The sequence below is a fragment of the Meriones unguiculatus genome, chromosome 10 (assembly GCF_030254825.1).
Source record: "Meriones unguiculatus strain TT.TT164.6M chromosome 10, Bangor_MerUng_6.1, whole genome shotgun sequence".
In the NCBI taxonomy this organism is placed as follows: Eukaryota; Metazoa; Chordata; class Mammalia; order Rodentia; family Muridae; genus Meriones; species Meriones unguiculatus.
The window spans coordinates 100,811,036-100,948,850 of NC_083358.1; the positions used below are offsets into that span (position 1 = coordinate 100,811,036).

At 43.7% G+C, this 137,815-nt stretch overlaps 1 protein-coding gene, 2 long non-coding RNA genes and 1 pseudogene across 7 annotated transcripts; 3 read left to right on the forward strand and 1 right to left on the reverse strand.

Annotated features, from left to right (window-relative positions):
- Nucleotides 1–1,847: 1,847 nt before the first annotated feature.
- On the reverse strand, nt 1,848–59,878 carry LOC132656942 (uncharacterized). Of its 2 annotated transcripts, XR_009594774.1 has the most exons (4): nt 58,485–59,878; nt 6,669–6,911; nt 2,992–3,705; nt 1,848–2,222 (listed from the first exon to the last, which is right to left on the reverse strand). It is a non-coding gene; the product is annotated as an uncharacterized LOC132656942 (long non-coding RNA). The 2 variants fall into 2 exon arrangements; XR_009594775.1 differs by having other exon boundaries at nt 1,848–3,705.
- On the forward strand, nt 6,908–27,318 carry LOC132656941 (uncharacterized). Of its 2 annotated transcripts, XR_009594773.1 has the most exons (4): nt 6,908–9,579; nt 11,485–11,566; nt 14,667–14,737; nt 25,647–27,318. It is a non-coding gene; the product is annotated as an uncharacterized LOC132656941 (long non-coding RNA). The 2 variants fall into 2 exon arrangements; XR_009594772.1 differs by lacking the exon at nt 14,667–14,737.
- A 135-nt stretch (nt 59,879–60,013) lies between the features above and the next one.
- On the forward strand, nt 60,014–119,475 carry Lrig2 (leucine rich repeats and immunoglobulin like domains 2). 3 transcript variants are annotated; one of them, XM_060392943.1, is made up of 18 exons: nt 60,014–60,487; nt 75,236–75,301; nt 77,666–77,740; nt 78,088–78,222; nt 81,504–81,647; nt 81,766–81,909; nt 82,426–82,569; nt 82,766–82,909; nt 86,150–86,230; nt 88,468–88,539; nt 88,797–88,865; nt 98,889–99,052; nt 102,533–102,853; nt 104,380–104,661; nt 107,387–107,836; nt 108,983–109,132; nt 109,430–109,482; nt 110,055–110,186. In XM_060392943.1, the coding sequence occupies exons 1-17, from the start codon at nt 60,249–60,251 to the stop codon at nt 109,477–109,479; spliced, it is 2,730 nt and encodes a 909-aa protein (XP_060248926.1). In that variant the 5' UTR covers nt 60,014–60,248; the 3' UTR covers nt 109,480–109,482; nt 110,055–110,186. The 3 variants fall into 3 exon arrangements, with proteins under 3 accessions (XP_060248926.1, XP_021489881.1, XP_021489882.1); XM_021634206.2 differs by lacking the exon at nt 109,430–109,482 and adding an exon at nt 114,715–119,475 and having other exon boundaries at nt 60,016–60,487; nt 110,055–110,342; XM_021634207.2 differs by lacking the exon at nt 109,430–109,482 and adding an exon at nt 114,715–119,475 and having other exon boundaries at nt 60,016–60,487; nt 109,004–109,132; nt 110,055–110,342.
- LOC132646210 (small nucleolar RNA U13) lies at nt 78,911–79,006 on the forward strand (annotated as a pseudogene).
- Nucleotides 119,476–137,815: the final 18,340 nt, after the last annotated feature.

Consider the following 137,815-nt stretch of genomic DNA (forward strand, 5'->3'; position numbering starts at 1 on the left):
AACCTGTTTTTCCAGTCTGTGTATTGCTATGTAAAATATTGATGTACTTAATATGTCTTATGTATGGTTATGCCAATAGTTTTCTTAAAACTGAAGTTCTTACTTATTTTTGTTGGTATATGTGTTATTTTATTTATTTATGTTTGTTTGTTGCTCTTTGCTTTTTGAGACAGGGTATCTTTGTAATAACAGCCCTGGCTGTCCTGGAACTTGCTTTGTAGGCCAGGCTGGCCTCGAACTCACAGAGCTCTGCCTGCCTCTGCTTTCTCAGTGCTAGAATTAAAGGTGTGCAAACCACCACAGCCCAGCTGAGGGTCTTATCAACAGGACTAAAATTGCTGGGTTAAGGTGGGTAGTGTTTTAAAAGTAAAAGCCATTTCCATGTTGTTTTCCAAAAAGGCTATATAGCACTTCCTATTTCAATAGAACACAGGAGAACATCACCCCACAGCCTTGTAAATGAAAACAAGGACATGATGGTATGATTGTATGGTTGAGAAGGGTTTTATTGTAGATATGAGGGACAGAGCAGCCAGAGGCATCTGGAAGGGTCCAAACTGAACCAGACCATAAGAGAAGAGAGTGGGAGAATGAGAGAAGAGAAGAGAAGAGAAGAGAAGAGAAGAGAAGAGAAGAGAAGAGAAGAGAAGAGAAGAGAAGAGAAGAGAAGACGAGTGGACGAAGAGAGGAGCTGAGGACCAAGAGGCCAAGAGTGGAGGACCAAGAGTGAGCCAACCAGGAGCCAAGAGGTCAAGATAGTGAGTGGCCAAAATGGCAGGTGTGTTTGGGAATGAGAAGCTGGGGGAAGTTTGGAAGCAAAGAACTTTATGGAAGTAAAGTTCTTCCCTTTATGGAAGAGGTTTAGGAGAGGGGTCCTGGTGAGAAGTGCTGGGAGGAGCCACCATGACCGACCGAGTCAGCCTTTCTTCGGTACCTGATGCCCCGTAGCAATAGGAATTACAGTGTATTCACTAGCTATTCTAATAAAACCCCACAAAACTAGAGATCAAAGGAAACTATTTAAATGTATGTAATAAAGATTACTTACTCTAAGCCAATTGGTGATGGCACATGCCTTAATCCCAGCACTTGGAGGCAAAGGCAAGCAGATCTTTGAGTTCAACGCCACCCTGGTCTACAGGGTGAGTGCCAGGACAGCCAGGGCCTCACAGAGAGACCCTGTCTCAAAATTGACAAAACAAAGCAGACAAATAAAAGAAAAATGAAGCCTTCCCTAGTCCAGATCTCAAACATTACTGCTTTCCTCCTTCCTACAGGGAACCGCTGTTCTCACTCTCAGCACCCAGAGCAATTTCACCTGGCTTTGTAGTCTGTGCTTCGGTAAAATCATAAAGCCTTTCCTATTGTTTTTGTGTCTACTTTATCCTCCTCAATATAACCTTTGTCCCTTTTTGCATTTCACACGGGGGTAGTTCCTTCACTTTTACTGAATTACTCCCCCCCCCCCATCCCAGTCATTCTCCACTCTGTGGATGATGGGCTCTTGAGGTCCTTTGGAATCAGAAGCCTGCCACCATGGCCTGCTTTGTGCCGCCCTGAATTTAGACAATTACAACATTTTCTGTTTACACGAATTATTGACTTTTAGCTGTTTGACAAACTACCCAGACTTGTATCAGCAAAAGTCAAGAGGTCTCTGTCCAGCTGAATACCGATATGGTAACATTATTTGGGCACAATAGTTTAAAGAGCTTAAACTATAGCTGTCTAGTGTGTCATTCGATGCATATTTACTTCTGCAACTCACTCAGTTCACTTACAGGTTGGGCACGAACAAAACAGACCAGATTCCCATCCTCATAGTTTTTTATTTCTTACATGCTCTGATAAGTATAAACACAAATGAAGTGATTTGGATTTCTTTTATTTAGGTTCGCTTTTGTTTGAATCCGTGAGGAGATCAAAGGAGGAAACTTTCCAGGGAGGGGAACGGATGGTTTTAGGAGGAACAGCCTTAGGAAGACTGGAAGATACAATACAGACGAGGAGACGGCTGACAGGACACTGGATGTAGGAAGGCCAACACATCTCTAGTGAGCGGGAGGAAGACAGGCCACAGCTGGATCAGTTAGGGGCTTGAAGTGCTTTCATCACAAGAACATCACTGAGCCAGACAAGAAGATGCACCACCACGTCTTCACTCACATGAAGAGAGTGGACAGCAAACAACCTTGAATCCACAGTGTCCTTAGGGCTTGCCCCTGTAGAAGAGGGCTCTGTGTTTTTTGTTTTGTTTTGAGACAGAGTTTCTCTGTGTAGCCCTGGCTGCCCTGGAACTTGCTCTGTAGACCCTGCTGGCCTCGAACTCGGAGATCTGCCTGCTTCTGCTGCGCACCACCACCGCCCTGCTGAGAGTTTTGCTTTTCGTTGCTGTTGGTTGGCTCCCTTCTTTCCTCCCTCTTTCTTTCCATCCCTCCCCTCCCTTCCTTTCTGTTTCTCTTTCTCTCAGACTTTCATTCTTTTTCTTTCTTTCCTTTCTCTTCTAGGTAGCCCAGGTTGGCCCGGAACTCCCTAGCCTCCCAACGTAACCTCCTAAGTGCTGAGATCACAGGTGTGCCCCACTTGCCCGGGTCTAACGGTCTCATGCTTCCCCCCATCCCTCAGTGTGGCCAGCTTGCTGCTGCCCCGCCCCTTCCTGCACATCAGATTTTCAGGCTTCGGCCTGCAGCACTCCGCATGCTCCCACCTAATCCCTGCTCTGGGTCAATGCTGCTTCCTCACAGATCATCCCTGCCCTGTCTTCTCCCCCAGTGCAGCAGGCTCTGCTGACGGGGAGCTCACAGATCAGTCTGAGGGTCCTTTCACAGCGCTTGTAATCGTGCTGTGTTAAAAGATCTTCTATTCACCTGGTTCAGTTGTCATCTGGGAGGCTTACTGCCTCTGTCTGCTAACCTAGGCCTAGTCCTGGAAGCGTCTAGCCTCCATGCAATCTAATCAAGGCTGAGAATGCTTTCAACCTCTGAGACTTACCGCTGAATAAGCTCATCCTTTCTCGCTCTTTCTGAGCTCGGGCTGCCTGGTTCAATTCAGCTGTTCCGGCTCAAACCCTTCTCCAAGCTGACCGATTCAAACTGGCTTCTCTCTTGGTTTCTGACTTTGTGCCCTGCCTAACCTCAAATCAGCTTTAACAATCTGTTCTAATCTTCTGGCTCCTTCTCATTCTCTGGCTCATCTGTCTTCACCCCTGTCTAACTTGTTGTCTCTTCAGCCTGTCTCTGTAAAACTCTCCCAGTAAAAACTGCCTCTGAATTCTGAGAACTGAACTGCCATGAACTCAGCTCCACCGCCCTGCCTCTCAGCTCACAGGCTCAACCAACCTGACTGAACAAGCATTGACTAGAACTCAGAGATCTGCCTGCCTCTGTCTCCTGAGTGCTGGGATTAGAGGCCTGTACCACTACGCCCGGACCCAAGCATTTTTTTTTTCTCTCTACCAGGCTGGCCTCAGACTCAGAGATCTGCTTGTCTCTGTCTCCTAGGATTAAAGACATGTCTGAATTCCAGCCAGATCACACAGACCCAGAAGGTCTTCAGTGGATGCGATCTCTAGCCAGAGCACCCATATTCCCAATTAAAATCCTCTACAGTGCTGTGACTTTCTGTTAACCGTCTTCTGGCAAATGGACAGGAATTGGCCTGTTTTGTTTCTGTCTCATTCTTGTTTCTTCTCCCAGTGACTGGAACCTAGAAGGTACACAATAAATATTTGTTGAATGATGAACTTGCCCCGAGCGGATCCACGTTGGCAGTTAGGGTCAATTACTCTACGTACCCATAAAACATGTTTGGATATCCTATGCCAAAATCTTCCCAGGGATCATTGAAGACTCTGTTTTATTTTTATGGTCCCAAGGATTGGACCCAGGGCTTCTTACATGCTAGACAAGCACTCCTCCACTGAAGTGCATTTCACCTCCACCCCCCTTTTAAAAATGTTTTTATTTTAAGATAGGATCCAACCAAGTTGTCCAATGCTCAGGCTGATCTTAAACTCACTTTAAGTTGTAGTTAGGTTTTATTGTTGTTTGTGTAAGACAAGGTCTCACCCTGCAGCCCAGGCTACTAGCCTTGGCTTGATCCCCAACAACACACACATACCTAAGTACATACTAAAGAAATAAATTTAATAACAATAAAAAAACAGTACCAAGTATTTAAAATAACAATTTTAAAATTCTCTTGTATTCTCCAATTATACTCTCTAGTCATGTGATTGCTTTAGACAATTTTGGTCAATTCTTTCACTTCATTTTGTTTTTTAATTTATTAACTTTTGTTTTTTGAGACAGAATCTCAGTGTGTTACTCTGGCTGTCCTCAAACTTAGAATCCCCCTGCCTTAGTCTCCTGAGTGCTGGGATCATAGACACACACTACCCAGTCAGCTCTCTAGCTTAAAAAGAAGTCCCTTTTCACCCTTGAAAATCGGGACGTTTTGCCCGTTGATAACCTTAGTAAAGACAATACAAGGTGGCACACACTTGTGATCCTAGGATAAGAAATATGGTGGCAGAAGAATCCTAAGTTCAAAAACAGCCTGGGGAAATATATATATATATATATATATATATGAGACAGGCCAGCCCCAAACAAAACAAAAGTAGGATTAGAGGTAGGTTTGTTGGTAGAGAGCTTGCCTGGAAGGCACAAAGATCTGCGTGCCTGACTCAGCACCCGCAGAACTGGATGTGATAGCACACACCTGCAATCCTAGCAACTTCCTGCTACACGGCCAGTTCCAGGCAGCTTGGTCTACATGTAAGTCCAGAGGAAGGAGAATGGGGGGATTGGGACCAACCTCAGATACACGGTAAGACACGGATCTCAATGCAAAACAAACAAACAAAAAAAATAACTGGCCAGCTCTTGGTGACATACACTTTTAATCCCAGCACTCAGCACTCGAGAGGCAGGCAGATCTCTCAGTAAGTTTGAGTCTACAGAGCAAGCTCTAGGATAGCCTGGGCTACACAGAGAAACCCTGTCTCAAAAAAACAAAACAAAAACCAAAAAACAAAAGAAGAAGAAAGAAAAGTAAATAGCTGAATAGACAAACAGTGATAAAATTCTGAAATCAGATTAGATCTTGTGAGAGTTCCCTCAGGGCCTAACCAGTAGGAAGGAGAATAAAAGGAAGGAAAACCAGGAGAATAAGGATTGTGTTGACGAACCGAAAACCTTTAGGTAAAAATTCCTAATGTGGGCAACTCTCCTCTGCAAGCCTGCGCCGTGGTCTTGGCATGTCTTCCGTTCTTCTCTCTTTAAAAGAGGTGTATGTATTATTTTTACTTATGTGCACGTGTGTGTCTCCGTGAAGCTGTGTGCACCATGTGCGTGCAGGAGCCAGGGGAGGCCAGACAGCCTCAGATGCCGTGGAACTGAGTAGAGGCGGTTGTAAGTAACGCAGAGGTGCCAGGGCCTGAATCCAGATCCTCTACAAGAGCAGCGGGCCTGTCTCTCCAGCCACCTAACTCCTCTTTCTTCTAACCCTTTTGCTTACAATCCACGTTATAATCTTTCACACGCTCCGACTCTGCTTCAGTTTTAAAATATTAATTTTTAACAATTATCCCTTCCATGTTACGGTTCTTATTTTTACCTCTCCTTTGTTTCCGGACAGGCTCTGACATATCCAGGGCTGGCCTGAGACTGGCTATATAGCCGAGGATGACCTTGAACTTCTGGTCTTTCCGTCTCTACCTCTTGAGGGGTAGTATTACATGAACGCACCACCATGTTGGGTTTACGCAGTGCTAGGGATTGAACCTAGGCCTTCATGCATCCTAGGCAAGCACTTCACCAAGTAAGGCAGATCCCCAGTATTTGTTTCGGGATGAGGATCACGCCCTTTCACAGCCCGGGACTGAAGGAGCTTCCTGCTGGTAACACGTGAGGGTGGCATCAAGACGGTGGGGAAGTATTTGAGGCCACTATTAGCTCTTTCCACACTCATCTCTCATCTCGTGTGAGGAACCGCTTTTAGAAACTAGAGCCCTTTTAGGCTGGATCAGTGTTTCCGGATGCTGAATGGTGGTCAAGCTGTCTGGGAGGGAGTTCGGGAAAAGTCACTTTATTTTTCTTTTTTTGGAGAAGGGATCTCTCTGTGTAGCCCTGGCTGTCCCGGAACTCAGTGTTTAGAGACAGGGGTTCTCTGTGTAGCCCTGGCTGTCCTGGAACACACTGTTGTACACCAGGCTAGCCTCTAACTCAGCCTCCGAAATCTGGGGATTGAAAGCTTCCACCACCACTGTCCAGCCATTTTTTTTTAACGAGTTGTTATAGATTTGATTCCAGAAGCGGGTATTGCATGTAATCCTAGCGTGTGGGAGGGGGAGAAGGCCATTCGCCTCAGGACTCCTGTCTCCAAAAATCCAAAGTAAGTAAGTAGTTGGTTAAACTGAGCAGAGAGAGGTAGGGTTTGGTCGTCAGATCAGAATAGTCTCCGGGGTTACCACCTTTGCTGGCCAACTTGCCCCTTGACTTTTGACCTTATGCTGTAAAGTTTTCACCTAAAAACTTCTGCGTACAAGGCACCCCTCAACCGAGTTATCTAATCTGAATTGGTCAGTTTATGTATGTCATCCAATTTCTTCCATTCCGCCCTTTCCTTCCCACCAGCAAACTAAATAGCTCGTCGAGACGACCTACGTCGGGCCCCAAAACCAGAATCACGGTCACGTGACAGCTCTGATATTCATTGGCTACGTGACCCGGCGCCAGGCAGCGAAGGCCTGGGGATTCCTCTTCCTCCCTTGGGGCCCTGGAAGGTGGTGAAAGGAAGTGCTTCAGCTCCTAGCTGGCCCACTTTGTGCCTCTGTGACCTTTGACATACTGCTCTGCTCTGGAGCTTCGGTCCGGACCGAATACGGGTAATCCTTCCTTCCCCAGCGGCTGTGAGGAGCAGAAAAGTGAAAAGGATGAGTTTTAGGCAGGAGAGTAAGGCCTCCGGCTGTTGCTGTCTTCTCTTTCTTCCTTACCGTTTTTCCCCGTCTTCCCCCATCCCGCTGGGTGGATTTTTATTAATTTATTTTTACTTCATAAAATAGAAAAATTTGAACTTCGTAAAAACCTGCTTATTCCTGAGCGAGGTGGCTCTTTCCTGTAATCCCAGGACCAGGAATCAACAGTCAAGAACTGGAGGCCAGTCTCTGCTATATGAACCAACTGGTCGTTTTGTTTTGTTTTCTGACTTTTTATTGATTCTTGGCGAATTTAACACCATGCACTCCAATCCCACTCATCTCCCCATTCCTTCTTATCCACCCTTGCAACCTCCCCCCCACAAAACCAAGTAGGCTTTTTAAAAGAAATTAATTAATTAATTTACAAAATGAGATGGACTTAAATAAGACCCCTGCATCGTGTGGATTTCCCACACGGTACTCTACAAACTGTGAAAAGAGGAAACAATATTCAGTTCCTTGTGCACAGGCCTGTGAATCTCTCTGACCTCTAAACCGTGCTTGAATTCCAGAGAAGAGCTCTGTTTTTCTAGTTTGGAATTAGGCAAGCTTTTCCTGGAGCTGGCCCCAGGCAGGGTGAAGGCTGAGGGCTCAGGGCCCAGGGCTTCCCTGGGAAGGCAACCTCGGCGGCGGTGTGGATTCTGCTCTGAGCAGGCAGCTGGATGCTGACTCTGTCCAGAGGAGAAAGTCTGCTCAGCCACCCTGAAACATATCCAGGCTCGTGCACGGTGGGGACAGACACACTGGTCATCCTAACGCCGAGGAAGTGGACGCACAAGCGAGGAGTGACGCAGTGAGGAGTTTGAATCCAGCCTGGCCTACAACACGAGACCACGTCAAAAAAAGAAAGAAGGAAGGAAATATAAAACACACAGAGGCAAACTGAGGTGCTGCTGCTAAGCCTCACGCAGCAGTGTGACTAGTTCCAGCTGCTTTGGACGCTGAGGAAGACAGATCACTGGAGCCCAGGAGTTCCGGGTCATCCTAGGTAACATAGCATCTCAAAATATAAGCAATTAAAATTATTATTATTATAATAAGTAGCCACACTTGCTATTTATATGCTCCTCTAGGGAGAGGTCAACAGAAAGCTGAAGGTCAGATTCAGCCATTTTTTTTTTCCTTGTTTGTTTGTCCGTTAGAACCAGGGTCTCCCTACATAGCCCAGGCTGGCCTCTAACTTCTAAGCAATCTTCCTGTCTCTGGCTTCGAGTCCTAGGATCACAGCCATGTGGCATACACTCAACTTCAAGCCTGTGTTTTGATTTTTTAAATCAATTTTTTTAAACAGCATTTCCTATCTCTCAGGATGCTTTGTATTTATATTTTATTTATAGTTATGGTATATAAATTTTTAAAATTTGAATTAGTGGGAGAAAACTTTTAAATAATTAAATTGGCTGGTCATGGTGGCAAACACGTTTAATCCCCAGCACTCAGGAGGCAGGGGCAGGCGGATCTCTGTGAGTTCGAGACCAGCCTGGTCTATAAAGCAAGTTTCAGGACAGCCAGAGCTGTTACACAACTCTGACTCGAAAAGCCAAAAAAAAAAAAAAAAAACCAAACAGACAAATAAATTGTTGCTAACAGCAATAACAACAAGCTGGACATGGTGGCAGCACAGCAGTAAATCCCAGCATTTGGGGGGCAGAGGCAGGGGGTTCATCATGAGCTACAAAGTAAGATCCAGGCCAGCCTGGGTTGGGACTCTTAAAAACACAGCACAGCACACAACACTCATCCACAAAATGACTATGACGAAAGAATTCTGGGAGTTGGGACTGGCTAATCACCGGGAATGAGGTAATCACAGTCAAGCTACTGCACAGGGCTATCAGTGGGCAGCGGAAGAGATTCTGTAACAATTTAAATCAAGTTTCTGTGTTGTTTCCTTCCATCCCTCCCTGCATACGTCATCCCCTAAACTGCTCTCGCTGTGACAGTGCGCAGTCCACAGCCACTCCCCACAGGGAGCTTCCGCTCCCAGCTATGATGGCTACTGTGGTGTGCCAATTTCAGCCCATTTTCAAATTAAAGTTTCATTACTGCCGCTATTAAGTTTGTCCTTTAAGGGGTAAAAAAAAAAAAAAAAAAATGGTCTTGGAAAGAGCAAGGTAGAAGTGGGCCTCTGGATCCTACAGGTCAGTTTTAGGCAGATCACTTTTCAAAATGCAATGGGCAGAACCGGGGGCTGGACGGGGTGTGTGGTTCCCCCCTGCAGGGCATCTGGCCACTGGCTCTGGCTCTGACAGGCCTGCCAGACACAGCCAAGCCCAAAGACCCAACAGATGGCTAGCATCCTTCCATTCTTCCTTTCCTCGCTTTAGACTCATATCTCCTCTTGCCCTGAAAATGACCAGGAGAAGGAGTTCCTCCTTCATGCAATGGGCAGGGACGCTCTTTCCTTCTTTCCTTCCTAAAGGTTAATGTCAAAGATTTGTCCCTGCCAGGCCAGAGAATGTTTCATCAGAGACGCTGCTGCTATATTTAACCCCCACGTGCCTTTCAAGCAGAGCAATTCATGTGACGAAAAACAGCCGTGACAAACCGTCCTGGCTATCTCCCGGAGAAGAAAAACATCGAGTTTAAAAGCTGCGGTATGATTTTGTTTTGCAGTGCATTTGTCTAGGGGCTAAATTTCCTTGCCCGCTTTCGAAATCCTCTCTGAAGGGGGCCAGGGTGGTAGCCCGTTAGGTTCTAACTGTTACACGTGCGGGTGCAAAGCCCTCGGTTTGATCTGCAGCACTGCAAAAAGATGAAATGAGATAAATGAAAGTTAAAGACGTGTAACTCCAGCCCAGACCCAGTGCCCTGCAGCGGCTATTTGGCCTTCACACAGCCCCTGCGAAGAAGAGACTCAATGACCAGGGGGATTGCAAGCAGAGTGCTTGTTGGAGTGTTCCAATCTAAAGTACCCTGTCACCCCCAACCTCCTTTTTCATGCTCCAAGCCTCGGTGTTCTGCTCCTGAGTAAAATGGATCAACCCTGTTCCACTAGGAAAGGTGTTTATTGTGAGGAGAATTAACGTGGTAAAGTGAGTCAGGTCTCACAACTGGGCCCAGTGGTCAGGAGTTCGAGGCTGCCCTTCCTGCAGCTATACACAAAGAACTATATCCCCAAGGTTCCTGAGAAAGAACACTGAGGGAATTCAGGATACATCGGTGGAGGGAGGAGCCAGGGTTCAGGACATGCTTGGGGAGCAATGACATAGCAGTGTGACCCATGTTGGCAGCCAGGGGACACAGGCTGAGATCTTATGGGGAGGCTGAGCTTGATTTCATGGACAATGGAATGTTATGGGTATTTTATTAAAGATTTATGACACTTTTTGGCGTGTGTGTGTACATGCAAGGGCATGCGTAAAGCTGGGATCAGACTCAGGTCCTTAGGCTTGGCAGCAAGCACGTTTACCCACTGAGCCATCTTGCTGGCACCTGTTTTAGATGAGGCAATTTGCCTCTTCAACACTCAAGTCATCCAAAATGAGTCTTTGCATCCAGTACCTTCTTCTGCGGGATAACTTCCTTAATTAGCAAAACATGGTTTATGTGAATGCCCTTTCTTTTCCAAGGGAATAATGATGAGGTGAGGGACATGGGGACATTCCAGATAGAACAAAGACTCCTGGGTCCCCATTAAAGGGAGAGCTTCCTGAGAATGGGGCCTTTGTTCTTTATCTCTTGCTCCCCTCTGGGGCAGAGGTCCAAATACCCTGGCCGTGGGCTTGAGTCAACAGACTGCAAACCTTCAGGCCTACTAGACACCCAACCCTTCTTTTGTCTCAGGACCTTCCTTCATCCCTCCCTCCATTCCTTCCCGTTCTCTTGTTGTTTCTTTCTTGGTTTTTGTTGAGCTACATAGCCCAGGCTGGTCTCGCCATCCTCCTGAGCACTGGGATAACAAGTGTGTGCCACCCTCCCTCCGTGCCTGGCTACTTAAGGCATTTCAACACCATCCAAAACACCCTATTCATTAAGGGGGGGGAAGGACACGTGACTACTTGTGAAACGGATGGCGTAGAGCCCAGGTGTGCCTATGTAATAATGAAAGGCAAAATTGCATCGTGGCCCTTTAAAGTTGGTTTTGTGACACCTGTCAAGCAAATTGCAATTGCAAATTGTTGTGGTGGGTGCTCTGCAGGGTCTGTCTCTGCAGGGCACAGTTAGCCCCAACCTTGCTTTTTAAGTGGGTTCAGCCTTCCTCTGAGGTAACTGCTATTGTTTTACAGGTGAGAAAGCTGATACACAGAGTTCCGTGCTTTACAATAGCAAAGAGCTGAGTCAGGATTTGAACTGTGTTTCTTTGCCTTCAGTGTCCCATTATTTGTTTTGTTTTGCTTCATGGAGATGAGGTTTCACTGTGTATCCCAGGCTGGCCTGAAACTCATTAGGTGCTCAAAGCAAGCCTCCTGCCTCAGCCTCCGAGGTGCTGGGCTAACAGGTGGGAGCCACCACACCTGGCTTTATCATTCTCTTTAATTTTGTTTGTCCTCTGCCTTCAGGTTCTCATGGTGAATCAAGCATATTAGGGCAACTCATGGAAAGTACCCGTTCTACTTTGGAGACCTGGATACCAAAGCTCAGGTAGCCTTCCTCTTAATACAAAATGAGTCTCTGTAAAGAACACCTTCATTCTTTGAATTTGCCTCTTCAACAAAGCCCTGTGTCTCTATCCCCCACCATCCCACCACACAAGGATGCTAGGCAAATACGCTACTGTTGGGTTTGCACCCCCAGCCCTCTAAATGTTCCCTGAGGTTAAATGGCAAAATGCTAATCTCTTCGCTACTCAGTAGCTCTCCTAGATCTCAGTGAACACCACTAAATGCTTCATTCCGTTCCCCTTCAGATAACGAGGCCAGCCACAATAATTGGTGGGATCTTACACAAAAGCAAAGGAATTGGGAGGAATTCACAGTTTCCACTGGGCTCTTTTGAAATGGCCCCAACTGTTCTCACGCCTCCATTCCCACCTCAGTGGAGGAAGGGGCACTGTGGGGAGGGCAATAGAAATTCCATTCTCACCTTTTTAGTTTCAGGGAAGGCTCTATTTGACAGAGTCAAGAAAGGAGGAGAGCGTGGGTAATGAGGGAGGATGTAAACGTAGCTTTTATTTGCTTGATGTAATTGCTGTCTGGGAGGCCTACTGTCTCCATCTCCAACCTAGGCCTAGTCGGGGAAGCTTCTACCCTCCGTACAACCTAATCGAGGCTGAGAATGCTTTCAGCCTCTGAGACCTACTGAGCTCTGGCTGGCTGGTTCAGCTTAGCTGTTCTGGCTCAAATCCCTCTCCAAGCTGACTGATTCAAACTGATTCTCTCACCATCTCACTTGGCCTCAAACTAACTCCTTCTCGTTCTCTGGCTCATCTGTCTTCACCTGAGTCTAGCTTGTTCTCTTTTCAACCTGCCTCTGTAAAACACTCCCGGCAAAAGCTGCCTCTGAACCCCACGAACTGAACTTCCACAAACTCAACTCCACAGCATTGCCTCACAACTTACTGACTCAACCGACCGGACTGAAAGCACTGCCCAGAACTCAGAGGGATCTGCATGTCTCTGTCTCCTGGATCTAAGCTTTTCCTCCACCACATGTGGGTCTAAGCTTTTCTTTACTTGAAACTTGCTTTATACCGGGTTGGCCTTGAGATCTCCTGGGACCCTATCTCCTGTATTCCAGCCAGGGTAGCCATGTTGTTGGATTAAAATTCCTCTACAGGAGGAAAAGGGGGTGAGGGAAAGAGGAGCCGGAAGGGAGCCCTTCTGGGGATTCTTCCCTTAAGAATAATGCTTGGAGCTGTCTGCCAAATCAGCTGAGAGCAAAGCGTTGTATGAGGGTGGACAGAGAGGCTTATTTAGATCTCAATTTCTGCTTATTACTCCTTTTATTTTCTGAATCTCATGGACTAAAATAATTCCTATAGTTATTATATGTATATGAGGTATATATATATGTATATGTATAAAATCCTGACCTTAGGATGTGGCTCAACACCTTTCTCCTCTCTCTCTCTCTCTCTCTCACACACACACACACACACACACACATACACACACACACAAAACACCTGCTGCTGTCAAGTGGTAGGATTAATTAGCATCAATTATTTTGAGTACTGCCAATTGGCTTTGTTTGTGTATGGAACAGGAGTCCAGTGTATTTCAGGGTCTCCTGGAACCCACGACCCTCCTGCTTTGCCTTCTTCCTGCTAGAATTACAGGTCTGTACCACTCTCAGCCACAATACACATTTTGTTATGAAACTCGAGTCAGGTTGAAATAAACTAGAAAGGCCTTGGGTATTTTTAGCTGAGACAAAGTGTGAGCCAAACAGCACTGTGACCTGGATGAAATCCGCTGTCCCCCGGGGAAGGAAGAGGAAGGACAAAGCCGCCACGCCGTGCCACAGCTTTGCATTTGGCTCTCTAACACCATCCTGATCTGCCTGTGACTGGGGAGAAAAATCATTTTCAACGTGACAGACACCAAGAATTTACAGCTCGGCGGCTTTGCTTCAAGATAGATTCCGAGACACAATTTTTGTTTGTTTGAGAGTCCTCATTCTAAGCTCTGGGCTGGAGTCCTGATACTTCAGAGGTGCCGTTTGAGCTTCAAACTCTGCCAGGTTTTCCTAGTTTGTTTTGTTTGGTGGACTGAGGCCAGGCACTGAGCATGTGCAGTGGGCCTCTGGAGCAACCTCGGACCTTAACTCTGGAGCCTTACCTCTTCAGAGCTATGGAGAATAGGAGAGGTGAAGACACCTAACACTGTAAAAGCTCTGGCTAAGCAGGGCAGTATCTTCTTCATTGCTTCTTTCTTTCTCCCTTTTTCTCTTTTCTGAGGGGGTGATGGTGTTATTATTTGAGACAAGGTCTCTATGTTGTCCTGGCCAGCCTGAAGCACAGAGCAATGTGCTCTGAAGCTCACAAAGATCCTTCTGCCTCTGCCTCCTCAGTGACGGGAATAAAGGCTCACGCCACCACACCTGACCTCAGGTATCACTTTTTCAAGACACCAGTCATTAAAGTATCAAGTCTGGGCAGCACACTAATGAAGATGAAATGTATTTCTTTTTTAAAAAAGCTTCTATTTGTAGTGACCGTATTGAAGGGACTGGAGCAGGCCGAGCCCAGCAAACATGGCTCTGGCAGGCCTTGCCCTTCCCCCATTTTCCCTTTCTTGGTGAACACCATTAGATCACATTCCTAAACCTCACCATCAAGGTCTATTCCCTTATTTGGCCACCTCTCCCCCCACCCATGCTGACCACCAAGGTTCAGCTAGCAAAATACTGAAGTCCAGCAATCAAAAGCCCCCTTTTGACTACCCTAATTAACATGCCCAACTAAATTAAACACCTCAACCTAACATGGAGTTTCTCCTTTTACCTTTATAGGCTGCCATTTGCCTCAGGGCCACAGCTGTCTCCTCTTTACCCAGAGGCAGTTCTTTGTCCCCTCCAGGACAAATGCCCCTCCTCCCTCTTCTTTGTTCCCTACCCTTTCTCTCGACACCTTGATCTCCTGTCTTTGTCTCTTCCCTGTCCTTTGTCCCTTTAAGGCAAATGCATTTCCTTTGTGCTCAGAACTTGGTTTTGGGGTGTCTTGTGCCAACTTCAAGGTCCTTTCAAATATCATTTATCAATAGATAGTAAGCAGGTTTATTTGGTTCCTTAATTTCAACAGGAGTCGAAGAAAACAAAATCGTCAGGCAGTGGTGGAGCACGTCTTTTAATCTCGGCACTCAGCAGGCAGAGGTAGGCAGATCTCTGTGAGTTCAAAGCCAGCTTGGTCTACAGAGCAAGTTCTGGGACAGCCAGGGCTGCAAAGAGAAACTCTGTCTCGAAAAACAAACAAAACAAAACCCCAAAATCATTATAATAATTAAAAAAAAATCCCAAGAATGAACTAGTATGTGTAAGCTGTTCCCTAGGAAACCAGTTCTGTCAAATGGGAATAGGCAGCTTGGCAGCTTTCTCTGACTTAAGAACCACCAACAGGAGTTGAGCATCAGCATTTGGAAGATAGGTCAGGAGCTCCTTGCACAAACCCTAAGCAAGGAAACAAGGCGGTCTCTGAGCGTGGTCTCTAATGGACGCATCCTTCCCAGTACTTCCTTTGGTTAAGTCACAGCCCACTGAGTGTTCTCACTTCCTCTCCAAGCCTTCCCATCACCTCTCCTGACAGAGGTGCCACTGGGCATTAGCTTGTCACTCCTCAGCACACAGCCTAAAGCTCTGGGAAGCCAGGCGACCACCTGGTTTCAGACTGTCCACTGTGTCAGGGGTTTCTCAAGAGATTTCCTTTTGGAGCTCAGATCTCATCTGTGGGAACTAGCATAAGATCTGGACTAGGATAAAGAGAACACCAGTTTGCTGATGGAGCGAGGAAAGGTAGAAGGGAAGGAAGGGAAAGGAAAATGAAGGAAAAAGGAGAGGGGAAGATGGAAGATTATAGACACTCGTAACCTGTAAAACAGGAAACAGGAAAGGTTGCGGACCTGCTCCAACTATTTGGGCAAACTCTCCTAATGTCAACCACAGATGCCCCATGGATCAAAGCCTCTTTGCTTCATCATCTTGTATACTAGAAGACAATCGCCTTTTTATCTCTCATCTGCTGTTGTTTTCTTTGTTCCGTAACCTTTTAAAAGCACGGAGCCCTTGCCACTTGGAAGGTGTCTTCTCTTGGAACCTCTCCCTTACCGAATTTCTTCCTTCCTTCCTTTCTTCCTTCCTTCCTTCCTTCCTTTCTTTTTTCTTTCTCTCTCTTTCTTTAAAGATTTATTTATTTATTATGTATGCAGAGTTGATTTATTACGTATGCCTGCATGCACACCTGCACAACAGAAGAGGACACCAGATCTCATTATAGATGGTTGTGAGCCACCATGGTTGCCGGGAATTGAATTCAGGACCTTTGGAGGATCAGCCAGTGCTCTTAAACTTCTGAGCCATCTCTCCAGCCCCCTCTTTCTTTCTAACAAATGGTGTTGGTTGAATCACAACTTTGAGTCCACAGGCATGAAGCTGTGGCTACAGCCGCAAGCCCTGCAGCTCCTCTCTCCCCTCTATTATAGTTCTTTTTCCTCACCCGCCTGCCTTCTCACCTAACACACCCACAATGGTGCGGAAAGACAGCTCTGCCGCCATCGCCAGGCAGGGACCACCAGTAGAGGCTATCAGATGCTTTTTTGTTTTCTTTCTTTCTTTTCTTTTTCTTTCTTTCTTTCTTTCTTTCTTTCTTTCTTTCTTTCTTTCTTTCTTTCTTTCTTTCTTTCTTTCTTTTGTTTTTGTTTTTTTTGTGACAGGGTTTCTCTGTGTAGCCCTGGATGTCCTGGAACTTGCTCTGTAGATGAGGTTGGCTACCAACTCAGACATCTGCCTGCCTCTGCCTCCCGAGTGCTGTGAAGCCACCACCCAGCTTTGCTTTGTTTCTTTTGTCTTTCCTTTCCTTTCCCTTCCTTCCTTCCCTCCCTCCCTCCCTTCCTTCCTTCCTTCCTTTCTTTCTTCCTTTCTTCTTTCTTTTTTTTTTTTTTGCCAGCCAGGTCTTAGGTAGTCCAGGCTGGCCCAAAACTTTCTAATTATAGTGAAGGCTGATCCTGAACTCCCAGAGTTCTACTGTCTCCACCTCCCAGGTGCTGGGATTACTAGAGTTTGCTCCTCCCCGTGTTTAAAAATAATTGTTTTTTTCTGAAGAATATGTATAAACGCAGAGCAGGTGTTTTTGTAATATACTACTACATTTGAGAAAATTTCCAGGGGGGTACAGTGTCTCATGCCCATAATCTAAGCATTCTAGAGGCTTGAAACAGGAGGATTCTGCAACTCTGAGGCCAGCCAGGGTCACATAGCAAAATCCTGTCTCAATCCCCTCTAGCTTCATCACCCCAAAATTTGAAGCTCCAATCATACGCCTTTTGTCTGAGCCCAGTTACAGGAAAAGTTACAAAATGAGTCCTAGGTTGCATCATCAATTTAGCAGGTTACAACTGGTGTTTTAATGTTGAAATTTCTGTATGGTTTGTGGTAGGCTTAGGAATGCTTCAGGCAGGAACTTGGTTTGGGCTATAATTCATGAAACAGGACCTGAATCATGGTACCAAATGCATTTCTTAGACTGTTGCCAGGCTTTAAAGACAAATTAATAAGTAAATCAGCAAAACTGATATCACAATGCAAGTGTCTAAAGGACTGGACTAAAGGAAAGTGAGGCTCCTTGATTGAAAAAAGGAAATGGGCTCATGGCCAGACAAAGTTATATATAAATAAATGCAGGTTTATTGGAGGTGGTGGGGAAGGGGAAAGGGAGGGAGAGAAGGGAGAATTATGTGCAGGGGGAGAGGAGGAGAGACACTGAAAGAGACAGAGAGGAAGCAAAATGTCTGGATTCTATAGTGAAGGGCCTTTGGGAGAGGGGAAGCCCCCCTGGGCTAGGGAATTCAGAGTATAGGGCAAGGTGTGCCAGGCAGCAGGTAGGGACCAAGGGATGCCTGAAACCAAACATTCCTCTCATTTTATTTCTGCATCCTCCCCCGACCCCCAGCTTCACTGTGTAGCCCTGGCTGTCCTGGATTCGCTTTGTAGACCAGGCTGGCCTCGAACTCACAGCGATCCATCTGCCTCCTGAGTGCTGCTCCTTTTGTTTTTAAACCCGTGAATCTGGCAGGATCTCTGCCTTTACATCGGCAGGCAGCCCCACCTCTCCTTTCTCCACCTCTGGGTCCGTGTTGGGCGCTCCTCTGCTGATCCATCCTTCTATCAGAGTGCCCATGTAAGCAGGCAGGTGTGACGTCCAATTTCCGCTGTCTGACTCCATCCCTCCATGGTGAGCCGCAGTGTTAAGACCCTTAACACTCAGCTCGCATGTGTCTGGACTATGGAAGGCTCCGGAGGCGATGAAAAAACAGCAAGGTTTAGATAAACTTTAGATAAACGGTATAGTGCCCCCAGCACAGCAGCCAATGCCTGTAATCCCAACACTCTTGAGGCTGAGGCAGGAGAATTGTTTTGAGTTCCAAGCTAGCTCCATAATGAAATCCTGGCCAGGGATGAGACCCTGTTTCAATGAAGCCCAAACAAACCAATATGGTGATTAATAGTGAAAGAAAGAAACCGTGTATAGAATTCTTATTTTATAAACTAGAAAGCATGGCCCAGAGAAGTTTAGTTCCTTGCCCAAGAGTGCCTGGGTTCAGCTCATGCTTGGCCTCACCTGAGGCTTGTCAACAGCGGTAAGTAAGCTGTGCTGTTAGCTCAGGTGGGGAAGGAAGACATCAAAGGGGAAAGGAGACTATTTTGGCCCAGTTCTGGTTAAGCCACACCGTAGACTTTGTGGGAAGGCAAGTCCTGTCCCTTCTGGTTCCTCACAGAAATAGCATTGGCTTATAGTTGCAGCCTGCACACATTTTTGCTCTTGTTTATTTTTATTATTATTATTATTTTAATTTTAATTTAATTTTATTTTTTTAAGTTTGGAAGCCAGATGTAGTGGTGCCTATAATCTCCACTTAAGAGGGGAAAAAAAATTCACAGATAGCCTTGGCTATGTGGTAAGTCTGAGGTACGTGTGTGTTAGAAAAAGAGAATCATCTTGTTGTCTGGCAGGGAACGCACAAAGCCGATGCAGCTCGCCCAGGCAGATTTCTTTTGCAAAAAGGCTATGCTGCAAGCAAACAAGCCAGCAAGCACACAGAGGCAGGAGTTCGCCTGGTTCTTATTCTACCGCAGGTAGGGACTGTGCGCTTCCTCCATCAGCTGGAGTCTTGAAATCCGCTGATTTGAAAAGAATGTGCCCAAAATGATGAAGGGCAGGATAGCAGGTCCTAAGGCTACTCCTGAAGGAGGTTTGCCCCTTTGGGATGAAAAGATTTGGATACAAGTTTTTCAAGCTGGGAGATTAAAAGGTGTGTGGGAGTTGGGCTGGCAGGTGGGAGTTTATGCAGTATTGGTCAGTATCCTCCTTTGATAGAAACAAAGCAAAACAAACACATTTCTAACCCTCCTGAAACACTGTCTCAAGAAAAGATGGGGTGGAGTGGGGCGGGGCTGTGAGAGGGCTCATCAGGTAAAGGTGCCAACGGCCAAGTCTGACAACCTGAGTTGGATCCCTGAGACCCATACGGTAGAAGTTGGCCTTCTGACCTTCACACGTGTGCGATGGCCTCACCCCCACACCAAATAAGTAAATAAAATGCAATATAAATACTTGGTAAGAACAAAAAAGTTTTGCAAAAATACATACTTCTTCATCCTCCTTCCTTCCTTCCCTCCCGTTCTTCTACAACTCACTCTACAGCTCAAGCTAGCCTTTAACTCCAGGCCATCTTTCTTACTGAGCTTTCCCAGTGCTGGTAGTACAGGCCTGTGTCCAGCATGCCTGGCTACCCTTTTTTGTTTTGAAGTTGCTGTTCAAACCAGGCATGGTACAGCACCCCTTTAATTTGAGCTCCCAGGAGGCTGAGACCAACAATTGAGGTTTCAAGGCCAGTATGGGCTGCATATTAAAACTGGGTCTCAAAAAACCAAGTTAGGCCAAGCCAAACCAAACCAAATTAAGTTCCCTTGGTTTGATCACTGCAATTACACACACAGACAGAAAGCTCCTGAGACCAGAAAGCTGTAATTGTTAAAAATACTATTGTAAGTAGTATTTATCGAAATAACAGATAAACAAGCCAAGTGGTGGTGGCACAGACCTTTAATCCTAGCACTCAGGAGGTAGAGGCAGGTGGATCTCTGAGTTTGAGGCCAACACGGTCTACAGAGTGAGTTCTAGGATAGTCAGGATTGTACAGAGAAACCCTAGCTCAAATAGCAAAAACAAACAAAACCACAACAAAATAAACCCAAACAAGTTCACTTTTGTTGTTAATAATAACCTTCTGGAGGGTGGAAGGGGAGATGCTGGCTGGTCATTTGGACTTACAGGGGCTAGGCCACTTTCTTCCAGTGAGCTCCACACCTAGTCTTCAAAAAACAGGGTCTTAGGCAGGAGAGATGGCTCAGAGGTTAACAACACTGGCTGTTCTTCCCAATGGTCCTGAGTTCAATTCCCAGCAACCACATGGTGGCTCCTAACCATCTATAGTAAGAACTGGTGTGCAGGCAGAATGTTGTATAAATAATAAATAAATAAATCTTTTTTAAAAAATGGGGTCTTGAAAACCTGCCCAGGCTGGTCTTGAGAACTCACTCTGCAGCCCAAGTTAGCCTTGAACACAAGCTCCCAGCTCCCTATGGTTTAGGCTCCCAAATGTCTAGGATTCCAAGTGTGTTTCACTAGCCTGGGCCAATAATTCCCTTTTTGCTGTTGTGTATTTGAGGCAGGACTTTATGCCCCGGCTGGTATCAAACTTTCTGTGTAGCTGAAAGCTGTCACCCCCCCCCACCAAACAAATAGTTTAATTTTTTTAAAATTTAACAATTTATTTAACAAAATAAAATTATAGGAATGAGTTAACTGTTGTGTGCTCTTTTTTCTTTTTCTTTTCTTTTCTTTTCTTTTTTTTTTTTTTTTTTTTTTTTTTTTTTGCTCTTTTTATTTTTTTGAGACAGGGTTTCTCTGTGTATCCCTGACTGTCCTGTAACTAGATTTGTACCTGGCCTGCAACTCCCAGAGATCCACCTGCCTCTGCTTCTCAAGTGCTGGGGCTAAAGGGGTATGCCACTATACCTGGCCCCCTCTTCTTTAAAAAAAGAAGTTATGGGCCAGGCATGGTGGCACATGCTTTGAATTCCAGCACTCAGGAGAAAGAGGCAGGTGGATCTCTGTGAATTCAAAGACAGCCTGGTCTTTAAGGCCAGTCCAGGACAACCAGGGCTACGCAATAAACAAAACCAAAAAGGTAAAAATATTTAGAGAGAGAGAGAGTATGTGTGTGTGTGTGTGTGTGTGTGTGTGTTCGTTTGCGTATGTGGTATACTTTTGCAGGTGGGAGGGAGCTTTGTGGAGCTGGCCCTCTTTCTGCCTTTATTGGGTTCTGAAGATTGAACTTAGGACATCAGGTTGTCATAGCAAGCACTTTTACCTGCTGGGCCATCTTGCCAGCCCCACAATTCACTTCTTATGTCATGAAATTTCATAGGTAATCTGTCTCATAAAGATATGAGAAAGGTAAGGTGGTGTTTATGGTTCCTTGATGAAAATAACCGAGGCGGGGTGTGATGGCACAATTGTAACCTTAGTCCTCGGGACTCGGACAGAGGAGAGCTGTAACTTGAAAGCTAGCCTGGGCTACATAGACAGTTCTAGGCCAGCCAAGGCTTCCTAGTTAGACAGTGTCTCAAACAATAAAAAGCAACAATTACAACAGCAAACATATAAGTTTTAAAAAGGAAAGAAACAAACAAATAAATAAAGGAAAAGTAAAAAAGGGAAAATTCAAATTACCAAAGAAAGCCTGGCTCAGTAGCGTACACCTTTAATCCCAGCCTTTAGGAGGGAGAAGCAGTTCTATCTCTGAGAGTTTGAGATCAGCTCTGTGAGTTTCAGGATAGCCAGAGCTACATAGTCAAGTTGTGTCTCAAAAAAGAAAAATGAAGTTGGGGGCTGTTAGACTTTGTTGTTGTTAAGTGGATGAGGGCAATTAAGAAAGCAGATGTGAGTGCTAGTTCAGGGCTGCAGATGTCCACTCCCTATATCCACACCAGTTTCAGAGAAAAACACAAAGGGCATTGGAGTATCCGAAAATGTATTTCTTTGAAAGCATCCAGGTCCCTGGATCACCTGAAAAGTATCCCCATAGGCTGGCTATTTGTGAATCTTCTCAACTCCGTGCTAACTTGTCTTTCTCGTGTCCTACTTTCTAGGAAGAAAACCGGGTCATAGGAGTAGTAAGAAAGCTTTGCTTTTTGTCCCTTATCCCACCAGTTATGTGCTACTATAACCCCAAGGATCTGCTTCACCCTGAAGTCTCTGATGGTGGCTTTTTCTTTTTTCTTTATTCCCTGGTAGGGATGGAACCCGGGGCCTAGCATGTAATAGGTAAGCTGTCTGCTATAGAGTGGTTTAATTCACTATGTAGAACAAGTTAGCCTGGAACTTACTATGTAAACCAGGCCGGCTTCAAACTCAAGAGATCCACCTGCCTCTGCCTCCTGAATTCTAGGATTAAAGGCCTGTGCCACTATGCCCAGCCCAGCTGATGATATTTATTTATTTATTTATTTATTTATTTTTCCCGAGACAGGGTTTCTCTGTGTAGCCTTGGCTGTCCTGGACTCACTTTGTAAACCAGGCTGGCTTCAAACTCACAGAAATCCTCCTTCCTCTGTTCCCTGAGTGCTAGGATTACAGGCGTGAGCCACCACGACCTACTGATGCTATTTTATAAAATTATAAAACAGGTTTCAAAGTAATTCTAGGAGTAATAACATATTTAAAAATGCCACACACAGCAGATCTAGAAGGAAGAGATGTATTGTGTGGAGGTGGAGCGAGAGACATAGAGAGAGCGGGAAAAGAGAAAGAGGGGGATACTGGGGGGTGAGAACGTTAGAGCAGGGAAGGGGAGAGAAACTGAGGCATAGGGAGCTAGAGAGGAGAGAAAGAGAGAGAAGAGACTGGGACCCTTTTATCTTTTATCCCCATCCCTGGTGTAGGCAACAAATGATGACGTTACAGGTTGCTAAGCAACCTAGAGGCAGGCTGCCTATATGCTAACACTAGAGTCAAAAATGTAATGCAGCAACATAAAGCTACAGCAGGTTCCCTGTGTCTTAATAACAAGCTAAGCCATACAAACAACCTCTGTGCTGATACTGATCGCTGCCCAATCTCTTATATTCAAAATACAGTTATGTCCCTCTCAGAGTATGTAAACCTTCTATGGGTCAAAGCTTCAGAGAATGCTCGGCCAAGCTGCTGTGTTCCAACTAGAAATGTGAACGGTGCTAACCTTGCCTGGTCCTGTGTTCATGTGCTGATAATTATGTCAGGGCTATTCTTCTGTAAGCAGAGATCGTTAGACATGTCCTAACATTGTCCTCTCTAAGCAGTGCCTCTTGAGACTTTAAAGGTATTAGGCAGTGGTCGCTTAAGAAGTCCAGTTACAAGGGGATACTTTATTTTCAAATTAGCTTTCTTTAAATATTTACCATATTAAAAAAAGATATTTTATCGCCAGGCAGAGGCGGTGCATGACTTTAAGCCCAGCACTTGGGAGGCAGAGGCAGGTGGATCTTTGTGAGTTTGAGGCCAGCCTGGACTACAGAGTGAGTCCCAGGATAGCAAGGGCTACACAGAGAAACCCTGTCTCGCAAAAAAAAAAAAAAAAAAAAAATCAACATTATTAAAACTATCACTATTGTGTGTGTGTTCACATGCGTGTGCATGTGTGAGTGTGTGTATGGAATGCTTTTTGTGGTTGTAGGGGGCAGTCATGCAGTCACATACGTGGTGATTCTCTCCTTCACCTGTCCATCCCAGAGATTGAACTCGGGTGTCAGACTTGCAAGTCAACTGCTTTTCCTGCTGAGCCATTTCCTTGGTCCAGTATTTGCTCTTGGTGATTGTTTTGTGTTCTCCTTGTAAAGCTTTGCAATGGTTTTTCCCTGGACATCCACAACTTTTAACAAAAGACCCTAAGTGGTATTATTTTTGAGATGCATCATTTACAGGACAGACAGAATGAAATTCCTGAGGGACTCCAGGTGGGCCAGACCTAGGGAGTCACTTTTTTCATACCTTTTAGTTACCTGGATTCGGCCGTAAAGAGTTTTATTGGCATTTACTCTTTGATACCTGTTGATTACACTCACTGTATGGAAACAAATCAGACTGAGACAGAGCTCATCCTGTTAGCTAGAGGCCGTGAATATCAAACCACAGATGGCTAATCACAATGCCTCCAGAGACAGAAGAGGAGGTTGTCATAAAAATGGAATGCTGGGCACAGTGGTGTTCGGAGCCTGAGGCAAGGGACTGGTGCACTTGAGTCCTGCCTGGATTTCATAGTGAGACTGTGCCTCAAAGCCAGCAACAAGGTGAGCTCGCTTTTGCCACCACCTCCACAAGTAAGGAAAGCCTAGAGGTTTGAAGAGATGCTCCACATGCATGGTTTACTGACACTAAGCAAATATCATTCCAGTCTTTGTTCCAGGCACAAGCATATTTTAGGCACAACTGCAGCCTATCTCCTGAATCCCTTAAGATTGAGATCTAAAAACAAATAGAGGAGAATTAGGTCCTGGCAGGAGGGAAGATCTTCTGAAGAGACCCTTGTGCTCCTCTATTGGGTTACAGATTATAGAGACAATGGTCCCCGAGGACTTTGGAATTCCCCGGGAATCTCATGCTGGGAGAAGGAAGGGAATGAAGGAAGGGAACTGACCGGTGCCAGTTAGAGGAATCTGTCTCCCAGGAAATCTCACACAGTGCTGACATCTTATCAGGTAGACTACCTTGCAAGACAGCCTGGAGCCAGGACTAGAATTGCTTACTTATGCACAGCTTTTGCCCTCCTCAAAACCCAAATCTGCTAGTGCCTGGACAACAGCCTCGGAGGTCACAGGGCCTTTTTATTTGTTCCCCTTCTTGCCCTTGCCACATTGAACAAATCTCCTTTCTCTGTGTCTCCTTCTTGTTTGTCTCTTTATTTGGTATCTCGAGGGGGACCCTAGGTTTTTAGGAATCTAGTTCCCAGGCTTAGACCCTAAAAATTATAACAACAGTTTCTGCCAATTTCATTTATCCTTTGTAATTTGTAACAACAGACTTGGCTGGTCCCTTCTCTGCTACAGTGAAAATAGTGGTCCCTTAATGCATCCTTGGTTTTAGTTTTCAAGGGTTACTTACTCCTCTCCCTCTCTCTCTCTCCCCTTCTTTACCACCCACCCTTCCTTCCTTCCTTCCTTCCTTCCTTCCTTCCTTCCTTCCTTCCTTCCTTCCTTCCTTCCTTCCTTCCTTTCTTTTCTTTCTTTCTTGCCAGGGTCTTGTTATGTAGTCCAGGTGGCCTTAAGCCTTCCATTCTGCCTCAGCTCCTTCAGTGCTTACGTTGTAAACACGCACTACCGCTTCTTGACTGAAGTTTTGAGAGACAAGGTCTCTCTCCACAGCTCCGGCTTGGCCTCCACCTTGTAATCTTCCTGTCTTCTCCTCCAGGGAGCTTCGTGCTCAGTTGTGTTACAACACCAACTGTAAAAGTTGTAGCTATAGTGTGTGGTAAGTCGTTACGATGGGAAAAGTTCTGAATGTGTGGGTGGAAAGTGTGATCAGAAAACGTATTTCAACTGGCAGTGAAAGTGCTGAGCCTGCAGGAGGGCTTCATTCAACAAGGGTCCCTGGGAATGAATGACACTGAGGAGATGCACCGATTCATGAGGAGGCTTGGACTAAGAAACAGAAACATGAACAGCCAGGCCTAGTGTACAGAGCAAAGAACCCACACACTCTAAGAAACAAACAAACAAAAAAACCCTTCCTGTATTCTGCAATAATAGCGGAGAATGTGGGTGATGGTTTCTGCAATAATGTCAGAGAATGTGGGTGACAGCTGTCTTGTTTCTGGACTAGTTCCAGCAACACTTCATTAGAAGTGAAAAAAATAAAATAAAATGCTAGGAAGTAGAAAGGTTGGAATCTAAAGTTCTATGAATAGGGGCTGGAGATGTGGCTCACCAGTTAAGAACTCTCTCTCTTTCTCTCTCTCTTTTGCTGCTCTTCCAGAAGGTCCAAGTTTGGCTCCTAGCATTCCTGTCAATCATCTCCTATAACTTCAGCTCCAGGGGGTGCAGACACCTTCTTCTGGCTGAAGGCACCTTCCCCAACGTGGCATCTTGGCACACAAGTCCACATATATACACATAAAATAAAAAAATCTTAAAAAAAACCTATTAATAATAGATAATTCAGTGGGGTGGGGGAGTGGCTTGGAGGAAAAGAGGGAGGGGAAACTGTAAACTGTAAAAAAATTACATATATGTGTGTGTGTGTACATATATTATAAACATGTCTATGTGTGTGTGTAGATATATATTAACGCAACTGGATACAGTGGTGCACTCCTTTAATTCTAGCACTTGGGCCGCAAAAGCAGGTGGAGTTCTGTGAACTGGAGTCTAGCCTCCTCAGTGAGGTCCAGGTTAGCCAAGGCCACATGGTGAAATTGGTCTCAACAAAATAAAACAACAAAAAAGACAGTTCACCTGGCCGTCTATAATGTGCTGTGAAGGTGAAAATACAGAGGGTACATTCTCACCTCCAAGCACAGCTTCGTCATCTTGGCCCTTTGGCCTGGGAATTATGGTGTTTGTCAAAGGCCACACCTACCCACTTGGTGTGTGATCGTATTTGATCAGCAATGGATAATGACTGTGAATAAGTCTGGGCGCAACTCAGGGCTGGAAATCATTCACTGTTGCTCATGGAACCACATTCATCAAAGTCAGAAGGGACAGATTAAAGCCTAAAACCATAAAAGTGGCTGGAAGAAAGTGTGAAGTCACGATCGACTTTAAAGACTTACGAGGGATGCATGGAAAATCCAGAGTAATCATTCTCAGGCCAAGACAAGTTGGTAGAGGAGCGTATGCTAACATGCTTGAGGAGGAAGTGGAGGAGCCTACCGAAGGTGCAGAGGACTGTTAGTGTAGAAGTGAGGACTTGGAGGAGCCTGTGGAGACATCCTCAGAGAGAGAGAGAGAGAGAGAGACAAAGATAAGGAAACAGAAGCAGAGCTGGTGATGTCGACATGACTGCCAGATGCCCGACTATTGAGTCACACAGAAATTGAAGCCCAAAGTTACGGGCTACGACCCTCAAACAGAACACAAAGCCACCCGTGTCACCGCTGGAGGAGTAGCACCCAGCACCGTGGGCCGAAGTTCTCTGAAGAGGCCGGATCTGTACTGAAGATCCTGACTGATAGAAAGCTGGAACTGTGGGGAGGTGGAATGTGGTCACTGGGCTATCTTGGGTCCCCTAACAGCCACTTAGCTTAACTATTGCATCTGACCCAGCATTCTCCTGGCTAATAGGTAAACTTCTTGGAATGTGTCACTAAGCTTACCGTCCCTGGAGCCTCCACCAAGCCTAAGACCAACACTGCCGAGAGATAACATCTGTGAGTCTCTAGAAAAGATTTCCTGGCTTTGGAGACAGCCTACCTGGTGCTTCCAGCCATGTAATTAGAAAATTGATAGATGGCTTGCTTTTGTTCCGGGACTATAAAAGTTCACCTTTTCCACGGTGGAATGTGTCATTCAGGGCAATTCAAGTCAATGTTCTTGGGCCATAGTTACTCAGTGGCTTGGGATAACCATGTTCTTCTTTCCTTTAAAGCAGTTATTCTTCTATGTTTGACAGCAATGCTGTGCTGAGTTATAAAGTAAAAATCACATCTTTGTTTTGAAATCATGTTTTATTATCGCATGTGTGTGAGGTATGTTTGCATGTATGAGTATAGGTGTGCATGTGCCACACACACCAAATGCATACACACACACACAAATTTAAAACTATAATAAAAAAATTAAGGACCAGGTCTCACTCTACAGCACAGACTATTTGAAACTCATGATTGGGTTGCCCCAGCCTACAGGTCTAGCTTGTATCTCAGTCTGTCTTTCCAGTTAGAATCTGCATGATTTTAGGGTATCGACCACCTTCAAATATGATTGTAAGAGACCACAGTCTGCCATTTCAGGCAAAAAGTAAGAGCAATTTGTGCCTAAGAAAGAAGATTTCATTTTAAAGTTCTTTTCTTCTTTGTAATAGAAAGATAAGGACTAATTAATCTTTTATTTATTTTTTTTTTTTAGATACTTTTCAACAACAGAAAAGGCATGCACCCAGCCCAAAAAGATTTATTCCAGTCTTTGAAATCTGGGAGTCAGGCACTAGGAATGGTCCTGAGAAAATCTGGGAGCCTATATGCCACCCCCAGTTCCAGTCAGTCTGCGAGGGACCCCAACATATCCATTCTGAGTCAAGATTTCCTCCTACAGGTGGGCCTAGCTGCCCAGCTGAGCAGCTGGGGGCCAGGGTCAAAGGTCAAGAAGATTACTGCTTTGGCTTCAAAGCAAAGGCAGGCGTGTGTGTGTGTGTGTGTGTGTGTGTGTGTGTGTGTGTGTGTGTCTGTGTCTGTGTCTGTGTCTGTGTCTGTGTCTGTGTGTGTTGGGGTCTCACAGGTGAGAAGAAGCCACTGAGGAGCTGGTGGACTGACTGGCAAAGATAGGGTCAGCAGTCTTTCTTGTTTAGCCAGGTAGCTACAGGGATACAACTGTGCAGGCCCCAAGAAAGCTGAAGGAGGGGAGAGCGGTGACCTTGGAGAGGCGCTGGACAGTTCCTGCCTTGCAGAAAAATATGGATGTGAGTTGTTCCAAGGACCCCTTGGCCATGAATGGCCGTGTCACAGTCCATCTCTTTTTCACTTCTGAGGGAACAAAAGATAGATGGATTCACATATTTGCAAGTCATGCTTCAGCAGGGGCCATGCTAATAGAGTACACTTTTAATGTACTCACTGCCAAACTGAGCACACGCACTTTATCATGTTACACGCCTGATGCGTGTTAAGGCGCTTTTCTTGGCCATCTCTTCTGGATATGTATTTGGTTGCCACCATCACCCCTCTCCAACGCTTTCTTCTTTAGTTCAGATAGTGGAGAATTTAAGCCTAAAGCTTAAGCACTTTCTTTGAGATCTATTCTAGACGTTTACACTGAGCTTATGAAAATACATATATTAATAAACTCGGATTTTTCTTGTTATTTCTTGTTTATTTATTAAGCAAGGCATCTCAGCTTAAGAGCTACAGGAGAAGCCAGGTAGTGGTGATGTAACACTTTGGTCTGAGAGGCAGGCGAATCTCTGAGTTTGAGTCCATCCTGGTCTACAGACCTAGTTCCAAGTACTGCCAGGGCTATACAGGGAAACCCTGTCTTGAAAAATCAAACCAACCAACCAAACAAACAAATAAATGGGATCTAGAAATAGGTCTAAGTTTCCCAGGTAATTTTTTCTACCAAGGAACAAAATCATAACGATACTTATTTATTTATGTGCCTTTTTAACTGTGTGTACATGTCTGTATGTAGGCACATGCAGGTGAGTGTAGGCACCATAGGAAGCCAGGCAAAGGTGCTGGGAATTGAACTCAGGTCCTCTGGAAACACACTAAGTGTTCTTAACCACCCAGTCATCTTTCTAGCCCCTTTGTTTCTATTTCTTGAGAAAGAATTTTCTTGCCCAGCTGATGACACACACCTTTAATCGGGAGACAGAGGTAGGTGGATCTCTGTGAGTTTGAGGCCAGCCTGGAATACAGGCTGAGTTCCAGGACACCCAGGGCTACACAGAGAAACCCTGTCTTGAAAAACAAAGAAAGAAAGAAACAAAGGTGTGTGTCACCAAGCCTGGCATAATTACACTTTTAATTATGTTAACTGGTTTTTCTTTGGTTCAAAAAGTGTGTAATACTTCACTGTATAAAACAAAATAAATGTTCCAGTGAGCTGAGCAGAGATAAAGCAGTTTCTAATGAGAAAAGATGAAGAAAACAAAAACAAACAAACAAAAAAAATGACAAAACACTCAAGAATCTGCCAGGTGTGGTGGTGGAGAGCCAAGGCTACACAGAGAAACCCTGTCTTGAAAAAAATTAAAACAGGGATGGAGAGATGGCTCAGAGGTTAAGAACACTCTCTGTTCTTCCAAAGACTCTTCCAAAGAGTTCTTCCAAAGAACTTCCTGAGTTCAATTCCCAGCAACCACATGGTGGCTCACAACCATCTACACTGGAAGCTGATGCCCTCTTCAGGCCTGCTGGCATACAGGGTACTCATATATAAAATAAACACTGGTTTAGTTCAGATTGCTTTCCTGTATAAGGTTTGAGGCCAAGCAAACATGATGACCAGGCCTACTGAAACTGTCCTGTTCAGGAATTTGGCTGTCTGTCTAATCTGGGTTCTTGGAAGGTCAGAGAAACTAGTTTAGTTTTGTGTTGGAGATATGGAACTTTAGCACAAGCAACTCCATTTTGGGTTTTAACTTAGTCCTCTGGACCCAGTCCAGGACTTTAGTGAAGAACAATGGCCTCCTGTAACAGCTCTTTAAAACCCCCAAGTATTTAACACAGCTGGACAAAGCAGAGGCTCCAAGGGATTTCATTGCCTTAAAAGCCATGCCTTTTGGAGCAATTTGAGGGATTTTGTATGTTTGTTTTGTTTTTGTTTTTAGGATAATTATGGTTGTTTTGGCATGTGTGGTAAATGGGGACAAGAAGTGTCCTTTGTGTTAGAACAAGAAGTAATAACTGATGACCTTAGACTGGGTAATTTTGTTGTTACTGGTTACTTTTGATGTGGTTGGGATGATGGCACCGTGGCACTTGTGTGAACATCAGAGGAGAACTTGAAGGGGTCCATTCTCTCCTTCCATCGCATGGGTCCTTGGAATTAAACTCAGGTGGTCAGGCGTGGTGGTAAGCGCCTTTACGCAGTGAGCCACCTCACTGGCTGCTCTTGGCTCTTTAGAGGATAGGATCTCACTTGTACCCCAGCCTTAAACTCAGGATCCTTCTGCTTCTACCCCTGAATTTCACATCTGTCTTTGTGTCCAGCTTTAAATTGGGTAACCCAAAAAGCTATAGAAATTGCTGCTGGTAGCTGTGGAAAAAAGAAAGTAGAGGATAAAGCTGGACATGATGGTCCATGCCTGTAATCTCAGCATTCAGGAGGCAGAGGCAGGCAGATTGCTGTGAGTTCAAGGCCAGCCTGGTCTACAAAGTTGAGTCCAGGACAGCCAAGGCTACACAGAGAAACACTGACTTGAAAAACAACAACCAAAAAAGGTTGAGGATCAAAGAGCCAGTGGATTTGGTGTCCAGTGAGAGCCAGTTCCTTATAAGAAGTGGTTTTTATTTTTATATTTTGGAGACAGGATTTCATGTAGCCCAAGATGCCCTCAGACTCCTATTTAGACAAGGCCAACCCTGAATTCTTTTATTTTTGTAAATTTAATTTCACCATTTGTGTGTGTGTGTGTGTGTGTGTGTGTGTGTGTTTGCTCACCAATGCTTGCACATAAGCAGGTAAGCGGATGCCTTGGCACATGTATGGAGGTCAGAGGTCAATTTGAAGGAGTCATTTGTATGCTTCTTTGGTGGGTTCTGGGTGTTTAACTTTAGTCTTCAGGTCTGGGTCACAAGTGCTTAGTTACTGGCTCAGCTTTCAGGCCCTAACCTCTGAATTCTTAATCTTCCTGTGTCCACTTCCAAATGCAGGGGTTACAAATGTACACCTTCTCTCCCAGTTTAGGTGATGTTTTTTATGTGTTCTCATAGGGTGCAAGGGACAAACACCCTCCCTCTTGATTTAGCCTCCCAACAGCCCCTGCCTTGGTAGGGTAGTAGAGGGTGGTAGGAGGCTTGCTTAGATTCATGAGGTCCTGGATTTGATCCCCAGTGCCACAAAACAAACAAACACAAAGCAAAACAAAAGAGTCAGCCAAAGAATAAAAGGCACTGCTTCTTTCTTGTCTTCGTTTTGAGACAGGGCGACAGGGCCATACGGTGGACTCCAGGTTTGGCCTAGCATTCAGCATTCTCGGGAGACCCTACCTCTTAACAGCATCACGTGGAGGAAATGCGTAGACTGTCATGCTTTTCTGTCCTTTATCTCTCAACAATAAACAGAAGGAATTCTCTTTAAATGAGTGAAAGGGCTTTTGGGTGTCTTGAGGACAGTGGCTCATTCCACACAGGCCTCTGCCACCCTGGAGAGTGCTAACCAAGGGAGAGAGGACAGCTGGGCGCGGGGATAATTCTTCATTTTAATATAGGGGAGAAGCCGTCTCTGCCCAGGGTGAAGGAGAGGCCGGCTCTGATTCTCCAGCCAACAGATGAAAGAAACAGTCAATGGAGAAGCAGCCTGTTATCTGGGCTCAGTCCCCTCCAAACAATGCTTTTGTTAACGCATTCTCTCTCCTTTTCCAAGGGGGAGGGGAACTGCAGCGGCTGATCTCTGAAGTCTTCCAGCTTGGAGTCCGGAACACCCGGGGAGGTCATCTTCCCAGAATGCTATCCCAGCAGAGCCCCTCACCCAAACTGCAAGCCTGTTCCTGGCCTGTGCATCGGAACTCCTAAGTGCAGCTCTAGATACCATCTTGTACTCCCTCGGAATACCTTGGAAAAGTTAAGAATGCAAATGCCTGGGCCCCTCCAGGCTGCTAAAACAGAATTCCAGGGTGAGGCCCAGGAAGCTGTGTTTTCACAAGTTCTGCAGGGGACTGTTAGGCACGCTAAGGTTTGCTATCCTAAGGCGAGGAAGGGTGAGAGGGTTAGGTAAAACCTTGCAGCTGCTACCACGGGTTTTCCTACGGTTTCCCACAGCAGGTCCCGGGGTTTGTTTTTTCTCCACCGTGGGCCGTGTTCGTTTCCTGCTGCTCTGGGTTGGGAGAGGTTGAAGAGCAGCAAGGAAAGTAGGAGGGAGGGGAAAGGGGTCAGCCAAGGCAGTAGCGCTTTCTGGAATGGAAAGGCAAAAGCTTCATGACAATGTCCCTTTGTCGCGTTATGTTGATGGAACTGCAAGTCATTAGCAGCCCAGGAGTTTGACCCGGTCATTCTTCAGGGCCAGATCGCCCTCTGCTGCCCACCGGCAAAGGATACTCTAGGACGCCAAGAAAAAGAGGAAGGCTGGCTCAGCAGTGGGAGAGAAGAGGACCTGACAAGACCGAGAAGGTCACCAGGTCACCCCTTCAGGCTGTTAACAAAATCATGTTAAAATCGTGTTTGCTGGGAAGGGAGACTTAGCCAATGCAGTGGGTATTTCCAGGACAGCTCCAGCAAACAGCGGGGTTCTGCCAAGAGCCCCTCCGTTCCCATAATTCCAAGCTCCATGCTGGGTTTGGCTCTGGAGCCACTTTTCCCCTTTAGCTCACCCTTACCTCACCTTGAAGAGTCAGGGTGTTTAATCAAATAGGCAGAGGCAGACAGAAGGAGAAAAGTGATGAAATTTTTGGATGTGCGGTCATTTACAGGCAATTAGTCAAGACTCCGTTATGTGTGTGCTCCCCCCCCCCAATCTTTCTTTCTCAGCTTCTCTTTGTTTCTTTTGTTCCGGGGAAAGCACCAGGTCTTTTAGCCTCTTCCTGCCAGGGAACCCTTGTCCCACAGCCGTGGAGTCAGCCTTTCTTTCCAACTTTATTGCCCCACTTTATTGCTGTTGGGAACGAGGGTTCATGTAGGTCATGGGTGGAAAGAGCAAGGATTTCTTCCCAGCATAAAAACTCAGGCCAGCGGTTGCTCCTGCCAGCCATGGGCAATGACCCGTTTCCTTCTGCCTCTTGCCTTTGGCCCTTCCAGCTCTGACTGCAGTGGACCCCAGAGTGTCCCAGCTCTCCACCCTCCAGCCAGGATTTCTGCAGCAGATCTGGTGCAGGGGGGGTCCCCTTTCTGGTCAGGTCTGGGAAATTATTTAAACTGTTGCAAAAGGTTTTCGGGTGAAATAAGGGCGGGAGTGTGGGAGGTGGACGGGGTGGGTGGAGGTGAAGGTTCAGGTGGGGAGGAGGCAAGTGCTCCAGCCAAATTCTGCAGAACGTTCTGACGTCATGAAACACTCGGGCTCTGCCCCTAACAACCTCTAAACTGGGTGGGTCTGTGTGGCCGAAGCCCAACCCTTCAACCCAAACGAACATTTTAAAGAAAAATTAGACCACATACCTGCAACGCCATTTTGTTTGTTTATTTATTTGTATTTAGTTATCTTTCTTGAGGCAAAGGTCTCACTATGTAGCCCTGGCTGTCCTGGAACTCTCTATGTAGACCAGATTGGCCTGGAACTCATAGCGATACCTGCTTCTGCCTTCTCAAGCTGAGATAAAATGCTTGTGGGGCTAGAGAGATGGCTCAGAAGTTAAGAACACTGGCTGTTCTTCCAAAGGTCCTGAGTTCAATTCCTAGCAACCACATGGCAGCTCACAACTATCTATAGTGAGATCTGGTGCCCTCTTCTAGTGTGCTGTATAAATAATAAATAAATAAATAAATAAATTTTAAACAAGCAAACAAACAAGAAAATGCTTGCATCACTACACCAGGCCCTTTTGTTTTTACTTTTATTTTTATTATTTATTTTTTTATTTTTTTTGAGACATGGTTTCTCTGTGTTGCCTTGGCTGTTCTGGACTCGCTTTGTAGACCAGGCCGGCCTCAAACTCACAGAGATCTGCCTGCCTCTGCCTCCCTGAGTGCTGGGATTACTAGCATGCTCCACCTCCCCTGGTTACATATTTGCATCTTTAGATAGCTGTATTTGCATAGTTTTATCTTTATGATACCAATATATGCTGGTAATCTATGTAAAAATAAAAGCATGCTGGGCATTGTGGTAATCCCAGCACTTGGGAGGCAGAGGATTACCCTAAATTTGAAACCAGCTTGGTCTATACAGTAGCAAGTTCCAGGGTTACAGTGAAATACTCTGTCTCCTCTCAGAGGGGAGAAAAAGACATTTTACTGTTATCATCATCATCATTATTGATGAGTGTCCTAATTTTATGTCAACTTGAAAGAAGAATCATCTGAAAGGAAGGAACCTCAATCGATAAAATGCCTCCCTAAGATTGGCTGCTGGGTATTTTCTCAATCTGTGATTGATGGGGGAGGGTCCCACCTATTTTGTGGCTTCATCCCTGTGCTGGCGGTCCCAGGTTCTATAAGAAAGCAAGCTGCCAGGTGGTGTTGGCACAACCTTTAATCCGAGCACTCAGGAGACAGAGACAGGCAGATATCGGAGTTTGAGGCCAGCCTGGTCTACAAAGCAAGTCCAGGACAGCCAAAGCAACATAGAAAAACCCTGCCTCAGGAAAAAAAAAAAAAAAAAAAAAAAAAGAAAGAAAAGAAAGAAAGAAAAAGCAAGTAGGCTGAGCAAGCCAAAGGGATAAGACACCGGGCGGCACCCCTTTGTGGCCTCTGCACCGGCTCCTGAATTCTGTTCCTGCCTGAGTTCCTGTGCTGCCTTCAGCTATGCCCTGAGATGTGAAAGTGTAAGCCAAACAAACCCTTTCCTCGGTTTGGTTATGGTGTTGCTTCGCAGCAATAGTGACCCTAAATAGGACCATGAGACAAGCTCATGTAGTCCAGGCTAGCCTCAAAATCACTGTGCAGCCAAAACTGTCCCCCTGAGTGCTGAAACTACAGTTGTACACCACCAGGACGAGTTTATGTGTTGCTAGGTATTGAACACGGGCTTCATGTATGCTAGGCGAGCATTCTACAGAGGAGCTGCAACTGCAGCCTTTGAACAGTCTGTTGACTCCCATTTTGCCTCTCAGCCAGTCCTGTAAAAAGGCCAGCTCTCACCATATACCTCTGGCTGCCATGGAACTTATTAGGTAGGCCAGGCTAGCTCAGAACTCACAAAGATCCAACTGCCTCTGCCTTCCAGATGCTGGGATTAAAGATATGCACCACCTTACTGGACCTTAAAGCTTCCCTTTTTACAGATGTCAGTCATCAAGGTATCGGGTCTAGGCCACACACCAATGGAATATAATGTTAAGTAAGATAGCATGTATTTTAACTGTTTGTTTTAAACTTGGTATTTATTTATAAGTCGCTCTACTTGAAGTTTCCATTTAAAGCATGCTTAGTTTGCTGCTGCTGCTTCTAAGGGAGGTGACAGCATGCAAATTAGTGGGGAAAGTATCTTGGTTGGGGATGGGGTTGGGGTGAAAAGATGGACTGCTCGGGGGTTAAGAGCACTGGCTGCTATTTCACAGGAGTCAGGTTCAGTTCCAGCATTCATACAGCAACCCACAACCGTCTAACTCTAATTCTAGGGGAACTGACGCCCTCACACAGACACAGGCAAGCAAAACACCAATGTACATCAAACAAAAATATATAAGTCATTTTTTAAAAGGTGTTGTTGGGGAAGAAGAGGAAAGAGAGAGACAGACTATAGAGGCTGCAAGGGGCTGTGTGGAGTTAAAATGCTGGCTGCAGGCAGAAGGCTGGCTCTGCAGGGAAGCCTGATCTGGCTTTGAGACAGGGAACACAGGTTAGTTGTTTGCATACAGAGGCAAAAGAGGGGACAAAGGAACAAGCACCTGAGAGCTGGATAAGCCAGAAGACTGTAGGAAAGAAAAGATGGACAAATCCCCGCTGAGTGGTGACCTGTGTTTCTACAGGTAAACTCTTTCTGTCTCTTTGGGTCTGCTGTACACACTAATACCTTCAGTTAACACTTAACAAAACAAACACTTCTTTTTGTTTGTTTGTTGAGACAAAGTTTCTCTGGTAACCCTGGCTGTCCTGGAACTCACTCTGAACTCAGGTTGGCCTAGAACCCAGAGATCTGCCTGCCTCTGCCTCCTGAGTGCTGAGATAAAGGTTTGCACCACCACTGCCTAGCCAAGGCAACATTTCCATAGTTGTTAAGCATCACAAAGTATTTCTAAGTATTTTACATATTTATTGTTTCTTTTTCCAAGATGGGATGTCATGTAGCACAGGGTGTCCTTTAATTCATCAGAGAGTCAGGGCTGTCCTGGAACTCCTGGGCCTGTCCCACTATGACAGGCTCTCTCCCTTTTCCCTCTCTAGCTCTCGTACATGTGCGCTAATACACTGCAGGCCAGACTGGGCCTCACGTGTTGATTCTCAGATGCTCTCCACCTTCGTTGTTTTGTTTTATATGATTTTATTTTATGTGTCTGAGTGATTTGCCTGTATGTATGTACACATGCATGTGCGCCATGTCCAAGCCTGGAGTCTGAGAATGTCAGAAGGCATTAAATCCCCTAGGACCGGATGGTGGTTGTAGGCCTCCATTGTGAGCGCTGGGAACAAGAGAAACAGGTGTTCTTAACCACGTAGCTATCTCTCCAGCCCCCATCCTTGTTTTGTTGGCACAGATTCTTTCACTGGCCTGAGACTGCTATTATGATTAAGATGGCTGGGTCCGGAAACCCAGGAACCAGCCTGTCTCTGGAACCAAGCACTGGAATGACAGCCAGGTGCCATCGCATCTGATTTTTTTTTTTTTTAAACACAGATTCAAGGGTTGAACTCAGGTCAGCAAGCTTACAAGGCTGGCAGTTTGCTAATGAAGTTTTTAATTTATTTTCCGTGGCGATGTAACTCAGGGTTTATGCTTGTAAAGCGAGTGCTGTGCCACTGGGCTGAACTGCAGAGGCGGGCAGATAGATTTCTTGTGAGACAGAGGCTCACCTGGTCTACATAGTAAATTCCAGGCTAGGCAAAGCTACATAGGGAGATTTTTGTCTCAAATAGCCCCACAAGGTATTTTATTTTGAGTGTATGATTATTTTTCCTGCGTGTTTCTGTGTGTACTACAGGTGTGCCCAGCACTTGCAGAGAAATTAGAAGAGGGTGTTGGGTCAGCTGGAGCTGGAGTTACAGACTGCTACACCCTGTCCTTTGGGTTCTAAGAACCAAACCTGGGCTCTCAGTAAGACAAGGAAGTGCTCCTAACTGCCAAAACATCTCTCTAGTGCTAGCTTCACCAAATATTAGTGTACTATTATTTTCTTTTTCTCGTCTTTCTTTTCTTTTTTTGAGATAGAATCTTTCTACATAGCCCTGACTGTCCTGTGATCTGCATTCCACTGCCTTCTGAGTGCTGGGATTAAAGGCCTGTGCCACCATGCTTGGCTTTACTGTTATTTACAATCCTTCAAAAATTACAGATTAAAAAGTTTTGACAACCTTTCTCCCCCTTCTTTTTTTCTTTTCTTTCTTTTTTTTTTTTTTTTGAGACAGGATCTTGCTTTTGTTGATGTAAAAACCGCAGTTCTAAACTCTCTCTCTCTCTTTCTCTCCTTCCCTCCCTCCCTCTCTTTTTGTTTGTTTTTCAAGGCTTTCTCCATGTAGTCCTGGAACTCACAATGTACACTAGGCTGGCCTGGAACACAGAGGTCTAACTGCTTCTGCCTCCCAAGTGCTGGGATTACACAGGTGTGCCACCATACCCGGCCACAGCTCTTACCTGCCTCTTTGAACGGCCATGGCCTGGGAATACAAATTTTGGTTATCCCAAAGTCCATGTTCCAATGTAGAAGTGGTTTCATGGCACTTTTATGGTTTTTTGGGACAAACATGCATAAATCAAAGCAAAATTAAAATATATTGATGGCTATATAGAGAGGCAGATACAGAAAGATGGAGGAAGCTTTTCTATAGGCCCAAGATCGTAGATGAGCCTTTGGGTTGGTAAAAGCAAGTGGTTAGGGCTGGAGAGATAGCTCAGAGGTTAAGAGCATTAACTGCTCTTCCAGAGGTCCTGAGTTCAATTTCCAGAAACCACATGGTGGCTTACAACCATCTCTAATGTGATCTGATGCCTCCTTCTGGCGTGCAGGTGTACATGCAGTTAGAGCGCTCATATACATAAAATAAAGCTTAAAAAATTTAAAAGCAAGTTGGTCTGCCAAATTAGTAGATTCCTAAAGGTTTTCATCTGTTAGTCACTAGATGTTAGTTCTGATACGGAGATGAGGAAGCAGTGGCTAGAACTAGCCCAAGGTGAGGTAATCCGCCTCTGGACCTGTGACATTCCAGCCTCTCCACAGAACTGACATTCCAACCAGCCAGTCAGTCTTTGCAGGCACAGCTGCTTTTCCGTCCCCGTTCACAGCCAGACACGGCTGCTCTTTAGGAGTTCTCCTTCACACTGTGTAGCTGTGGCTGGCCTGGAACTCACTGCGTAGTCCAGGGTGGCCTCGTACTCACAGAGATCCGCCTGCCTCTGCCAGGAACTGGCAAGTCTTTAATTATCAAGTTTAAACATTGACACAAGGCAGGCTGCCCATGTGCCTCAGTGCGGCATTTGCTCAGTAATAAAACCAAGACTCATCACCTCGGGCATTGCAGGACAGAAAGATTAGTGGACAGAGGTGATGATAGTGGGTGTAAAGCCACAGGGAACAGTGCTGAGGTGGGACTGAGGTCTGACTTGGCAAATTGTTTTAGGTATGCACTCTACTATCGAGCTACAACTTGATCCTAACTAACTGGGTAAAAAAAAAAAAAAAAAAAAAAACATTTAAAAAATAAAATTAAGAGCCAGGTTTGGTGGTGTAATCCCAGCACTCAGGGAGGCAGAGGCAGGCAGATCAATTTAAATTCAAGGTCAGCCTGGTCTACAAAGTGAGTCCAGGACAGCCAAGGCTACACAGAGAAACCCTGTCTTGAAAAACTGAAACCAACCAACCAAATAAATAAATAAATAAATAAATAGCAAAATGAAGGGGGCCACAGAGATGACTCAGCAGTAAGAGCACTCACGGGTTGCTCTCCCTGAGGATTTCAGAGTTCTGTTTCCAGAACCTACAGGATAGCTCACGACCTGCTGTGACTCCAGCCCTGGGTGGGGGTGGGGCGTGTCTGATGCTCTCTTCTGGCCTCCATGGGCACTGCAGACACATGGTGCATATATGCATAAACACATACACAGAGACAAAACACTTATACACATATAATAATAAATAAATAATACTCAGGCCACACGTGGTTGAAGGACAGAGCCAGCTCCCACAAACTGTCCTCCGACCTAAATCCATAAGCAGGATCATAGCATGTGTGTTCCCTCCACACATAGACACATACACACAAAATAAAATAAAAATTTAAGTAGGGGCTGGAGAGATGCTCAGTGGTTGTACTGGCTGGTTTTGTGTGTCCTCTTGACACCAGCTAGAGTCATCAGAGAGGAAGGAGCCCCCGTTGAGAAAATGCCTCCATGAGATCCAGCTGTAAGGCCCCAGCTCATGGTGGGCGGTGCCACCCCTGGGCTGGTGGTCCTGGGTAATAAGAAAGCAGGCTGAGCAAGCCAGTAAGCAGCATCCCTCATTGGTCTCTGTTCGCATCAGCTTCTGCCTCCAAATTCCTGCCCTGCTTGAATTCCTGTCCTAATTTCCTTTGGTGATGAACAGCATTGTGAAAATGTGAGCCAAATAAAGCCTTTCCTCTCCAACTTGGTTTTTGGTCATGGTGTTTCATCCCAGCAATAGAAACCCTAACCGAGAGAGTGGTTTAAAGCACTGGCTGCTCTTCCACTCCAAGCACATAATGAATCTCTATCTCAAAATAAAAGCAAAGACGCTCATGGCTTAATGGCAGAGCGCTTGCCTAGTGCATGTGTGAGGTCCTGGGTAAGATCATTAGAACCACCAAAGAAGCAAAAACACACTTAAAGAGCCCTTCCCTGTGTGGGCCACGTCTGGGCCTTCATACATTTTGAGTGTGCCATGGCTTAGAGGGATCCTTCAAAAACTGGGGAAGAAGCTGGGTGAGGTGGTGCACCCCTGTAATCCCAGCACTCTGAGAGGCAGAGGCAGGTGGAGCTCTGTGAGGCCAGCCTGGCCTAAAAAGTGAGTCCTGGACAGTCAAGGCTATACAGGGAAACCCTGTTTAAAAAAAAAAAAAAAAAAAAAAAAAGAGCAAATAAATAAATAAATAAGAATTTTAAAAAAGAACAAAACAAAATTGAGGAACAGGCAAGGACAATAACACTGGGCAGGGCCTCTGTCATCCATTTTGCTCTTCCAACATTTTTTTAGTGGTACCATTCCTGTTTCACAAGTGAAGAAAATAGGAATAGTAAGATTTCACATCAGAATTTAAACACAAGTTGGGATGACCTTTCCACATATATGCCGAGTCACTGTGTACGTGGGCTATCAGAAGAAATAAGACTTGGCTAATGTGGTCATGAATGAAACCGCACCTTAACATAAATTATTTAGGATCTTGGGTGTGTTTAACTTCGAGACACAGTACCATTGTGGCTATCTTCAAATATTTTTAAAGTTTCATGTGGAAAATGTAGGTCTTAAGGGCACAGTTAGGGCAAAATTGTTATCTGTTCCACGTAGGGAAAGGCTTTTGATCATCAGGAATATCTGAAGTGGAATGGGGGAGGGGGCTGAGGAGATGGTCAGCCAGTAACATGCTCCTTGGTACCCATCTAGAAAGCTGGGTGTTGTGGTGTATGCGTGTAATCCTGGTGGCAGGTGCTGGAGTCCTAATTTCTGGAGCTCCCTATCCAGCCGGTTGTCACTTCCCAGCTCTCAGAGAGCCATCCTGCCTTCAAATCCAAGGGGTGTGATAGGTTGGAGGGAAGGCCCAGTTGCTAAGAGCACCGGCCACCCTTCCAGAGGACTAGGATTCAGTCCTCAGCATCCATGGGGAGGCTCACAAACATCTGTCAACACCAGCTTCAGGAGATCTAATGACCTCTTCTGGCCATATGAAGCTCTTCTGCACACATATGATGCTCATGCTTACATTCAGGGGCCTACACATAGACATGAAATAAACAAATCCTAAAAAACAAAATCAAGGGACTGGAGAAATGGTTCAGAGGTTAAGAGCTCTTCTTCCAAAGATCCTGAGTTCAATTCCCAGCAATCACACGGTGGCTCACAACCATCTATCATGAGATCTGGTGCTCTCTTCTGGCATGCAGGCAGTACACTGTATAAATAATAAATAAATCTTTAAAAAAAAATCAACCAATCATCTAAAAACAACAAACAAATTGGGAATGGCAACACACATCTTTAATCTTAGCTCTTGGAAGGCAGAAGTAGGTGGATCTCTGTGTTTTTTGAGACCAGCCTGGTCTACAGTTGCAGGACAGTCAGGGCTCTCAAAAGGTATGGGGGGGGGAGAAGAAAACAAAGAATAAAACAACAACAACAAAAAAATCAAAATAAAAAAACACCAAGGTAGTCAGCTCCTAAAAATGACACCTAAACTTGACCTTTTACCCCCTTCACAAGACCACACACAGACACACACACAATAAAATAAATACATAAATAAAATAAATACAATGTAAAATGGGATGAATTGCCTAGAAAAAAAAATTGGTGTATCGGTGATATCTAAGCGTGCAACGAAAGCTATTCCTATATGTAAATATTTGGATAATTAGATGTTTAAGGTTTCATACAAATGTTAGCTACATACACACTACCCAGATGGCCTCCTCAGGTAGCCATGGTTGCTGCTGCTACTTTCACAGCTATTCTACTGGCTTATTCATGGATATGAAGACTTGGGCAAGAGTCTCAGCATAGTTTTCTCAGTCATAGACAAAAACCCGGAAAACACTTAAATGCGTATTCTGTAAAAGTCAGGGGGAGAAGCTCACACAATGTGCTATTTCATCTCTATAAAATTCTACCACTATGTAAATGGATCTCTACTAACAGAAAACAGATTGGTACATGACTACAGGTAGACAAAGGAGTGATAGATGGACTGTGGAGGAGCATAGGAAACTTTAGGAGTAAGGGAGGGGTAATGCATTTTTTTACTTGATTAGGGTTATGTTGTTGTACGCATTTATATATCAAAAACCCAGCAGAGTATACACTATAAAATGAAGAAATCAAAGAAAAAGAAAACACAGGCAATTACTTCTGAAGTTAGGACTGTAGAAGGGATGACAGAATTTCCCCTTTTGGTGCTGTTTAATACATATGTGTGTGTATATATATATATGTACATATATACATATATAATTATATATATACATATATAATTTGTTCTATTGTTTATTTGTGTGTGTGTGTGTGTATCCGTGCATGTACATGTGCACATGCATGTGGGTGCTTGAGGAGGCCAGAAGAGGGCGCTGTATACTCTGTAGCTATAGGTAGTTGCTAACCACCAGATGTGCGTGCTGAGACCTAAACCCTAAACTCAGGGCCTCTGCAAAAGCAGCAAGTGCTCTGAAATGTTTTACCATCTCTCCAGTCCCTATCTATCTATCTATCTATCTATCTATCTATCTATCTATCTGTCAACAGAGTTATGTTATGTTAGGGTTTCTATTGCTGTGAAGAGATATCATGATGGCAGCAATTCTTAAAAAGGAAAACATTTAACTGGGGTTGGTTTATAGTTCCCAGGTTTAGTCCGTAATCATCATGATGGGAAGCATGGTGGCCCACAGGCAGGTGCTGGAAAAGGACCTGAGATTTCAAAGCCTTCACCCATTGGTTTACTTCCTTCAACAAAGTCCTCCTACAGCAAGGCCACGCCTCCTAATAATGCCATTCTCTGTGAGCCTGTGGGTCCATTTTCTTTCAAACCACCACAATGGCCTTAACTTTCCATCTTCCTAGCTCAGCCTTCAAGCACTGGTGTTAACTAAACATAGGCTTAACATTTTTTATGACAAAATTAAAATATTAAAAGAAACTATAAACCTACTCACAAAGGCAACAACACAAAAAAGAGTTATCATTGTGCTTTGAGCTTAATCATTTATGGATTTGGAAAGACTTTCCAAGTGGGTTAAATGCAGAACAGAAAAGGCTGTTGTCGAGTGGAATGTTCAGAAGTGCCCTAATTACTGAGAACTGCAAAGACTGAGCTGCCAACTTCAAAGGTTCCTTTTTTTTCTCTTTCCCTGGGGTCAAAGTTTTTAGGACCTAGTAATAATCCCAGAATAGTTTTCTGTCTTTCTGGGATTAAAGTAGACGTCATTACATTAAGAAACCTGGTCACAGGGCTTGATTGATGGCTTAGAGGTTAAGAGCACTGGCTGCTTTTGCACAAGACCAGGGTCCAATTCTCACCACCCATATGGCAGCTCACAACCATCTGTAATTTCAGCTCCAGGGAATCTGATGCCTTCTTCTGTAGGTACCAGGCACACAAAGGGTGCACAGATAAGCATGCAGGAAAAACACCCATACACCTAAAAACGAAGAAGTAATTTTTTTTTTTTTTTTTTTAACTATAGTCATTGTTCACTTGGTTCTTTACAAAGATGCTTGGAATTCACACTCAGGCCTCTTGCTCGCGGGGTACGTGCTCTTCCTCATGGAGCCATTGCTTTGCCCAGTTCACAACCCCAAAAGATCAGGAATAGACTCTAGTGTAAATACATGAGTTTTTTTTTTTTTATTGTGTATGTATTCAAACACGGGTCACAAACCCCTGTGGAAACAGGAGAGGAATGCGGCCCCAAGGTCTAGAGGAGCAAGGTTTTTATAGGGCAAAACTGCAAGCAGGGACTTACATGCTTTGGCGTTACATGATTGGGTAAGGGAATTGACTTTTGAAGTGATTGATCCACTTTAGGCGCCAATTCCTTGCAATTCCCTTACTCAGTCATGTAGCCATCAAGACTACAAACAGTTCTGGCCTGGTCATATGGGCCGGTTTCCTAGCAACTGTATAATTAGTGGGCAGGGAAAGAATACATTAAGCTAGTTTCTTTTCCCAGGTGGCTGGACATAGCTCCAATTGCTGGCCTCTGTTTAGGCTTGTACTTTAAACTTTAAAACAATACCCACTGATTTTTAATCCTTTGGTCTCTTACCATCTCCTCTGAATTTTGTTATTATTTATTTATTCATCCATATATATGGAAATATATGTATATATCCATCTATGTGTGTGTATATATATGTATGTGTGTGTGTGTTTACAACTTTTGAGAGTCTGCTCTCTCTTTCCACAACATGAGTTCCAGTAATGGAACTCAAGTCCTAGGTTTGGTAGCAGACACCCTACCTGCTGAGCCATCTTACTGAATTGTAATCTGCATTTTTACAGATAAGGAAATCTAAGCTGGAGAGATGGCATAACTGTTAAGAGCACTGGCTGCTCTTCCAGAGGTCCTGAGTTCAATTCCCAGTACCCACAGAGTGGCTCACAACCATATGTAAAGGGGATCTGATTCCCTCTTCTGGTATACTGAGCACTCATGTAAAATAAGTAAATAAATCTTTATACAGTATTCTGTATTTGTACAGTATTCTGCTTGCATGTGTGCCTGCACACCAGAAGAGGGCACCAGATCTTATTATAGATGGTTATGAGCCATCATGTGGTTGCTGGGAGTTGAACTCAGGACCTTTGGAAGAATAGCCAGTGTTCTTAACCTCTGAGCTATCTTTCTAGCCCAAATTTAAAAAAAAAAAAAAAAAAAAAAAAAAAACTTTTAGAAAGAAAGAAAGAAAGAAAGAAAGAAAGAAAAAAGAGCAAAAGAAAAAAGGACAAAAGAAAGAAAGAACATTGTCAAGAGCAAAAGAGAAGTTAACTATTTTAACTTAGGTTACCGTACCGGCTGGTTTGTGTGTCATCTTGACACAGCAAGGACCCTCAGTTGAGGAAATGCTCCCATGGTGGGCGGTGCCACCCCTGGGCTGGCGGTCCTGGTTTCTAGAACAATGCAGACTGAGTGAGCCAGGGGAAGCAAGCCAGTAAGCAGCACCCCTCCATTGCCTCTGCATCAGCTCCTGCCTCCAGAATCCTGCCCAGTTTGAGTTCCTGTCCTGACTTCCTTCAGTGATGAACATTGCTTACGGAAGTGTAAGCCAAATAAGTCCTGGCCTCCCCAACTGACTTTTGGTCATGGAGTTTCATCACAGCAATAGACACCCAGACTAAGACAGTTGCTGAATTAGTAAGTGGTTAAGCAAGGATCTCTTTTCTCGTGTTGTCTTTTCTTTTTTTCAGTGCTTAGATCAAAGCCAAGCCCCTGCATATGCTGAGCAGACATTCTACCACTAAGCTACACCCCTTATTCTAGGGCTGAGCTATTAGAGTTCGTTCTTCCTGAAGCAGTTCACTTTAGCCATCACGAAGCAGCCCCGCAGTGTTCTGAAATGAAGAGAGAGCTTCTCCGGGTCTCGTCACATGGGAGGCACAGTGGTGGAGAAACACACTGGCCTATCACATGATAAGCACTGCAAAGGGACTAAGGAAGGCCCCTGGTCCCCCCCGGGAAATAAGTGTGGGATCTGGGCTGGACCTTGAAGCATAAATGAGATCTGATTCCTCAGGGTGGGAGTGGCAGACAAGGAACTGTGTGCCCAGCAGGCACAGGGGCATGAACTCTGAAAGCCCATCAGGGAAGGCAAATAGCAGTACAGTGAAGAAAGGCTAGAGCCTACAGTGGTCTCTGGGGATGGAGTTGGTTTAAGAGTCTTGGTTAGCCCTTCTGGATGTCCCTCCAAGTCGGCTTCCCCGGGACTGTGCGGGTCTCCAAATGAAGAGTGTAAGAGCCGGGAAAAGCCCGACTGTCGCGTTCCTCTCTCACCGGTTCTCCTGTGCCTACACGGCGAGTGGTGCAGCACCTGCTGTGGGAGGTCCTGTTTTGATTTTTATGAAAAACGTTGCTAGAGGATTCTCCTGTGCAAATATGTACTTTTACATTGCTTGAGAGCTCAGTTGCTGAGTCATAGGGCAGATAAATGTGTCCTTGTGTTAGGAGGAGAGAGAAAGAAACCTGAGCCTACATGTATCCTACTCCAAACTTCCCGAATGTAACTCCTGTTGAAACTGTGATATGTGATTTCATTTGTAATTTAACCTTGCCCAACCATGTTTAGTCACTGACACACCTCTGTATTTGTCAGGGCCTGCCAAGTCACCTTAAGGTGGGGCTTTATTTTTAAAGCACCTTTACTGTGCTTTATGTGCTATCTCTACATTTTATATGTACACGGTATTGTGAAGCATCATATTATGCTTAGAATATTATCTACTTGTATAAAATGGGGAGTGATCTAAATAGGTGTTAACAAATAAATTGTGCACTAAGAGTTTATACTGGTATATATATATATATATATATATCTGTTTTATACACCAATAAAAGTTGTACATATGATGGAGAGGACACTGAATCTGAGCGTGACTTCTTTCTTTTTTTTAAGAACTGAGGATTGAATCTAAGTCCTCCTGCAGGCTAGGCAAGTGCTCCTCTGTGGGTTGCATCTCTCCAGCCCTGGGCTTAATTTGGGACTAGCACTGTAAAATTCCCACCGTGTTTGTCCAGTCTTTCAGTCATCTGCAAATGAGGAAACAATGGCTGCTTTCTAACTGCAGGGCCCTCCGAGGATCAGATAAGCTCCCACATCTTTCTTTTCCAGCTAATGAGCTGTTGTAATTTTGCATGATGCAGTGGCAAGTCTCTGTATATTCCTGTCGATGAGCCCTATATTCCCCTCCCCTGTTTCTCATCTGTTCACACGCTTCTGGAACTCTGTGTGAAAGAACACCGGGCAGAGACTGAGCTGAATAAGAATCAGGGGAAAGGGCAAAGAGCAAAGGGCAGAGGGAAATGGAGACTTTTCTTTTCTCGTTTCTTCATTTCTTTTCTTTTTTGAGACAGGGTTTCTTCCGTGTAACCTTGGCTGACCTGGGTTCACTATGTAGACCAGGCTGGCTTCAAACTCACAGAGATCTGCCTGCCTCTGTCTCCCTGAGTGCTGGGAATACAGGCATGAGCCACTGTACCCGGCTTATAGGAGACTATTTTCCTGTAAAGTACAGAAAGTACTGTTGGCTAGTACACAGGTTTTGTGTGTGTGTGTGTGTGTGTGTGTGTGTGTGTGTGTGTATTGAGAATGAGACTCAGAGTTTCACACATGCTGAAGAAGTGTACTATACTGAACTGTATCCCTAGATCCACAAATGACAATTTATATACTCTGTGAGTGTAATGACAAAAAAGAAAAAAGAGAAGAAAATTGAGCTGCTACCTATGAAGTTGAAGATCAACATATTTATTTGGTATTAAACAATAAAAATACTTTCGTTTAGGAGGCTGGAGAGATGGCTCAGAGGTTAAGAGCACTGGCTGCTCTTCCAGAAGTCCTGAGTTCAATTCCCAGCAACCACATAGTGGCTCACAATCATCTCTAATGAGATCTGGTGCCCTCTTCTGGTGCGCAGGCACACATGCAGGCAGAATACTGTATACATAATAAATAAATAAATAAACAAACAAATAAATATAAACCTTAAAAATACCTTCATTTAAACTGATATTTGCATAGAAAAAGATACGAAAGACAATGGATGGTTATTATTACAGGTCATTCTAGACAAGTGTCTGGAATGGATGGCTTCAATGGCTTCACTTTTTTCTTTTCAGTTTTTTAAAACAGGGTTTCTCTGTGTAGCTTTGGCTGTCCTGAAGCTCACTCTGTAGGCCAGTCTGGCCTCGAACTCACAGAAATATGTCTGTCTCTGCCTCCCAAGGGCTGGGATTAAAGGCGTATGCCAGCACTGACCTCCTCCTTCTTTCTTTTTTGGAGACAAGGTAGCTCAGGTTGACCTTGACTCCCTGTTATGTAGCAGAGAATGACCTTGAACCTTTATTATTATTATTAGTTATTATTATCTCACATTTTACATCCTAACAGCAGTTTCCTCTCCCTCCACCTCTCTCAGTTCCTCCCTCCCCCACTTTGCCTCTCCCCTATACCCCCTAGTCCTTCATTTTCCTTCAGAAAAGAGCAGGCCTCCCAGGGATAGCAAACACACACGGCATGGCCAGTTACAGTAAGACTAGGCACAGACCCTCACTTCAGAGCTGGGCGAGGCAACCCAATGGAACGAAAAGGGTCCCAAGAGAAGACAAAAGAGCCAGAGGTAATCCCCACTCCTACTGTTAGGCATCTCACAAGAACACCAACCTACAAAATCATAACATACATGAAGAGTGCTCGGTTGGACCCACACAGGGTCCGCGCTTGTCGTTTTGGTCTCCGTGAGCCTCTATGAGCCCTGCTTGTTCTGTGGGCCACGATCTCCTGCTATCCTTGACATCTCTGGCTTGGCTTCTACAACCCTTCCTTCCGCTCTTCCTCGGATTCCCCGAGCTCCACCTACCGTCTGGCTATGGGTCTCTGCAACTGCTCCTGTCAGTTGCTCTGACGCCGATTGTGGACCTTGAACTTTTGATCCTCTTGTTTCCACCTCCTGAGTGCTAGGGTTTGTTTTTTTTTTTCCCTGATTCAGGGTTTCTCTGTCTAGTCCTGGCTGTCCCGGAACTTGCTCTGTGGACCAGGCGCTGCCTCCTGAGTACTGGGATTGAAGTCGTGCGCCATCACTGCCTGGGTTAGGACTGTTAAGGCTGAGCCATGCCGCCTGCTCCATTTATGCGGTTCTGGAGCTTGAAAGCCTGACAAGCGCTGCGCCAACTGAGCCGCTCCTCTATCCCCGAAGGCTTCATTTTTCACTTCTTATTTTCCTGTATGGTTTTAAAGTGCCTGCAATCATTTGTTACTGTTACTTTCAAAAGTGAAATATGGAGGGCTGGAGAATTGGCTCTGTGGTTAAGAGCACTTACTTGCTCTTGCAAAGAAGCTGGACTCAGTTCCCAGCACCCACAGGGCAGCTCATGACCACCTGTAGTTCCAGCGGATCCACACTGTCTTTTGTTCTTGGCAGGCACCGCACACTTGTGGTACATACATTTACATATGCTCAGGCACATATCCGTAAAATAATAAATAGGGAATAAGCAAAGAAACTTGTTTTTTTGTTCTGTGTAGCCATGGCTTCCCCAGACTCGATTCATAGACCAGGCTGGCCCCGAAATCACAGAGATACCCTTGCCTCTGTCTCCCAAATGCTGGAATTAAAGGCATGCACCACCACCCTGCTCAAACTCATTTTTTTTTTTTTTTTCCTGAGTTAAAATTTCTCTGTGAAGCCCTGGCTGTCCTGGATGCCCTTTGTAGGCCAGGCTGGCCTGGATCTGCCTCCCCAAGTGGTGGGATTACAGGTGTGCACCACCATGCCTGGCAACTCTCTCTCTCTCTCTCTCTCTCTCTCTCTCTCTCTCTTTCAAGTGAAATCTGCCCAGGTCAGGGAACAGTTAGATAGGCATGCAGGAGTCCTGCTTTCGTGTCCTTAACCCTTGGCTCCTCTCTGCAAGGCTGCTCATAGCCCCGGAGGATGTTGACCGGCTGCCCTGCTTTCCACGTGCTGTTCTGTAGCCCACAACAGCTGCCTAAGCAGCAGGTTCCCAGTGGCCGGTCAGCTGGAACTGCTTCTTGAGACAAACAGGAAGAACTCACAATACCCCACTAGCCTGACTGACAGGAAAGAAAGAGAGAGAGAGAGAAAAGAAACCTCAAAAATGCCGGGGAAAAGTCATGCTAGCAATACCCCAGCCTCTTCCTGGACCTGTCAGTAAGCTGGACCTGGGGTGCTCTGAGAGAGCCTTGTCTGTGTTTGTAACAGACTGCTCCCTGGTAACAGGTCTCTTGCTTGGTTTGGGTTCCAGCTAGGTCAGCTAGGTTCTGATGATCTTGATCGTCCGTATCAGCCTGGAGCTTTCTCTGGACAAACAGGAAGCCTCATCACTCCCTTATGGAAGAATTCTGTAGAAGCTCAGGACAAAGGTGGATTCCCGAAGAAAGGCGATGAAATAAGTCAAGAACTGCCACGGACCTGTAGACAGGGCTCCTCTCTGCTCAGACACTCCCTAACAGTGTGGCTTTCTCCTTCGAGTTTCTTCATCTTATAGGGTGGATAAAACATTTTTGTCTCTTGGGCTTGGAAGTGTGACATATAAAAACTTAGTGCTACCAGGTGAGGTCATGCTCGCCTTTGGTCCCAGACCTTGGGAGGCAGAGGCAGAAGGATGTCTGAGTTGAGGCCAGCCTGGTCTACATAGTGAGTTCCAAGATAGCCAGGACTACACAGAGAAACCCTGTCTTGAACACCACCATCCTCACCCCACCGCCCATGCTTCCCAAAAAGGCTTAGTGCTTTTGACATGGAGGTATGCTCAGTAAATGCTTGCCTCTGCCTCCCTGAGTGTTGGGATCACAGGTGTACACCACCATACCCAGCATTTTCTTGTCTTGTTGAGGCAGGGTTTCTCTTTGTAGCCCTAGCTGTCCTGGAACCCATTCTGTAGACGAGGTTGAACTTGAACTCAGAGATCCACTTGCTCTGTCCCCGGTGGGTATGAGCCACTGGTTCCATCCTGAAATCTCCTTCGTTCTGTGCCCTACAATCTTCCCAGCTTCCCAGCCCTCTCTTCAGTGTGCCAGCTTCTCTTTCTCTCCCTGCCCAGGCCTCTCATTAGTCCAATTAATGAATCATTGCTGTCATAGCAGGCCCCGGATCGGGGTCCCCTGGGGATAAGCATGGGGAAGTGAAATGGTTGGGGGAGCCACAGGGACATTCTTATTTCCGTAGAGAGTGGACTGGGGGAAGCAGGGTTGGCAGTAGATGAGCCTCCCAGGGCCCGGATCTCTGGGGACACCATCAGGATAATCATCGAGGACTTTATTATACAGTGAACGTCTGTCAGTTTGGCAGAACACTGGGGTCCACTCAGGAACAGCGAGGCTCTGGCCTAGAGCTAATAACCAGCCTCAGGTTTATGGCTTTTTTCCATGCTCTGGCCCTCGGCTTCCCCAGGGCATTCAGACACACATTCATGCAGTCATGCACACGTTTCCTCAGTGTTCTGTCTGCCAAAGGGTTTGTGGGTATGTTTCCAACCTGGAAAGCTGGTGAACAGGATGAAGCTTGGAGGGCCCAGGAATGCAGGAGGGCACCTGCTGGCTGCTGAGAATAAGCAGACTCCGATCCCCAGATTCCTTTAGCCATCGTCATATCCAGAAAGCTTGCTTCTCTCCCAACCTTGACAGAACAAGGAGCGGGTCAGGGGAGTGGCCCAGCAAGCTGAAAACGCACAAAAACTGGGGACTCCCTTCAGATGCACTCAGAGGCTCAAGCAGCCCAGGGTCTGGCTGACATGAAGGTACAGGATGGAGGTCAGCATCTTCAGTGTTCTTCCTACATCCTCAAAGCAGGAAACCACAATTCTGCATGAACTGAGTCAAACTATACGGTCAACTTGACAGCCTGTATGGTCTTTCTCACACACTCTCTCTCTTTCTTTTCTCTCTTTTTTTATTTGTTGTTGTCCTTTACAATTTATGCCAAGGATGAGGAGTGGATCAGAAGTCAGGGGACATGGCTTGGTGGAAAGCCAGTCTGGCTGTCTTCCCTCGGTTATACCACACTCTTCAGGTATGTGTTTGGGGGAAAAGGAGTTGGTATCATATGCACTGTGCTGACACCTGATTCCTACCTGCTACACTGTCAACACTCTTATTCACCACCTAGAATTATGAGCTTTTGGGCTGGCCCCAGCCCAAGAAGAATGAAGGAAGAATGACAGTGTTTTCTTCCATGTTTGGCCTCCTAGTTCTCTTCAGCCACAAACCACCTATGGTGTTTAAAATAGACTATTTCCAAATCTCAAAGTTCATTTTTGCCTTCTCTTTCTTTCTTTCTTTCTTTCTTTCTTTCTTTCTTTCTTTTTCTTTCTTTTCTTCCTTCCTTCTTTCTTTTTCTTCGTTCTTCCCTTTTCTCCTTTTTTATTTTATTTTTTCTTTTTAAAATTTAAATTATTATAATTTTTTATTTTTTTAAATAATTTTTAATTTTTTTATATTAATCACAGGTTATTTATTTTGTATCCTAGCCATATCCCTCTCCCTCATTTCCTCCCAGTCCTCATCTCCTCCCTGCCCCTTTCCAAGTCCACTGATAGGGGAGGTCTTCCTCCCCTTCCATCTGATCCTAGCTTATCAGGCATCTTCAGGACTGGCTGCAATGTCCTCCTCTGTGGCCTAGCAAGGCTGCTCCTCCCTCGGGGGGGGGGTCAAAGAGCCCGCCATTGAGTTCATGTCAGAAATAGTCCCTGTTCCCCTTACTAGGAAATCCATTTGGATACTGAGCTACATCCGAGCAAGGGTTCTAGGTTATATCCATACATGGTCCTTGGTTGGAGAAACAGTCTCATAAAAGACCTCTGTGCCCTGATATATTTGGTCCTTGTGGAGCTCCTGTACTCTCCAGGTCATACTAACTCCTTTTTAAAAAAGATGTATTTATTATTTATACACTCTTTTGCCTGCAGGTACACCTTCAAACCAAAAGAGGGCACCAGATCTCATATAGATGGTTATGAGCCACCATGTGGTTGCTGGCATTGAACTCAGACCTTTTTCTTAACCTCTGAGCCATCTCTCTAGCCCTCCCCTGCCCCCCTTTTTTCCTTCTTTAGGTTTTTTTTTTTTTTTCTGATACAGGATTTCTCTGTGTAGCCTTTGCTGTCTTGGAATGCTCTTACTTTGTAGAGGAGGCTGGCCTGGAACTTGGATCTGCCTGCCTCTGCCTCCTGGGAGCTGAGATTAAATGGATGTGCCATCTCACCTACCTTGTGTTTTTTTCCCCTTTTCTTTTCGCTTTTAGAAAAGACCTTTCAATTTAGCCCAGACTGGTCTACAAACTCCCAATTCTTCTGCCACAGTGCTGGGATTGTCAGGCTGTGCCACTCTGCCTTCTGCAAAATCTGGTCCCACTTCAACATTACCTAGGAACTTAGAAACACACACTGTCAAGCCACGATCTGGACGTAAAACTATGAGGTCAGCTTCACAGTCTGTATGATTTGTCTTTCTTTCTTTTTTTAAATTAAAATTTTTTTTCATTAATTTCAGTTTATTCACTTTGTATTTCAGCTGCAGCCCCCTTCCTCATGCCCTCCCAATCCCACTCTCCCTCCCTCATTTCCTCCCCTGCCCCTCTCCAAGTCCATTAATGGGGAGGTCCTCCTCCCCTTTCCTTTGACCCTAGCCTATCAGGTTTCATCAGGACTGGCTGCATCAGCTTCCTCTGTGGTCTGCGGTCTGATAAGACTGCTTATCCCATCAATGGGAGGTGATCAAAGAGCCAGCCACTGAGTTCATGTCAGAGACAGACCCTGTTCCCCTTACTAGGGTACCCACTTGGACACTGAACTGCCATGGGCTACATCTGTTCAGGGGTTCTAGGATATCTCCATGAATGGTCCTGGGTTGGAATATCAGTCTCAGAAAAGACCCCTGGGCCCAGATATTTTGGTTCTTTTGCTCTCCTTGTAGAGCTCCTGTCCCCTCCAGGTCTTTATATCTCTCCCTTCTTTCATAAGATTCCCTGTACTCTACCCAAATTTTGGCTATGAATCTCAGCATCTGCTTTGATACCCTGCTGGGTAGAGTCTTTCAGAGTCCCTCTCTGGTAGGCTCCTGTCCCGTTCCCTGTTTTCTCCCTCTTTTGTTGTCCATCCTGTTTGCCTATCTGAGTGTGGATTGATCATCTTACTCAGGGTCCTCTTTCTTGCCTAGCTTCCTTAGGTGTACAGATTTTAGTATGTTTGTCCTATATTATATGTTTAATATCCACTTATAAGTGAGTATATACCATGTGTGTCACTCAGGATGATCTTTTCTAGTTCCCACCATTTGCCTGCAAATTTTCTTCCTTTCTTCCTTCCTTTCTTTCTTTCTGAAACTTCCAGAACTAGAAGCCAACGCAAACCATTTCATAACTTGACTATCTCAGATGGTTGTTATCCAGATGAAAAGCTGACTAATACTCTTGGGGATATTTTTGCTTGATAACATCTGACTACATCAAAGTGAAAAATGGCTGGGTGTGGCAGCTCGTACCTGTAATCCCAGCATGCAAATGTCTGAGGCAAGTGGATTGCCATGAATTTACAGCCAGCCTAAGCCCACAGAATGAGTTCTGGACCATAGGTTGCAGAGTGAGACCATGTCTCAGATACAGATATAGTCTGGGCTACAGTGTGAGAGCAAGTTATTCACAGGTAGATAGATAGGCAGGCAGATAGATAATAGTCTGGCCTATAGTTTGAGACTGTAGGTAGGTAGGTAGATATAAAAAAATATTATTATTACCACCAGGGATGGTGGCACACACTTACAATGCCAGCACTTGAGAGATGGAGGGAAGATGATCAGGATTACATGATCACAACACAGTGATGTCGGGGCTGGCGAGGTGGCTTAGTGGTTCAGACCACTGGCTGCACCGGCCACTCCTGCAGATGACCCAGCTTCGGTTCTCAGGACCCACGTCCCAGTGGCTCACAGCCAGTGACTCCAGGCCCCGGGGATTGGTGCCCCCTTCTGTCCACGAATGTGGGGACATACAGACAAGCAGGCGCAAACACATACACATTTAAAAATAAATCTTAAAAAAAAAAAATACATCGAAGGACTCTTCATTGTCAAAATTATCAAAGTTTAGCAATGCCAAAATATGGACAATAGACAACAGGAACTCTTGTTTGCTTCTTTTTTTTGAGATATAGTCTCATGGGTAGCTCAGGAGACCGGGTTCACACTCACTCTGTATCTGAGAATGACCTTGAACTTTTGATCCATGTCCTCTGTACTGGAATTGTAGGTATAATGCAGCCACTCCAGGTTTTATGCTGTGTTGGGGATCAAACCCAGGACTTTCATATACCAGGCAAGTACTCTTCCAACTGAGCTCCATCCACAGCCCAACCAGCAGGAATGCTTGTAATCCATTATTCTAATCACACTTTTTCCTCTTAAAATTAAAATTTTATTTATTTATTTATCCGTCTATCTGAGGCACATTCTCTCTATGTAGCACAGGCTGTCCAGGAACTCCTTATGTAGATCAGGCTGACCTTGAACCAAAGATCCATCTGCCTCTGCCTCCTGAATGCTAAGATTAAAAGTGTGTGCCACCTTTGACATTAAAAATATTTTTTTATGGCTTTAAAAATATATACTAAACAGCCAGCCATGGTGGTGGTGGATACCTTAGCACTCTTTTTTTCTTTTCTCTTCTTCTCCTTTTTCTTCTTCTTCTTCTTTTTTGCAATTGTTTCTCTGTGTTTTGGCTGTCCTGGACTCACTTTGTAGACCAGACTGGACTGGAACTCACAGAGATCCGCCTGCCTCTGCCTTCCCAAGTGCTGGGCTTACAGGCGTGCACCACCACCGCCCAGTAACTTTAGCACTCTTGATAAGAGGCAGGAGGGTCTCTGTGAGTTCAGGGACAGCCTGGTCTACATAGTAAGCCCCAGGACAGCCAGGACTACATAGAACTTTTCTCAAAAAAACTCTTCCCAAACAAACAAACAAACAAACAAAACAAAATCACCACCAAAGGGGGAAAACAAAAACAAAAACCAGACCCAAAAACAAAACAGAGGAGGTTGGGAAATGTGTCCACCTACCGGAGGCTTATTATGGAAGAATGGGAGAGTAGCTCTCAGGGAAAGGAAGAAGTTTTTGTCACACCCTCTCTACCTACACACAAGGAAATTCTCAACATTTTCCTTCTGAAAGTTTTGTTTTTCTCATTTAGGTCTTTGTCAGGATGTTGTTTTTCTTATGGTGTGAGTAGAGTCTAATTTTGTTTTAGTTTTCTTTCTTTCTTTTACGACTAACAAGTAGTTCCAGTGTGTACAGGCATGCGTACACATACGTACCAGGGCCTCGTACATGCTCGCCACTGCTTGCCACTGAGCTACATCCCAAGCTCTCAGGGTGTGCAATGACTGCTCCGTAATGTGACCTTTGATACATTTCTTGTGCAGAGGACTTTAATTCTGTGCCCCATTCGGTTCTGTTTGACTATTCGCCTACCCGGGTACTTTTTCACTTTCTTACTAGCTGAGACCTTGTTATGAGTCTTGATTTCTGGAAGGGCAGGTCCTTTGGGTGTTTTTCCTTTTATAATACCAGTGACTGAACCTAAGGTCTTACATGTTCTAGGCACCTTACCTTAGCACTGAGTTCCATTCCCAGCCCATTTCTATTTTTTATTTTGAAATAGAATCTCACGAAGTTGCCTAGCTTGGCTTTAAGCTCACCCTGTAGTCCAAGTTGGCCTTGAACTTGTGATTCTCTTGTCTCAGACTGCTGAGTGTTGCTCAGGCTGGCCTGGAACACAGTGTCTAGCTGACACTGGCCTCCAACCTGCAACAATCCTACTGAGGCCTCCTGAGTACAGAGATTATAAGTGTGTACCACCAAGCCTAGTTTCTTCTCTTTTTCTTCTTAGCCAGGCTCTCCTGTAGCATTTCAAAGGCTGGCCTTGAATTTCTAATGCCCCTGCTTCTACCTCCCAAATGCTGGGATTATAGATATGTGCTATTATGCTCACTTAAAAAAATTTTTATTTACTTATTTTTTTTTTCTAAACAAGGTCTAATTATGTAGCCCTGGTTGGTCTGGAAATAGATATGAAAAAAACAGAACGTACATGGTGGAAAAAGAAAATCAATTCCTGTAAGTTGTCCTCAGATTTCCACATACTCTGGGTGTCCACACACATTAAATGTAATTTAAAAAAAAAGCTTTATTAGGTTCTTAGGCTGAAAGACTCATCTCTATAGAGATGTCAAGTTTTCTCAGATTGATTTGTAGATTTAGTGCAATCCTAATAAAAAACCCTCAATCTGTATGGCATTGCAAGGTGAAAATAACAGCAAAGATACAGCTGGGGTGAAAAATGTAAAAGAACTTGCTAGGCCAGCTATCAAGATCTATTTGAAGGCTACTGTAATTTAAAAATATAGTACTGCCCCAGGGAAAGTTAAGTTGACTTTTGATACTTATCGGATGTTTAATTAGATATTTGATTTATGACAGAACTTCAGAGCAGTGACGAAAGGACAGATTTTTCACTGAGTAAAGCTGAGCTGAACTGGAGTGTCACATTAAAGAAAACAAAACAAGTTGGATCCGTTTTCTTTTCCTTTTATTTTTGTGTGTGTGGGTTTTGTGACAGGGTTTCTCTGTGTAGCCTTGGCTGTCTTGGAACCAGGCTGGATTAGAACTCAGAGATTTGCCTGCTTCTGCCTCCTAAGTGCTGGGATTAAAAAGTTTGCCACCACCACTTTCTTTCTATGTACACTTGTCTGGCCTGGAGCTCACTATGTAGACTTGGCTGGCCACAAACTCTGTCTCCCTAGTGCTGGATCAAAGACATGGGATACATGGATCTTTTCTTAGTCATCTGCAGTAATCAATACAAGGGCTGGGGATACGGTAGATGAGACAAAGGCACTCGCTGCCCGAAGCTGGCGACCTGAGTTCAGTCCCTAAGACTGAGGGGAGAGACCCAGTCCACAAGGATGTCCTCTGACCTCTGTGCATGCACACACACCACCACATACCCGGTACACGCACATACGATAATCAGTGGTTGCAGAGGTGGCTTATCAGTTAAGAGTACTGGGTGCTCTTCCACAGGATCCAGATTCCATTCCCAGCACCACAGTGTCTTACAAATAAAGGGTTTGTGTCTTAGTCTGGGAGATCCCATACCTTCTTCTGGCCTTTGTGGGCACTGCATGTGCATGGTACACAGACATATGCAGGCAAGACATCTACATACATAAAAATAAATACGTTTTAAATTTAAATATATTCCAGACCAAAAATAGTATGCAAATCTATAAAGATTTTGGAAGAGAATTATCAGAGAATATTTTTTTTTCACTTTGGAGTAGAAATGAATAATTTAAGATGTAGAAAAAAGTTTTTAGCCATAAAATAAGGAATTTGACTATATTAAAATAAATTTGCCAGGCAGGATGGTGTAGGCCTGTAACCCAAGCCCTCAGGAGGCTGAAACTGAATGGCCTTGAGGTCAAGGCCACCTTGGACTACATAGTGAGAACCCTATGCTATGAAAGTATAAATGGAGCTGGGGGCTGGGTAGAGAGATGGCTGGGTAGTTAAGACCACTGGCTGCACTTGCAGAAACCCAGGTTTGATCTCCTGCACCCACATGGCAGCTCACAACTTTCTGACTCTATTCTCAGGGGATCCCATGCCCCCTTCTGGCCTCCCCAGGTACCGCACAATGTGGCACACAGGTACACACGCGGGTAAAACACTCATACATACCTGCTGGGAAAAAAATAGGGGCTACAGAAATAGCTTAGCTCTTGTTCCTCTTCTAGAAGTCCTTTGGAGGCCACAAGAGGGTATTGAGGTCTTTGGAGCTGGGTTTCAAACTGTCCAGTGTGCTGGGAACGAACCCTGGTCCTCTGAGCCATCTCTTCTGTCCCCAAAGTTTAAAATGTTGATGAAATCCACGATCTCTATTATTTTTCTGGCTTCGCATTTTGCTTCAAAAGAGTAGTTGCCGTTAATTTTCATGTCCATTCCTGGCATTACTGGGAGAAGAAGAGGCCGAAGGAGACAACCTTCTAAAAGTCCTGCGCAGTAAAGAAGCAATGAGGACGGCCAGGAAAGTAATTTCAACCCAAAGGCATGATATGGACGTGGGGTGTGTGCGTGCCTGTGCGTATGTATTGAAGGGTCACAGTGTGCATGTGAAGTAACTTGCAGGAGACAGTTTTCTCCTTCCACCCTGTGGGGTCTGGGGTTCCAACCCAGGTGGCTACGCTTGGTAGCAAGGCTATTATTGCTGAGCTATCTCAACCACCCCGTTTTTTAGTTTTCTTTCTTTTCCTGCTCCTTTTCTTCGATAGTTATGTAGATGAGGCTGAACTGGGACCTGTGCTCCTCCTGCCTCCGTCTCCTGAGGAGCTCTGGGATTGCAGGCGCGCTGGTCCACGTCCGGCTCGCCAACAGTCTTTGAAAAGTACAAACACACTACACATCAGCGAGCCATAACTAACGTTTCCAGTCTTACTTCGTGGGTAACACACGCTTGAGAAAGCACAAGCTAGCCAGACCATGCTGTTCCCGGCTTTTGCTTCAGGATAATCTCCTTCCTGCCAGCCTTCACTTGGGTGATTGCTCAAAACCCATGAACAGAAACCAGAAAACCCATATCCCCTCTCCCCCCAACCAGCCCTTTATCTATTTGCCCCACTTGTTTTTCTGAAGATGAACATCATTCTCTCACACCAAGAAAAGAATTTTCCTTAGGGACAGTTAATGAACGTCGGGCCACTTCCCGTAGAAGCTGGAAGTGTACAGATGATAAACAGGGCCTCAGCCACCGGGGGCTTGGAGCCCTTCACGGTGACAGCGTGCTGGGCTGCGGGAGCACCAGCTGCCGCCCTCTTTCAGGGCAGGCAGTCCACGCTGCAGAGGCCGCCCTAGTTGGGCTCCGGTGGCCCATGTGGTCCAAGTTAGGCTTGAATCCCGCACTCATCTGTGGCTGCGGCTTGGAAGGCAGCCCTTCCGGCGTCCCCTTCTCCTGGAGCCTTACAGAACAGGTCCATTTCCACCACTGCAGAAGACAAACCGCTGTGAGGACTTGGCTCTGTGAGGACAGTGCGCCCCTCAGCGGAGGAATAGGGGCGGAACTGCAGAGGAAGCACGGAAAAGGGGAAAGTGCCGCTTTAAGGCTCACCTTCTAGGGGGCGGGGCTATCTTAGGCCTCGCCCCCCCCCCCCCCCCCGGACTCCATTTCCGACGCAACCCGGTCCCGCGGCTCCGATTGGCTGGCTTTTGAGCGTGAGGACGTTGCGTCGCGGGGCGGGGCGGGCGAGCGGTGTCTGTCAGGGCTTGAGCTGTACGCCCCCGACCGCCGCCCCCCTCCCCCGCGGGTCGCGTCGTTGCCACCTCTCGCCCGGTCTGAGAGGGGACAGGTGACGGCCGGGGCTCCGGGTGGCGGCTCGGCCTCCCGGCCTCTCTCTCCAGCCGCCTCTCCGAGCCAGCCGCCTCCCTCGAGCGGGTCCCGGCCGGCGGAAGATGGCGGCCGCGCCCCGCGGCGCCTGGGAGCAGCGGCGCCCGGGCTGTGGGTCGGGACCCTTCTCCCGGCTGCTCGGCCTCGCGCAGGCGCTGCTGCTGCTGCTGCCCGCCGCCCGGGCGGGCCCGTGCCCCGCGCCCTGCGCCTGCCGCCTCCCTCTGCTGGACTGCAGCCGCAGGAAGCTGCCCGCGCCCAGCTGGAGGGCACTGTCGGGCCCGCTGCCCCCCGACGCCGCCAGCCTGTGAGTAGAGGGTCCGAGGGGCGCGGTCGCCAACCCATTCGGAAGGGGACTGACTGCCTTGGCGGAGATTGTCAACTTTTGGGTGTTAGGATCCCCGGGATTCGGGTGAAGATTGGGGTTAAAAAAAAAGATAAAAATCTGGGACCCCACGGGGTCTGTAATGTTCTGGGTTGGAGATGTCTAATGTTGGACTCACGGGTCCTGAGCACAGCGGAGGCCCTGGATGGCCGTGGGCCGGTTCCAAATGCGAAGCCCGCTTTGGGCTGCATCATTTTTGTGTTTCAGCTTGACTGGTCCTTGAACACGTGATGCAAACACGATATCTTCCAAAGACACAGGAGCTCTCTTTTGTCCCCAGTTCTGTAGACGCATTGTATGGTTCAGTTTGAATTCTTGACACGGTTGAAAACCTCGTCATATATAAGGAAGGTCATTGCTGACCCCTAATGTGTTTGTAAGCGCGGTTTTCTGTAGCACTCAATTTAAAGAAGGGAAAGATTTTTTTTTTCTAGGCAAAGAACCTTCACATCATATCTCTTTGTTTACGTATGAGAGTCCAATACAGTGGTTGAGTGGATTTGGGACTCTCTAGCTCTGACTTTAAATCCTGACAAACTTGTATTAGCTAGTGGCACTTGGAAAGCTTGTGGTCTGAGTCAGTAGGTATTAAACACAACAGTAGGTAATAAATACTGCAATTATGAGACTTCTTAGCCACCAACATACAGTTATATCTCTGCCACTAACTGAGTGACATGCTTATTAATTAACGCCTAGAATTAGCTCTGAAAAAGTGTTATCACTAGAAATACTTCGGGGTGTAATTAAAATAGGAAGACTGGTTGGGTTCTCACTGGAAATAGGATACAGATAGAACATGTGTATTGCAGAGGTTAGGTATATGTTTACAGTACATATTTATAGGATAGCATAAATAGGAAAAAAGTTAACCCATATATTCATTGGGAAAATTAGCAACTGCTATAGTTAACATAGAATTGGAATATAATAACACAGCTTCTGTCGTTTATGGTGGTAATAGCTATAGCTAATTCTGGTTTGACTCAGACATTAGTATTATCATGTAGCTAGTCTGAATTAAACTTAGCAGGTGTTTTTTTTTTTTTTCGAAGAAATTGTTGAGACTTGAGTATGATAATCTGAATCTGACATAGGTTTAAACACAGACTGACTTAATGTAATTGAAATAAGCATGGCCTACTTTTGAAGACCATTGAGGCTTCTGAGCATCTTGTTTAGCATGCATGAAACTCGAGGTTTGATCACTAGCACTGAAAAATAATAACTGCATTAGTTAGTATATAGTAGTTAGAAGTAGTGTTACCAAGGAAGCAGATTGCCAGAGGCTAACTGGCAGTTTAGGTTTTTTGTTTTTCCCTTTTGTGTTTTGAGAGGAGGCACTGACAGATAGCCAGGATGGCGTCTATCCTCCTGCCTCAGCTTAGTGAGTGCTGCACCACTATTCCTTGTTTGCACTCAGAAAATTTAAACGTCTGGTAATGAAAGTGACATTTTCGGTTTAAGTGAAATGCCCTAGAGAACAGTTCTCTAGATAGCTCAGTGGTTAAAGAGCACTGACTGTTCTTCTAGAAGACCCTGGTTCAATTCCCGGCAGCTACATGGCAGCTCATTACTGTCTGTAACTGCAAAATTCAACACTCCTGTTCAGATATACATTCAGGCAAAATACCAATTGACATTCTTCCATTAGAAAAACTCAAACACTGTTCAAGGATAAGATTGTATTAAGTTTAAACTGAAGCATTCTTCAGCATTTGCTCTTAGCTACATAATTGCCAGGTATACTTTGGTTTCTTTATGTCATCTTGAATTTTAAAACACATTCAGTGCTGTAAAGGAGCTCAGATGCCCAAACTTAAGATACTCATGAAAATGAATATGCACAAAATTTGTTAATCTTGTTTTCTTTTTTCAGTGCTGGGTATTGGATCTAGGTTTTTAAGCATGTTAGGCAACTGCTCTGTCATAGAACAACACCTCAAACTCAACTTTGTTTTGCTTTTAAGTTTATTAAGTATGGTCTTTATGCTTCTCTGTCTTAGAAATTCTCTGAAATATTTGGTTTTCCAAAATTGGATTCTCTGGGAACGGAGTTCTGTATTGTGTCATTTAATTACACACATGCACTTATATACAGATTGGAGGACCAGGCAAATTGTAACTTTTTTCTTTTTAAAAAATACCTTTGGGGCTGGAGAGATGGCTCAGTGGTTAAGAGTATTGTTTACTCTTCCAGAGGTCCTGAGTTCAATTCCCAGTAACCACATGGTGGTTCACAACCATCTATACTAGGATGTGATGCTCTCTTCTGGCATACAGGTTGTATATACCGATAGAGCACTCATATATCTAAAATTAAAGAAATACATATCTTCATTATCCCTGGTGGCAGTGGCGGCACCACATACCTTTGATCCCAGCACTCGGGAGGGGAAGTAGAGGTAGGCAGATCTCTGTGAGTTTGGGGCTAGCCTGGTTTACAGAGTTATTTCCAGGACAGCCAGAGCTACACAGTGAAACCCTTTCTTGAGAAAAAAAAAAACCAATTAAAAAATGACTGCATCTTATTTATTGTTTGTAGGTGTGAACAGGTGTGAAGGTCAGATGATAACTTGTGGAAGTTGGTTTTCTCCTTCTACCATATGGATCCCAGTGGATCAGACTTGTGCTTTTAATCTTGGTGGCAACTACTCTCACCCTCTGAACCATCTTGCAAGCCTGAAGGAATAGCCCAGACTGGCTTTGAACTTGTGGTCCTCCTGCCTCTGCTTCTGCCTCCTTAGCTTATCCTACCTATGTGCACCACCACAACTGGCTGAACTTTGTATTGTCTCCATAGTTCTCCATATAGTTGGTGTCATGGTTTGACTATGAAGTATCTTGTATAGGCTCATATGTTGAAAACTGGCATTGTTCCCAGCTCCTTTCTGTATCTGCCTGCTTCCTGGTTGTTGTTGTTGGTGATGGTGGTAGTGGTTGTGTGTGTGTGTGTGTGTGTGTGTTTTGTTTGAGACCGAGTCTCACTGTATAGCCCTGGCTGGCCTGTAACTCTCTGTGTAGACCAGACTAGCCTTGAACTCACAAAGGTTTGCCTGTCTCTGCCTCCCAAGTGCTGTATCACCATGCCTAGAGGAGAATTGTAAGGTTGGTTTAATTACATTATTTATTTATTGAGTGTATGGGGTGGGCAGGTACATCCTGTGGTACATATGTGGAGATCAGAGACACTATAGACATCCATTCTTTTCTGTCATGTGGTCTCAGGTATTGAATTCTGGTGTCAGGCTTGGCAAGCAAGCACTTTTACCTGCTGAGTCATCTTGCTGGTCCCTCATTCTGTCTTCGTTACAGTAACCACGACTTGTTTCCGTTTATTCCTTTGGAATAGTTGTGAACATTAGCTTCCATTGAATAACTCTAGGGAAGTCTTTCATCCAGTCTCTGTGATTTCACAGTTCCCACACCGTTCAGAAGCCCAAAGTCAAGGAAATCTTAATTGTGAGCCTCTTGTAAAATCAGAAAGCAGAGTTCCTACTTCTAATGTATAATGGAATAAGCATTATTCCTAAAGGGTAAATGGATGTATAACAGAAAAGATCAGACCAAAGAAAGACTGAAACTCAGCAGGGCAGACACCAGATTATGCAGCTCCCTGTCTGGTATTTGAAGCTGTGATGCTCCAGTAGGCTTGGGTAGCATCATTTTTTTTCCAGATCTGTTGCCTAGGGGATAAATGGTCTTTCCAATGAGCCTACATTTCTTGGTGTCTTTAATTTTCCTTGTTGAACTTAACACATTTCCGGCATCACTAGTATCTTAGGTTCTCCATTGCACCTTTGGTTTCCTCTTCACAGATACTTAGGATATCTTAGGATATCTACTTAGGATATCTCCTACTTAGGATATCAGTCTACTTAGGATATCTCCGCAGGGAATTTGATTGTGCTATAGTTTTCCTGGCCTGTCTTTCTGGAACCTTGGCTTAAGCCTCCAAGACCATTTTGGAGACACCAGCTTTCTGACCCTGATGGACCACAGCTCTGGGGGTTATTAACGTCTTGCTTAGGTGAAAGCATATTTCCCTGGAAGGTTATCTGTGTGTCTGTGTTCTTAGTTCAGGCATTTCCGTTTTCAAATGAATTTATACTTTTACAAGTTGGAGGCCTTGATAGATGGTCTTAAACTCAAGGCATCTTTCCTGTTGTCCCCATAGAAAGTGTGTGGTTTTTCCTTAATGGTGCCAGTCTCATAACAAATATATCTGATTTGTCCATAATACTCTCTTTTTTATTATTTTAAACAGGTTCATGTTCTTTTCCTGACTAAACTACTCATTTTCTACATCTTTTCCACTTTCTGATTTAAATTCTTGCCATAATCTTTACAAAGTAAGCATACTGAGCAGTAACCTTGCCACAGACTAAATGTATGCTGTCTTGAAATTTCTTCCATCAAACGTAGTTAATTATTTTAAAATTCACCCTCACTAAAAATTTTAAAACACAGGTAGAATGCCTTTGGCTTTTGTCAGAGTGTAGAGTGACTGGCCTCTAGTCTAATTCTCTAGAGAGCCCTTATTCTCTGAAGCTGCATGAGCATAGCCTCTACTGCTGATTCTTTTATTAGCACTTTGGTATCAGTGTGTTGCTCACTAACCTCTGCCTTTTAACAGTCTAGGACTTCTCTAACCCATAGCTCAAAATCCCACTTTCCTCTGGCAAAGCAGTTCTAAGGCCCACAGAACAAAGTCAGCATATTGCAACAACAGCCCTCCCTCTTAATATGGAATTTTTATGAGTTTCTTTTCTTTTCTTACCCCCCCCCCTTTTTTTTTTTTTTTTTAAAGCCAGTTTCTCTTTGTAGCTTTGGCTGTCCTGGAACTTACTCTGTAAGTCAGGCTGGCCTTGAACTCAAGAGATCCGCCTGCTTCTGCCCCCTGAGTTGTGGGATCAAAGGCAGTGCAGCACCACGACCAGTATTAGTTACTATTCTTGTTGCTATGACCAATTACCTGTCACTCATCAACTCAAGGGAGGAAGGATTTGTTTTGGCTCATGTTCTGAGAGATGCAGTCTATTGTGGAAAAGAAGACCCCATGGCAGAAGGACCATGCAGTAGCTTGCTCATAGCTAGGTGGATGAGGAAACAGGTTTTGTTGTTGTTGTTGTTTGAAACAAGGCTTTTCCACGTAGCCCATGCTGTCCTCAAACTCGTGAGTCTTCTACTTTTACCTCCTGAGTGCTGGGATCATTCTGGGAACCACCACATTGGATACTAAAAAAATACCACATTTTTTACTGCGTCATTACATTGATGCTTAAAAGTTTTGGACTGTGGAGCATTTTTCTGGTTAGGAATGCTCAACCTATATTTTGAAATCCTTCCTAGTTATACTAATATCCAGTGTTAGTGAAGAACCATTTAGCCAAAATATTTGTAGAGTGCTAGGGCCTGTGCCTGCTTGCAAGTCCTCTAAGCTCTGTCCCCAGCCCAAGTTGTCATTGCTTCTCAAATCCAATTAAGGAGATCCTTTATGGTTTGGAGGACCCACTTAATTACTTACAATCAGGGTCCCAAGTGTGTTTTATTTTTTATTAAAAATACTTTGTAGGGGGCTGGCGAGAAGGCTTAGCAGTTAACAGCACTGGCTGCTCTTGCCGAGGGTAGGGTTCAATTCCCAGCATTCAGGTGGCAGCCTATAACCCTCTGTAAGTCTAGACCTAGGGGATCTGGTGCCTTTTCTGTTTTGTTCTCAGGCATCAAGCATGCACATGATACTGGACACACATGCAGGCAAATCACCATACACATAAGATAGATAAAAAACAATAAACCACTTTATATTTTCAGAATACAACATGCATAATCAACAAGGGAATAATCAAATTCTTGATTTTTATTAATAGTTACAAAGTTGGCCAGGTGTGGTGGCACATACTAATCCCAGCACTTGGGAGGCAGAGGCAGGTGGATCACTGAGTTGAAGGTTAGCCTGGTCTACAAGCAGTAGCTCAGGCTACACAGAGAAAAAAATGTTGTAAACATCATGATACTTCACTCCCTAAAAAGTTTGGAATTACAGGTGGGCCACCACACCCACCAAATATTTATGTGGGTTCTGGGGATCTGAACTCTTGACATGTGCTTTAACTGCTGAACCATCTTCCCAGCCCTGCTTTATTCTTTAAAGGGCATTCTAAGCCTAATGAAAAGCTGGCATTTAACCAGTGGAGAAAGATCATATTAAAAGCTTAGCAAAAATGTTTTTAAGAAGGGCTTTGAATGTGTTCTTATATTTTCTTTAGAGTGCCAGAGTATATGGCTCAGCTAATTTTTATTTTAGTTATTAAAAATGTTAGGATGTTCATTTGATACAAATTAAAAAAAAAATCAAAGCAATTTAAATAATTTTACCTCAGTCAAATTCTAAATTTATATTTAGATAGTCCCCGAAGAATGAAACAGTTTATGTAAACTTTACTTTTTTAAAGGAATGTGCTTCTGCTTCTGTTGCTCTTTCCAAAAAAAGGGGAGAGGGACTTTAATTATGTTATTTCTAAAATAGTTGTCACAATAACTAGTGATGAACAGTTTTAAAATTAAGCAATAAATGCTTCAACAGCAGTAACTACACTGTAATAATTGGAAACAAAATGCTATTTTTGGATGTTTTTTCTTGTATTTAATTTTTTATTTCAAAATACTATTAGAGCTTGCTCCTATAATTTAAATCTTAGCAGGTTTCATTGGTAAAAGTTTATTATTCATAGATAATCCAGAGCATAAGAGTCTTTCTTTGGAAGCTGGGCGATGGTGGCACACACCTTTAATCCTAGCACTTGGGAGACAGAGGCTGGAGGATCTCTGTGAGTTCAGGGCTAGCCTAGTCTACAAGAGCAAGTGTTAGGACAGCCGAGGCTATACAGAAAGACTCTGTCTCCCGAGATAGAGAGGAACAAAACAAAACAAAACCGAAAAAGAAAAAGTTTGTTAGGGAAGATGTTAAATCTGGTGCTGGGTTAACTGATGTTACCATTGAAAAGCTAGGAAGGGGGGCTTAGTGGGTAAGAGTGCTTGCTGTGAAAGCAAGGTGATCCGAGTTAAAATCCCCAGCACTTGGGCTGGAGAGATAGCTCATTGGTTAGAGCACTGGCTGCTCTTCCAAAGGTCCTGAGTTCAATTTGTAGCAACCACATGGTGGCTCATGACCATCTGTAATGAGATCTGGTACCCTCTCCTGATGTGGAGGCAAACATGCAGGCAGAACAGTGTATACATAATAAATAAATAAATCTTAAAAATAATCCCCAGCACTCATGTAAAAGGTGGCCAAGGTCGGGCATACCTGTAACAACAGTTTATTGGGTGGAGGCAGTGGATCCCAGGAGCTTGACAGCCAGCCAGTTTAGTTGAGATGGTAAGCTTCAGATTCATTTAGAGAGCCTGGCTTAAAAAGTAAGATGGAGAGATCTGGAAAGTTGGTTCAGCAGTTACCAGCTAATTTAAATTCCTCCTACGAAATAGAAAAAAACAAACAAAACTTGTGTCTGTTACTGAGGAATGATGGGTTAGTGATGAGAAAGCCAACCGATATGTTCCTTTATAATTAGATATTCACTGTGTGTTCTTTATTTACATTAAGGTAAGGTTTCTTGTGGGTATGTGCATGGACATAATGTGTATGTGTGTAGTACATGGGTGTGGAGGTGAGAGAACAGCTTTGTGGAGTCTCTTCTCTCCTCTACCTTGGGTTCCAGGGCTCAAACTTGTGTTGCCAGGATTGTACAAGCGCCTTTACCTACCGAGCCTTCTCAACAGTCCTTAATATTTTAAGTGATAAGATAGATTTTTTGTGTTGCTTGCTTGTTTTCAGACACGGTGTCATTATGGTACTCTGGCCCAGAACTCACAGAGATCCCACTTGCATCTGCCTCCTACCCTCAGCTAAGATAGCTTGTTTTTAATGTCCATTTCACAGTTGAGTCTTTTTTAAAATTTATTAATTTTTTAATAAATTACAGTTTATTCACTTTGTATCCCAGCTGTATCGCTCTCCCTCACCTCCTCCCTCACCCCCTCTCACTTCCTCCTAGTCCCACCCTCTCTCCTCCCTCTCCCATGCCCCTTCCCACATTTAAGAGTCTTAACGTGTAATTATAAATAGTACCATAAAAAGATGTGAACTCAATTGATTCTCAGAAATGCTCACAAATAATGGAAAATGTCATAGCTTTCTGTATAGTATTGGATATAATCAACACTATTTCCAGACTTTTTCTCTCTCTTTCTCTCTCTTTTGTGACAGAATCTTGCTGGCCTCCATTTTACTGTCTTCTTGCCTTGGTCCCTGAGTCCTGGGATTATAGATGTATCACTACACCTAGCTCGTTATTTAATTTATTTATTTTTAAAAATTATTTATTTTTATTTTATGTACGTTGGCGTTTTGACTACCTGTGAGAGGGTATCAGATCCCTTGGAATTGGAGTTACAGACAGTTGTGAGTTGCCATGTGGGTGCTGTGAATTGAACTCAGCTCCTCTGGAACAGTAGCCAGTGCTCTTAACCACTAAGCCATCTCTCCAGCCTTCGTTATTTTATTTTTAAAGATTTTTTTTTATTATTTTAAATTATGTATATGACTCTCCCACCTTCAGTCATAGGTTGTCAATAGCTCCTCTGCCAAGGGTGGTGCATGGTGGGGGTTGCTTTTCCCCATTTATGTTGGCATTTTGGCTGGCTCAATCTTCTGTAGAAAACCACAGCAGTTGCAAATTAGTGTAATAGCCGATAATATCATGTTTGGAAGTCAGCATTTCACAGTTCTCTTTATCCACCAGTTCTTACAGTCTTCCTGCCCCCTCCTTGGAGATATATTCTCTGAGCCTTGGATGGCCGTGGGAGTGGGGGGGTTGATAGATGATTCAGCCACAGCTGAGCACTCACAATTACTTAGGCTCCCGTCTTTGACCAGTTATGATGAGTTTGTTTTCAAACAGCCCCTTTTTTTTTTTTTTAAATTCATGATCAGCTGTGAAAAATATAGAATGGAGACATTTAAGGTGGAAAAGTAAGTTGTTTTTTTTTTTTTTGTCACACTTAAGAGAACCCAGCACTTGGAGAAGGAGAGGCAGGCGAATCTCTGTGAGTTCGAGGTCATCCTGGTCTACAAAGCTAGTTCAGGACAGCCAGGGCTACACAGAGAAACCCTGTCTCGAAAAATAAAAAGACAAAACAAAAAACAAAAAAAATCAACAAAAAATTATTTTTTGGGTAGGTGTTTTACATGTCTGTATCTTTTTCCTTTCTTTTGAAAACAAATGAAGCCACTGTGTAGTTTGTATAAATATGTGTATGTTTTAACTGGTTGCAGAGAACTTACCTCATCTTTATAGCATGTAGGTTTCATTTAAGATTTTTTAGTACGATAGCTTCTTAGTAGAGAGCTTTCCAAAATTATATGATTACATATATAGAATAGATTCTTAGAAGTAGTGTTAATGGATGCTTCTAGAATATTAAATATCATGATATTGGTATGTACCCCAGTGTTTTGACGAAGTCTTTAGTGGGCTATCTGTCTTTTTATTGCTATCTTTCTCATGGAGTTAGAGTTCAGAATCAGTATTTAGATTACGGTTTTAATGTAGGGAGCTTGGCCTGGTGGTACAGTTATTCCAGAGGCTGAGTGAGGAAGATGGCAAATTCAAGGCCAATCTGAGCAACTTAGTGAGAATCTGTCTTAAAAGTGGAAAGACAGGGCTAAAGAGATGACTCAAAGGTTAAGAACACTTGCTGTTCTTGCAGAAGGTCTAGGTCTAGTTCCAGCACCTATATGACAGCTTATAATAGTCTGTACCTCAAGCTCCAGGTGATCCAACACCTAAGATTTATTTGTGAATTTGTATTTAATTATGTACATATATATGGTGGTGTGTGTATGTGAGTACAGGTGCCGTTGGGGGCCATTGGATCTCCCGGAGTCAGAGTTACAGGCAATTGTGAGCTGGAAAATATGGGTTCTGGGAACCGAACTCAGGTACTCATAATCCCAGAGCCAACTGCCTAGCTAAAAACTACAAAATAAAAAAAGAAAAGTAAATAGAGGGCTGGGTAGGCACACGCTGAGTGGTAAAAAAATGCTTCACCAACAGGTGTAAGACCTGAGGTTCAGTCCTAGTACTACAAGGGAGTGTGTGTGTGTGGTGGGGTGTAACTGCGGTAAAATAACCTAACAGAGGCAACTAAGTGGAGAAATGGTTATTTTGGTACTCCCCACCCCCCCCTCTCTCTCACTCTCACTCTCGTAGACAGGGTTTCAATGTGTAGCCCTGGCTGTCTTAGAACTCACTTGAATGCCAGCCTGGCCTTGAATTCAGAGATTGACCTGCCTCTGCCTCCCGAGGGATTAGAGGTGTGTATCATCACTGCCCAGCTTGGCTTATGGGTTTGATAGTCTGTCATGGAAGGGAAGATGTGGTGGCTGGAGCAGTTTGGACAGTGGAAGTGGAAATGTGAGGCAGTTGGTTATGTGACATTGACACTCAGGAAGCAGAAAGCCCAGGTGGGAAGCAGAGCTGGCCCATTATCAGGTCTCGCCTTCCATGTCTCAGTAGTTCCAGCTAATGCACAACTTCCCCAAACATCTTCATTAGCTGAGAAACATGCTCAGCCACATGCGCCCACGGTGTACATTACATTTGTACCGCAGTAACATTGTTAGAAATAGTACAAACCAAGCCAGAGTGTATCATTTGAAGACTAGCACTGTGCACAGTGTACCTTCAAATTGTACTTACACGGAGATAGTTACCTGTTATGTTTAGCTCACTCTAGTGTAACCATGAAACAAAAATGTCTCCAGGAGTCATTTATTCATAGAGGAGAGGCTCACTCAGATTTCATTTACTCCTAGTTTAGACAGTATTATAGGTGCCGGGTTTTTCTAGGACGCCTCATGGTGAGGGGAAACAAGTTAGAGGCTAAGTGTAGTGAGACAAGTCTAATCCTAGCACCTGAGAGGGGAAGACAGTAGGAGCAGGAGTTCAAGGTCACTTTTGATTTCAGATCAAGCCCCAGGTCAACCTGGGCCACATTTCAGGTAGGAAGGCTAAGGTTATAGGAAGTGAGAGCAGTTGTTTGTGCAAAAAAAGAAAAAAGACAACTTTGAGTTGTCTTCAAATTCTTGGGTTTAATTAATTATAACCAAAGAATATTCAGATCACCAGCATATTAAATCTCAGCACAGTAACTGGGATTATAATACTGTATTGTTACTTTTGAAAGGAAATTATAGTAGTTATATTTTAGTGGAAAAGTTTGTTTATTCTCAAAACAAAGAGTGAATTTTCATGGATAAATAAATGAAGTGTTTTTTTTTTTTTTTACCTTCAAAGCACTGGAACACTAGATTAATTTTTTTTTTTTTTTTTTTTTTTTTTTGAGACAGGATTTCTCTGTGTTTTCCTGGTTGTCCTATAGACCAGTCTGGCTTTGAACTCACAGAGATGTGCCTGCCTCTGCCTACCAAGTGCTGAGATTAAAGGCATGCACCAACACCCCTGGCTAAAAAAAAAAATGTTATAATAAAGAAAATTATGGGTGTTTTGCCTGCATGTATGTTGTGTACTACTTGTGTGCTTAATGTCTGTGGAGGCCAGAAGAGAGTGTTGGATCCGTGTAACAGGGGTTATAGACAGTTGTGGTATATCATATGGGTGCTGAGAACTAAACCTGGGGCCTCTGTGAGACCAGCAAGTTCTCCTAACTAAACGGTGTGTTTTGTTCTCTGAGATTGCATGTTTCTGTGGAGCGCTGGCTGCCCTGGAACTCGCTGTGTAGACCAAGCAGGCCTAATAGTCACTCATGTTGGGCAGGCACTCTAGCAGTAGACTACAATTCTTTGCCCTTTTCAATATAAATTTTGGCACAAGGTCTGGCCTCCGGCTTGTAGTCTTCCTCCCTCAGCCTCCCAGGCTTACAGTTCTGAGCCACATTGCTTGGCTAGATATGTTTCTATATCCTTTGTAAAAGATCTTCTTATTGGGGTCTTTGTTATTGTTGAAGTTAATAATGGTGTTGATTCTTGAAAACAAACAAACAAAAAAAGATAAAAAGATTGTTGACACAGAAGTGGACAGACCTGACTGGGCAAAAGAAAACTGCACATTTGTGGCTGCAGGGACTCTTTGTAGCTGGCTTGCAGGATTGCTCTGAGCATTCTGTAAATAATTTATGCCCTGACGGCACTGCACAACCACAGTAATGGCACCTCTGGCTCCGGATGATATTAAGCACTTTAATAATTCATTGCTTATTGCAGCTGCTTCCCTGTAGCATGAGTGGAACGGGGGGGGGGGTCTACAACTCAGAACTGTAAAGCCTTTATTGAGACCTGTACATATCAGTCATCCCTTAATACTCTTATTTGTAGTGATAGAAAATGCAGGGAAGGTTGTTGGTTGTTAAGTATATTTTGGGGAAGTTGAAGGGAATGGCTGAGGCTCTCATTTTAATCATAGCAGTGCTCGTGATGCCTTACCAAACCTAAATCTTCCTGGTAGTTATTATTGTTATTATGTGTATGTATATGGTTTGCATATGTGTGGGCATATGCGTCTGCATGTGTGGGTGCACTTGTGTGCACCTCAGTGAGGAGGCCCAAGGTTGGTGTTGGGAGTGTTCGTTTGAGCAAGGGTCTCTCACTTGAACCCAGAGCTCATCAAATCTGTTAGTCTGCCTATCCAGGTTGGTCCTTGGGATCCTTTCCCCACCTTCTGAGTGCTGAAATTTCAGGTGGGCTTCCAGGACCATGTGGCATTTATGTGGATATAGGGGATCCAAACTCTGGTCTTTACACTTTCATGACAAGTGAGTCTTCATATCTACTGAGTCATCTCCCCAGGCCTCTGGTAGTCTTAACTCTTTATTTTTATTAATTACAGTTTATTCACTTTGTATCCCAACTGTAGGCCCCTCCCTTGTCCCCTTCCAATCCCACTCTTCCTCCCTCATCTCTTCCTATCCACCCCCTCCACTGATAGGGGAGGTCCTCTTCTCCTTCCATCTGACCCTAGCCTAACAGGTCTCATCAGGGCTGGCTGCATTGTCTTCCTCTGTGGCCTGGTAAGGCTGCTTCCCCGTCATGGGGAAGTGATCAAAGAGCCAGCCACTGAGTTCATGTCAGAAACAGGCCTAGTCTTAACTCTTGATTGCAGTTCCCTAAGAGTGTTCCCAGGGATGCCACTCAGTGTTAATATAGACAGTCTTGAGCAAATAATTTCTTTTCTTTTTTTCTCTTTTTGGGACATCTGTAGTCCTAGTTGTCCTGGAGCTTTCTCTGTAGACCAGGCTAGCCTTGAACTCAGAGGTCTGCCTGTCTCTGCCTCTGGAGGGCTGGGATCAAAGGTGTGCACCACCACTGCTCTACCCTAATATTTTCTTTTAAATACTTTAAAAGATAGTTTTATGTCAGTACCATAACTTAAAGAACAATGACAATGATTAGTTTTATCTTGGTGTAAAGCTCTTAAATGAAAGTGGCTAACATTTACTGATGAGCAGGCATGAATCTAGCTGAGAACAAATTGTTCTGCTGTGATAGAGACATCATCCAAACCTGAGTGTACTTGCCAATTGCCTGTGGCAGCACAGTGAGATAAATTGATCTACAGTGTTTCTCCAGTGTGCCTCTATTGCTAGCCATGTTGTAACATACAGTAGGACTCCTGGGCAAACAGCTTGTGTGGGCTAGATTCCACGGAAATTATGCAGGTGAATTTTAAAAGACTGTTTGACAGTTTAAACTCATGAGATGAACTTCAGTGAAATTTCCACTCTAATGAACTACTTGCAAGAGATGGGATAGAATTTTTAATAAATAGCTTCTCAACTTTTAGTTTTGTGACTTTGAATTAGCAAGTTTGTATGCTTGTTTTTGCATAGAAGCAAAGTGAGGATGCTAAATGTATTTGCCTTGTAGTTATGTGCTAATTTAGCTAACACTACACAGAAGAATGCCTGTGACTTAATAAATACTAAGCTAGAACTGTCACCATCATCAACATAAATTGGTAAGATTTATTACCTTCTTAGTGCTGAGATTACAGACAATTCAGCACCATTCCTGACTTAAAATTCACATTTAGGGCCTGGTGGGATAGCTTAGAGATTAAGAGCACACACTACTCCTGAAGAGAGGACTCTTGCAGAGAAAAACATGGATGCGTATGACCTGCCTCCAGAGGATCTGATGCCTTTGGCCTCCATAGGCATATTTACTCCCAAGCACATACCCACATATGAACATAATTGAAAAAAAAAAAAACATCTTTTTTGTCCAGCTACTTATGTATTTATAATTTTGAGACAGGGTCTTATTATGTAGCTCTGGGTGGTTGGGAACTCATATGTAGACCATGCTGGCCTAAAGGTCTGCCTGCCTCTGCCCCCTTGTGCTGGGATTAAAGGTGTGTATCACACACCTGGCTAAACTAAATCTTTAAATTTTTTTTTTTTTACCTTTAGTAGGACTTAGTATTCCCATTTTAGTTTTGTACTTCTTCTCTTTCTTGGGCGCACTAGAGAGTGCTTGGGCTTGGTCCTTCTACCACTGAGATGTATCTATCTATATCTATCCCCTGTTGTTTTATTTTTCTCTGAGGTGTAGTCTCCACCACTAAGCTCAATATATTTGTCCTCTTTCAGGGATTTGAGTCATAACCGGTTGTCTAACTGGAATATCAGCTTGGAATCAGAGACATTACAAGAAGTGTAAGTTATTTCCGTTCATCCAATATTAAAGTCTTTGAAGTAACCTAATTATGAACCTGAGTATTTTGGTGTGTGTATTTGTATGTTTGTGTACCTGTGCACTTGTACATGCTTGTGGAGTCCAGACATCAACATTATGTGTTTTTAAGTTATTGTTTGTGAATTTCATATATTTTGATCATACTCTTTCCCTTCCCCCAATTAATTCCTCCCAGATCATCACATACCTCCCTATCTTCCCAACTTCATGTTTTCTCTCTCTCTCCCCCTCTCTCTTGTTTTTGAAAAATGGTCTCACTGTGTAGCCCTCGGTAGACTGGAATTCACTTTATAGAACAGGATGGCCTCAAACTCATAAAAATCCACTTGCCTCTGCCAGCAAGCCTTCCCTGGAGTGTGATTGATAATACACAGAATTACTCTGTTGAAGAAACTGATTTCCTCCAGCAGTTACCAGCTGTAAATAGGTTTTTGTCTTGGATTGGGACTCTGTGCCCACTTCCCTTCGGGGTTTGTCTGGCTTGAGCTTGTGCAGGTCTTATGCAGACTGTCATAGTCTTTGTGAGTTCATATGTGCATTTGCCCTGCTGTGGCTAAGAAGACAGCTGTCTCCATGAAGTTAGCTATCACCCCTGGTTCTTAGGATCTTTCTGCTCCTTCTTTCTCATACATCCCTGATCCTTGATGGGAGGGGTGTGATAAAGATTTCCTGTTTAGGGCTGAGTATTCCAAAGTCTCTTACTCTCTGCACGTTGATCAGTTAATTAGCATTTACTGCAAGAAGCTTCTCTGATGAGGGTGGAGAGATGCACTGATCTATAGGTATACTAATACGTCATTAGGAGTCGTTTCATTGTTATGTTCATTTAGTAGAATAATAGTAGATTTCCCCTTGTGCCTATGACCTATCTAGCCTCAGTTTCTTGGCCTTGTCTGCCTTGTTTTTTTGAGGCAACATCTTTCAACATGGACCTAATTGCTTCAGCTAGATTTGCTAGTTATTGATCACCAGGAATCTGGCTAGCTCCATTATTCCCACCTCAGTCCTGGGTGTACAGATGGGTACTGCTCTGTTCAGTTTTATTTTGGTTCTAGGGATACAGACTTGAATCATCATGTTTGTATTGCAAGTACTTTACTGCCTGGATCATTTGTCCAGCCAGAATTTGGGAATATTTAATTTAGAGATGTGAAAAAATTGAAGGAAGGGCTGGAGAGATGGCTCAGTGGCTAAGAGCACTTGATGCTTTTCCAGAGGACCTGAGTTTCATACTCAACAACCAAGTGAGGCATCTCACAGCTAACCTACTGTCCTACCACTGAGCAACCCACCCTCCTTTTTTTAAACGTAATTTTAAAAATTAAAATATAATTGCATCACTTTTTCACCCCCCCTTAAAAACTTTTTATTATTTTATGTGTTATTATTATTTTATTATATGTGCCTGCATCATGGACATATGTCTGTGTACCACATGCATGCAGGACACATAGAGGCCAGAAGAGGAAGTCAGAAACCCTGTAACTGGAGTTAGAGATAGTTATGAATTGTCATATGGGTTCTGGGAATCAAACCTAGCACTTTGGAAGAGCACCCAGTACTTTTAACCCCGGAACCACTTCTTCAACCCCTCAGCCCCCTCTATCCCCTTTAGAAAAGATAGGATCTTGCTGTGTAGCTTAGTCTGGTCTAGAATATACTGTGTAGGCCAGGCTAGTCAATGGGACTTGTGCATCCTCCTACATCCATCTTCTAAGGCCTGGGGTTACTGTCATGTGTCCGACACAAGCCTTTGTAATACTGATTTTTCTTTTTTATTTTTCTTAATTTTTTGAGATAGAGTCTTTTTTTATGATAGTCCAGGTTAGTTTTGAACTTACATTCTCCTTCCTATTCCTCTCAAGTAATAGAACCACAGGTGTGCTAAAACCACATCCAGCACCTAATACTGATTTTAATGGTAGATCTTTACTCTGAAGTAGTACATTTCTAATTTCTTAGAGCTGGAGACGTTAAGCACACAAACTGCTCTTACAGAGGACTTGAGTTTGGTTTGCAGCACTCACATTGGGTGACCCACTACTGCCTGTAACTCAGGCTTCAGGGGAATCTGATGCCACTGGTTTCTGAAGGCACTTGCACTTACGGGTACAATCCTCCTTCCCTCAAATAATTAGAAGTAATAAAAATCTGTAAAAAGAAAGAAATCCAATTTCTCAGAAACCACAATTTCATGTTAGTCTAACTCATCCTGAGTCATAAGCCTTTTAAATTTGGATATACTAGCATATTAGCCAAAAACCAAAGTTCAAGATGTAATTTCTATCATTAAACTTTCAAAACTGTTTTCTTTCTTTGCTTAGGAAAATGAATTACAATGAGCTAACAGAGATCCCATATTTTGGCGAACCAACACCTAATATTACTCTACTTTCATTGTAAGTTAAGATTTTAGATCTTTTATTTAATAAGAATTGTGTGTGTATATATTTATATGCGTGTGTATATTACATATATGTATTATATATAGGTGTGTGTGTGCGTGTGTGTGCGCGTGTGTGCACGTGTGTGCGCGTGTATGTGTGTGTGTATTATATACATATATGTAGAAACCCCCGTTTTGGAGAACCAACAATTGTGCTATCACTCTGCCGACAGTGTAATATAACAGTACGTGTTGTTTGTTTTTCAAGTACCTATTTATTCTGTTGATCCTGATTTTGTAGTATCTTTATGACCTGGGATAGGTCACTGGCAATAACTTCAGTATACTCCTTTTTTGTAGGGTCCATAATTTAATACCAGAAATAAATGCAGAAGCATTCCAGCTTTACACTGCTCTCGAGAGTTTAGACCTCAGTTCCAATATAATATCCGAAATCAAGACATCTTCATTTCCTCGAATGTCACTGAAATATTTGTAAGTAAAATACAGACCTAGATTCACTCAGTTGGTTGGAAGAACAGTTTATTGAGGAAACTGCAAGGGAACAGTGGGCTGAGTGGTAACGTGTGTGCCTGCTTCCTGGATTTACTTTAAAAGTGCATTTCTGTCATTTATTGGTAACCATATTCCCTCAAATGTCTGTTGTTTATTGTAATTTTGATATGCATATAAAACAAGCTTAGTTTTGTGCTTTTAGAGTTACTTATTCCACTACTTCATCCCAAAAGAACGAGTGTTCTGTTGGCAGAAAAGATTGCTAGATATTGAGAGCAAGCTTGAGATTTTTAACATTTCTTTAGTTGTTTATTATTGTTCTCTGGATGATGTAATATGCAGATCCTACAGAGTGTGGCGGTCAGAGGACACCTGTGGACTTTTTTTTCCTTCTATCTTTTTCTTTCTTTTCTTTTAGTTTTGAAGGCAGGGTTTCTCTGTGTCATAATCCTGGCTGTCCTGGAACTCACATTCCAGTCTAGCCTTGAACTCAGAGACTCACATGCCTTTACCATTAAAGGCATGCACCACTGCGTGCCCCCTCCCCCACCTTTTCTTCCATATTTAGGTGAAATTCAGGTTAAGCTTGTTTGGCAAGTGCTTTTACTTGCTAACCCATCTTATAATGGTGCATATGTACACACACACACACACAGTATCAGTAAAGATTCCTTTTTGGTTCATAAGCATGATGATTGCTTTTGACGTGACACGTGCCTCCCATGAGCCTTGTTACACCTTGTCGCATGACTTTAATCTGATATGGGGGAAAAAGCCATCGGCTCAAGATTTAGTTTGAGAGTTTTTCATTTTGGTACTGGGAACCAAATCCAGAACTTTGTCATGCTAGGCAGTGGCTGTGCTATGAGCCACACCTCCAGTCCTAGTCAGCAATTTTGTAAAAAGTAAATGGGAATGATTTGTTACTGTTTGTTAAAACAGTAGCTTACCTTGTATAATGATGACAGCATGTATGCCAGTTTCTAAAGTATATTCATGCACACTACTTTGTAACATTCTAAATGAAGTAGGAGCCATACTTTTATCCCACCTTGGTTTTTTTTTTCTTTTTCTTTTCTTTGTTATTTTCTCTTTTGTTGTTGTTTGTTTTGTTTTCCTTTTTGTTTGTTTTGAGACAGGGTTTCACTTTGTAGTCCTGGCTGGTTTGGAACTCAGTAGGTAGAACAGGCTGGCTCCAAACTCATAGAGATCCACCTGCCTCTATCTTCTAAGTGTAAGAATTAAATTTAAGGGTGTGCTCCAAAAAGTCCTGCCTTCCTCTTGCTTTTAGATGGTAGGGTTCAAAACTAGGACTTTGTCATATCCTAGGCAAAGACTTTATCACTGAGCTATACTTCTAGCTCTTACATAATTAATTTTGTAGATGAAGGAGAAAACAGTTAAGTGATATGTGAAATAAAATAGCAGTTGAGGGGCTGAGGAGATTGCTCAGTGGGTACAAGTGCTTGGCTCTGTAAGCACAAGGACCTGAGTTCAAATCCCAAACACCCATATACAGGCATGGCTGCGTGTGTCTGTAACTCTCGCATTGGGGGTAGTGAAGGGCAGATCCCGAGAGTTCAGTGGCCAGTCAGCCTAACCAAAATGATGGACTTACAGTTCTATGAGAGACTGAGCTCTTTGTTCCATGAGAAATCCTGTCTCAAGGCAATAAATCAGAGAATGATAGAGGTAGCTCTCCCTTCCCCCATCCTGCTCTGGCCTCTACACCCACACATGCATACTCACCTGGATAACATATACACTTGCACACAAAAGAATGCAGGGAATCTTTTGAAGAAGAGGGAGATAGAAAGACCTATAGGGGCCAGGAGCTCCACAAGGAGAGCAACAGAACCAATATATCCGGGCCCAGTGTTCTTTTCTGAGACTGATACTCTAACCAAGGACCATGCATGCAGATAACTTAGAACTCCTACACAGATGTGACCAATGGCAGCTCAGTCTCCAAGTGGGTTTCTTAGTAAGGGAAACAGTGGCTGTCTCTGACATAAACTCAGTGGCTGGCTCTTTGATCACCTACCCCTGAGGGGGAAATGGGAGAGGAGGGTAGCCTTACCAGGCCACAGAGGAAGATGATGCAGCCAATCCTGATGAGACCTGATAGGCTAGGGTCAGAGGACCTCCCCTATCAGTAGACCTGGGGAGGGGCATGGGAGGAGAAGAGGATTGGGAGGGGACGAGGGAGAGGGCTACAAAGTGAATAAATTGTAATAAATAAATAAATAAATAAATAAATTTAAAAAACTAAACCAAACAAAAAAATATTCTTTTTTGGTTCATAAGCATGATGATTGCTTTTTTTTTTTTAAGATTTATTTATTACTTATGCAATGTGTGTTAGCATGTACACCTGCACGCCAGAAGAGGGAACCAGATTTCATGTTTAGATGGTTGTGAGCCACCATGTGGTTGCTGGAATTGAACTCAGGACCTTTGGGAAGAGAAATCAGTGCTCTTATCCTCTGAGCCATTTCTCCAGCACCGATGATTGCTTTTTACATGACATGTGAGATAGCTCTCATCAACCTTGTTACAGTCTTGGCACATGACTTTTGTCTGATGTGAAAAAAAAAGCTTGACTTGAGGTGGGAGTTAGAAATAGCAGTTTGTTGTGGGCTATTAATATTTATCATTGATGTAACTTTTAGTTAAACAGCGGTTGTTCCTAAACCAGCTGTACACCCAAATCACCACACAGAAACTGGGATGTATTTAGTTAACGTAGAGCATAATGCTGAGCAATGATTACTCCATCGTAAACCTGCAAGCCCGCATAGAACCTTCCATTCAGATTTTACCCATTATACTTGCGTTTAGTCATATCTTAGGTCTGGTTCATCTCTCCTTATGGTTCCAAAACCTCTCCTGCTGATCTCTGCTCTCTTACTCTCACTAGCTTCTTTCACTTCCCTCTGGACCAGGATGTCTTACCCTATCTCTCCTTTGCACAGCATTGGCTAGTTGTTTTATTGACAATACAGAGAACAAATTGGTGGCATGTTTACGCAAACTTGATGCTTAGAATAAACATCACAATGCAATGTCCGAATTGAAACCAGATAGTGGGGTAGAGAAATCAGCATTTGAATGAACAAGAGTAAATTGTATACATTCCACAAGAATATTATACCAACAGCAGTTGAATAATTTGTCAAACATATATAGTTAAGTCAGCCTTATAGACTTTGGGTAGTTATCACTATTTCTGTTCTTTTGCTGGTACCTTGTCTTTTTAGGAATTTGAGTAATAACAGAATAACCACCTTGGAGGCCGGCTGCTTTGACAATTTATCAGGTTCTTTATTAGTGGTAAAATTAAACCGGAACCGAATTAGCATGATTCCACCTAAAGTCTTCAAGCTGCCTCATCTCCAATTCTTGTGAGTAACAAAACTGATGGATTATAAGAAGACAAGTTTTCCTTTACAGCATTTTTTCTTTTAAATTACTGTTAGAGTTATTCAGCCAACTTTCTAATTGTATAATTTCTTGTTTAAGGGAACTAAAAAGAAACAGGATTAAAATTGTAGAAGGCCTTACTTTCCAAGGGCTTGATTCCTTACGCTCATTGAAAATGCAACGGAATGGGATTAGCAAACTCAAAGATGGAGCATTTTTTGGCTTAAATAATATGGAAGAATTGTAAGTATCAGAATAGGGGATAGTTGTGAGGACTCTTTCTGGGGCTTTTAATGCCAGAATAGTGAAGAGGCAGTTGCTTATGTAACAGAGATACATGAATGGTTTTTCTGATGGGAGGTAAAATGCACAAACAACCTCCACTTTCTTCTGCCCTTCCTACTCCTTTTTTCCTACATTGAACCTAAGGCCTTACACATGCTACATCCCTTGCCTTCATACAGACTTGAAGTTTTTTTTAGTTAGCTGGTATTTTTGTTTTCATTCTTAAGCTTTTCAATATAAAAAAATTATTTCATATTGTTTTGACTTGAAATTACCAGAATTTATCTGGTTCAAGAATCCTGTACCACTTGATCTGTTGGTTTTGTAGATATTTAGTTCCTTTAGGGCTAAATCTACATTTCTTGGGTCACTAGAGTTCAATAGGTGTCTGAGAATTTAATGGAGATTTAACACTGTGCTTGGTATTGAATGTGCCTTGTTTGGAGTTACTTGCTTCTCTCTATAATTATACAGAGAACTGGAACATAATAACCTTACAGGAGTGAACAAGGGGTGGCTCTATGGCTTACGAATGTTACAGCAGCTGTATATGAGCCAGAATGCTATTGAAAGAATCAGCCCCGATGCATGGGAGTTCTGCCAGAGACTATCGGAACTGTAAGTGTTGAGTGGTGCTTCATGGGAGGGTGTGTTTGGAGGAAATTATTCTCATGGTAGTTGTGAGATCTAGCTTCCCTATTTCCTCAGGTTTTGTTAGAACACTGAATTTAGTGTGTCAGTGGAGTAAAATTTGTAGGTTGGAATAACTTTCAATTTTTCAATGACTTTCAATTTTTTTTTTAAATTTTTTTAGGGATTTGTCCTATAACCAGCTGACTCGCCTTGATGAATCTGCCTTTGTGGGGCTGAGCTTACTGGAGAGATTGAATTTAGGGGACAATAGAGTCACTCATATTGCTGATGGTGTATTTAGGTTTCTTTCCAATCTTCAGACATTGTAAGTTTTAGTTTTTAAGTCTTCTTTAGAATGAAATTAAGCAAATGAATGAAAATAACTAATCAATATGAATATATGTATATGTTAGTATTTTGTGTTTCTTTTGTTCTCTATCCCATATATAAGTCTTAAAGCAGTTTATACTTTATTCTGATTTAATCTCACAACAGCAAAGTTAGCAGTGTCAGAATGCAGCCATCTGCTTGTTATCATGATGGATAGTGTATCAGAACTCCTGGCTTTTGTCTGGAAGGATGTAGGTATATTGTGGTGGCAGTTCTGTTCACTGTTAGTAGTTTGCTGCATGACTTTGGTTTGTTTGTGCGTGCGTGCGTGCGTGTGCATGTGCCTGTGGTTTTTGGGTCCTTGGGGCCAGTGCTAGACACTAAAACTTTAGTATACTAGGCCAGCACTTTATGACTGAGCTCTATCTTCATGGCTTTGCCCAAAAGAAACTAACTTTATTTTTCCTTTGCATTTTTGGAGATAATTTCTCAATATGGAGCTTAGGTTGGACTTGAACTCTTAGCTATGCCTTCTAGGTGCAGAGATTATAGGCATGTACTAAATGGCCTGGCTAAATGGTGTGCATGTCTGTGTCTGTGTGCACACAAGTGTGTGTGCAATGGTGCTGCTGCTAATTGATTATTGGCCTTGTTCAGTGGAGCACTCTCCTAGCATACACAAGACCAGTAATCAACAGAAGTACCACTGATGAATTTCATTAAGATTGCTTTCAGGAGTCTGGTTTGGGTACCAGTGGCCATAAGACTTCAGGAACTATTTCTCCTCTCCTCCATCAACTATTAACTATGTATAAACCTTCAGTGAGGTATAGGGCCTAGTGAGCCTCTTCTTCCTCCATTACAGGCTGGGTCTCATGTTACATAGGTAATTATAGCTTCTGGGAGTTGAAGATTGTTATGCCATGTCATGTGAGATAGCTTTAGGAAGCAAAAGTGATTGAATACTTTTAATATAGCTAGTATTTCATCAGCACATGATGTATACAAGTATACTTTTCTCTGACAATGGAATAGTGGATTTTTTCTATGTTAATCTCTTTCTAAACTTGATTGATTGATTGATTGCAATTTATTCACTTTGTATCCCCCTCCCTCATCTCTCTCTTCTCCCACTATGCCCTTTCTCTAATCCACTGATAGGGAAGGACTACATCTGTGCAGGGGTTCTAGGTTATCTCCATGCAATTTATTCACTTTGAATCCCCACTGCAGCCTCCTCCCTCTTCTCCTCCCAGTCCCACCTACCCTCTCACTTCTCCCCCTATGCCCTTTCCCTAATCCCCTGATAGGGGAGGACTTCTTCCTTTCCATCTGACTCTAGCCTATCAGGTCTCATCAGGACTGGCTGCATTGTCTTCCTCTGTGGCCTTGTAAGGCTGTTCCCTCCTCAGGGGGAGGTGATCAAAGAGCTGGCCACTGAGTTCATGTCAAGGTTGTCATGAGACAACCCTTTTACCCCTTACTAAGGAACCCACTTGGAAATTGAGTAGCCTATGGGCCTCCTCTGAGCAGGGGGTCTAGGTCCTCTCGATGCATGGTCCTTGGGTGGAGTATCAGTCTCTGGAGGACCCCTGGGCCCAGGCTTTTTGGTTCTGTTGTTCTCATTGTGGAGTTCCTGTCCCTCCAGGTCTTCTATCTCCCTCTTCTTCCATAAGGTTTCCTGCACTCTGCCCAAAGTTTGGTTATGAATCTCAGTATCTCCTTCGATAACCAGGTGGGTAGAGTCTTTCAGAGGTCCTCTGTGAAAGGCTCCTGTCCTGTTCCTTGTTTTTTCCTACTTCTGATGTCTATCCTGTCTGCCCTCTGAATGAGTTTTCAGCCTCTTCCCTAGGGTCCTCCTTGTTGTTTAGCTTCTTTAGGATTTTCTGCTTCTGGGTTACCTCACTCCTCAGCTATACCATTCCCGGGCATTTACCCAAAAGATGCCCCACCATTCAGTAAGGACAGTTGCTCAACTAAGTTCATAGCAGCTTTATTCGTAATAGCCAGAATCTGGGAACAACCTAGATGTCCCTCAGTGGAGGAATGGATACAGAAAGTGTAGTACATTTACATAATAGAATACTACTTAGCAATCAAAAACAAGGAAATCATGATTTGCATGCAGATGGTGGGAACTTGAAAAGATCATCCTGAGTGTGAAGTAGTAGGTTTTAAAAGATGATACTTTTAAAGAAAAACGCACTGACTGCTCTAGCATGTGGTCATACAATTTTTGCTTTCCAAGGGGAATGTTTAATTGCTCTTGGCTATGAAGCTCTGTGTTGGTATTTCTGTTTGAGCAAATAAGTTTAAGGGCCCAGAGGGAGTCTTGAAGCATCCAGGAATCCCATGAGTCTAAAATTACATTTTCTTTTTTTTTTTTCATTTACATTATTTTATTTGGAAATGTTTATAACAGTACAGTGAAACTAAATTCCAGAGACAATGGATGTCATTTCTTTAGGCATCATCAATTTATTATAAAAGGGAGGCAATGAAATTATTTACATGATGAAATAGTTCAGAATATTGGTGGAATGGGCAGCTTCATGTGACACCATTTCAATAGTGATTTCAGTCCACATACTTTCCAAGAATGTCACCATCTCTAAATAAGAAATAATCCTTGTCATCTAGAACTACTTTGGTGCCTCCATACTCTGGGAGAACTTTGTCTCCAACCTTCACACTGACCAGTTGAATCTCTCTGCCCTTTCTTTTGCGTAAAATTACATTTTCAAGCTGTATCTATCACCCTTATTTGAAACCCTCCCTTTTGTAGGGCCTTGCCTACAATTTTTAATAGGTTAGTACAATTAATTAGATAAGGTTAACTAGGATGATTAGTAATCTTAGGAGGTTGCTTAGTTTGCTAACCTATGTCTATATTAATAATTATTAATTAATTAATAAAAATTTGAGGCTGGGTCTCTATGAAGTTCTGACTGTCTTGGAGCTCACTATGTAGATCATGCTGTTTTGAACTCATAGAGATCTGCCTGCCTTTGCCTCCCAAGTGCTGGGACTAGCCCAGCTGCTTAGTTAATTTATTAAATTTTTGGTGTTTATCACAAATACTCCTTTAAAACCCAGAACTGAGTCTTCATCATCAATCACTGTTAAAATAAAGTTTAAAAGCACTATGTGTCTCTTCATGCTGCCATATCAGGATACTTCCTAGTAGTTTGGTGGACATACTGGCTAATAATCTTTTTCTCCCTGACACTTTCAGAGACTTGAGAAACAACGAAATTTCATGGGCCATAGAAGATGCTAGTGAAGCCTTTGTTGGACTCAAAAGCCTCACTAAATTGTATGTATTTGTGATGTTTGTGTGTATCTTATGTCTTTTCAAGGAGTGTTGTAAATGTTATTGGAAAATGTTTATTTTATATGAACAGAAAGTCTGAGCCTTCCCACTGTCTCCTAAAGGAAGGAGCTTTGTTTGTCAAATAGTTTGTTGTTGTTTAGGATTTACTTCATATCCCAATCCCAGCTTCCCCTCCCTCTTTTCCTTCCTGTCCTCCCTCTCACTTTCCCTCCCCCACATCTACCTCTCCTCTCCTCAAAAAAGGGGAGTCCTTCCATGGATATCAACAAGGTTTGGCATATTAAGTTGCTGTCAGTCTAGGTGTATCTTCTGTTGAGGCTAGACAAGACAGCCCAATTATAGGAAAGGGATCCAAAGGCAGGCGGTGTAGTCAGACATAGCCCCTGCTCCCATTTTAGGAGTCCCACATAATGATCAGCTGCACTACTGTTCCATATGTGTAAGGGGCCTGGGTCTGTCCCATGCATGCTCTTTAATTGGCAGTGCATTCTATATGAGCCCCTATGGGCCAGCACTTTTTATTTATAAAGGATTCCTATGGAAATTTACCTTTCATCTAAATTACTTTCAGATTAGGATTATAAGAGATGGCTTGCAGTCACAGAATGTTCATACACGCGTCTCATTGTTCTTTGTTCTCTTTATTTCCTTCCTTACTGTCCTTCTTCCACTTCCTCTATACTGCGGGTGGTTTCCTTATATTCAGGTAGATTCTTCTGCTCTTTTTTTTTTATTAATTTATTTTTTTATTAGTTACAACTTTTTCACTTTGTATCCTAGCTGTAGCCCCCTCCCTCATTCCCTTCCAATTCTACCTTTCCTCCCTCCTCTCCCCCCTCCCTCCTCTCCTCCCTTGCCTTTCCCTCAGTTCACTGATAGGGACGGTCCTCCTCCCCTTCCTTCTGACCCTAGCCTGTCAGGTCTCATCAGGATTGGCTGCATTGTCTTCCTCTGTGGCCTGGTAAGGCTGCTCTCTTATGAGATATGCACCATTCTTTATCTCCCATCTCCTTTGGATCTATTTCTCCCGTCAGGATCCCTTTTCTAGTTTTATGACCTACACACACACACACACACACACACACACACACACACACACACCCCGCGTGTTTGTAATTCTAACTCTAGGTACTGAATATGAGAGAAAATGTTTGGTTGCATCCATTTTTCTGCAAATGCCATAACTTCATTTTTCTTTATTGCTACTATTGTATGTATGTGTTACCTTTTCTTTATCCTCTGTGTTTTAATGGACATCTAGGCTGGTCCCATTTCCTGGCTGTTGGAAGTAGTACAGCAGTAAGCATGGTTGTGCAAGTATCTCTGGCATATTGACTTAGAGGCCTTCAGGGATACATTTACCAGTAGTATAGCTGGGCCATATGGTAGTTCTGTTTTCAGTTTTTGGAGGAACTTCCATACTGATTTCCATAGTGCCTGGACAAGTTCACACCCTCAATCTAATGGAATTTAAATAAGTGATTGAATAGAGTTTTCTGTTCAAGTAGGAGACATGCCCTGAGAAAATGTAGTAGAGCAGGTGTATGTTTAATCATGTGAGATATTTGGGGAATCAACCTAATAATAGGGGAAAATATTCTCCCATGAAACATTTTAGATTTAGATCTCCTATGAGAAGGAATTCTCCAAAGAGTCATATTTGTCTCAATCTGATCATCTTTTATTAAGGAGAGAAATGGGGACTTTAACCTCACTTTGCATTGGTAAGCTACCCGGTATTTCATTGGCTAGGATGATTGTTTAGAGGACTTCCATTGAGCTGTGAGATCTCAGTAGAAGCTTTCCTATTGTGCTTTGCATTAATTAGTAAGTTCATAACTTTCTTAAAAATGCTTGCTTTCATTAAGCTATAATTCAGTGTGTATAATTTTTCCCTCAGTAATATCTGAGTAAAGCCATTAAAGAGACTAAAGGGATGGCTCAGAGGTTAAGAATTCTTTCTTCTCTTGCAGAGGACCTGGGTTTTGTTCTAAGCACCCATATTAGGTGACTCTTAAGCATCTTCTACCTCAGGGAGTCTGAGGACTTCCTGACTTCCAGAGGCACATCCCCCACGTGCACATACCTCGCCCCCACATATACACACAGACACATAACGAAAAATAGTTTAAAGAGTGTGTTAACAATACCACATGTAAACATTTAACACAATTACACTTTGTGTAGGTAAATATTTAATGAATTTAATTTTATTTCAGAATCTTGCAAGGAAACCAGATTAAGTCAATTACACAGAAAGCATTCATTGGCCTTGAATCTCTTGAGTATCTGTAAGTATTTCATATACATTTACTCACTGTGTAATCTTTGTGAGGGGGGGCAATGGTGGCTGCCTTTAATCCCAGTCCTCAGAAGACAGAGGCAGGCAAATCTTTTTGAGTTTGAAGCCAGCCTGGTCTACGTAGCCAGTTTAAGGCCAGCCAGAGTTGCATACTGAGACTGTCAGCAGGAGGTGTTCATGAACATGTATACATTATGTATTTTCACTATAGAAATGGTTACTGATGTTTCTTTTTTTTTATTTCAGAGATTTGAACAACAATGCTATAATGTCTGTCCAAGAAAATGCTTTTTCTCAGACTCATTTAAAGGAACTGTAAGTAATTTTTTTCTCTTTTAGTTGTTAGGACTCATTGTATGTAATATATGGCATTTGTGTGCCTGGTGCCCATAGAGGTTAGAGGAGATCATCAGATCCTGTGGAACTGGAGTTACAGATGAGTGTAAACTGCTGTGTGGGTGATGGGAATTGAACCTGGGTCTTTAGGAAGAGTGGACATTGTTCTTAACCTCTGAGACATCTCTCCAGCCCCTCTTTGTAAAGTAAAGAAGGCGATGCAGATGTTTTCAGAAGCATGTCCTTCAAGCAAGAGATAGAAACGTGTTAACACTGAGTTGTTTGAGTAGTGGCATCATTTAGAGATAACCCAGCCCTGAAGAGTCAGGAGTGTGTGCTACCAATTGTAATGTGTTTAAATTACTAAAATGTTCAGAAACTTTAAATGTTGCAGTAGAAAAAAGATAGTGTTTTATACTTTTTTTTCACATATAATTTTTAAAGTAATTTAAAATATATGTTTGGGTATTTTGCCTACATGTGTGTCACTGTACCAGGTACATTCCTGGTACCTGTGGAGGCCAGAAAAGGATGTCAGATCCTCTGGAATTGATGTTACAGACAGTTGTGAGCTGCCATGTGGGTGTTGGGAACTGAACCCAGGTCTTCTGAAAGAGCAGGGCTTTTGACTGATGAGCCATTTCTCCAGCACTTCCTATATAATTTTTTAAAATGACAATAAAGCTGAGCCATTTCTCCACATTTCCTATATAATTTTTTAAAATGACAATTTTATTTTACAATTTTATTTTCTACAAGTTGTCCTCTGACCTCCACAGAAGAGCATGGCACATAGCCAAGCATAAAGGCATACGCCTTTACTGCCAGTACTTGGGAGGCCAGCTGGTTTACTTAGTAAGTTCCAGGATAGCCAGGATTATATATAGGGAGACCCTGTTTCAAAAAAAAAAAAAAAGAATGCCATGTGTGTATGCCATCCCCCCAACGTGTGCACACATATGATAAATAAAAATTTAAACAATTTTATTTTAAAGTACTGAGTTGTAATAGGTTGGAAATTTTAAAAACTGGTTCTTACCACAGAGTGAGATGTACTAGAAATGTGTTTTTAAACTTGTGTTCAGACCCTTTCTTCATTCCTTACAACTTGCCACAGTAGGCAAATTTAGCTAGAGGCTCAGTGTACGTTCTCAGAGTGGGAGTAGGAGTTCCCTAGGGTCAAGTGAAGTTACAATGAACTAATTTGTTTGCTAAGACATTTATTCATCATTTTGTACTGTATTGGACCATGGTCTCTGTTCTTACCTCATATTATATTAAGGCAGTTTATTCTAAGGCAGATAAAGAATTGAGATAGTAAGGGCTAGGGATGTAGCTTGCCTAGCATGTACAAGGTCCTGAGTTTATTCTCCAGCACTGCAAATCAGTGATAACAATATTTGGATAAATAGATGTGGATGTGGAGAGTTTTGAGACTGATCCAGGCACATAGTAAAAATCAAGTGACTAATATCAACAACAAAAATTGAAATATGAAAATCTGTACTATGGATGTGACTAGTTGGTAAAATACTTGCCTAGCATGTGTGAAGCTCTGGATTTTTTCCCTAGCATTGCATTAACCAGGTGTGATGCCTATAATCCCAGCACTCAAGATGTAAAGGCAGGAGGATCAGAAAGTTTGAAGTCATCTTCAACTACCTATCAAGTTTGAGGTTAGCCTGGGCTACATAAGACTGCCTCAAAAAGCTTTGGAAAATAATCATTAATTACTTTTTGCTCTGTTATAAAAAATTCTGTGAAATATTTGTATTTACTTTAGGTTTAGCTAATTTGTAAGGATTCAGTTTAACTACAAATCAGTTTACCTTTTTTCTACCAGTATAATCTGAGGGCCTGCAGAAAAGCTTTAACTATTACGAGAACCTGGTTCAGTGTGTGTGTTAGATAGTAGGCAGTATAGTTTCCATACAGAGATTCACTAGGGAGGTGAACAAGTGACAAGTATTTGTTTGAACAAACTTCAGTCACACTCCTGACTCTTCTAGGCCTGTATGTGTGTGTGTTTTGAGAAGGTCTCACTATGTAGACCAGGCTGGCACTGAACTCACAGAGATCCACCTGCTTCTGCCTCCTAAGCGCTGGGATTAAAGACATGCGCCACTACACCCTGGCCTTCTAATCTTTTTTTTAAAGTTAGTTTTATCTAAACTTTTCTGAATCTAAAAGTTTAGCAAAGATCCTCCCATATAAATATCTGGGTATCCCTAAATAACTGATCACATTTTTCCTTCTGTACTATTCCCCAGGTGATGTCTGACCACATTGGCCTGCCTTTTGCAAGAGTATTTCTAGGTTGTTTTTGCTAGAATAATCCCCCTCAGTTCTGAAGCCACCCACGGGTTCCCACCCCTCTTTTTCTTTGGCTAAAATTTCTTGTCTGCTGTAATAGGAGTTGAGCCCAGCTTCTTTCCTCTGTTAGAGAATTTCATTGCAGTGATCTCTGTACCTGGGAGATGGTCTTGAATACACTGTACATCACCATGCTTTAACAAGTGTTGAATAACTTTTTCTTTAACAGTTAGGAGGTTGTAGCACAGATAGGATCAGATTCATCATTGGACCCTGGACCTCTCACCCAGGACTCCCAAATGTACACCTTTGAAGCCTTTGTCTTCATTCCTGACTGATTGATCGGGGATCCAATGGTGAGTCAGACTGGTGATTCATTGCTCTGGACAAATGTCCATTGGAGCTGGTAAGGAGAGATTTTGATTCTTGAGATTTTGAGTGCAGTTTCTAAACTGGGGCAGAGTGCCATGCTTCTTTTCAGAGACACTGCTCTGCCAGAGGTCTTCCTGGGCCTCTTCCCTCAGTGGAGATTGCTTCTCAACTCTCTGGTATAGACATTCTTTGTAGAGTCTTACTGTTTTCTTGATTGGATTCCAGTTTTCCTACAGGAACTTCTCTGTACTCACCAGAAACCCTGGCAATAGGGTGTTCTGCTAACTCTGTCCACTTCCCAAGTATAGGAATTTTATTGTCCTCTTTGAGGAACTTAAGTTCTCCATGTACTGGTTCCTCTTAAGATCACTCCCTTCCCATTGTTACTTTTCTTTCGCCTCTGAACCACTCACCCCCTGAGTCTTTTTGATATGTGTCTTTGAAAATCCCTCTTCTGCATATGTACATCCATCTTTGTCAGACCAGATTCCATTTTAGCTGCTTCACTTTCAGGCCACCTGTCCTCCATTGGGGACACTCCAGGAACTAATAGACCCCCAAATAACAACTGTGTGATTCTGAAAAACACTGAATGGAAGTACTCTTTTTATCTATACTCAGATGGGCTTTGGTGATATCAAGATAGCTCCTAGGTGTCTAGTAACCTCCCTGAGATTGATTATATGTTATGGCAAAATAATTTCAAAAAATTAATTAGCATTCATCGATTATACATGATAATAGTTTCACTGTGATATTTTATGTAATGTATTCTGAGCATATTCATTCCCTAACTCCTCCTTTATCCTCTTATCTCCCAATTACTCCTGTAATCCTCTTTTCAAGAAGCCCCACTTCTGTTTTTATGTTCTTTTTGTTTGTTTTTGTGACCCAGTGAGTTTCAGTAGGGCTGTTTACAAAAACATGGGCATCTTATTAGTGGCTATAGAATTGACGGAAATGTTTCTCCACCCCCCAACAACCACTAACAGTACATAAATCCTCAGAGGGTTACCCAAGATTGACAGTCTCCTCCACAAATGTATGTATGTTTCACCTTCTCCTTCAGGAGTATGTTCCCTGTGCTAAAACTGCATAGTACCAAACCATGTATACACTATAAAACTGAGGCTGCAGAGTAATAGAGTCCACTTGGCCTTCCATATCTTGTGCCCTGTTATCGCTTCTTCATTACTTGTGGGTTGGAACTTTAACAAGTTAAAGAAGTTATTTGAACCCTTGCCACTGTAACACTGTAACACTTGATCTAATAATCAAGATGGCCACTTAATCATTGGTGTGTGTCAGCATATGCAGTGTGGATACACTAGACAAAAGGATGGTTTATGTCCTGAATGGACAGCATGAGATTTTATCTCATTAATCAAAATGGCACACATTTTGCAATTTAGGAATTATTTACTTTTGTGCTTTTCTGTGTAACATTTGTATATATTATTGACCTCAGGTGATTGAAACTGCAGGAAGCAAGCTATGGATAAGGGAGATGTACTGTATTTGTAAATAGGTATCTTTCTCTCTTTGTTTTTCAGCAAGTTTGGATAAAAATATAAAGAATAGAAAAAACAACAGTTTTGTACTTAAAACAGCAGCCTTTGGGAGGCAGAGGCAGGAAGATCTCTGTCAGTTTAAGGCTAGCCTGATCTACATAGTGAATTTCAGTCCAGTCAGGGCTGCAGAGAGACCCTGTCTCAAAAAAAGTAAATAAATGAGTGAGTTTATGTTATTTTTATACTGATTCCAGAAAGATGTAATTTCTCTGTTTGCATCTGTTTAAGTGGTAGTTTAAACAGATGTTTGGTATGAATGTTTGTATGTTTGATAATTTTCTGTCTTTGCATATGTTCACATGTACATATGTGAAAGTACATAACATGAATGTGCATTAAGAGGCCAGAAGTTGACATCAGGGGTCTTTTTCTGTTGTTCCTCACCTTATTTTTTGAGCCAGGGTCTCTCACTGATCCTGGAGCTCTGTTTTGGCTAACCTGGCTGGCCAGCATGCTCTTGGGATCTCCCTGCCCCTGCTTCCCCAGAAAAAGCTTCCAGATACATGCAGCAGCACCCATCTTTTACATGGGTGCCAGACTTAGATCGCATACAGCAAACCCTTTAGCTGATGAGCCACCTCTAGCCCTTGATAGTTGTTTAGCTCTGTATCAGAGCTTCTTAACCTTGGGGTCACGACAGATCTTTATCGCCAAACTTTACATTATGTTTTTGTTGTTGTTGTTTTGTTTTTTTCAAGACAGGATTTCTTTTTTGTGTAACCCTGTCTGTCTTGGAACTCACTCTATAGATCAGGCTGGCCTGAAACTTAGAGATCCACCTGCCTCTGCCTCCCAAGTGCTGGGATTAAAGGTTTGTGTCACCACTTGCTGGCTACATTAAGATTCTTTTTTTTAATTTAATTTATTTTATTAATTATACTTTATTCACTTTGTATCCCCCCATAAGCCCCTCCCTCCTCCCCTCCCAGCCCCACCCTCCCTCCCCCTTCTTCATGCATGCCCCTCCCCAAGTCCACTGATAGGGGAGGTCCCCCTCTCCTTCCTTCTGATCTTAGTCTATCAGATCTCATCAGGAGTGGCTGCATTGTCATCTTCTGTGGCCTGGTAAGGCTGCTCCCCCCTCAGGGGGAGGTGATCAAAGAGCAGGCCAATCAGATTATGTCAGAGGCAATCCCTGTTCCCATTACTATATAACCCACTTGGACACTAAACTGCCATGGGCTACATCTGTTACATTAAGATTCTTAACAGCAAACTTACAATTATGAAGGAGCAGTGAAAATAATTCTGTGGTTGGGGTCATCACAACATGAGGAAATGTGTTAAAGGGTTGTAGCATTAGGATGGCTGAGAACCACTGCTCTAGATGATATTGCCAAATTCATTTATAAAATTCTTTAAAGGAGTTCTTTTAAAATTGTCTTGAACGAAGAAAGAAAAGAGCTAAGTGGTGGTAACATGTACCTGTAATCCCAGTACTCAGGAGGCAGAGGCAGGCGGATCTCTGAGTTCAGGGTCAGACTGATCTACAGAGGGAGTTCCAGGACATCAGGGCTACGCAAAGAAAGCCTGTCTCAAAAACCCAAAATAACAAAAACAAAGAATCTAAGAAAAACAAAACCCAAAACAGGCACTTATATAAATAATCATAAAACTCTCAGAAATATAACCCGTGCGCTTTTCAAATGCCTATGCTTTGTGTAAATCATGTATGCATAAGATTGATCTTGTTAAAACTAGCTGTATTTTCAGAATTGTCAACATGGACCATGATGCAGACAGTTTCTGCTCAGCTTGTTATCTTTACTAGATGTTTGTTTGGACTGTGAAACTATAGTTTAACCTGTGAACAGAATGTTCACTAAAACGAGTTATTTGCTATATAACAAGAGTCAAAAAGAAGTAAAAGAAAGAAAGGAGTAGTATTTTAACTTTGTAGATTTTTCCGTGATACATTTTTGTTTTTTGAGAGTTAAAGGCAGGTCTCATAGATGCTGAGCATGTGCAATACCATTTCCGGCCTGGGATTTGTTCCCCTGAGACAGCATAGATAGGCTAGCTTTCCTCCTGCCTGAGCCTCTTGAATGCTGGGATACACAGCCATGTGTCTTCGTATTTAGTTTTCTATAATATTTTTGACTCTTGCCTTTCTCAACAGATAATGGTGTTTAACTTTATTAATGTCTCTGGAGATTTTCCGTGAGAACTTAAGTCATAATTAAGCATGAGTGAGTCAGGCAGCTATAAGTAAAATAAGTTTATGAATGAACTTTTCAGCATAATTGTTTTTATGTGTCTATGTAAAACAACTAAGCTATACTACTAAGTGAAAAGGTGAGCTATATTAATTGAATATGTGGATTGTTTCAAAGAATAATAAAATTTGAGACATTGATTCTTAAATATTTTCAAACTTACCTACTTTAGATGGCTTACATTTTACAGGAAACAAAATATATTTGAGTCTGTTAGGGAGTATGTCCTGGGCTGGAAATAAAGGAGTGCGCCATCACCGCCCAGCTATATTTCTTATTTTTAAATGTTTTTATTTAAAATTATTCTTTTGCATCTATCTATTTATCTGTCTGTCTGTCTATCTGTGTGTGCATGTGTATAGATCCAAGGATGACTTGTGGGGATCAAGTCTCTCCTTCTGTTGTGTTGGTCAAACTTCAGTCATCAAGCTTGGCAGTAGCAAACTTTCCCCAAAGTTTTACCCACTGAGCATCTCACCAGCCCCCAAACATACATTTTTAAAGTGGAGGGGGAAAGAACAAAACAGTGCTCAGAGGTTAAGAGCACTGGCTATTCTTCCAAAGGTCCTGAATTCAATTCCCAGCAAGCACATGGTGGCTCATAACCATCTATAACAAGGTCTGGTGCTCTCTTCTGGCGTGCAGGCACACATGCAGGCAGAACACTGTACAAATAATAAGTAAATCTTAAAAATCAATTGAAAAGGTATTAGAAAGTTGGAAAGAGTCTCATGTGGTCAAACTGGCTAAATTAAATCCCTTTATTCTAAGATTTTTGAAAAAGCATTAATATTAACTGTTCTCTGTACCATTAAAATATATTTTCATAAAAAAATGTTTTTTTTGTTTTTTTTTAGGTCCATCTGTCATCTGTTGTTTTGTCTGTCCCTGACTACTCTCTTGTCTCTCTCTCTCCTGCCTTCAGGATCCAGGATTGGATAGATTGTAGGATCTTATAAATGCTAATATATTTTGTTGGACCAAGCCAGCCACACCTCCAGCCCTCCTTTTGAAATTTAATTTAATTTTTTAAAACTGTGCATGACCAGGCTCGCCTTAAACTCCTGATCCTTCGATCCTTCTGCTTAAGTGTCTAATAGATTTTACCGAGTCCTCAGTCATGGAGTTTGCTTTTGTACCCCTCTCCAGCTTTCTGAGATGATGTTTTCATTTATTTCCCAGAGTCCTGATAATGGTACATAATAAAACAGCCTTTCCCCAAAGTTTTGTTAACTAAACACCTCATCACATTTCATACATTCAGGTAATAATCTGGGAGAATTTGACACTTAACAAGATTCATTCTAACTCTGGCGATCCTTTGAGGCAGCATCCACGAATCTGTGTAGCTAATCTTTTTTCTTTCTCAGCAGCTGCGAGGCTGAGGCATGGTAACTCCCTCAATTTCAGGTCAGCTTGAGCTGCTGAGTATTAAATACGTAAAGATTCAATAGCCTTTAGCATCATGACTGCCCGTAGTTGATATTTAACTCCTAGTAGTTTCCTTTACTGTTTCATTTGCTTTCTACTCCTCACACACGGACTCTGCCTACAAGAACCTAACAGAGTGTACACACACAAACACACACACACAAACACACACACACACACACAGTTTTTTCCCAAAACATGCATACTACAAAATAAAATATTGATGGAAAAATTTAAATTTATATGTAACTCTTTCATGAGCATCAAAATACTTATGCAGAGCATGAGGAGAAATACCAAAAAGCATAGAAGTTTTACTAAATGCCAACTTAAAGTATTTTAAAGGCTTGCTAGCTGGTTCAAGAGGTGAAAGCACTTGCTAGGTGCCCAGCCTGATAAACTGAATTGGATTCCTAGATCAGTGGTAGGAGAGAACTTCCACACAGTCACTATGGCAGGACCCCAGCCCACACCAAGTTAAGAGTAGAGCACTCAGTTCAATAATAAATTGTAGTGTTCCCCAAATCATTTGCTTTCTCTTCCTTTACATCTAAGAGATCATGGAGAGAAAAACACTGATTCTTCCGACAGATCTGTTTATAGATCACATTTTTTTTCTTGAAATTGGCTTTTGCTCTGAGTTGAAGTATACATTGCCAGAGGGTTGAAGTGCTTTTAGTCTTGAAATAATTTGAAAATAACAATAAACTTTCCTACAATAAAGCTCCATGCTCTAAAATCTGTAGTTAGCTTTTGCCTTTAATGTTTCAAGATTTTAAATCTCAGGAATATAAAGGATTGCACAGCAAATATCCATACACCTTCACCTGGATGTTCCAATCATTGACTTTTGACAAGCTCACCCAATCCCCTTCTTTCTTTTCTTACTCTCACCATTGCACTCTCTATGCATACATAGTTTTTGTGTATAGATTGTATATATTCAGGTCCTTTATTGTTTGTAGACTATTTAAAATTTGTAGAGAGACATCAAAGGACTAGAGAGTTAGCTCGGCAGTTACGAGCACTTGTTGGTTTTACAGAAGGCTCAGGTTCAGTTCCTAGCACCCACATGGTAGCTCACAAACATCTGTTACTCCAGCTTCCGGGGCTGTGATACCCTCTTCTAACCTCGGGTACCAGGTGTATACATATGGCACATATACGTACACATAGGAAAAGCATTCATACACATTAATATAAAAGTTGTAAGCTGGGCAGAGGCAAGTGAATCTCTGAATTGGAGGCCAGCCTGGGCTGCAGGAATAGTCCGGGCTACACAGAGAAGCCCTGTTTTGAAAAAAAAAAAAAAATGTAGACATCATGATGCTTCACTTGTAAATTACTTGGCATGTGTATATTTGAGGCTGCAAGTTTGAGGCTGACCTGGTAGTATAGTAACTCTGTCTCAAAACAGTCCTCCCACAAACAAACAAGCACATATTTCATTCCATTGCCATGGCTCTTTACTTGGTTTTAATTAATTAATTAATTTAAAAAATTAATTTTTAATTTTTTTTATGTACATTGATGTTCTGCCTGCTTGTGTGTGTGTGTGTGTGTGTAGGATATCACATGAAACTGGAGTACAGACAGTTAACAGGCTGCCATGTGGGTGCTGGAAACTGAACCCATGTCCTTTGGAAAAGCAGCCAGTGCTCTTAACCACTGAGCTATCTCTTCATCCCTTGTCTTTAATTTAAAATGGTTTTCTTGTCCTTCAGTCTGTTTTGATGTTTTTTTGTTTGTTTGTTTGTTTGTTTTGGAATGCTAACATATTATTAAGGCTAATTGTCTTAAGTTTTTTAATAATTAGATACTTTTTTTTTAGATTTGTTTGTTCATGTATTTTATGTATATGAGTGCTCTGTCTTCATGCATATCAGAAGAAGGAATCAGGTCCCATTATAGATGTTGATAAGATGCTGGTAATTGGATTCAGGACTTCTGGAAAAGCAGCTAGTGCTTTTAACAGCTGTGCCATCTCTTCAGCCCAGATGAACAGTTTTTGACAAGTAGATGCTTAAATGTGTGGTTATCCTGAAGAACCTAGAATAAAGCTAAAATTAAAGGTTCTTTTCCTTGTTTTCTTTCTGCAGTGTTCTGAACACAAGCAGTTTGCTCTGTGATTGTCATTTGAAGTGGTTACTTCAGTGGCTAGTGGATAACAACTTTCATCGTTCTGTGAATGTAAGCTGTGCACATCCTGAATGGTTAGCAGGGCAAAGCATCCTGAATGTGGACCTGAAAGATTTTGTCTGTGGTTTGTATTTCTGTTTAAAATTTTTAAATGCCTCTAAACTGTTGTAACAAAAGAAAGGGACTGAAGCAATAACAATGCCACCACCCCAAATGGCTTTCGACTAGCACACCTTATGTCCTTGTGTTGCTCTGCACACCATGTCTCAGTGATTACATAATACAGGCTACATGTTGTGTTCTTTGATCATACAGTGTTTCAAACAGTTCTCACTGTTTTCTTTTGTTTATTTGTTTGTTTTTCAGACAGGGTTTCTCTGTGTAGCCTTGGCCATCCTGGATTCGCTTTGTAGACCAGGTTGGCCTCAAACTCATAGAGATCCACCTGCTTTTGCCTCCCAAGTGCCTTTTTTTTTTTTTTTTTTTTGTCGTAACACAAGGATCCTCTCAATGCTGCCTTCTCATTGGCTTTGAGTGATCATCTTTAGTGGCAATGTGAATGTCGACTTTAATTTGAAGGGAATTATTAACCTTAGGATATATGACAGGCTTCTGAATCAATGTTTTTTTTGTTTGTTTGTTTGTTTGTTTGTTTGTTTGTGAAGACTTTTAGTATATTCTGAAAAGAATCACCAAGAGAATTTTTGAAAAGGCATTAGTTTACGTGGCCATCAGCAGTGCTGTAGTTACAAGTGTGTGTGTGTTTATAACCACCAGTTTCATTTTTTTGTATGTAGTTTCTTGGTAAAAGGACAGACAACTTGGGATAGTCAGTTCCCTTTTTCCATCATGAGGGTTCCAGAACGCAAACTCATGTTGTTAGGCTTTCTGGCAAATTCTTTTACCCACTGAGCCATTTCTCTGGCCTTGATGGACATTTCTCTGGCCTTGGTCTGACATTCTTGATGGAATGTCTTTTCTTTTTTCTTTAAAAGATTAATCTATTTTATTTCATGTGTACAGGTGTTTTGCCTGCACGCATGTCTGTCCCCTGTGTTTGTGCAGTACCCATGGAGCCCTGGAGAGGGTGTCAGATCCTCTGCAACTGGAGTTGCAAAAGATTGTTACTTGGGATGTGCTGGAGACTGACCTGGGTTCTTTGTAAGAACAGCCAGTGCTCCTAACTGTTTTTGCCCCTTTATGCAGTTTCCCAAGACTCAGCGTGGCCAGGCACTGGTGGGGCACACCTTTAATCTGCAGAGGCAGGAAGATCTCTGAGTTTGAGGCCAAGCTGGTCTACAGAGTGAGTTTCAGGACAGCCAGGGATACATGGAACAACCATGTCTCAAACAAAAAACAAAAAAGACTCAGAGTGTTCGCATATCTTTGAGACAGTAGAGGTAGTCATAGATGGTGTATTCTGAACATAATTCTTTTGTTTGTTTGTTTTTCAAGACAGAGATCTTGACTCTGCCTCCCACATGCTGGGGTTAAAGGCATATGCCACCTCCAACTACCCTGAATATAACATAGTTAATTTAAAAAATCTGTAATTTTCTTTTTCAACTTGGAAATTTTTTTATGTTTAAATTTTCTTTACAATGGATTGAATTCTGTTTGCATTGTCACACATTCCCCTTTGACTTGGTTTCAAATGTAAGACATACTATGTTTTTGTTTGTTTTTTGAGACAGGGTCTCACTATATATCCCTAGCTGGCCTAAAATTAACTATGCAGACCAGACCAGGTTGGTCAGGAACTCAGAGATTTGCCTGCCTCTGCTGAGATTAATGACGTGTGCTACCGCTCTGGCTCATACTATATGTTTTATACTATTCCAATTATATCTTTTAAGGCACAGTGGAATGTTACCTAGTGAAGATACTGGTTCAGCATTCTCCCCCCACCCCCCAAGATAGGGTTTCTCTGTGTAACAAGAGCTCTGGATGTCTTGGACTGATTTTGTAGACCAGGCTGGCCTCGAATCCACCAAGATCCTTTTGACTCTGCCTCCTGAGTGCAGAAATTAAAGGTATGCACCACCATGCTCCACTGGTTCAGAATTTCTATAGCAGCCTCTCAATCTATAACATTTTATTTATGATTCCATAGTACACTAACTAGTCCTAAACCAGTTTTCACTTGCATGTTTATCCTTTTTGTATTTTCACTATTTTTTGGGTGTTTTTTTCATTTATTTATTCACTTTACAGCCTTAGTGCAGCCCCCTCCATCCTCTCCACAAAGTCCTACCCTCACACCTCCTTCCCCCATTCCTCTCTCTCCTTCTCAAGGGGAAGCCCCCATGGGTACCAACATACCCTGGCACATCAAGGCTCAGCAGGACTAAGCATATCCTCTCCCACTGAGGCCAGACGAGGCAGCCCAGCTTTGGGAAAGAGATCTAAAGGCAGGAAACAGAGTGAGAGACAGCCCCTACTCTATTTGTTAGGGGACCCACATGAAATACCAGCTGCACAACTACATATGTGTAGAGGGCTTAGATCCAGTCCTGTATGTTCTTTGGTTGGTAGTTCAGCCTCTGTGAACCCCCATGGGCCCTGGTTAGTTTACTATGTAGGTCTTCTTGACCACTCTGGCTCCCTCAACCCTTCCTTTCACTCTTCCACAAGACTCCCCTAGCTCCACCTGTTGTTTGGCTGTGAGTTTCTGAATCTGTTTCCATCGGCTGCTGGATGAAGCTTCTCACAGGACAGTTATGCTAGTCTCCTGTGTGCAAGCATAGCAGAGTTATCATAGTAGAGACAGGGATTGCCTTTCTCCCATGGGGTAGGTCTCAAGTTGGGCCAGTAGTTTGCCTTTCCCTCAATCTCTGTTCCTTCTTTATCCCTACACTTCTCATAGGCAGGACAATTTTTGAGTCAAAGGTTTTATGGGTGGGTTGGTGTCCCCATCCCTTCACTGGAAGTTCTGCCTAGCTACACATATTCTCCGCTGCTAGGAGTCTCATTTAGGGTCCCCTCCATAGACTCTTGGGAGCCTCCCCTGTCCCAGAGATGCCCTCCCACTGAGTATTCTTGAGTATTATAATGTTGAAGCTATGTACAAAGTACTTTCAAGTCATGTATTTATTAGTAGTCTCCATGAAAATGAGTAGGTTTATATTCCCATTTTCTTATTATACAGAAAGGATAATGGTTATTATAAACATTTTGTGTATATATCATTATATATGGGACATAATATCATTATATATATAAATATGTATTTATATGTATGGGATGATAGAATTAGAACTTACCTTGAAATTGTTACATAAGGTTTCTGTCATCCTTAACCACCCCACCCCCCATAGGTAATTCTTAGGAAATAGAAGATTCCTGAGGGATGGTGGGAAGAGCTCTGGGTCCAGAACCTGAGTTCCAGCCACCTTTGTCACTGTCTGAAGCCTTTGAGCAAACTGACATCTGGAGTTAATTTTCCTCAGTTTTAAGAAGGGATTTGATTCCAGCTCTACAGTGTCCTTCGTATTAACATAGCCTCTATGAATGAAACTTACAGTGTTCAGTCTTTGTTTATAAAATCGGATCAGAAATAACAATAAGTAACTGACTTGGCCACTGTTGCACTTATTTCCTCTAGATGATTTTCTGAAGCCTCAGATACGGACACATCCCGAAAGCACAGTTGCATTAAGAGGTGTTAATGTAACTCTGACGTGCACTGCTGTGAGCAGCAGTGATTCACCCATGTCCACTGTGTGGCGCAAAGACAGTGAGATCCTGTATGATGTGGACATCGAGAACTTTGTTCGCTATCGGCAGCAGGCTGGAGAAGCTCTAGAATATACTAGTGTCTTGCACCTTTTTAGTGTGAACTTCACAGACGAAGGGAAATACCAGTGTATTGTTACTAATCACTTTGGTTCTAATTATTCTCAGAAAGCCAAGCTGACTGTGAATGGTAAGGAATGGTGCTACTTGACTTTTAAAACACTTGCTTTTCTACTTATGTATTTCTAGAATATACACTATGTCTATGTCTATGCTGATGGGCAAAGTGCTTTGTAATATAGATATTTTTTACATTAATATAAATCCCTTGACCAAGAAAATTATGTCGTGCCTCACATTTGGAGGGGGTCTTACTTTTCTCTCGGTTATGATACAGAAAGGGGTGGACTTTGGGTTGCCCACTGCCCTCTAGCCTCCGTTCTTTTTTTGCCCTAGGAGATACTTTATTTCCATTTTTCTTTGTCCTGAAGATATTCTTCTGATGGTCTCAATTTCTTTCCAAAACCACAATTCTCTGAAAACTATTCTGATATTGTTTACAGTATCCTCTAAAACTTGAGAAAGTTTAGGACATTTCTGGGTCCAGTGGTCTCTGTAGATCTCTGGTTATAGTGAGAACCATCTTGAAAATAAAACTCTCCTAGTGGTTATAAAAAAACTTTTCTAAAGCAGCTTGGTCCATCTATGAAGTTGAGTAAGTACTCCATTTTAGGCTGTGTGCAGTTGAAAGATATGCTTGTTCTTCTGTTCTTGTGTTTCTTTTTTTAATTTCCAGATTTTTTAAAGAGCTTGTTTTATTATTTTATGTGTATGAGTTTGCTATCATTTATGTCTGCACCACATGCATGGCTGGTACCACAGAGGCCTGAAGAGGGCATTGATCTCCCAGGACTGAAGTAACACAGTTGTAAGCTGCCATGTGGGTGCTGAGAATTGAACCCGAGTCCTGCAAGAGCAATAAGTGCTCTTTACCACTAAGACCACTCTCCAGCTCCACACCTGACTCCTGTGTGTGTGTGTTTCCTTCCTTCCTTCCTTCCTTCCTTCCTTCCTTCCTTCCTTCCTTCCTTCCTTCCTTCCTTTCCCCCTCCCTCCCACCCTTCTTCCTTCCCACCTTTCCTTCTCCCTTCCCTTTCTTCCTTGCTTCTGTTTTTCAGGACAGGCTTGGGTTTCTCTTTGTAGCCCTGGCTGTCCTGGAACTCACTCTGTAGACCAGGCTGGCTGTGAACTCACAGTGATCCACCTGCCTCTGCCTGCCTGAGTGCTGAAATTAAAAGCATGTGCCACTATGCCCAGCTATATTCCTTTTTTTCTTAAGTGAGATTTCTTAAAGAATAATGTTTTTTGAAACAGTTGTCTTGATATCTGTTGATATTAGATTTGAGTGCATCACTTGACTGTCGTAAGTGAAAGAACAGTATTAAATACTAAGTTCTAAATTGGCATTCAGAAAAGTTTTCGGCTTTCTGGTTTTCTTCTTTCCGTCAGCATGGTCAGATGGACATGATATGTATTCTAGAAATACTGTGCTCCACACACTGAAGGGCAGGTGGGAAAGACAGTGTCAAATGCTGTGTTCATTGTTAGTCCAGAGGATGTGGTTTCTCAAAGAAGAATTCTGCCTACAAGATTATTAGATTTGTGGGCATGCATGTTTTCCCTTTGCCTACTTTTTCTGTACTGTTTTTGGAACAGAGATGCCGTCTTTTCTGAAAACTCCAATGGATCTAACTATTCGCACTGGTGCCATGGCGAGATTAGAATGTGCTGCAGAGGGCCACCCAGCACCTCAGATTTCCTGGCAGAAAGACGGTGGCACTGACTTTCCTGCAGCCCGAGAAAGACGCATGCATGTCATGCCCGAGGATGACGTCTTCTTCATTGCCAATGTGAAGATAGAGGACATGGGAATCTACAGCTGCATGGCACAGAATATAGCAGGGGGCCTCTCAGCAAATGCCTCACTTACAGTGTTAGGTAAGCGTGCTTTGGTAGGACCACTGCCTCACTGGAGCCTCGGAGCTTTACATGGCTTTGGAAGGCAAGGGAAACAATTTGGAGGCTTAGGCTGTAGAGTTCTTCCTCCCATCAAGGCAGTTTTTCTGTGTAGCCCTGGCTGTCCTGGAACTCACTCTGTAGACCAGGCTAGCTCCAGACTCACAGAGATCCATCTGCCTCTGCCTCCCGAGTGCTGGGATTAAAGGCGTGTGCAACTACCACCAGGCTTACAGTGTTGTTCTTATTTTGCTACTTTATACAGGGTTATGTCAGCTGAGGGAATAGTATTTGTGGGTCAAATGACCTAAATCTTGGAACATACCCAGGCCACATATCTTTATCAAAAGCTTCAGGTCTCTTTATTCTTTTATGTTTCCTCTTTAATATTTTAATTTGCATGTTATTGGGTTTTGTTAGTTTGTTTTTTGTTTTTTAATTGTTCAGTGAGTTTGTATGGGGAGTTCTGCTTTTCCTAGAAGGATCCCAACCATTTGGTACAGTTACATACAAAACCTAAGAAAGTTTATCTTTTCTCTAATTAAGAAGAAATTTAAAATAAAAAATTATTTGTCTTCTGGTTAGATTTTCTATCTTTTCTGTGTGCTCCACATAACCTTAATATTAATTTCTTTAAAAAAATTCTTTAAAAATTCTTCTCATGTCCAGTGGGCATGGTGGCATACATCTGTAATCCCAGTACCCTGGGAGGTAGAGGCAAGCAGATCTCTGAGTTTAAGGCCAGCTTGGTCTACAAAGTGACCAGCACAGCCAAAGCTACACAGAGAAACTCTTGTCTCAAAACAAAAACCCAACTTTATACTGGGCACTGTGGCACAGTGCTGTAATCCCAGTACTAATGAGGTACACACACAGGGGCAGGAGGGTGACAACAAGTTTAGGACAGTCAGGTTTAAATAGTGAGCTCCAGGTTAGCCTGGACTATATAGCAAGAATATATCTCTAAAAATTAGAAAATCAAAAAGGATTTTCCTTGAATTTTTCATGAATAGTATTTTGTTGTATTCATTTTTGGTTTTTCTTCATTTTTGTTTTTGGAGACAGGGTCTCATATAGCAAAGGTTGGACTTGAAATTGCCTCCACCTCTCCCTACTTTTCGGGTGCTGGGATTATCGGTGTGGGCCACCTTGTTATTCTTAGTTAAAACATGTTTCTTTATGTAACTCAAATCCAAGGCAAATTATGCCATCCAGGTCTCTATTTTTTTTTTTTAGGTATAAGAGTTCTGTGGGGTCTTCTCTTCCTTCTCATCCTTCTCTTCTTTCTCATTTTCCTCCTCTCCTTCCCTTTCTTCTTCTTCCTTCTCCTTCTTCCTCTTTCTCCTTCTCTTCTTTCTTTTCTTTTTTTTTTTTTAAGATAGGGTCTCTCTCACTCTGTGACCCTGGTTCACCTGGAGAACTCATGTGTTATAGGTGAGCACCTCTGACTTGGCTGTCAAAAACCTTTCAAGTAAGTTTGTTACCTTGGAGGCTGAGGTCAGCTTGGGTTAAATAGTTGGGAACCTGGCTCAGGAACAACAGAAATCCCCAGTGCTCACTCAGTGCTGTGCCGAGCTAGTATCCTGGCCCTGCTTTACTTTATTATTATTTTTTTAATTAATTACACTTTATTCACTTTGTATCCCCCCCTAAGCCCCTCCCTCCTCCCCTCCTAGTCCCACCCTCTCTCCCCCTTCTTCACGAATGCCCCTCCCCAAGTCCACTGATAGGGAAGGTCCTCCTCTAATTCTTTTTGATCTTAGTCTATCAGATCTCATCAGGAGTGGCTGCATTGTCATCTTCTGTGGCCTGGTAAGGCTGTTCCCCCCTCGGGGGGAGGTAATCAAAGAGCAAGCCAATAAGATTATATCAGAGGCAGTTCCTCTTCCCATTACTATGTAACCTACTTGGATACTAAACTGCCATGGGCTACATCTGTGCAGGGGTCTTATGCTATCTCCATGCATGGTACTTGGTTGGAGTATGAGTCTCTGGGAAGACCCCTGTGTTCAAATTTTCTGGTTCTGTTGCTCTCCTTGTGGAGTTCCTGTCCTCTCCAGATCTTACTATTTCCCACTTCTTACATAAGATTCCATGCACACTGCCCAACATTTGGCCATAAGTCTCAGCATCTGCTTTGAGTCTGCAGGGCAGAGCCTTTCAGAGGCCCTCCATGGCAGGTTTCTAGCTTGTTTCCTGTTTTCTTCTTCTTCTTCTGATGTCCATCCTCTTTGCCTTTCGGGATGGGGATTGAGCATTTTAGTCAGGGTCCTCTCTCTTGATTAGTTTCTTTGGATGTAAAGATTTTAGTAGGTTTATCCTATATTACATGTCTATATGAGTGAGGATATGCCGAGTGTGTCTTTCTGCTTCTGGGACAGCTCACTCAGAATGATCCTTTCCAGGTCCCACCATTTGCTTTACTTTATTTTTGAGACAAGGTCTTACTAAGTTGCCCAGATGGCTATAAACTTGTAATCCTTTTGTTTTGGCTTCCTTAATAGAGTAGATGGAATTACAGCTATGCATCAACACAGCCAGTTCACATTTAGATTATTATTACAATTTTTTTGGTGTTTTTTGTTTCTGAAACATTAACTGTTAATCCTTGTTAAACTGCACATTGTTTTATACTTTTAATAGTCTAATTCTATCGGCTTTAGGGTATAAATTTCCTAACTTAGTATTTTTAATCTTTTTCTGTTAGAGACACCCTCATTTATTAGACCTCTGGAGGACAAGACCGTCACCAGAGGTGAAACAGCAGTGTTGCAGTGCATAGCTGGAGGGAGTCCTGCTCCTCGGCTCAACTGGACCAAAGATGATGGACCACTCCTAGTCACAGAACGGCACTTCTTTGCTGCAGCCAATCAGCTTCTCATCATTGTAGATGCTGGGCTAGAAGACGCTGGAAAGTATACCTGTATTATGTCTAACACTCTTGGGACAGAACGAGGACACATTTACTTAAATGTCATTTCATCCTCCAACTGTGACTCTTCTCAGAATAGCATTGGGCATGAAGATGATGGTTGGACCACAGTTGGCATTGTCATCATTGTTGTGGTCTGCTGTGTTGTGGGTACCTCTTTGATCTGGGTCATTGTTATTTACCACATGAGAAGGAAAAATGAAGACTACAGTATCACAAACACAGGTAAGTGGTACCCAGATGACAGACACATGTCGTGTTCTTAGGAATTTAGGATTTACTAGAAAATTAAAAAGCCGAGTACTGTGACTGATTACTAAGTAAGAGGTATTAGGAAATTTTTCTGACAAAATACCTAGCTTTCTTGAGGTAACAGAACCTATTTGGGGAATTTGTATATACTGTAAATGCTTTCCCCTAAATTTAGCACTTAGAATTGTATTACATGCATATTTTCTTGGTTTTCTTTCCTTCTCTTTCTTTCTTTCCTTCTTTCTTTTTTTCCTTCCCCTTCCTTCCTTCCTTCCTTCCTTCCTTCCTTCCTTCCTTCCTTCCTTCCTTCCTTCTCTTCTTTGTTCCTTCCTTCCTTCACAGGGTTTCTTTGTATACCCCTTGCTATCAGCACTTATTCTGTAGATCAGGCTGGCCTTAAACTGAGAGATCCATCTGCCTCAGCCTCCAAAGTGCTAGGATTAACTGCGTTTGTCACCGTGCCCAGCTTGTCACTGAGAGGATTGCAGTGTGTAGCCCTAGATGGCCTGGAACTTACAAACTGGCCTTGAGTTTTAAGTGATTCTCTGCCTGTACCTCCTGTATGCAGAGATTACAGGTGTGGTGAACTATGCCTAGATGGGATATGTTTTGGTTTGGTTTTTTTTTTGCACTTTCCTTTTTTAAAGCCTAAGGTTCATTTCTAGCATAGTTTTTTTTTGTAGGGAAAAGTTGAACCCTTGTGAGTTGGTTGGTCTTTTACCCCATTCAACCAGGGATCTGCAGGAGACGGGATTCAGGTAGAGAGATGGTGAAAGTGTAGCTGAGATGAGATTTTCACCTTTAGGTTTTTCTTTTGGTTACCCCTTACCCCTAGCCCCTAGTCAGTGATTCTGGGCACTGAACCCATAGCCTGTACATGTTAGGCAAGCAAAAATGGAACTCAGAAGAACTCCAGTAAAAAAAATATATATGTACATATATGTATATATATATATATACACACACACACACACATGTGCTAAGGGAAGTATGAAGAGCTGTTGGGTTCCAGGTCCATACCACTTTCCAGGCCAGTGTCAAAGGGATCACATTTTAAAATTGCCTTCTGATGCTGACTTTAGCTGCCTGAGTTTGAGAGTTACAGATGTTTCTTTACAGAGGAGCTTAATTTGCCTGCAGACATCCCCAGCTATTTGTCTTCCCAAGGAACACTGTCTGAACCACAGGAAGGCTACAGCAACTCTGAGGCAGGCAGTCATCAGCAACTTATGCCTCCTGCCAACGGATATATTCACAAAGGCACTGACGGTAGGTCCTTACTGTTCATAGTTACAATTTCAGCCTGTTCTTTTGGGTTTATTATTCCATGTATAGTTTCCCCATTAGTCTGAGTCAATATTTTAAGATAAAACATTGAAAACATTTAGGTTTGTGTAAAATGGAATGAAAATTGACTGTAGTCTTAACCAGAGAAGGCCATCTTAAAAAAAGAAACACATTAGCCTTAAACAGGGATTGAAGGGCACAGCTGAGGCTCCTGGATCTCTGTCATGACAAGAAGAGGATGTTCTGGAACCTCGGTTCAAGTGTTTCTCACCCCTTTAGAGAGGAGCATCCTTCGGATAACATCCAGAGGCATTTGGTTCTCCTGCTGACAGGTAGGTACATAGTAATGTTTAAAGGGCAAAATGACTCTTAGCCTGTAAAGGAGAACGTCAGAGGTCTATAATATGTCCTCTAGTAAAGGAACTAGGACCTCCTTTGCCCTTCTCTCCTCACACCCTCACTTCTGTAGAAAGTGAGACACAGGAGGGTAGATTTGACTAGGGATAGTTTGAGCAGCTACTGTCACTTAACCTCTTGACTCATAAAAGTAACATGGACTCTCATGTCATGGTGATGCCTTATTTGCTTTAGTTTGCTCAAGCCACACCTGTATCTCAGACAGAGGTGCAGAATTCAAGAGCATAGGCTGTGAAGCCAGAGTGCTTAGATTTAATTTTCAGCTCTTCCTCCTGTCATACCTGTCTGTAAAGTAGAGACGAGAATTGTGTCCATTTCATAGAGATGTTGTGAGGAATAAATGAGTTAATTTGCATAAAGACCTTGAAATTTCACCTGCTTTATAAAGTAAGTGTGCTCTAAGTACTATAGCTATTAAAGAAAGTTGATTATTTCAAAACTATTCCTTAACAGAAAAGCGTTTGGGTTCTTTCCATGTTATTATTAGGTGGCACGGGTACCCGGGTGATCTGTTCAGATTGTTATGACAACGCCAACATCTACTCGAGGACCAGAGAATACTGTCCATACACCTATATTGCCGAGGAGGATGTTTTAGATCAGACACTCTCCAGCCTCATGGTTCAGATGCCCAAAGAGACATTTTTGTCACATCCTCCCCAAGATGCTGCTAATCTGGAGAGTCTGATACCATCAACAGAGCGAGAGCTGTCTGCCTTTCCTACCAACCATGAGAGGTTGACTGAGAACCTTCCCTTCTCACAGATGAGCAGTGGTAATGCTTTTGTTCTATTTGGAGCTTTTGATTTCACTGATCAGCCTTTCTGTTGTATCAGTAGCATGCGCATTTAACAGGAAACAAACAAACTAATATACTAGAATAATTGCCATTGTTTATGGGTGTCAACTAGAGGTCTTTATATTTTCTCCCATCTTCATTTAAATAATAGAGAGTTGAAGTGCTAAAAGTAGGGCTTGAGAAACCTAAAATGTTTTGTTTGGCTCTTTTTCTGTCAGGCAAACAATCTCAGCATCATAATCTCGCCTCCCCACCCTGTGTCAGTAAAACATAGCTCTTTCTGGACCATGATGGGAACTATTCTCAAGTAGCTCCCTAGCTGTCCCTCTCAGAGGAAGAACATGGGGGAACGAACAGGGCACAGGGCAAAAATTACAGAGGAAGGTAAAGTATAGAGTTGCTTCCAGGGACAGTTCTGGCAGCAATAAATGATCTAACACGAGACTGAAGATATCCTCTGTATGAGACCAGTTCTAAAGATTTTTCAAGAGATATAGGTTAGAAAAGAGCACTGTAATCAAAGGTAGTCTCTTAGCTTTTTTTAGTGTCATGAAAGAACTATAAGTACAATACATCTTTTAACCTCTGGGATATCTTCATTTGGAGTCGGCTTTTAAGTAAAGAGATGAGCAAATGAGAGTGCCTTGGTGCATTGTCCATTCTTTGCCTAGGGTACTCTAATTAATTCTATCCATTGTGTGCTAGGGTTTATTAGCATTACCTTAGAACTTGTTAGAGATGTTGTGTTCCCACCCTAGACCTAGTGAATCTAAATCCAAATTTTAATAAGGCGCAAAGATTATTTGTATTCTTTGTTGTTGTTGTTGTGACAGTGTCATGCTCAAATTCAATAGCAACCCTCCTGCCTCAGTCTCCCAAGTGCAAATCCTAGGATTATGGCATGAGCCACCTCATGTGGCTTGTATTAAATTTGGGATTTTATGTGTGAGGTATTCATGTGCATGGAGACACATGCATGGGGAGACTAAAGGAGAATGTCTAGAGTTATTCAATATTGCCTTCACCCTATTTGTTGAGACAGAGTCACTTTGTAAGCCTCAAGACTGCTGGTTAAGCAAGGCTGACTGGCTAGCAAGCTCCTGGATCCTCTTGTCACTGCTCCTCAATGCTGGAGTTACAGTCATACATGATGTTGCCTGGCTTTTTGTGAGTGCTGAGAATTTGAACTCAGGCCTTCTTGTTTTCACAAGTCCTCTTATCTACTGAACCATATCCTCAGCCCCATCGTGCACATTAAATCTTGAGAAATCAGCTAGATGTGGTGGCACATTCCTTTGATGCCAATACTCAGAGAGGCAAAGGCAGGCAGATCTCTGAGTTTGAGGCTAGCCTGGTCTACAAATCGAGTCCAGACAGCCAAGGCTACACAGAGAAACCCTGTCTCTAACAACCAAAAAAATAAATAAAATAAAATCTTGAGCAATCATGCCCTAGTTTACATTCTAGGTGAATTTTGCTTTCATTTGTGGAAGTTTGTTTCCAGAATGTTAGACTAGGTTTTCCCAAAATATGTTCTCATTCTCCTCGTCCTACTCTGTGTTTGTGGGTTTATCATCTTGTACCTCCATCTTCTCAGTGCTTTGACAACACCTGAACCCAGGTTTAGTTCCCAGCACCCATATGGTGGCTCACAACCATCTATAACTACAGTTTCAGGAGACTTGATGCCCTCTTCTGACCTCTCCTGTCACCAGGCACATTTGGTACACTACACTCTGGCAAAACATCCATATACATAAAATTTTTTTTAAATATATTTAAAGAAGTACCGGCTCCATTGAACCAATGGTTATTATCTAGGTGTCATGAAACTGTCATTACAGTATGTTTTGGTTTTTTTTTTAATTTCTTTTCCATGTGTCTAGAATTTTGTACTCTATTTTGATCTTAGTTATGGTCTCTATTGGTATGATGAAACGCTATGACCTTGGGGAGGAAAGTTCATCATCAAAAGCAGTGAGGGCAGGAGCTGATGCAGAAGCTAAAGGGCTGCTGCCTACTGCCTTGCTCCCATGGTTTTGCTCAGCACTTTCTTACAGCACCCAGGACCACCAGCCTAGTAGCACCACCCATCATGGGTTGGGTCCTCCCCATCAAGCACTGCTGAAGAATATGCCATACAGGCTTGCCCAATCATTTTTTTTAACTTTTTTAATTAAATTTTTATTTTTTATATTAATTAGTTTATTTACTTTGTATCCCATCTGTAGCCCCCTCCCTCATTCGCTGCCAACCCTACCCTCCCTCATCTCCTCCCTGTCCCTCTCTTAAGTACACTATCTGACCCTAGCTTATCAGGTCTCATCAGGACTGGCTGCATTGTCCTCCTCTGTGGCCTAGCAAGGCTGCTTCTCCCTCAGCGGGGGAGTGTGTCAAAGAGCCAGCCACTGAGTTCATGTCAGAGACAGTCCCTATTCTCCTTACTAGTGTACCCATTTGGAGACTGAGCTGCCATGGGCTACATCTGAGCAGGGGGTTCTAGGTTATATCCATGTATGGTCCTTGGTTGGAGAATCAGTCTCAGAAAAGAACCCTGTGGCCAGATATATTTGTTCCTTGACTTTTTGTTGGTTCTTTATGAGTTTCACATCATGTATCCCAGTCTGACTCATCTCCCCATTCCCTCATATCCATCCTTCACCCTTGCAACCTCTCCCGAAAAATCACACACACACACACACACACACACACACACACACACACACACACGCACGCATGCGCGTGCGCATACCAAACAAACATCATGGAAGCTTTAGTATGTCACAGTGTGTCCCATAGTATCTCCCTCTGCCCACATATCCTCACTTGCAAATGTTCATTTGCAGTGAGTCAGTGGTCTTTTTTGAGAGATCTAGGTTCTATGACATCATCAATATTGGATCCTCACCATGTCTCCTTCCCATTATTGCCCTGTGTCATGGAGTTCCTGCACCGCTGAATCTGCAGGACCAGGCCTTTCACACACTCTGGCAGTTCATAGATGCAGTAGACTTTGGAGTAGGCCAACTTAAACCCTGGATCTGGGCATGGGTTGTAGCTGAGTTGATCAGCCCACTAGCTCTCCCACACCTGCATCCCACACCAGGGCAAGCTCTCCAGCACTGCTCTGCCTAAGCCACCCAGTGCTGCCACTGGCAGGAAGCAGGATCAGTTCGTCTGCTCTTATGCCTTTGGGGCCAGCTCACTCTCACCCACAGCTCCAGAGCCAGCGCTGCTGTGCTGCCCAGTCAAGGAATGGGGCCCACTCTCCCAATTGCTTCATCCTGCAAGGGGCTGGATCAGCTCTCCCACTCTTACACTCTGGGGGCTAGCTCTCCTGTGCTTTCACCACCAGGGCCAGTTACTCTGTGTGGTCCAGGTGAGGTGCAGGGCCCACTGAGTGCTACAGCCAGTGAGGTGGCAGGGCTAGCTTTTCCAGTCTCATGCACTAAGAGCCAATTCTCCCTCCCTCATGCCCTCAGGGCTGGCTCATCGGCAACCTGCCACCAGGGCCAGCTCTACTATGCAACTCAGGTAAGGTATAGGTTTCACTCTCCTGAGTACTGTAGCCAGTGAGGGGCAGGGCCAGCTCTCCCACTTTTCATGACCCTGGGACCAGCTCTCCCAACTGCTATAGATGGTGAGGGTTGTGTATGGGGGGCGGGGGTGGACATTATAGTAATACCACCTCACAGAGGGTAAGTTCCAAGGCCAGCTCTCTCATGCTTTTGCCTTTGAGTCCAGCTCACCTGTGCCCCTACCACCAGGTTCTAGTCATAGTGCAGGGCCCTCTCTTCCAAGTGCTGCAGCTGGTGAGGGGCAGAGCTATCTCAGGCTTATGAAGTCATTTTCTTAGTTGAGATCCCCTCTGATAACTTCAGCCTGTGTTAAGTTGACATAAAACTAGACAAGACAATTCTTTGCAGAAAAGCTGGTAAATAACAGGCGAAAAAGAACAGCAAGATTTCATAAAGGTTTGGTAGTTTGTGGTTCTAGTTTTTATTTTATTTTATTTTGTTGTTGTGTTTAATGTTGGCATTGTGATCTTGGTGTCCTTATCTAGGATGCTGGCATCTGTACTTTTGAGTATTGGGTTAAAAGGATACCAGGGGCTGGAGAGATGCCTGAGGAGTAAAGGGCATTTATTGCTTGTACAGAGATCCTAGATTTGATTCTCAGTTCCCACATGGCTGCTCACAGCCTCTTTCAGTACCAGACACACATGTATTACACAGAGAAAACACCCATACACATTTAAAAATTAAATTTTAAAAAAGTAGATCAGGCTTTAGGAAATTAATTTTGAAATTTCAGCTTTCACTGATGATATATCTTGTCTCATTCTCAGAAATGTTTCAGCGTCCTCTGTGGAACATGAACAGAGACCTGGGCCTACTTCCTTTCCCCCAGCAGCCTGTCCTTGAGTCATCACAGCTGGCCGAGAGGGATCCAAACTGCTCTTCGCCTGTGTCTTGCCACAGGTTACATGACCACGCTTTTGATTTTAGTAGGACTCGGAACATTCGAGACGGTGGTGAGGGCACATGAAGCTCATCCAGGAGGAGGTCCACGCAGAGACTAAAGCTAGTTAGTTCACTACCTCAGAATTGAGAAGAGCCCCCAAAGTCAGCATTTGCGCTACTCTTTGCTTCAAGTTACATCTGACCACACCAAAGTAGCCCTGATGTCTGTTTGGGCTTACACCTGGCGAAGAGAAGCAGTGGCTGACAAAAGTGTACCACAGAAATGTGCACTGCATTGAAAGTACACAGCTCTGGCAGAAGACGACATGGGCAGGTGTCCTTCCTGATGGTCCCACAGGGATGTGCCCAGGTGTGCATTGTCTGTCATGAAGGGTGTCGTTGCTGCTTAGCCTGCTGGACTAGCCCAGTCCTCAGAGTGTCCTGAGAAAGCATCACTACTTGACATTCTACTTTACCTTCCAAGCAAGAAGCAGAAATAGCTTCTGAGCTCTCATAAGTATAACTGGGATTCTCTGTGGTGCTGAGCTGAGAATAGCAGCTGAGACTTTGATATTCAAGGTCTCAGTTAGAATCCAAGTTTCACCAACTGGTACCAGATCAAAGGCTTTTGTATTCTTGTGGATTGTGTGTGTGTGTGTATGTGTGTGTTGTATGTGTGTGTGTTGTGTGTGTGTTTTGTCCCTATAACCAGGGATGTCATTGTAAATATATGTGCATTTATAAATAATTTTTCTACTCATTGACCTTGTGTGTTGGCTACAGTGTAAATATTTTTGATATGCCTAAATTATATATAATGTCTGTCTGGTTACTATATGGGCAGCAGATTCTCAAGATCACAGATTTTGCATAACTTAGTTTAGTAAGGTCTGTAAACAAAGTTTTAAGACTGTTTATTACTAGGTGTATGTAGAGAGGCAGGGTACTTAGTGAGTGATTGTGTGCTCACAGACTCAGTCGTGGTGTAATTAACTGCTTGCTTCATGCCTGAAGGTCCATGCATCCAATACTTGCCATCTGTTTACAAGTGCCAGGTGATAATCTCGTTCTAGCATAAATGTCTTGCTCTTCCAGCTCAGCAGCCTTGTCACAGCCCTGTGAGCATAGAAGATGACTTATTTTGGGACAGTCTTCTTTCAGCAGAGTACTTTGATGACAAGGAAGCCAAAGATTGTTCTTTTTCATGTTTACTTTGTTTTAATCGCCTTCACGAATGTAGCATATTAAGAAGGGAAGTGAGCTCCTGGGAGTAGATCACTCGGACGTTCTTGTGCTCTGTAAATTTAGAGTGGCTTTTTATGCGAGTTATTATTTAAGCCAAAAAGCTTTATGTAAATGAAGAATGTTAACACTAATGAAGTGTCATGTGCTTTCAGTCTATCCTCTTGAGTGTAATGCCAGCTCCCTGCTAGGTGGCTCCCAACTTGTAAAGGTGTCTATTTATAAGTAACTGTATATTTCTAGAGTTCCAAACTCACACAGTTTCTTAGCTTTTTGTCAGAAAGTTAAGATGAATTTTGGAATTTTTCCCATGCTTGTTTTAATCCTAGTTTTTTCTTTCTCAGACAGCAGCACTGTTAGTTTTTTTAACTTCTTGTTCTATTCAAACTGTCATGTTTTCTTCATTTTCACTTTAAAATGTTTCTAGTCTGGCCAGCAAGAAAATAAAAAACTGGAACATGCCCAAAAGGAAGAAAATGTATAGTGCAAAGGGATGAGACTAGAAATTAAGAGCTCGCTCGTGACACTGCTCTTGTTAGCTGTGTGTCTCTTACATGAGAGAGGTTGTTTACTAGCTGCTCCAAGCTCTCTCCAGCTCCCTCCAGGAACCAAAGAGGACTGAGCCACTTCAGTAAAGAGCTGCCTTTGTGAACTGTTAACTAGATCAAGGGTGATGCTGCTCGCTCTTACTTGAGCTGTATTTATTTTGCCAGTAGGGGACTAACAGTCTAAGAAACACTCAGGGGAGGGAAAAAATGTTCTGCTTCTAAACAGTGTCAGTAAACAAAGACTCACATCTGAATTGAAAAGTTGCCTTTTGTCCTCAGAGCTGCTGCTCACAGGAGGATCAGGATGGAGGTTTGCCTTGGTTCAGTTGTAGCCGCCATGCCACTTCTTTCGTGGTCAGGGTTCTGTGCTGTCCCATCTGTTATTGTTAGGGTAGAAAGCAGGCCCCCACGCAGTCCTCTAGAAACACTTTATCCAGCACATTGCCTCCAAGCTCCAGCAGTGGCCCTTCTGCTGGGGTGCCAGTCTGGTCTCTGAGGGTTGGTGAGATTTTGGCCCTGCCTTCCCAGATCTCTGGCTTTGCTTAACTAACTGGCTAGGAACTCATTTACAGGTGAGCCTGTCCCTGGTCTTAAACTAACAACAGATTCTAACCTTAGAGAACTGGGTTGCACACGTTTGACCAAGTGCTCTTTACCCTTCTGGTGATAGGATTAGTGTCTGCTCAGCACTTCCTCCAGGCTGGACAGGTCCACACGGGACTAAGTCAGGAACTCTGCAAAGCAAGGCAGACTGAAATTTTGAGAGAAGTGGTCTGTCCCCAGCCAGTTCCCACTTCATTTCAGTGTGGATACGTAAGCTCTCTTAATTTGTTTGTGCCCCTCTTAGGCTGATTCTACAAGTGTACCTATAAGAAGTAGCCTTTTCCTTGAACTCTAGGCCTTACCAGTGCGGATCTACACTCACCTTTCTGTTACTCATCTGCATGCAGGCTGCTATCTGAAACATGAAGTACTTGAAATCGAACCCTAGTGAATAGCTGTCCGTAAGGCCATACCTCAGAAGCTTTGCACGGGTAGTTTGGGTCAGGTAACTTTTACTCTTGGTTGGCTGTGTGTTGCCCAGGGAAGGGTTGTAAAGGATCGTTGGTCCGCATCAGGCAGTTTCAGCACTGTCAGCCATCCTTTGAAAAGGATGACAAGAAATGGCAGATGTCATCTCCGGGAAGGTGGAGTACACATCTTAGTCTAATAATTACACTTCCCTGATAATGGAAATAGTCTGCTTTTGGGGGAGGTAGGTGCAGACGTTAATTGCTGACCATCTGAAGAAAGTGATGGAGGGAGCATGGGCAGCGCTATAATGTCATTAGCTTGTCCTTTGATCTTTGTGTTCTGTTTAGTTCACTTCAGATTTTTTTTTTTTAATCGTTTGGAACTTTGGTTAACAAAGGAATCTGATCTGTGTTCATTGCTAAAAACATGAAATGTTGGCATTTTTTTCTGATAAAATCCTATACTTCTGACATAAGTGTCATTACAAAAAATTTAAATCAATGTTTTCATTTTTTTTTCTGAATTTTATATATATTTTTAGCACCCACTGACCTTGAACTCTCAGTCTCCTGCCTCGCTCTTTCAAATGTGGAGACTGTAGGTATGTCTGACTTGATTAATTTTTATTCTTTCCTAAGGAGGCAGCTGGAGTTGAGTTGGTTTAGTGTTCCGCTTCATGTTTTACCTAAGTGTGTGAGGATGGCCTTTTCTCATGATTGAATATTGAGAAAATATTCACTGACGTGCTGCATTGGCAAGAAGTAACAGATCAGTGTGCCTGTCACGTCTTCATACCCCACCCCCGCCCCTTGTGCTGGGATTGAGCCTATAGCTTCCTGATGCCAGCTGCATGCTCTTCCACTGAACCCAAGTCCCGCATTTGTTCTCTTTTTATGTGAGACACAGTCCATCCTTTGGCCTTTGTTTTCTCTTTTGGCAGTCCTAGGGACTGAGCCTATAGCTTCCTGCATACCAGGCCAGTGTTCTACCTTTGAGCTGCAGCTTCAGCTAAATATTATTTTGCTGCAGATGAATGGGTGGTTATAAAGAAACAATGGGACCATAAATAGTTGAGCTGGTGTTTTCTGTTAGATGGTCTCTTTGCCAGGCCATTTTGGTGGCATGCTTCCACCGCCCTCTCTACTTCAAACTTTTTGTTTGGAACATGATCTTAATATACAGCAGTTAGCTCAGATTTACTTTTTCTTTTATTCTATTTTGGACATTTATCTGGTTCACTGACTGAAGTACCAAGTTTCCGAATTAAGGATGTATTAGGACCTGTACTTGGAACATCTGGAAACCCAGGAAACACTTGTAGGTTTTTGAGAAGGTGGGAGGGAAAGAGATGTTGGTGTGTGGTGTCCTAGGAGTCAAACCCAGGCAAGCACTCTCAAGGTCTACGTGTTTTAGGTTAAGATTTGGATGCACTCCTTCCATTGACCATTGTTTCTTCGAAGTCCTGATAATCATGGTGAAGAGGGGTTTGACTTGTCTCTGCCTGTTTTTGGATGTGAAGTGATCTTGTAGCAGCTGTAACTGTTTTCAAAGAGAAGCTGATCTTCAGGTGGCTAAGTGCCCTTGAAATATCTTATGGCTACTGGAGATGGCCTCTTCACCCGCTGAGTGACTTCTCTCTGCTGCCCTCTGTTCTCTTCCCCAGTAGAGAATGTCAGGCTGAGCAGCCCTGGGGTAAGGCGTCTCTAAAGAGAAATACAAAGCCAAATTGTTCAGTGTGTCTGTTTCCTGGTATCCATTATATTTTCTCACATAAGAATGTATATTTTATAGAGCATGTGTTCACCCTGTCTACTGTGATGTCAATAAAGCTAAAACATAAGATTCTCTGGTCTTCTCTTGCCTGAAGTATAGGAATGAATACGAATAATGAGTTTGTTTGGGCCCTTTGGAGGGGAGTTTTCAAGTAGTTAAGTTAACATGAGTAGCTTGCTTTTCTCTAGCTGTCACCAAGTCCTACTTGGAGGCTGGAAGTGCCAGCTGTGGCTCGCCTCCTTGTCCCTCCTGGGGTTCACTGTGGTGCTGGGAGACAAATGGACTCAGCAGTCATGAAAGTGTTCTTTGCAAAGGGGAAATTTGAGACCAACATTTTCTAGTCTGGTAAAATCTTTGGTTAACATAGTATTTCAGTGTTTCACTATTCTGTATCTTTGTTGCTCTGCCACCTCAGGGACTTGGCTCTTTGGGGTGTCAGCGCTTTGAAGACTGGGCTTGTCACACTGATGTCATTGTGTGCATCTACCACACTTTGGGAAGCACTCACATGAATGTCCCAGCAGTCTGGGGTTATAGATGAGGCAGACATCTTTAATCTGCATTGTGTAGTTAAGGAAGCTGCCTCAGTGAAGCTATGTACCCAGTGGCAAGAAGCTATGAGGCAGCGAGGCTAGGATTTGAAGCTAGGTTCAGACTGACAGGGCTTTTCTGCTAGGACACCTTCTGGTTCTGAGTACCGTGACTTGGCTGCAGTCCAGAGGACTCAGATGGAGGCACTAGTCATTCCCAGTGTGAAAGTGTGAACTAGAAAATTCATGATGTTTTACTAAATTCTGATGGAAAAATAGTTCATTTTGTTCTCTTGTAAGAGAGAATGCAAAAACATCCCCAACACCATGGTTTTATTCCTTTTTCTTTGCTTTTTGAGTGGAATATGCTAGGGCCTTCTAGCAATATCCTGCTGTTATAAAAATGCCTGTCACACTGAAAGTATTTTGAAGTTTATAACCTAGTACTGAACTATCCATACCATACAGCATGCTTACCTGCTATGGATCAGTACTTTTATAAAACACGAGTGAATATTGAGGAAAAAATGAAATAAAAAGACAGTACAGGGTGGATATGTTGGTACATGTCAATAATCCTAGCACTTGGGAACTGGAGGAAAGAGGACCAGGAGTTAAAGGTCATCCTTGTTTAGCTAGCCTTCGCTAAATAAGACCCTGTCTAAAAAAAAAAGGTGGGTTGGTGGTGATGCTGAGTTTGAGTCTCAGAACCTGCGTAAAAGCTCTGCATGGTGGCATATTAGAGTCCTAGCTCTGTGGAGGTAGAGATGCAGATCCCAGCCAGGCTAGCCCATTTGTTGAGCTCCAGGTTAGTGAGAGACCCTGTTCAAACAAACAAACAAACAAAAAACTAAAAGCGAAAGGACCACTCCTGAGGAATGGTGTCCAAGGTTCTCTTCTGTCCTCTGTACACAGGTGTGAGTTTTTATTATATATTCAAGAGGTAGATTCTCTTGTCAATCCATGAACATAACAAGTCTTGCTCAGTTTCTGTGTTGATTTTCATGGATGAGTAGCAAGTACATTATATGACCTGGAACAGTCTGTGGCCTTCTGGATCGCTACCTCTGTGACTGTAAGTGCCATCAGGGTCACTGGGGTCTTGGCTGTATTTATTTCTCCTGGTTTCTTTTAACCCTCTGACACAGAATGGTTGAAACTTGAAGACCACACTTCTGTCCTGAAGCAGCAATCCAAAGGCCTTTGCTGCTCAGCCACCTCCCCATGTGCTAGTTCCTCATTTGCCGGGTACAGATTGGCTTTCCAGGGCTGCTGTGTTCCTAGCCAACACTTTCTGGGAGGGGATGCCAATGGTTTGTTACCAGGGAAATTTTATCACAAGGAAAAGCAAATACATGGGCCAGTCTGCAAAGGGGATGGATTGCCAGTATGGGTGTCACATGGCATGTAGTGGCTGAAATGAGACTGTTGGAGCTGTTGAGTTCGCCACCTCTGCTGTTTTGTTCAGCCAGTGTTTCTTGACAGCTTCAATTTGGAGCTAGAGAGACGACTAACTGGTTGAAAGCACTGGGTGTGCTCGTAGAGGACCTGGGTTCAGTTCCCAGCCCTCACGTTAGGCAGCTGGAGACAGCTTGTAGCTTCATTTCCAGGGGATCTGGTGTCTGTAGGTATCCTTGTGGATGTGGTGCACATGAACTAGTTGTGCCTGTGTGTACACGGCAGTGTCAGCAGGGACCAGAAGAGACCATCGGGTCCCCCAAAGCTAAGTTATAGACAGTTGTGAGCTGCTTGACACAGTGCTGGGTTTTGAAAACACTAGCATTCTCTGTAAGATCAAGTATTCTTAACTGCTGAGCCATCTCTCTAGCCCAAATAACAAATCTTAAAAAAGAAATTTCAGGTCTTTTTTTCAGCATCCATTTAGTTCCCAGACTGCAGTCTGTCAAGGCAAACATGAAAACTTACAATAACTGATGGGAAGAAGTTTTAAAATCAATAGCAAATACATTGTACTCACTCTTTCCAGATACTGTCAGGCACTCACCACACGTAGCGTTTTGCCTTACAACCACCAATTAGAGGGAGGCGGTGGTCTCCATATTTTACAGATGGTGGAGTTTGTGTATCACACTTGCAATGCCAGCACTTAGGAGGCACATGCCACATTTTGGTTGAGCGGGAAACCAGCCTGGGCTCCACAGAGCCTGTGTCAAAAAAAGGGAGAACAATAGAGGTGATGGGTCAGGTCAAAGCCCTTGTCCAAAGTCACATGGTGAGCAAGCAGTAGAGCCAGGAGTTGCAGTTAGGTCTCAAAGTGCAAAGTTATTATGTTAAAGGAAAAAGGAGACTCGTTAGAAAGCCTTTGCTTTGTCTTTTAGTCTTTATTGACTGGATTGTGTCCCCAGCAAATAGAAATGTTGACATCATATTCCCCAGAACTACAGATTATAGTCCTGTTTCAAGATAGCCCTTGAAAGACATGGTTAAGATAAAATGATGTCTTTAAAGAGCAGGACCCAGCTCAGTAATTAAGAGGACTGTCTGTTCTCTCAGAGGTCCTGAGTTCAATTCCCAGCAACCACATAGTGGCTCACAACCATCTATAATGTGATCTCATGCCCTTTTCTAGCATGCAGGTGTACATGCAGATAGAGCACTCACACATAAAATGAGTAAGTACATCTTTAAAAGAGCAGGACCTAACCTGATGGGAGTCCTAAGAAAGAAGAAAAGGTCAGACACAGGAGCCCAGACAGAACTCCATGTGTGGTCTAGCTCAGACCAGAGCCCTTAGGAAAAACCAGGCCTCCCCACATCTCGATTCCATAAGTGTAAGAAGACAAGTTCCTTTTTACATAAAGATGCTTTGCATGCACACTGGTGCCCACACGGGTCAGAATGGGGTGTTGGGTTTCTTAGAGCTGGGGCTACCTGATGTGGGTGCTGGGAGCTGAACTTGGGGCCTAGGAGGAGCAGTACTTGCTCTTAACCTCGGAGCCATCTCTCCAGCCTACTCTTTAATGTAGAACATTAAGCAGCCCTGGCAGACAGTCTTCCAAAAGCCCAGCTAGGCTGGCCAAATTCCTCTTTTGTACCTAAGGAGTTCAGCCCAGATTATATGATTTGCCTAAAGTCAGTAGCTCCAAAGTTCCCTTCTACTGAAAGATATTAGACTCTGACCCAGTCAGGGGGTCAGGGTTTTTTTTTTTTTTTCTGTTTTTGTTTTGTTGTCTTTGTTTCTTTAGTGATGTTTTAGGTAGTCCTAAGTTAGCTTCAAACTCACTGTGTAGCTCAGAGTGGATTTGTAATCATCTTACTTCACCTCCAGAGCAGGCACATGCCAAATTTTGTTGTTATTTTGTTTTCAAGCAGAATCTTTCTATTATGTAGCTCTGGCTGTCCTGAAACTCACTGTGTACACCAAACTGGCATTGAATTCACAGAACTCCATCTGCCTCTGCCTCTGCCTCTGCCTCTGGAATGCTGAGATTAAAGGTATGTACCACCATGACCAGCTGTCAGTTTTTGGTTTGTTCTTAATCTCTCTTTCTCTCTCTGTCTCTGTCTGTCTGTCTGTCTCTGTAGGGAGAAAGAGAGGAGAGAGGATGGATGTGGGTATATGTGTTCTGGTGCATATATGGCAGTCGGGATGACAGCCTTGGGGATCAGTCCTCATCTTCCACCTTGTTTGAGATGGGGTGTTTTGTTTTTCTGTTGTACAGGCTGAGCTCCTGGGCATTCTCCTATCTCTGCTTCCCTTCTCCCTGTAGGAGCTCTGGAATGACAGAGGCGCTGCTTTGGTTTTAGTGGGTTCTGGGGAGTTAAATTCACGTGGTCAGCAAGCGAGTTTGCCTGCTGAGCCATCTCCCCAGTCCTCTCCAGTTCATTACACGTTGTGGAGGTTCAAGATTTTTAGATTTCCTGAGGTGAAACTGGAAGCCAAGCAGATGAACACCCCAGGAATTACAGAAGTATAGGAAACTGAAGCCAGAAAGCAGGAGACTGACTCCATGACGTAAATGAGTGTGTCTAGGAGCAAAGAAGGAGGAATTGGAGCATTCAAGGGTAAGTGTTTGTTTGTTTGTCTATTACCTATCTTTTGAGACAAGGTCTCAATGTGTAGCACACTGGTTGGCTTGGAACTTAATAATGTAGACCAGGCTGGCCTAGAACTCAGGTCTGTCTCCCTGAGTTCTGAGATTATAGGTATGCTCCACCATGCCAAGCTTAGTGAGTACGTTTAAGCTCCTAGTTTATTCTTTTCCAAGGAGAAACCATATGCAATAGAATCCCATGCCCAGAATGGCAGCAGGGCAGTTTTTGAGGCATATTTGCAAGATTGGGTTGTTTAAAGATTGACTTTATTATCTTTAGTTATGTGTATATGTGTGTCAGAATATGCACATGTAAGATCAGAGATGTCCAATCTCTCCCCGGGGCTGGAGTGACAGGCAGTTAGGAGCCACCTGATACAGGTGATACAGGTGTTGGGAACCAAACTCAGGTCCTTTGCAAGAGCAGAGTACCATCTCACCCACTGAACCATCACTCCAGCTCCAAGATCTGAGTAATTTAAATTTATTTCTTCTCAAATGCTCCATCCAAGCCAGTGTGAATCCCTCAGTCTTAAAAACAATGGGCACATGGCTAGCATTGGTACTGGAGACAGTAATTTGAATTATTTATCCTTTAGAGCAAGATTCAGAGATGACCAAGAGCAAGGGCAGAGAAAAAAATACAACAGTGAATTGCTAACACCTCGTGGCCTTGTTCTTTAAACATGTCACCTTGGGGGTGGGGGCTGGCTGGGGACTACACAAGCTGCTCTTACTAAAATGGGACTTCTAAGATGGAAATTCAAGCATGTGATGGTGAGAACTTTTGACTTCCAGAGAAACACAAAATCATAATAAATTGCAGGGCTTGAGGGAAAGCCATGAATCATGTTGGCAGGTGTGCTGCCTCGTGGGCCTGTGCCACCAGCACCAGCCTTCTCTCACACCTCTTCTGGCACTATGTCACCTGTTTCATCTGCCAAGTGCATTCCGTTTCCTGACCCACCTCCCTCAACACAACTCAGAACCCGAAGAGGTCAGGAGACATTTGCAAAAGACCCCGCACCTTCAGCTGTGACTGTTCCCAGCTTTCTCTCATTGGCCAGCCTTAATTTAGGGAGGCCTCTCAGCTGGTGCTGCTCATTGCTTTCAGCTGGAGGTCCCTCCTGGTCATCTGGGCCCCGCATTTGCCACATAAAATTTAAAAGCGGCAGGCTCTAGTCCTACTTGACAGTCACAGAAGCTTAAACCAGCCCCTTAGTTTTGGGTACCCCACTTTCCTGATGTGCAGAATGCACATACCCACGCCTTACTTTCACTAGAGTGGACTGCATCAGCTAATGCTGATGAGCACAGCATTCAGTGTATCCACCCACACATTACTGGCTTTTAAAGCGGAGTGCCGCCTCCTTCTCTGGACTGGCTCCGGGTGGGGACTGCGAAAGGTTGGCGTTCTCGGGCTAGCCCTGGAGATCTGGGTTCCTAGTTGGAGTTGGCTTGGAATCAGGACACTCCGAAGAAACAAAAAGCGCCAGTGGTACTGACATTCTGACTGGCTCTGCACACGCCCACGTACTGAGAAGGGTGGAGTCTGGGTGGCGCCCCTGGTGTTCAGGGCGTGCGTACGCGTCCTAAGGTACCCTTGGGAGCCCTTTCAGCTCTGGAGTCCCTCGGATCTTCGCAAGCACACTGAGCTATTCCCAACATGATCTCCAGTGGGTTTTTGTCCCGTCCTCCTCCCTCCCCCCAGCTGTTTTTCAGTAGTTCTTCACTCCCTGGAAAGGCTCTATTAGAGAACAATAATTACAAATGCACATATGGAATGTTAAAGAGGACAGAGAGCTCAGCTGCTTTAAATGAGGAGGTGGGAAACGAAGGACTGAGACTTTCCCATCCCTCTACAAAATGTATTGTGTGTCGAATAAAAAAATCCTCCTGGGCCCAGACATTCCCCCGTGTCCCCCCAGGACTGTGTACAGACTCCCGCAGTACTCTGTGGCAAGTCGAATTGCTTCTTGGGATATTATCTTCGGTGCTTAGCATGCCGAACTCATGCCAAGAGTGGAGGTGTCATCTTGGAAGAGCACAGATGTTCTGGAACCAGAATGCTTGAGTTCACTTCATGGCTACTTGAATTATGGGCAGTTCCTAAATTTCTTCTCACTTCTGTTTTCTTCTCTGCAGGACAGAAATGACAATCCTTGTCACTGCAAGCACCAGTGAACTCATTTCTACTAGGGAAGCAAACACGTTAGCCTGTCTATCTATTTATTTAACAGGATCTCACTAGGCAGTCAAGGCTGGCCCCAGATTCATTATGTAGCCCGGGCTGGCCTTGGACTCACAATTTTCCTGCTTCAAGCTGGGCTTACAGCTTGTCATGTGCTACCATACAAAGCTCATGTGCTCAGCTTTTTGCCTGGATAAACGAAAACATCACTTTCTCTGTGTCTTTTTGGCCAACCAGTGGGCTGGGTGTTGTTCCTGGGGGACAGCTGCACCTTTAAAAAGTGCAAACATGACTCTCATCTCCCCAAAACCTTTAGGGGGAGCTCCTGTTGGAACTGTTGGTCTGAAGAGTGACAGCAGCTGCCGCATGTGAAGATGGGGTCGCCTTTGTGGGCACCTGGGGCACTGCACGCTGCTGCTCTGACAGCAGAGCTTGCTAGTTCGTGTCTTGTTCTCTAGCTGTGCTCGAGAAGCCAATAAGATGAGGAACAGAAAGCCAAGCTGCTTTGTAATTAAAAAAATAAGGCCAGCACACAAAGTATCGGGTTTCATTATGGCATCTTCATACATTTGTGTCATATTTTGTTGTCACTTGTTCTTCTCCCCTGCTCCCCCCTTGTCCCTTTCTACTCCAGTGGGTCCTCCTTCCCATTTCCTATTGTCTGTATCCCAATGGCCCTCTCGAGTTCCCAGTTCCCTAAGATCTCTTCTCATCTCACGGTCCTCTTCCTGTTTTGCAACCTACATATATATATATATATATATATATATATATATATACACGCATGTATATACATATGTGTGTGTAATTTTAGATGACCCTGCACAGAGGAGAGAAAACACTTCACTTCGCTTCTGAAACTGGCTTATTTTGCTTAGCATTCTAGTTCTAGTTGCATCCATTTTCTTGCAAATGCCATTTGTGATTTTATTTTTATTGTACCCTCATAAGATTCCACTTTGCATATGTACATATTTTAAATGAAATTATTTTTGACTATGTATATATAAATATGAATTCTGATTATATTCATTTCTCCATTACCTCCTCTCATCCTCCTCCTGTTAGACCGCTTCCCAACGAAACCAGCTTTTACTTCCGGGGTTTGCTGTGGGGAGTGGATGGCTCATTGAGTTTGTTTGTGTGAACATGGGTGGGCTTGTTTACTGGGGCATAGGCAACTTACTAGTGACAACATCCCTGAGGAAACGTTCCTTCAGCAACCGTTAACTGCCTGTCAGGGAGGGGTGAGACTTACTGAGCCCCTCCCCAACCTGTGATGGAATGCTGAACTGTCCAGTGTTGTGCAGGTGTTATGTGGGTAACCATGGCTGCTGTGAAGTCATGAGAGAGTACAGCATCTGGGTCACATCTGGAAGAAAGATCCACAGCATTCCTCCTCCTCCTCCAGCTTACACTCTTTCTGCCCCCTCTTCCGTGATGTGCTGTGATGATTTGGAGAGGAGAGAAATATGTCTCATTTAGAGCTGAGCGCTCGGCTTTCAACCAGGTGTGCGTCTCTGCAGGAACCATTGTCCCCAGCGAAATAAGGCTGCTCTGACCAACACTGACAGCAACACTATATGAACAGAAACATAAATGTGCTAGTGGAATGGCTTAGCAGGTAAAGGAGCTTGCTGCCAAGCTGGATGGCTTGAGTTCGATCCCCAGGGCCCACGTGGTAGGGCAGAACTGATTCCCACACGTTGTTCTCTGGCTTTCAGATGCCTGCAGGGGCATGTATGCGCCTCCCCACACTTACAGATCACTACATGTAAGAAACCGTAAGTTCTTCGTAATCCAATGGAGATAACATGTACATTTAGAAAAACAACAGCAGCAGCTTTTCTAGTGCTTTGTGGCCTCTTCAGCTATGGGCTTTTGACTAGGTCTAAATTCCCTGCTGTGGAAATAGGTCCAAATGTGCGAGTGGTCATTTGCCCTGCGCTGGTCATGCCACTGTTGCACCAGTGGGCGCTTTTTATTTCATGTTACTTGTTTAATACAAAGGGTCCTCGGCTGGGTACAACTGTTGATTTTATCCATTAATCCATTGTACTTATTAATAATTTATCAATACATTTATTAACAACAAAGCACCGCTATTATTAATTATTAATTAATTAATCTATTGACGGGCATCTGGCTTAGTTCTTCTTGGTTATATGAACAGTAGCGCAGTAAACATGGATGGCAAGTTACCTTTGTGATGCCTTGTTGGCCTGGAAGCCTCCTGGTGTGTATTCAAGAGTGGTATAACTGGGTCAAGTGTAGCTCTAGTTCCAGGTTGTTGTTGTTTTTTTAATATTAAAAACTGTTTTATATGTTTGGGTGTTACCTGCCTGTGTGCATGCACCACACGCATGCCTGTTGTCTGTGGAGGTCAGAAGAGGGTGCTGGATCCCCTGGAATTGGAGTTACAGATGGTTGGGAGCCACCACATGGACGCTGGGAAGTGACCCAGGTCTTCTGCAAGAGCAAGGAGTATCCTAATTGCTGAGCCATCTCTCCAGCCCCAATTTCAGTCTTTGCAGGGACCTCCACACTAACTTCTGGAGTGGCAGGTTTACCAGCAGTCTACATGGATTCCTTTTTTTCAACGTTCTTGCTGGGACTGTCATTTGTTTTCATGGTCATAGCCATTCGGGGTTGCATTTCCCCAATGGTTAGATGCTGAACAATTAATGTATCAGCTATTTGTGTGCCTTCTTTGAGAACTATCTGTTCAGTTCATTAGCTGGATAACTTTTTTTTTTTTTTCTGGTGTTTAGTTTGTGCCATTCTATATATACAAAGGACAGTCAGATGTGTCTCTGGCAAAGATTTTATTACCATTCTCTAGGCTCTGGTGCTTGTTTCCTTTGCTGAATGGAAGCTTCTTAATTTCCTATAATTCTATTCGTCAATTGTTGGCACTATTTGCTGTGCAGATGGAGCATTGCTCAGAAAGTTCCTGCCTATGCCTGTACCTTGAAGTGTTTTCCCCTAACACGTTCAGAATTTCAGGCCTGGCTTTCACAGTCCACTTTGAGTTGATTTTTGTGCAGGCAGGGTTAGAGGTAGGGAGCTCAGTCAGACTTCAACTGTGAAAACTGTTCCCTCAGCACCGGCTGCTGGAGAGTCTGTCTTTCCTTGGATGTGTGCTTTTGACACCTTTGTCAAAAGTTAGATAACAGTAGCTTTGTGGGGTGATGTCTGGGTCCTCTAGTCCATCCCCTTGATTGCCAGGCCCGTTTTTGAGCCAGTACCATGCTGATTTGGTTCCATGACTCTGTAGTATGATTTGAGAAGGGATATTTCTGAGAACCTCCAGCAGTTTCCTCTTTCTGACAAGGATTTGCTTGAGATACCCAGGCTCTTCTGTCCTTAGGGGCAGTTAAACTGCTGACCTGCCAAAGGAATAGGTGCAAAGATCTGAAAAAGTGTTTGCTCTGTCTCTCTGCTGTTTGTTTGCTTGGTTACTAGCTTGCCTTAAGAACAGACATTCCTTTCTCAGTTTGGGAGCCTGGTCTGTTTTTCTTTATATTGGATACTCCCTGTTCCCTGGGTCCATCTAGTTTAGAATTTCTTCAGGCTAACATAACTTGGAGCTCATTTTAAACAGTCATTTTAATCCCTGGTGCCTTTGTAGACCCATCCAGCTACTTGTCAACAAATAGTCCAGGGTGTGTGTTCGTGCCAGCATTGGGCAGCTGATTAAAAAAGCTCCACAGCACCTCAGGCTCTCCTGAGAAGGGGCCGGTTCATTGCTGAACTCTCTTCCCAAGTTAGTCGAATCAGAATTTTGCAGCAGGCGGAAGAAGAGGCTGGGGTCTGAGATGCAGGCCAAGCTTCAGCTTTCCCTGCACGCGTGCTCCCCAGATTGAGATGTTAGAATTCCCGAGAGGTAGTGACAAGGTCACTGTGGTCCTAAGCCATGAGAAATCCTGTCCCATTAAGAGGCTGCGTCATTCAGCCCTTAAATACCCCATCAGTAAATAGGTGAGGGAACTGTTGAGGCTCTTTCAAAAGGTGCCATTTTATTGCCTTTTTGTTTCCCTGGGTGGAGGCTGATTTTAAGAAGGTCTACTACGCAACGGTTTGGGCGAGAACTGGCCTCCAGGTGGCGCTTCAGCCCAGAGAATGCGGCGGAAGGCGCTGCCCGGGCCACATTGCTCAGGGAAGACCTTACGTAAGGGGATTCACGGGAAATCCGGCTTCTCGGGTTGCACAATGGAGGAGAGGCCTGGCCTTTGTCAGGGCTCAAGCTGCGGCTTTAACTCTGTCCAGGGCGGTGCAGGGTTCTGAAAGTTCTAGACCGCCGCTGGAGGAAGCCCAGAGCACCTTGTTCTGTTAGGAGGCTGAGACCAGAGCTCCGGGCTCCCAGCCCAGGACTGAACTCGCAGTCCAAGGCTGCAGTCCTTCCGCTTGGCCTGCCTCCTCCTTCTCCCTCCTCTTCTCCTCCTCCTCCCACCTCCCCTCCCTCTCTCTCCACACCCCATTCTCACCTTATGCTATTTACAAATCGATTTCCCGGTGCGATCTCATTTGCAGCTCCCACTGCCAGGATAGAGGGACAAGGTTGGGGCCATCTCTGAGTCCCTGCACTCTAAATACATCTTGAGAAAGGTCCCTGTCCGTGCCTGTCACCGCGAGCAAATACTGAGCAGCTTGGACAAATATTGAATTCGGCTTGGTGGTTTCAGAGCCTGGCATTGAAGAATGCTCGGAACTATTTACAGCATGAAGAAATGTTTACCGAGGAAGAGCTGGGTGGAGGAGACGGGGACTGTGGGCAAGGCCAGCGCCTCAGGTTCTAGGACCACTGACAGGGCTGCGTGAGTTCTAGTGCGCATGGTTTTTGCAGGCAGGAGTACAGGAACATGAAGGCGCCCATGCAGATCTGACTCAGTGCCTGGCAGACACCCTCTCCAGGGTAGGCCCCTGGGGCGCCTGTCTCTAAGGGGACATGCGACAGTATGGATGAAATGGAATGAGTGGTAATTATGAGGCCTCGTTTAAAGCGTGGGGTGGATGGGCACTCAGGACTCCACTCATCAAAAGCCCTGGAGCGGGAAGTGTCCCCGTAACTGTTACCTATCCGGCCCCACTGGACCGCCCACCAGCTCTTTCTGTGCTTTTTGTTTGAATATGCACGTTTCAGGCCATCTGGGGACTTGAGGCCGACTAACTGGGTTCCAGTCCCAGCTCTGCCTTTTGCTGGCTGGCCTTGCGTGAGTCATTTAGCCTCTTTATGCTTGCTTCTTATCTTTTTGAGTGCTAATATGATAAGAGTATTAACTAAAATTTCAGGAGCTAATATACACACATATACACACACCTCATTACCGCTGAGGCCCCTGCCCCATGCCACAGCTGTCACCTTTCTCCCCTTCGGTTATGACTTCCCTGTGGCCCGAGGAAGAGAGGAAACCACTTGAAACACATTGGTTTTGTGTTGTTTTCTGGCAGAGGCACTGGCATCTTCGTCTTCAGCCTCTCCGTGGATTCCAGGTGGAGTTGAAAGGCTCTCTTCCCGCCACTGGAGCTCACCATAGAGTATATGTCCGCTGTTCAGTGCAAAGCCATGCAGACAGGAAGGAGGGGCCTTTCAGAGGATAACACTAATTAGTACAGAATACTTTATCTGGACAACATCCCGTAGAATGTAAAGCTGTCCCTCAAGTCTCCTAACTAAGCCCAGGGATCGCCGAGGAAACGTGATCAGCTGGAAACAGAAAGTGGGGTGGAGTGGGTAGCAGAGAGGAAACCGTAGCTGCTTGAGATCGTCGGCCAGATGCATCAATTTCCACTGCACAGGGTTCCATCACTCAGGCCAGGCTGGAAACCTTGCCACTGCTCAGGGACACTGAAGGTGTCTCCAGTTGCTGCCTGCCTAGGAGTCATGTTCTGTGGGAGAGTTTGTCATTTGTTTCATAACCTCTTAGGTAGCTTTCTCTATGGCTCAAGACCAGCCAGCTCACTCAGCCTATGTGTAGGCCTGAGAAGGAGAAAAGCAGAGCTTAGGAGACCAGTCTTCAGTGTGTACGTATCTGTCTGTCTTTCTTACATAGCTCAGGCTGGTGGGGATTTTGCTATATAGCTGAAGATGACCTTGAACTGGACTTTCCACCTTTGCCTCCCTGTGCTGAGATTGCAGGTGTGTGCCACCACACTCTATGTGATGCTGGGGACTGAACCCAGGATTTTGTGCGTGGCAGGCAAGCACTCTACCAACTGAGCTACATTTTCAGCCCTTCAGGGTAGTTTGTAATGGAAACTTTTCTGGCTACAGCTGTCTTATTCCAATTCTCATAGCAAATGAGACTTCTAAAAGAAGCTGGGGATGGTGGCACATACCTTTAACCCCAGCCCTTGGGAGGCAGAGGCAGGATCTGTGAGTTCCAGGACAGCCCTGTTTACAGAGTGTCAGAACAGCTACACCCTGTCTTGAAACCAACCAAACAACAGAGCAAAAACAAGATGAAGAAAATTGTAAAGAAGGCGCTCACAATCGGGATTGTCCAGCCGGAAAGGCTCAGAGTAGACAGAATGTAACTGGGCGCTGCCTTAGTTTAGGGTTCCATAAGGGAGGTGAAATTAAAGCTCTGGGTACTTGCCTAGGGAACACATTAGCTATTAGCCAGCTGGGATACTGATGGTAAGCAGGAGTGAATGTCTCAGGCATCCACACACTCTGATGGCTATAACCTTCCCGGGGAGTTGTGCTGAGAGGGATTCTGAGTGCACCCACAGCCATGCCTGTCACGGCTGCAGAATGGGGAACTGGAATGGTGGGTATGCGCCTGCTCCGGCTGCTAACGAGAAGAGGAAGTCGATTATTTGGAAGTTGGGAAAATAAAGATGGTTGGCTGGTCAAGGATGCTCATTTAATTAGATCACGTTGGGCGTTGAGCAGCAGCACAGGAAGGCAGGCTCCCAGGGAAGTTGGTGCTTGTCCTGGTTAAAACGCTCAGATGGAGATAAGGTAAGACGCTTGCTCTGAATTTAAGGCCTGGGCAGACCCCAGAAGAAAGAGGAGCTATTGTTAAGCAGATGGAAGGTCAGGGGGAGTCTCCTTCCCACCTGAGCTTTCCACATCGCTCAGCACCCCTGACATTTCATAAATGTTCTGCCATGAAAATCAGGCGCTGATGGGGTTCCACCAACCTAGGAAATCCTGTGAAAAGAATTCAACACAACTTACTGAGCCCAAAGTGGGTCATTTATTATTTATTTGAAGCTATTAACGGTACAAAAAAAAAATCAAGATTACATTTTCATACTATACAATATCCTTTATCCATCTCACCTCAGCGTGGTGATTGGCCTGAGGGAGGTGTAGAAGGGGGTTGTGCTGAAGCTCCAGTTCTGAAAGGCCTTGATTGACAGGGGAGGAGTCTGCTTACGAATGGGAGGCAGACACCTTGGGGGCTGAGGTAAAAGCAGGCTTAGGAAAATCAGAGTGGATACTGTAAAGGAGGGGCTGAAGGCAGGAGAAACTGTGGGTCAGAAGAAGAGTAAATAAGAGGTATTAACAGGGCTGGGGAGCTGGGTATGGTGATGCACACCTTTAATGCCAGCACTCAGGAGGCAGAGGCAGGTAGATTTCTGTGAGTTCAAGGCTAGCCTGGTCTACAAAGTGAGTATAGGACAGCCAAGACTGCACTGAGCACCCCTGTCTCAAAAAAACAAAAAACAACAATAGCAGCAGCACCAATGACAACAACAAAAACACACAAAACAAACAAATAAAGTCCAGAGCTGGGGAGACAGCTTAGTGGGTGGAATGCTCCCTAGCATGTGTGAACCCTGGGTTCATGTCCTCTGGAGCTTAACCCCATGCATGGTAGCTCATGCTTGTAATTCCAGCACCAGAAAGGTAGAGGTAGGAGAAGGATCAGGAGTTCAGGGTCATCCTTGGCTACATCGGGAGCTCAAGGCCAGCCTAAGCTACTTCAAACACTTAAAAATATATATATATAACAAAATAAACATAAGAGATTTCCTGACAGCACCATGAGGGTAGTTACAATGGAAATAGAGAGAAAGGCCGAAAGTCAAGAGATACTTGTCACCATCTTCAAGAGCTTTCAGGCTCCTGAAAGCAGGGACTCCAGGGAAAGGCACCAACGTTTCTCACAGCCTTTAGAGCAAGAACAGCGGAGCGGGAGGCAAGGTGTTTGATGAGACAGTAAGAGAAGCTTCTCTTTATGCTGGGACAGTTAAGCTTGGACGAGCTACCCAGGCCACCAGCAGGCCCTTCACAGCCAAGTGGCCATCCTCCCTGGACTGCAAGGCAGACCACCCAAAGCTGCTCTCTGCTAGGTGAGAAGATCATCAATTTTCTTAGGACTCTGAATATTGAAGGAGGCCTCCGAGCATTTCTAGTCAGTGGCTTTCAGACCTGACTGAACAGGACTCAGCGGTTGAATGGCAGCATACACACACACACACACACACACACACCCCACACACCATCCCTTAGGCGCACACAGCACCTGAGCATCACAAACCTCTGATTTGACAAGTTGCTGTTGCCCGAGAACCCGAGTGGAGCAGAGGACCCACGTTCTGTGGTGTCTTGAGGGGATTAGAAAGGCAGGGTCAAATCTAGCATTCTTTTAACTCCCGACTTTATCCCACGAGTGAGCAGACTGAGGGCCGGAAAGGAGCATGGTCATACTTAAGGTCACTTTGGCAAAGGTCTCAGGAACAGAACCTTGGATCAGAACCTCTTGCTTCAGGCTCCCCAGATAAGCCACAAGCTAATGCCTGGTCCTACACTTGGGTCTGGGTCAAGGAGTACACGGTGGCAAAAGGGCTTGGAAACCTTGTCTATAACCCCACTAGGAAGACCTAAGAGGGTGGCTGGGGAAAGGTAATGATACAATTACTGTGTTCTGGGAACCGAGCGCTCCTCCCACACTGCAGTCTACTGTTTGGCTCTGCATTGAGGTTGTTTTTTGTCCCCCAACCCTCAGAAGGGCCCTCTTTCCTCGAGTTTCTCTAAGAGCCATCATGTTGGGGGCGGGGGGTAAGGCTGGCACCAGGGCTTCCCCAGGGCCAAGCCTCACTTGGCTTCTTTCTGAGACTTGAACCTGAATCCTCTGCAAGAGCAGCAAGGGTCCTAAACCACTGAGCCATCTCTCCAGCCCCAGAGACAGGCTTTCTGATGCCCTTCTTCACCCACACTTTGATAAGAACAGTAGCTGGTATTTTTGGAGTGGCTGCCATTCTCTACTCATCTCTTTTCATAATTTCAGGGGCCAGGAGCATTTCCATCCCCTTTTTGTAGGCGTGCTGGCCAGTTTTTGTCAAACTAGCCACAAACTGGAGTCATCCTGGAAGAGGGTCCCTCGGCTGAGGAATTGCTGGCATCAGATTAGCATGGAGGAAAGTCTGTGGGGCATTTTCTTAATTAGTGATTGACGTGGGGGGTGCCCAGCCTACTGTGGGTGGTATCAGCCCAGGCTGAGTAAGCCATGGGGAGCTAGCCAGTAAGCAGTCCTCCTCCCTGGTCCCTGCTTCACTTCCTTTCTCCAGGTTCCTGCCTTGGCTTCCCCTAAAGGCGTGCTGTGCAAGTGTAAGCCAAATGCACCCTTCCCCAACCTCACATGGCTTTTGGTCAGAGTTGTATAACAGCGACAGAGAAACAGACCAGGATGAGCTGTTTCTGGCTTTTCTGATTATTATTAAAAAAAAAAAAATGCTACCTTGAACACTGTGTCCTTGATTTCTCGTGGGCCTACGTTGTGCCCCTGAGTCTGGTCATGGTTTGAGGGAATGTGGGAGCCCTCAGACAGGGCAGGATCAATTGGTGGTCACTTATACATGAGGTCCCTAATGGGCCTGTACGACTCCCTTCTTTCTGGCCTCTCTGCAGCCTTCTTTTTTTTTTTCCCCCACTCCACATTTTCTGGCATCAGGTAGGTCAGAGAGTTTCTGACTTTTATTCAGTTTTTAATCAACGTGTCTCAGGCTCTCATGAGATACAATGTGGTAGTGATTTTTCAGTGTCTGCGCAATGATTGGATCAGGGTGACCGAGTAGCCATCATTTCAGATGCTTCTCATTTCTCAGTGTGGGGAGATTCAAAATCCTTCCCACTAGCTACTGGTCAGCCACAGTTACCCGGGACACTGTAGGCCATTAGCAGCGATTCCTCCTCTCCAGCTGCACCCCTCTCCTTGGATACCATTCTCTCTCCACCTCTCCGCGCAGTCTCTGAACCATTGCATCTCTACCTCGTCCAGCTACTGTATGACAGAACATACAAGCATCTCTCTCTGATTGATTTATGTCACTTAAACTTCCAGCCCTGTCCTTGTTGGGCAAATGATACAATTGTTCACATTCATGGACAAATAATATTCTGTTCTGGGTTTACTGAATGTCCTTATCTGTTTGTCTGTCAGTGAACACTCGTCTCCACTTTGGTGAGTGCTGCTGTATACCCCTGAAACACAAAGTCTCTTTGCCAGGCTAATTTCAATTTAGCTGATTTATACTCAGTAGAAGCTTTCATGGTCAGACAGTGTTGTTGTTTTTTTTCTTTAAATGAAATCTCAATTGTTTGATTTTACCAATAGACTCAGGAGGCAGATGCTGGGGTGAAAGGCTGCTAGCCCAGAGAGGCAGAGAAAGCATCCAGCTGACCTTCCTCCTCAGCCTGTGTCCCAAAACAAAACCTCTTTCTCCATGCTGTTTTAAAAACTCCTCAAACACAATGTCCTTCTCTTCTACTTTCTGTGAGTCCCTCTATCCGTCCTCCTGACTTCCTCTTACTCTGTTTTTTTTTTTTTCTGTGTTCACTCAGTGTCAACTGGTTGCTTATTCCGACTCTTGATCTATGATTAACTTTATTTAATTCTGTTTACAATAGTCAAGCAGAAAGTACTTGGATTAAAGGTGTGTGCTAGGGCTAAGCCACACCACAACTAGAAACAGTTTTCCCAGTAAACAGCACAATCTTGGGGTTCAGTGTGATCATGTTAGAGTCCATGATTCTCTGAAAAATAGACCCCAGACTCAGATGGTATGCAAAAACAAAGAGGGTTTATTCTGCAGAGATTTCTAGCATGCTGTGGTCACCACCTTCACAAAATGGCGACTACCCAGAAGGGGGCTCACAGGCCCTATGTATAAACAGTCAGTTAGGGGAATTCAGGAATGATTAGATGACCATTACTTTGATTGGTGGGCAGCTAGCCAAGGGGTACAGGGCCAATCTGGATTGGTCAGGAGCTTAGGGACTATCTCTGACCCAAGTCAGGTGTCCGGCTGATGCTGATTGGCTGCCCATCACATGACCCTAGAAACCAAAACTGTAACTCAGCCTAGTCAGGTAAAGTTAAAACTAAAGTCTGTCATAAAGCCCTCTCAATCAAATATCCTGCAACAAGGTTGCAGTTGTGTTTTTTGTTTTCTGAGGCATCTACCTACTGTCTCTGCAGTGGCTGAGCTGGGCCACACTCCCACCTGATGTACGCAAGGCTCTTCTTGCTCTCCATTTCCACCAGCATTTGTCATCTTTGCCTTTTTAACAATTGCCATTCTACCAGGGCTGACTTGATGTCTCATTGTGAATATGTGCTTTGAAAAAATACTTGTTTTAAATTGTGTGTGTGTGTGTGTGTGTGTGTGTGTGTGTG

Coding starts and splice junctions, on each gene's coding strand:
- Lrig2 (XM_021634206.2), top strand. CDS start 60,249: ATGGCGGCCGCGCCCCGCGGCGCCTGGGAGCAGCGGCGCCCGGGCTGT. Junction 60,488..75,235: donor CCCCCCGACGCCGCCAGCCT/GTGAGTAGAGGG, acceptor GTCCTCTTTCAG/GGATTTGAGTCATAACCGGT. Junction 110,343..114,714: donor CTTCTCACAGATGAGCAGTG/GTAATGCTTTTG, acceptor TCTCATTCTCAG/AAATGTTTCAGCGTCCTCTG.